Below are 122,412 nucleotides of genomic sequence, written 5' to 3'. Positions count from 1 at the left end.
TTTATTTTTGAGAGAGAAAATGAGAGAGAGAGAGAGAGAGGTGCAGAAGCAGAGACAGAAGGAGACACAGAATCCAAAGCAGGCTCCAGGCTCTGAGCTGTCAGCACAGAGCCCAATGCGAGGCTTGAACCCACAGACAATGAGATCATGACCTGAGCCAAAGTCAGACACCTAACCAACTGAGCCACCCAGGTGCCCCCCAAAAAACTTTTTAAATTTGAATACAGTTGATACAAAATGCCACATTAGTTTCAGGAAAGTAATCATCTTCCTTTTCTCCAAACAAAAGGGAATATCAGAGGACAAAAAACTATGAACAGTTGCTTAGCTATTTTCTTTTGCATGAATGTGCATTTTATATCATTTTAACAATTTTAAGGTAGTAAAGATAAGCACACAGATACATATATAATGTCACCCAGAGATATTTGTGTATTTTGTTAAAGTATTGACATTCTAAGAAGTAAGAATAAAATAAAATTATGTTTAGTAACCGATTTTTTAAAGTTTATTTGAGACAGAAAGAGAAAGAGAGAGAGTTCATGGGAGGGGCAGAAGGAGACAATCTTGTTTTAAATTTTTGAGAGAAAGAGAGCACGAGTGAGGGAGAGGAGAAGGGGAAAGCGGGGAGAGATAGAGAGAATCTCAAGGAGGCTCCATGCTCAGTATGGAGCTGGATGCGGGGCTTGATCCCAGGGTTCTGGGATCGTGACCTGAGCTGAAATCAAGAGTCAGATGTTTAATCAACTGAGCCACCCCAGCACCAGAGAGAGAGAGAGAGAGAGAGAGAGAGAGAGAGAATCTTAAGCGGGCTGCACGCACAGCATGGAGCCTAACACAGGGTTCCATCCCACTATCCTGGGATCATGATCTGAGCCGAAATCAAGAGGCAGATGCTCAACTGACTGAGCCACCCAGGTGTCCCAGTAACCAATTTTTTAAATCTACGTTTTACTAAGAAATTGCCCAGGCATCAAAAGATTACTTCATAGTTAACCATTTGTTTAAAGTCTTAAAATTAGTTAGGGATCTGAAATTTAAAATCTTAGCTAACATATTAAATCCTTATTATTTGTAGCATTGTGAGAATTTCCTTAAAATTAACCCTTGCAAAGATATCTGTTATCATCATTTCATTTAGTTGAGTATGATTACATACATTTCATTTATATATATTTATATGTATGTATACAGATATACATACACAATTTTAGTCATATTATAGAAACAATGACAATTCATTTAACTTATAAAACCAACATAGGAAAGTTAGGAAGTTTATATCATGAAAATTTAACCTTAGTTCTATTCAAACAAAATATTGCATTGACACTATAGTTATATGGTAAATTAAAATATAAAAACTCTGAATCATACCAAAAGCTCTTCTTTTATTTTGGAACTAATCAAAGCTTTGTCATTTTGTCTTGTAACTATAATAAGGGCTATTCAGTAAATACGATTTTCAGGGTTCACAAAGTAAACACTAAGAATTTGACAACTGGTTTTTCTTTTAGATCTTTTACATTTTCTGGACTTGATATTTCTAGAATGAGCACATAAAAACTAAATGTTTTTTGTCTATTTGAACCATCAGTTAATCTTTAAATTTTCCTAGAAATACAGAACACAATGACAAGGAGTCAGCTTGTCACATATGAAGTCACCACTGTAAAAGGCTAATTTATATTTTCTATGCAAAGAGAGAAGAGAGAATTTTATATAGAAATACTAATTTGAGGTGCCTCGGTAGATCAATCGGTTAAACTTCCAACTCTTGGTTTTTGGTCAGGTCATGATCTCACGGTTCATGAGTTTGAGCCCCGCATTGGTCTGTGTGCCAACAGTGTGGAGCCTGCTTGGGATCCTCTGTCTCCCTCTGTCTCTGCCCCTCTCCCACTCGCGCATGTGTGTGTGCACAAATAAATAAACTAAAAAAAAATACTCATTTTACCATGCACACACGCAAAAGAATTTTATTATAGTTGACTTAAAGGATAACTTGTGTCCTTGACAGTTTTATTTAGCCCTACAATTTAAAAAGCCAGCCTTTATTAATTTTCATAGTATGGATACAAAGGAGGAGGTATTTCTTACCTTAAATAAAAAATTCTCTTTCTCGTACACAAACAAGACAATTTCTTCACCAGGGTTTCTTCCCTTTTTTGTTCCACAGTACCTCCTAAATGAACAATCTTGTTCTTGTCAAAAGTAGCTGAAGTGGCTAGTATAGTCCCAATTTTTTTCTTGGTATAATTGTACCAGTTAAAGAGAGAAACATACAAGTTAATGTTATAGTGTGAAAACATTAAGGAAGCAGGTTTGTGGCATGGAAGTGGCAATTTTCACTTGAGAAGACCCTATAACAACTGCAGAGTTCCAGGGGTGCCTGGTTGAGTGTCTTTCTTTGGCTCAGGTCATGATCTCGCAGTTCACGCATTCAAGGCCCGTGTGGGGCTCTGTATGACAGCTCAGAGCTTGGAGCCTGCTTTGGATTCTGTGTCTCCCTCTCTCTCTCTGCCCCTCCCCTGCTTTCTCTCTCTCTCTCTCTCTCTCTCTCTCTCTCTCTCTCTCTCTCTCTCTCTCTCTCTCTCAAAAATAAATGTAAAAAAGCAAAAGGAAAAGAACTGCAATGTTCCCTAAAGATGGTACTTGTGCAACCTCATATCTTTGAAAGTTGGCCGAAGACTGTCACCAAGCACAGGTTGGACAAACCTCCTGCTTCCAAGCAGATGAAATTAAACAAACCAGGGGCACAAAGACAAGGCTATGGAGGAAGGTTTTATGTAATTTTTAAAAGGTGACTCAAGTCAAAGTTGACTTCAAATCCTGAACTTCTGTGCCCCTGGGGCCGGCTCAAGGGCAGACAGATCTTTGCCTGTCCTCTTCCTATAGACTTGTTCTCTGATAGACTGCTATTAGTTAGGCAGACAGACCACAGGAGAAAATGCTAGAGAACAGCTTCACTAAGGAACAATTCTAATCTGTCAGATAACAGAAGGATCCCAGGAGACTTTATTCCTAAGAAACAAAATGAAACAAAAGACAAGGCAAGAAAACCCAATGTGGAGGACTTCAACAAAAATGTCAGAGCTCAGTTAAGCATAAATTTAGCCACCCACTCAAGGCATGATGGCCTTAACCAGTAGGAGACACAAGAGACTTCAGATGTCCAAACTAGAAAGTGAAGCGTTTCAGTCTGTGGCAGTGAAGGTCTCTGCTGAATCTTAGTGGAAACTTCACTTTTGTCATGACCTTCAAATAGAGACCACCAAGAGCACACTGTGGGAAGAGGCAGTCCGCTATGGGCCAGCCCTGAGCTTCCCTGAGTGGTTTTACTAAGGCTGTCAGACTATAAGTTTTATCTATCCATCTCTTGACCCTGAACAGTTGTTGTAGAAAGTCACAAAGGCAACAAAGTAACTGCAACATGATGACTGCTGGACTGCTTGCTCCCCAGGTGAGGGGAACTGGTTCAATTGCATCATGCTATTATGTTGCTGCTTGCTCAGACAGTGCTGCACCCTTAGCCTTGGGTTCTTCTCCTATAAAGCACCCCACTGACTATGCTGTGTCGCGTAGCCCTCCACATCTCCCTTTGGGAATTGGGGCTCAGGAAACCAGTGTAAATATGCTGATACTTCGGCTACTGCTTTCATAAAGCCCTTCATCTCTGATCCAGAAATCTCATGTATTTGGTCATCATCCATGAAATTGTTACAGATAAATTTGTCAGTTTGCAAATACAATAAAAGCTCAGACCCTTCACAGTTCTTGACCAGGACTGAGCAAATTTTCTGTAAAGGGCTGAATAGTAAATACCTTAGTGTTTGTGGGCCACAGATGGTCTCTGTCACATATTCTTCATTTGTTTGTTTTGAAACGACTTTTTAACTTATAAAAACCAATCTTCCCTTTCAGGTCGTACAAAAACAGGCTATAGATGGGATTTGGCCAACTCTGGGCTTGCTAACTATTGTTCTTGACACATTTATTAGTCAAAGTTGGGTTTATTGACTGTTTGTTATAAGGAAGACCATACATCATTGGTGTCTGTGCAATATCTCTGTAACATGGTGTTAGACAAGACTTATTATGGGATTTTGGGTTTGTGTTAGGTAATTTTGGAGAGCATTCAAGGATGCGGAGCTTTACTTTGTATTGGATCCTGTCAGGAAGCAAAGGTAATTTTATGACTGGGTATCTTAATTTTCTCTACAACAGAGACTGACAAACTTTCTGTAAATGGCCAGATGGAAAATATTTTAGGCCTTGCAGACTACATATGGTCTCTCTCACATATTTGTCTTTGTTTTCGTTTAGAAAAAAAAAAACTTTTAAAAATGTTAAAACCATTCTTAGCTCAAAGTCCATACAGGAACAGTCAAGGCCTAGATTGGGCAGGCAGGCCTGCAGTTTGCCTTATCTAGAAGATGGGAAGAATGAAGTGGAGTTAAAGCTGTAACTGGCAAAGTAGCAGCAGTCAATCACGGTGGTCATCTGGGGTATGTGTTCCAATGCGACTACTGATTGGCCTTGTTTTGTCTTCATTCATCACAGTCAGATGCATCTGATGTTGACACTCTGTCAAAATATTTACATTTAACAAAAGAACATAATGGTCTAGCTATTAGTGCCAATCCAGATTTTGAATGTCAAAAACAGTTTTTGTCTTTATCTGTCCATAGGGAGAAGGCTGTACTGACTTCTCTCATTACTATTGTTCTGACTGCCCATCTTAGATGCTCTATTAGATACACTTTACAGCAAGCAGTTTAACAGGTCTCTGTTCTGTGTTTTGCCCTCCTAGCACAGTGAAAAGTTGGTGACATTGGAATTAGACTCATGTCAAATCCCAATTCTATCATTAGTAAGTGTAGTCTTGTTTGTGTTATTTGCCTTTTATTGCTATTTATTTATTTATTTATTTATTTATTTATTGCCTTTCCATTTTCACCACTAATTACAGATAAAAATATTTCATGGCAGGAGGCAATATAGTATGGTTATTGAGAGCCTGGGCTCTAGAGTCAGACTATTTGGGTTAAAAACCCCATCTATTAACTGGGTAACTTTAGGCAAGTTACTCAACCTTTCGTGCTCTGGATTCTTTATAGATAAAACGGAGGTAAGAATGTACCTGCTTCAGGGGCGCCTGGGTGGCTCAGTCGGTTAAGCGTCCGACTGCAGCTCAAGTCATGATCTCGCGGTTTGTAGGTTTGAGCCCTGCATTGGGTTCTGTGATGGACATCTCAGAGCCTGGAGCCTGCTTTGGATTCTGTGTCTCCCCGCTGTCTCTGCCCCTCCCCTGCTTGCACTCTGTCTCTCTCTCTCAAAAATAAATAAACAATAAAAAAAAAAAAAAAAAAAAAGAAGAACGTACCTGCTTCATAGGTTGCTATGTCTGAGACATAATTGACATATAACATTGCTATAACATTTGTTTTAAGTGTACAATGCAATAATTTGATATATATATATATTGCAAGTGTGTATTCTTAATATTATTTTTTTTGCAATTTGAAAGGAGATCAGCCAGCTATGAATGGCTTTAAAACATTTTGCACTTTCTGAAATAGGAATTGCTAAAGGTTCTAGTTTGGAAGAGCAAATGATAAAAATATTTTCTTTTCTAAAATACTAGAGTCAAATACCTTTTCTACAACTTGCAAATTAGAAACAGAATAGAAATATTGGATTAATTATGAGATAATTACACCATATGAGATATTGTAATAAAAAATTATTTTCAAAAGACTGCTATGAACTTGTTTCAATGACTGCTAAATTAAGATATTCTAGTGCTCAAATGTAGTGAAATAATTCACAGCGCAATTAATCACTTATATTTTGAACATCTACAGCATGCTACATCCAGTTCTAAAATCTGGGAACCTGGTGTGAGGCAAATAGTCAAGGCCCTGCATTCATGGAGCTTATATTCTTTGAGGGAACACAAATAATGAAGACAAACAGACATACAATGTCAGCTGATAAATGCTCTGAAGGAAAATAAAGCAGTAAGTGCTATAGGGAGAAAAGGATTTGTTAGGAATTTACATATAATATTATGACAAAGCTGCTTCAAGTACAAAAAAAGCGTAGTGGTGCCTGGGTGGCCCAGTTGGTTAAGCACTCTTGATTTCAGCTCAGGTTTTGATCTTGGTCATGAAACTGAGCCCCCGAGATTGGGCTGGGCGAGGAACCTGCTTAAGATTCTCTCTCTCTCCTGGGGCACCTGGGTGGTTTAGTCAGTTGAGTGTCCAACTTCGGCTCAGGTCATGACCTCTCAGTTCGTGAGTTTGAGCCCTGTCGGGCTCTGTGCTGACAGCTCAGAGCCTGGAGCCTGCTTCGGATTCTGTGTCTCCCTCTCTCACTGCCCCTCCCCCCCCCTCTCTTTCAAATATAAATAAACATTAAAAAATTAAAAAAAAAAAAAAGATTCTCTCTCTCCCTCCTGTGCCCCTCCACTGCTCTCTCTCTCTCTCTCAAAAAAAAAAAAAAAAAAAAAAAAAAAGGAAAGAAAGAAAGAAAAAGGAGCTAGAATGGATTAAAAGGAGTTTGATTAAATATCTCCTTATTGTAGGGGCGCCTGAGTTGCTCAGTCGGTTGAGCGTCAGACTTCAGCTCAGGTCATGACCTCACAGCTCGTGAGTTCAAGCCCCACGTCAGACTCTGCTGACAGCTCAGAGACTGGAGCCTGCTTCAGATTCTGTGTCTCCCCTCTCTCTCTGCCCCTCCCCTGCTCACACTGTGTCTCAATAATAAATAAACATTAAAAAATATATCTTCCTATTGCATTGCCCTCTCCTCTCCCATATTTATTTTTTCTACCATATTTATTTTTTCTACATATTTATATTGTAGAAACCATTTAATTTTAAGTTAAAATTCAGTATGAGTAACAAGATCATCATAGGTTTCTTTTTTCCCTGTAAATTATCAGCCTACCTTTTTTTTTTTTTTTTTTTTTAATTTATCTATTTATTTTGAGAGAGAGAGATCATGTGCAGGGGAAGGACAGAGAGCGGGAGTCCTAAGCGGGCTCTGTCTGCACTGTCAGAGCAGAGTCCACAGCAGGGCTCAATCTCACAAACCATGAGGTCATGATCTGAGCTGAAATCAAGAGTCGGAAGCTTAACCGACTGAGCCACCCAGGTTCCCCACATTTATTAATTTTAAAACGCACAAATATTTGTTTATTTCTGCAACTATAGTGAAAACTCTACACTTTTTTTTAAGTTTATTTATTTTTTAGTAATCTCTATACCTGTCGTGGGGCTCAAACTCATGATCCCAAGATCAAGAGTTGCATGCTCTTCTGCCCAAGCCAGCCAGGGGCCCCCAAAAGTCTAGTTTCTTAAGGAAATTTTTGTAGGACCTGCTAGTGAACAAAACAAAATTTTCTGCCCTTTGGAGCTTCGTTCTCACAGAGAAGAAGACAATTCATACATATATACCTATGTACAAAGTCAGTTGGTGATAAATTGTCCTGGAGAAAAATAAAGCAGAGTAAAGGTACTATTTTAGATAGATTGATGAGGAAAGGCCTCTAAGATTAAAGGGGAATTGAATTAAGTTTAAGAGATTTGGATTAGATGCACTCCTATTGCATTGTTCCCTCATACTTTTGTATCGATCATTACATCGTAAAGAGTTAGACATTCTGTGGAACACAGCTACTACTATAGCTTTTTTTTTTTTTTTGACACATCAGTGAAATTTCTTAGTCTTTAGTCTGAACCAAATAATGTTACTATATTATGAACATGAATTTACTTCCTTACCATGTGCCTCTCATAAATTTTGCAAGACACATCTTTTATTCCTCTGCACCAATAGATAAAACTTTCTATACTATTGGGGCACCTAGGTGGCTCAGCTCGTTGGGCAGCAGACTTCAGCTCAGGTCATGATCCCACGATCCTGTCTGTGAGTTCGACCTGCATCAGGCTCTGTGCTGACAACTCAGAGCCTGGAGCCTGCTTTAGATGGTCTCTCTCTCTCTCTCTCTCTCTCTCTCACTCTGTCTCTGCCCCTCCGCCACTCATGCTCTGTCTCTCAAAAATAAATCTGTAAAAAAATTAAAAAAAAAACACCTTTCCATACTATTAAGTAAATTTTTAGTCTCAAATATGATTATATTCACCAGTAAAGTGAAAACATAGTTCCCCCACTCATTCTCTCTCTTCGAATTTATAAGAAAAGTAAGAATAAAAACACACGGTTAGCCTCCTTCTGACAAAAAGAAAATAAGACTGGGCAAAGTGACATTGACCTCTCCATAGAGATAGGAAAGACAAAACTTCAGAATGCAAAGGTTAGGAAACATCTATCACATAATGCTATTTGTTCAACACCAGATGGCACTCTGAGTTAGTTATAAATTTGTCTAGTGCGAGGCTTATAGAGATCTTTAAAAAAGTAATTTGCTCACACTTCAAAAGAAAACATATTTTCTGGTCTTATCATTCCAAGTCTATTGACCCAGAGACTTAAAAACACATATTTTATGGACATAGAAATGATACAGAGGGAAGGAAATAGTGCTTGGCAAAAAACAAAGCTTTTTAGATAAATATTTTTGCTACAGCATACTGGATGCTAATTCTTCAATGAATTGAAGTAGTGAAGTTACCACATTCTGTAACAGAAATCCCCCTAATCCGTGATGTATCTTTCATTGCCTTCATAAATGCATCCGAGGCATACTTGGTTCAGGAATATCCTGTTCCTAATTCTTCCGTATAACTCCATATAATAACTCACTATCTAGTTTTCCTTCCCCTGTTCCTTTGGCTCAGAGAATTTAAATATCTTTCAATTTGACACTTAAAAATTCTGAGTAAATCCTTAAATAATCGTTTCCATTCTTACTCTTCTGGTGGATATTCTATCAACAAAGGTATTTATTATTATTATTATTATTCATTTCATTCTTGAATTAGGAATCTGAACTACATGCTTTCTGAATATAAGAACTTCAAATAACATCTGACACCTCCATTTGTTATGGCTTTTTATCCCTGGGTTTCTATAAAAAAACAAGATAGATCTTTGTGGTAAAATAAAAATATATATATTTGGGTTTTCAAAATATTTTTAAGGTTTTTATTTTTTAAGTAATCTCTACACCCAATGTGGGGCTTGAATTCACAACCTTGAGATCCTGAGTTGTATCCTCCACCAAATGAGCCAGCCAGACACCCTTATGATTGGTTTTTGCCCTGAGTTTGGTCCTTGGCTCCCATAAACCCTTGGAATTTCTGGAGGGATTGAAGTGTCTTTTGTTATTGATAACAAGGCTCTTTCCCTTATACCTGAGTTTATGGTAATTAAGTGGTTGTTGGCGGGCCCTTCGTTTGAGGGGGGGCTGGCTGTACTCAAGGAACTTTCCAATTCTTCCTCCCCCCCCCCCCCCCCCCCCCCCCCCCCCCCCCCCCCCCCGCCCCATCCACTACCCTCCACTCCTCAGGGGAAGGGAGGGGGCTGGTATTGATTTAACCACCAATGGCAAATCATGCCGTTGATCAATCATGCCTAGCAATGACACTTTGATGAAAATTCCTGAATGACAAGTTTTTGGGGGAGCTTCTGAGTTGGTGAACATTGATTTGCTGGGATGGTGGTGCACCTGAAGAGAGTATGGAAGGATGGAAGGTCTGGCCTAACCTTGTCCCAACCTACCCCGTGCATCTCTTTCATTTGCCTGTTCCTGAGTTGTATCCTTCATAATAAAGCTGTAATTGTAAGTACAGTATTTTCCTGAGTTTAATGAGTTTTTCTAGCAAATTTTTGAACCTGAGGGAAGGTCATGGTAACACCAAATTTTGTAGTTGGCAGGGCAGAAGTGCGGGCTCTTGTCTGAAGTAGAGGCAGTCTTGTAGGACTGAGCCCTTAACCTGTGGGGTCTATACTAACTCCAGGTAGTTCTTGTCAGGGTTGAACTGAATTGTAGAATACCCAGTTGATATAAGAGCATTGGAAAATCAGTTGTGGTTTGGAAAAACAAACGGTCCTTCTTAAGCCTTCTTGTGAAATAATAATATGCTGTAATTTTTGTACTTGTAGAATGAGAAACTCTATAATGCTAAAAAAGGTTATAACGAATTTCAGTAATGGTTTTAAACTAACGTGATTTTAAATACAGCTATAACATATTTGGGGAAAAACATAAGGGGGAGACGTTGTTTAGTCTAAAACAATGCATGGGCATACAGAAATTTGTTTTGACCTTTGCAAATGGGGATATCTAACAGTGATACCAAAGTAAAAACATGACACACCTTTATAAACCATGAGTTTTATACCATGTTCAAAAAATTGGAGAAAAGATAGAATTTTATCTCTTATGGGCAGGGACCTTGTCTGTATCCTGTTACCTAGACCAGTGACTGACATAGTAAAGGATGAATGAATGCAGTAAAACCAAAACAGAAAATGAGTATAACATAAAATTCACAGAAGTTTAGCAAATTACATAAGACAATAATGAAATATCAGGCTTTATCCAGGCTGTTTGAGTATTGTCATTGTGGTAGGCTAAAAGAATGATCCTATATATCCAGGTCAAATCCCTGGAATTTATGAATGTTACCTTATTTGGAAAACTAACTCTTTGCAGATACAATTTAGTTAAGAACCTTGAGATGAGATTATCCTGGATTATTCAGGAATGGCCTAAATCTAATCACAAGTGTCATTATCATAGACAGATGAGAAGGCAATGTGAAGATATGGGCAAAGACTGAAGTGATATATGGGGTGCCTGAGTGGCTCAGTTGGTTAAGTGTCCAACTTTGGCTTGGGTCATGATCTCACAGATCTTGAGTTCAAGCCCTGCCATCAGGCTCTCTGCTGTCAGCACAGAGCCTGCTGTGGATCTTCTGTCCCCCTTTCTCCCTCTGTCCACCCCTCCCCCCAAAAAATATTAAAAAAAAAAGACTGAGGTAATGTGGCTGCAAGTCAAAGAAGCCAAGGAACACCTGGAGGTACTAGAAGGTAGAAGATAAAGGAAATGAACTCTCCTTTACAGTAGCCTCTAGAATGAACATGGTGCTGCCCGACTTTGGATTTCTGGTTTCCAGAACTGTAAGAAAATATACTTTTGTTCTTTCATATTTGTGGTAATTTGTTACAGCAGCCTTAGGATACAAATACAATAGCTGATCTTGTGGGTTCATAATCATGTTTTTTTTTTTTTCTTTAAAAAGTTTCTTTGCAGGAAGAATTTTTGAAGTTTTCTACATGGCTAAGGCTCACAGGCTGGACCCAGTATAGAGGACCTCCCGTAGGGGCCCTCTCATGTAGAAGATCTCATAATTTACTGATCTTAGTGTTAAAAAAGAAATAACATGTCCCAATGGAGTCACTGATGCTAAGTCCACATCACCAAACGGAGACTTACTATCTAACCTAATTGCAGTTTCAGCCTTTCCCAGGAATATAATCGTGGTAGGTCAATCAGGAATTTCCTGGTTAGCACTAGTGAGGTAATCTGCCTGAAAGACCCCCTTCCCCAGAGATAGGTTTATGACTTCCTTGTCCCACCTCCTTTGTGCCTTTTAAAGCCTTCCATTTGTACGGTATCTTAGAGTTCCTTTCTATTTGCCGGATGAGATGTTGCCCAATTTATGAATTGTTGAATAAAGCCAGTTAAATCTTCAAATCTATGTAGCTGAATTTTGTTTTTCAACGGTAGCTTTCAACCCTAGGCAAGGGATAGACTTGTTTTGAAGTCAAAAAGAAAAGGTATGAGATTTACTTGACAATTTAAGCAACAAAAAACAAGTTTGGGGTGCCTGGGTGACTCAGTCAGTTGAGCGTCCCAACTCTTTGATTTTGGCTCAGGTCATGATCCCAGGGTTGTGGGATGGAGCCCTATGTCAGGCTCCGTGCTGAGTATGGAGCCTGCTTAAGATTCTTTCTCCCTCTCTCTTTCTCTTTCTCTCTCTCTCCCTCTCTCTCCCCCTCTCTATCCTTCTCCCCCACTCTCTGTCTCTCTCAAAAAAAAAAGTTTGAAAGAATATCTAGAGGTATGTCAATTATTTTAATTGATATCACATTGAGTCATGAAAAAAAGTATAGAACTTGTAAGGCTGCATTTACCCATATATTCTTAAAAATTTTTTTAAATGTTTTTATTTATTTTTGAGAGACAGAGCACCAGTGGGGGAGGGGCAGGGAGAGAGAGGGAGACACAGAATCCCAAGCAGGTTCCAGGCTCTGAGTTGTCAGCACAGAGCCCAACTCCAGGCTAAAACTCACCAATGGGGAGATCATGACCTGAGCCGAATTTGGATGCTTAACTGACTGAGCCCCTCAGGTGCCCCTTTACCCATGTATTCTTGATCTACCTATACTGGCCATCCCCCATTATGTTCACGCCATACATTTCAGTGAACAGCCAGCAGGCATACTTGTTAAGGTACTATCATAGACATCACAATTATGACCAAAATCATCACTTCTGTAACTAAGCAATGAAGCATAATGAAGTTGGAAGATTATGATTACGCTTAATTCAGACATAATACTTTTGTTTGAAGTACTTTCATTTGAGGATTCCCTTTAAAAAAATCTGTCCAGTGAATTCTGTGCTTACCATAGGCTGTACTATATTAAAATTGAATGGTGACATGATTGTTTCACTTCATAATGGCCTTTATTTTGTAAAACAATTTGAAACAATAAGGTAAAATTCTACTTCAAAACGAAAATAACAAAGTAAATTTCCTAAATAGCTTTCTTTGATTCAAAATAAATCAAAACCCACAACACTATAGATACCATATCTTAAATTTTAAAGTTAATTTTGGATTTATGAAGAATGACTTCACAGCTTTTGGGGTATTTGTTTTTGCAACTAACTTTCATCCTTTTATGAGGTAATGAAACAACTCATCTGAAAATAGGAAAAAAACGTCAGAAACAGACATTCTAATTTTGTAACTTGGTAACACAAATTTGACACTTAGCTAGTTGAATATGAAGGATCCAAAAAGGTCTGCGTTGTTCCAATAATTGCTTCGATTTTTAAAAATACCGTATTTGCCCTTTGCCCTTAACAAATAGATCTCAATGTCCTCAGTAAATAAATATAAAGGCCTGACCCCTTCAACTTACATAGCGACGCATAAAGGGCTATTATTACCACGAGCGGCACAATGTTGTCATTAACAGCACTTCCCTATTTTCAAAGCCACGGCAAAACACCTCCGAACTATTTCAAGTTTTATGTTCTTTCACTTTTTTTATAAACACAATTTTTGTTTTCTTTGGAATGAACGTTCTGCGTTCGGTTCCTTTTTTCTTTCAATTCTGGATGTAAACCTCACAGTCACACGATTCATATGGGTTCCTGATCAGTACCTAATTTTAAGAGGACATAGGCCCTCACTTCACCGAGAGAGGCACACCTGTCCGACCGGAAGTTGCGATGACGCTACCGTCTTTATGTAAACATCCCAAGCACTTCGATTCTCTTTCAGACAGTCTTTTTTTCTTCTCCGTTTCGCCAGGATGTTGGCTACAGTCCCAGCGCGCTGTTTCCACCGGCCAGTGAGTCTCCATGAGCGTCCCTAACCCCCTAAAGAAACAGGTGTGGGGCAGGGCCGAACCCTCGAGGCCAACAGGGGAGGCGTCGCGTGGGCCTGCACGGCTGTTTAACTACACGTGGGCCGCGCTGACCCCGACTCCGCGCTCTGGGGCCGCGGGGCTTGGGAGCACGCTCGCGGCCGCGCCGATGAGACCGGCGGCGGCGCGGGCAGCCCGGCGGGGCGGGGCGAGGCGGGCCCGGCGGAGCAGGGGCCGGGCGTGCGGAGGTAGGACCCGCCGGCGGAGGCGGGCTCTCCGCGGCCGCGGTCGCAGCGCTCTCCGCTCGCCGCGGGCCGGCGCTCCGATCATGTCCTGGTGGCGCGCGGCGCTGCCGGGGACGCAGCTGATCCGGCGCGGGAGCGGCTCCGCGCGCCAGCTCGGCCAGGCGGCCGGAGCTGCGGCCTCCGGGTACGGGGTCGGCGTGGCGCGGAGGCCTCGCGGGGGTCTGGACCAAGCGGTGGGCGCGGGGGCCTCTTCCCCTGGCGCCGGGGTGGGGGGCCCTCGAAAGTGGCGGGAGCTCAGGAAGGGTGGGGGGAGAATGGTGCCCTAAGCGGTTGTGTACACTGACGGCTCCTGTGACTCTTAGGATGGAAATACCCGAGTCGTGGTCACTTGCCCCCTCCCCCCCCCTCCGCATAATAAATTGGGATTTCAGATAAACAGAGAATATTTGTTTAGTCTTAGTGTATCCCAAACGTTGCACGAATCATACTTGGACTAAACAGTCACTTGCTCTTTATATGAAGTTCTAATATAATCGAGCGTTCTGCATTTTTATTTGCTAACTAAACCTGGCAAGGCTGCTGCAGGAAGTGAAGGAGCCGCTTCCTTGCTAAATGGCCAAGTGTTTGAGGATGGGGATTGTGACTTAGGCTGATGTCGCCTCTGGCTAGACCGAGGATTGCTTTCCTTGTACTTCCCTAGTGCTGTGGAGGATCCACTGCTTGGGCTGATGCTGTGTCACCCACAGGCCCCCGAGGCTGCTCCAAGGTGGTTCTGCCAGCTGGCATATCTGTGCCTGCCACGGTGCATCCATCCTTCTGTCTTGGAGTCTCTTTCTGCTTACTTGGTGTGGTAACTCTGACCAGTTCTGCAAGACTCCACAAACTTCTTATTTTTTTTTTAATTTTTTTTTAACGTTTATTTATTTTTGAGACAGAGAGAGACAGAGCATGAATGGGGGAGGGTCAGAGAGAGAGGGAGACACAGAATCTGAAACAGGCTCTGGGCTCTGAGCTGTCAGCACAGAGCACGACGCAGGGCTTGAACTCACAGACTGTGAGATCATGACCCGAGCTGAAGTTGGACGCTCAACTGACTGAGCCACCCAGGCACCCCAGACTTCTTATTTTTAATGTTTATTTATTTTGAGATAGAGAGAGAGAGAGAGAGAATCCCAAGCAGGCTCCATGTGGTCAATACAGAGTCCCAGGTGGGTCTCCATCCCATGAACTCTGAGATCATGACTTGAGCCAAAATCAAGAGTCCTAACGCTTAACTGACAGAGCCACCCAGGCGCCCCAAGACTCCAGGAACTTTTGATTAACTTTATTGGCTAAGTTGGTGACCCACTTGGGAAGGTGCTAATCACTAATCACATGGTATTAATTATTTGACTGACAGGTCCTTGGGTGTTTGTTTCCAATGATATGTATTCCTGGAGCATTTAGCATTCTGCCTACTTAGTATCTAGTAGGTGCTCCATAAATGTGTTCTGGCGAGTGGGTACATGAGTACTGAAGTGAAAAGTTGCTTGTGCACTTCTCAGTTGATGTCCTTTTCTTTATTGGGTAATAACTTTTGCCAAGCTTAACCAGAATTGGAGGAGAAAGTTGCTTTCCAGAAACTTATTCTTTTATTTGGGTGGGTAGAGGGTGATATTTCAGATGCACCTCCTAACTCCTCTCACTCCCCAAGGAAACATTCCTGTGAAGGTTCTGTTGGAACTGCTTCAATAGTAAATATTGTAATAGATGTTTTGGGGATGACAATTAGATGTGGGACTGGAGATGAATGGAACTTGTTTTCTTAGTTGATAAACCAGACAGGTTGCTGATTTATTACATTAAAGCACCTTCTTAGGTCCAGGTCAGTGCTACTTACTGCCCCTGCCCCTCTTTTCCCCCCTGGTTTAGGCTCCAGGAACTCAGCCTGCTTTTTTCTTGATTTGCACCCTCTGCTGTCTTCCTGAGTTGGCTGCAGTCTCCCTAGTTTGCTACTCCTAACCCTTTCCTGAGATAAGTGCACAGGCCCTTTTTGTTTTAAATATTTCCTTGCCAACCATTGGGAAGCAAGGAATAATAGATTGTAAACATTGGGGCGTTCTAATGTTATAATGTTCCCTTGGAGTGGTCTCTGCCTCTAACTTTTTGTAATTACTGAAGGTGATGTTTGCTATAGCATCCTTATTCTAAGTGCATAGGCATGGCTATATAGATCAGTTACTCATCCTCCAAGGATAACATATAAAAATCTATTTTTTTTTTTTTTGAAGTAAGTTCTATGCCTTGATGTGGGGCTGAAACTCACAACCCCAAGATCAAGAATCACATGCTCTACCGACTGAGCCAGCTAGATGCCCCCAACATTTAAATTTTAACACTCACAGTGAATGAATGAAATGTTTAGAGGGACATTTTTTTTCTATCAAAACTTGAGTTTTGCAACATAATGGTAAGGGAAATATTTTTTGAAATATTTGAAGCTTCAATTCTTTATCTTACTCTCTTAATCTTTATATAATTTGAGTAATTCTCTTTTGAAACCTGGATTATTTTATGATTCTTTTGTAAGATTTGTAATTTTACTCTAATTAGTTTGCATCCGGATGCTGGATATGGTTTGGACAATGCAGTAAGGCCTGGCTGATGATGAAAGATAGGTGGATGGGTAAAGGTTTTAGGCATAGGCATAGAGATTTGGTGATACAAAACTAGTCAATTTTTAGTGACTATATTCCTGTTACAATGAATGCCCCTTTTACAAGCTCCCAGCAGCTAGGTTTTGGATAATAAATATCTAGAGGATCCCTGTAATTAGGGAATAATATTAGTAATGTTAAACGTTATTGAACATTTACTGTGATCAAGGCACTGTTCTACTTTTTATCAATTCATTTAATCTTCGTAAAACCCTTTGATGCAGGAGTGACTATTATTCCCATTTTACGGATTGGGAAAGTTGCAGTTATGGATGTTGTGGTTGAGATACCTTAGTTTCCTTAAAATCTTTGAATCTTTGTAGATTCTCTGTTTCACAGAGTGTGCATGGAGATTTAGCATGTTTTAATAAGAAAATGGGAACTGTATTTTTAAACTAATGGTCAGGTCATAAGGTCAGTCTTTAGGACAGTCTGTTTGAAATTTGGTGTTCAGAAATAAGAGTGCACCAGGCTTTAAACACAGTAAATGCGACTTAACCAAATAATTAAGGACATTAAGAGGCTAGTTAGAGAAGCACACAGTCTTTTTTGGTTTTAGTAAACAAATACTTTGTAAACTGATATTTTGTACTAATAATAAGTAAAATTATTTTTTCTGTTTCATAGATTTGGATCTATATCTGCATATCAGGTTTTATTCAAATGGATCTCGTCTGATATATTGTCTTTAATGATATGTTATCTTTAATGTTTAAAGCTACATTGCCTTTTAAAATTCTTTTTAGGATGGGGAACAGCACATCATCATCTTTGGGGAAGTCAGCAACTGCTCCTGTGAATCAGATTCAAGTGAGTGATGTGGGAGATGTAGGAAAAAACTTGCCTATGTGGAAAAAGAATTATGTCTTACACATTTAATGTGCTTTTTCAGTATCCGAACTGACATAGTTCAGCAAATGAATTACTAAGTATATATTTTAAAATCTGCTCTCAAAATAATCCATGTGGCAGGAAAGTTCTAGATCATTTTGGTAGTCACAATTTATGAGATTTATTATTAATAGAGCCTTTACTCCCTCTAAGTTGGATCTGTGAAGTTAGCTCCTCCTTTCCATCAGACCTAACTCAGGTCTACTCTTGATAGCAGTCAAGCTGTTTTTAGCTAGGGATCGTGTTTGATTTTGGCCTGGGAAGCTGTTTAACAGCTTTCTTCCCTAACACAGAACTTTGTACGCTGTAGTTACTCTATAAATGATCCCCTCAGGAACACCGTGTGCTGCTGTGTACTATTTTCCTCTCTTTCACTGCAAGCCCCAGTTAATTTTGCCTCAGAAAACTTCTCTTGTTGTATGTTTTTCTTCCCTTGGAGTCTACAACACATACTCATGTTTATCTTTTTCTGTTCTTCACCACCAACCACCACCACATATAAACATTTCTGCCTTTAATTTATTTGGCTAAAAAACAGCTGATGAATGTAACAGCAATGTTGGAAACCTGTTGTGCGGGAATTGCCTCTTTGAAAAGAATACAAAATCATGAAAACTTAGCAAGGTTGAGCTTGAGAGAAGGTGAGAAGGATCACTCGAGGAACTGTCACCGTCATCTTGAGTTTCAACTCACTTTGGAATCTCTTCACTGTTTTTACTGCGTGCTCAGCTCCCTCTAAATGACGGTTTCAGTGTGCCTATAACCTCAGGCAGCATGGTGGAGGAAAGAGCACACTGGGTTTGGTGTTGGGACAGGTTGGGTAAAATCCTAGATTGTTAACTTGTCAGCCTCAATTTTCTCACCTATAACATAGATTCATTAATACATTTCCAGTGTGACTGGCTTTCCCCAAGACAGACTTCTATACTAAATATTATGAATAAGCAGAAGAGAAAGCATAAAAGTAAACCCATTTGCAGATAGCTAGACTGTGCCTTAAAATCCTTCTGACACCAAAGGATGGATGTACCTTTAGAATTACTTTGCCTGGGTACTCTACCCTTTGATTTTTGGCTTTCATCTTGAAGGTGTTGCTTATGACCCACATAAGAACAAGTTAGACAGATGCTTCGGTGCTAGACCTGTCTGTTCAGAATCTCTTGAAGGACCTGGACATTCAAATATTTAGAGACAAAAAAGAAAACAAATTTCACAGGTGACACAAATGCATAGCAAATTCTCATGGTCTTTGTGATAAAGGCCTGGAGAGTCGTTTCCAGACCAGGCTGATCTTAGAATCATCTGGGACTTTTTTTTTTTTAATACTTCTTTTTTTTTAAATTTATTTTCTAAAGTTTATTTATTTATTTTGAGAGAGAGTGAGCAAGAGAGAGCACACATGCACAAGCAGGGGAGAGAATCCCAAGCAGACTCCGCATGGTCAGTGCAGAGACTGATGTGGGGCGTGAACTCATGAACCTTGAGATCATGACTTGAGCCGAAATCAAGAACTACCCAGGCGCCCCTTTTAAAAGTAGTTTCTGACTTCTGCATGAAACCCATTGAATCAGCATTTCTGGTAGTGGGTTTTCCAGGAACAACAGTGTAAGAAGGCCTTATCAATACTGTAATAAGATTTTTTTTTTGTTTTGTCTTTTTGTTTTTGTTTTTTACTATAAAGATATACGGGAAGGAGTGGAAGTTGAGGGGTAGGCTGTTTTTTTTGCTTGTTTGTTTTTTAAGCTTATTTACTTATTTTGAGAAAGAACACAAGCAGAGGAGGGACAGAGAAGGAAGGAGAGACAGAATCCCAAGCAGGCTCTGCACCAACAGTGCAGGGCCTGATGCTGGGCTTGAACTCATAAACTGTGAGATCATGACCTGAGCCAAGGTCAAGAGTCGGCTGCTTAACTGACTGAGCCACCCAGGTGCCCCAAAGCCTTACATTTTAAAGAGAAATCATGTGTCAGTCCTCACCATTAAAAGTTAAAGACGGTAAGGAGTTAACTTCTGAATACCTACTGAGTATTTAAGAGGCAAGGTAACAGAGTTTAAGTGCCTGGACTGTAGAATTATATTTGCCTAGATTCAAATCCCAGCTTTCCAACTCTTATTAGATGAGGACTATGAGTAAGTCACTTAGTTTCCTCTGTGTCTCACTTTCCCCATCCGTAAAGTAGAGATAATAACTGGACCTTATCTCAGGATTATAATGAGGCTTAAATGAGCTAGTAAAGGTTAGGTGTTAAGAATTGTGTCTGGCACACAGACATGTTTGCTGGATATGAATGGGCTGTGATTATTGTTATCACTCCATGCCAGCTTTCCATCTGTTACATCCTTTTGACCTAAAAACATCCGTTGGAAATGAATAATATTCTCAATGTACAGATAAGAAAATAGATGATGGGGCTTAGTTTGAGCACTGTGTAATGAGACTCCAGAATCCATACCCTTTCCACTATAATCATGATTTCTTTCCAGGAGTTAATGCCTAGAATTAAAATGTTTGTTTGTTTGACTTCAGGAAACAATTTCTGATAATTGTGTGGTGATTTTCTCAAAAACATCTTGTTCTTACTGTACGATGGCGAAAAAACTTTTCCATGACATGAATGTTAACTATAAAGTAGTGGAATTGGACATGCTTGAACATGGAAGTCAATTTCAAGATGCTCTCTACAAAATGACCGGTGAAAGAACCGTGAGTATATCTTTGGTGGTGCTTTTCCCCCAGATAGGTGGTGACTTGGGTCACCTAGAGCCTGGACTGTTGTGTGAGGAAAAGTGGGCCAGGTGTTCACTCATCCTCTAAGAATTTTGTGTTGATAAAGAAATGGCAGATCTGGGAACAAGATTCAGAGACTGGATACAGCAGAGTTCATTCATTTTATTTTTATTCTTGGCGTGGTATGTGTGTGAGTGTGTGTGTTTTGACTGGAAGAGTGGGGTGATAGTGTTGTCATGAGTGTTTGTGAACCCTTAAGGTCCTTCTGGAGCTCCTAAGATGAAATCCTTCCTCCCTTTACTTGAACAGTACAGACCAGGGGTCAGTCTTCAGGTACTGTGCTAATAGGAGTGCTTTAGTTCTTCATGTTTTTAGATTCCTGAAATTTGTCCAGTAATATGCATTTTTTTCAGTGAAATGCATTGTTAGGAAAATATACAATGTTGCCATTTCCCTTTTTGTTTCTGTTTGCATGGAAGATGTTTAATAGCATATCTTCCCTTTTAGTAAACAAAGAACCACCTACGAAAGAACCACCTAAACGTATAAACAATAACTATAGACTATTATTTTACCTTTTATATGCCATAGCAATTAGAAGGAGGGACTTAAGTGTCAGATTGCCCTAGATTTAAATCTTAGCTCTGTCATTTACTATCATTGTGACTTTGGACAAGTTCCTGTGCCTCATTTCCCTCCAAAATAAGGCTAAAAATAGTACCTACCTCAAGGGTTGTGAAGATTTAAGTACATACTTTGTGAAAGAGGGTAGTCTGACATCTGGGGTATAAAAGTACCCAGAGTGTGAGGGTCTATTATTATGTGAAATGGTCTTATACTTCTAACAAGAGAGTGATGACCTAATCTTTTGTTTATCCAACAGGTACCAAGAATATTTGTCAATGGAACTTTTATTGGAGGTGCAACTGACACTCATAGGCTTCACAAAGAAGGGAAACTGCTTCCACTAGTTCATCAGTGTTATTTAAAAAAAAGTAAGAGGAAAGAATTTCAGTGATGTAGGTGCTTATAATGTTGCTAGTAAAATGTTAGTGATTTAAAATGATCATGCCTGATAATGCCTTTTAAATGTTTGAGGATGTTTTAAAAATGTAAATCATCTTTATGGGAAAGTTCTAAAACTAATGAGCAATAAATTGCTGTGGAAATCTCTTCTTTCTACTTGCCAATTCTTGAGCAAAGGGGATGATATTTAAAACTAAAGGGGTGGAGTTGTATCAAAAGATGAGGAGAGAATGTATTTTATTAGGAATTTAAATATGGGGCACCTGGGTGGCTCAGTTGGTTAAGTGTCTGACTCTTGATGTTGGCTCAGGTCTTTATGTCAGGGTCATGGGTTCAACCCCCGTGTTAGGCTCCACTCCAGATGTGGAGCCTACTTAAAAAAAAAAAAAAAAAAGCCTTTAGGAATTTATGTATGAATTTTACAACCAAGAGCTAGAAGCTAAGCATTTGGGATTCTTTATTCTGTGTAGTATTCAGAAGGAGTTAATTCCTTACCTTTTATGGCTTTCAGTGGTGAGGACTGCTTTGTAATTTTTCTCTTTAAAATGTAAGGTTCTCCCAGTTATGGTTGTCAGCTCAGTAGGGATATCCTTGTACTATATTGAGACAAACCTTCATACTTTGTACTTCTAGGGTAAGAGAAATATATTAAATTTGTCAGATGGAATGAAGTTTATTTCAGAGAAACCAAATTACTCCTTTAATGACTCAGTAGTTCCAGGGAACAGAACTGTACCTAAGGGGAAGAAATTATAAGGAGGAAGATTTCAGCATTTTATGAAAATGAACTTTTGAAATAGTTCAGAAATGTACTTGAGATTTATTGTAAGGTGGAAAGTTCTGCTTTCCAAACTGTGTTGAAAGGGTGTTGGAAATGTTCCATAAGAGATCAAAGTATGGGGTAGGAGGTTACACTGTCCCTCTAGTAATTTCTGATGTAGATAGTCTTCGATTCTGTGACCAATTCAAACTATATCTTAGTAATAAGATATATCTTTTGGAAGTCTTATTTTATAATAATTAAAAATATTTTGGATACTTTATTAATCACATCCCTGTTTCAAGCTTATCAACAAGAGTTAAAAAAATTTTTTTTTAAATGTTTATTTATTTTTGAAAGAGAGCACGAGCAGGAGAGACGCAAAGAGAGTGGGAGACACAGAATCCGAAGCAGGTTTCAGGCTCTGAGCTGTCAGCACAGTGCCTGACACAGGTCTCAAACTCACGAACCATGAGATCATGACCTGAGCTGAAGTCAGACGCTTAACTGACTGAGGCACTCAGGCGCCCCTCAACAAGAATTTTTTAAGTGCACTTCCTAGGAAGCATTTTCCTAGCTGATCCCACAGAGTCACCAGGGCAGATTGCCAGATGCTGGGAAGAGAAAACTTCTCAAAGGTGGGAGGACAATGCACTGTAAGAGAAGAGTGCTTTTGCTTTCTGGTCTAGCTGGACCAAGGAATCTGGGATAGTTCTGCAGAAGACAGCTGATAGCTTTTTTGGCTATAAGCCATCAATGATGCTTCCTCCATGGACTTATTAAATTGCCATTAGGAGACCTTGATAAAACAAGGATTTGGACTATTTCATTCTCATATGGTAAATTACAACGCTGGAATGGAACAGAGAATGGAATGTCCTTTAGTCCTTTATTCTGCATTACGTCATGAGAAATTTTACATTTGCTATGTTGTAAAATTTTTGTTAGAGAGTAAATATACTTGTTACCTGTGTGTTATTGTAATTTATAATAGGAAATATGTATTTGGTCTTAATCCCATTCCTGGCATACAGCCCCTAAAACCCTTGGAATTTGCTGCCATAAAGAGCCATAAAGGTGTTATGTTAATGAGAAGACTTTTGGGAACACCCGTAAGGATGGGGTCTGGTTGCCAGGAGAACCAACCCTGTGATTACAGTGTAGGAACTTTCCTACACTGTAGGAGAGGGAGAGGGACTGGACGTTGATTGCCCTCATTGGCCAGTGATTTAACCAATCATGACTATGCGATGAAGCCTCTATAAAAAACCCAAAGGACAGGGTTTGCAGAACTTCCGGGTTGGTGAGCACGCGGACATTCAGGGAGAGTAACGTGCCCAGAAAGAGGACAGAAGCTCCCACCCTTTCCCCGTACCTTGCCCTGTATCTCTTTCACCTGGCTGTTCTTGCTGTGTGCTTTTACTTATTTTATTATTATTTTTTACATGTTTATTTTTGAGAAGAGTGAGCGGGAGAGGTGCACAAAAGGGGACAGAGGATCTGAAGTGGGCTCCATGTTGACAGCAGAGAGCCTGTGAGGCTTCGACTCATGAACTGTGAGATCATGACCTGAGCCAAAATCAGACGCTCAACTGACTGAGCCACCCAGGCGCCCCCCTTGCTATGTCCTTTTAAAATAGACCAGTAAATGGGGCACCTGGCTGGCTCAGTTAGTTAAATGTCCAACTCTTGGTTTCAGCTCAGGTCATGATCTCACTGTTCATGAGATTGAACCCCGAGTTGGGCTCTGTGCTGCCAGTGCAGAGCCTGCTTGGGATTCTCTCTCCCCCTCTCTCTACCACTTCCCTGCTAGCACGCTCTCTCTCAAATAAACAAAAAAGCCACACCAGTAATCTAGTAAGTAAAATGTTTCTCTGAGTTGTGAACTTTCTAGCAAATCAGTTGTCCCAGGGACTGGGTTCTTGGAACTCCCATCTATAGCTGGTCAGTCAGAATAACAGATGACAACCAATGTCAGGCAGATTGGTATCTGAAGTGAGGGTTTGAGGGGCAGCCTTGGGGACTGAGCAGCTGCCCTGACATGCCAATCCTGTTTGACCAAGACTTTTAGTTTTTTTTCTAGTTTATTTTTTTCAAGGGAGACAGAGACAGCATGAGTGGGTGAGGGGCAGAGAGCGTGGGGACAGAGAATCCCAAGCAGGCTCTTAAGTGTCAGTGTGGAGCCTGACGAGGGGCTCAAACCCTTGAAACTGCAAGATCACAACCTGAGCCAAAACCAAGAGCAGGACGTTTAACCAACTGAGCCACCCAGGCTCCGCTCCCCCCCTCCCTCCACCCCCCTCCAAGACTTTTAGTTTTAACTGAAATGGGCTAATTAACTGTTAACTAGCAGTTAACAGTGATTATACCTTCTCTTTTCAGAGAACATTATTATTTAAGAATTTCTTTAAGTGTTTGAGAGACAGAGAGACAGAGCACAAGTGGGGGAGGGGCAGAGAGAGATGGAGACAGAATCTGAAGCAGGCTCCAGGCTCTTGGCTGTCAGCACAGAACCCGACACAGGGCTTGAACCTGTAAACCATGAGATCATGACCTGAGCTGAAATCAGACGTTTAACCGACTGAGCCACCCAGGCACCCCCGTCTATTTAATTTTTCATGTTACGATATGAAAAATACACTGTTTGCTGTAGCCTACCAATATTAAAAACATGGGCCCTTTGTTTCTTATTTTATCACTGATCAATTTATACTTGAATCAACAACATAGCTACTAGGGAAGCTGGAAAGCTGTTAAGAAAAAAAAGGGGTATTTTGTCTTAATGTATCTGGATTGTTTACTAATATAAAAATTAGCATTTGAACAATATTTTTTAAGTCACGTCTTCTTGATAAGGTTTAATATTGTTAATTACTTCTTAAGTCTAGTTTTCTCATCTGTGAAGACATGTATAACTTGTGATCTTTCTTCATATAATGACAGTCATCTTGAAATAGAGAACTATAAAGTCAACAAAAATGTCCAAATTCTTCGTAGGTGCATTCTGATGTAACTTACTCTTTTCCCAAAGGTAACTCTGAGTAATTTTTTCACGAAAGAAAACTATTTTAAAACTCCTTTAGAATGTGCACTTTGGTTAAATCCAGAGATCTACAAAAGAATCCTCAACCACATGTATTTTAAATATAATTATATACAATTAGAGGCATTATAAAGCCAGTGTTAATTATCAAACTTTAATTTCATCTTATTCAAGTATTATAACATTACTAAGTGCCTTAGCTTTTATAAGACATATTATATAACCTTAAAATTCTTAGTTCGTTGAAGAAATAAAGACAATTATTTGATGTGCATAGAGTTTATTTGGTGTGTCTATCAATTTCTACAATACAGTTGACTAGAAACCGTTCCCGCAGTGTGTCTGTACCCCATGTCTAAAATGATGTATTCAGTATGGTATTTTGCAAGGCTAGAAAAGGAGAGAAAGTCAAAATTTCACAGTATTGGTGAAAACTTTTATCATGAAATAAATTTAATTCTTTAGTATTTCATCCATTTTCTATCAGAAAAACAGCAAAATTACATTGTTAGGTGTATTATTTACAGTGAAAACTTGGAAGACTCAACAAAGCATCAGTAAGTTTATCAACAGAGCTAAGAACCCTCCCACCCTGCTTTCCAGGGTCCCTTCCTTTGAAATGAAACTTGTATAAATCAAACTTTGTATCCTTAAGCACCAGCTTGACAATTTAAAGTTTTCTTTCAATTTTATAAAATATTCCTGCTTTGAAAGGCAAAGTGAATGTAAAAATGTGAATGTAATTAAATCACTGGCCTGGATACTCTTTATTGCAACAATTGCAATGTTTTACAACTGTATTCACTTCTTTGAATGAATTTGCTTATAGGCTTGAAACAGTATTTGCCTTTTGTTTTCAAAAATTCCCTCAAAAAATTAATCATTTTTGAAACTGTACACCCTTATTTTTCATTCATGGTGTTTATGCAGCTTGGTCCTTGGAGATTATGTTACATAAAGTCCAGCTTCTTGGATAATTTGTTATACCAAACAATAAAAAACCTTAAGCTACCACAAAATATTAGTGATGTTAACAGTCATGTATGTAGAACTTATCAGTGTACCCAGATTATCCTATTAATAGGTGCTTAAACTACTAATGTACAATCAGGTTATGAAACTCAACAGTTAAATTTCCATTTATTATGCAATGAAAGCTCTAAAGACCCTCAGAGTTCCTGTACTTCAGAAACACTAACACTATTAAGGCATTACTTAATGAACAGACCCTACGGAAAGTAACTAATATGCCTGTTGGAGAGCTAGTCATATTTTAAGGCAGTCAGAAGATTCATTTTTTTCACTTTAAGGCTCTTACATACTTAAATGTTATTCTATGCAGGCATTATTCTGTGTAATTTAAATAGTAAGTGGTCATTTATGGAAATCAAAGTCTTTATATAAAGCAAATGGACAGTTTCAAACTAGATTATAACACCCTTCCCCCAACCAATTTTTTTTAAAAAGAGGATTTCAATCCCTTTGGAGAATTTCTTCATTATCAGAAGCTGGCAATAAAGTTAGAAAATGTAACTCAAATGCATTACAAAAGCTTTGTTTAGTCATACCAAGACACATTATGTATAGTCCATATTTAAAATAATAGAGCAACAGAAACATTTTTGATTACTATTCATTGTATAATATTTTAAACTTAATTTGGCTGTATATAGATTCTAAAGTTTACATTGCAAATAAAGCCTAATAAGTATTTTAAACAAGTTTCAATATTCTATCAATTTTATGTGGTAATAATACATAAAATAGCAAGGTTTTACCTCATTTACTACCTCAACAATCCAAGTGTTCATTAAGTGAAACCAGCAGAAATGTAGTTTTAACTTACCATTTGTTTTGTTCGGTTTTCTAACTGAACTTCTAAAAGTACAGAAATCTAAATATATTTTAAAATTAAGTATCAATTGTGTTCATAAAGTTAATATGATACATGGTGGTGCTAAATTAAATAGAAGCAAAGGGAAAAATCTCTTTAGGCTCAGAAACAGCTTTTGTGTATTTCCATTGTATTTACAAAATTCATAATCATTGAAAATAAATGCCTTAATTGTAGTAATAGGATGTTGCAATGTAACTCCTTCAGTTTATTTTTCTACCAATTTCCAATATAATTTGACACTTTCAGGGTTTAGGAAAATGTGTCACATTATAATTTTATTCAAACAGTATGCTTAACTACATTAAATTTCTACATGAAAAAATATTACCATAGAATTTTAAATTAACTTCCTAATTTTTCAAAAGCAAATAAACTTACCAATTAAAGAAATGTTAAATGTGAATACAAGTTATTTACAAGATCTTTTATGCTACAAAAGATGTATATATAAGCTCAGTGAAGTACTTAGATGAAAGATTTGAAAGTGATCATTATATGGAAATATGAGCATGGAGATGTGCTCAGAGTATTCAGTTAATTATTTTTCTAAGAGCAAATTAGATCTATAATTGCAAACAATGGCTGAATAATCTTACCCAAAGGCCACAGAATTTCTGCAAACATCTAACACGAAGGATATACAATGTAACTTGATTTGGGGAGGAAACATACTAATCCAATTATTGTTCCAAGAGACCTGCCCATTATTAATTTGAAAAAATATGATCTTAAATCTATATTGAGCAAATGGAGATCTGCAAAAAGATTCATCCCAAACCTAACTTTGTGTGATTTTTGTGTCATTCATTTTATTACCCAGGTAAGAGCAGGATGAGAAACAGAGGACACAAATGTGAGAATAAAGTAATTTTAAAAGAAAAAATGAGGTATAAAAGTAATCTTCCAACAAATAAGATTAGGGAGCAGATAATAGGAAAATACTAAATAAAATCTGTACAGTAAATACAACTAAATTCATAGTGTTATCTTTTTTTTTCTTTCTAATTCTTCCTTGTGTATGTTTACCATGAGCTCGTATGACATTTCTCTAGAGAGGATACTGCCTTAACCAGTCACCCCAAACCTGTGGTATACAAGAACAGAAATTCATTTTTGGTAACTTACTCTAAGGGCATCACTTTTTAAGACATTTTTATTTGTGGGTATGAGATCTTTAGGTCAAATTACGGCACTTCCAGTAAGTGATCACAATGATTTCCCTTCAATTACGGTTTAGATGTACTTTTAAAAATGTTCTGCACTCAAATGTCAGATCCTCTGACTCATCCAGGAATTGTGCCTTAAATTTCCAGAACGATCTTATATTATTTCTGCAAAATCTCATAAAATGAGGAGAAAAGCCTGACAAAATTATATTCTATCATTTGTGGATTTACCTGTTAAAAGATTAATCAAATGCTTATTAATAGTTTCTTCACTTAGACTATAAGTTTGTTCTTCTAGGTCTATCCAGGCGGATCTGAGACTCGGAATGTGTTCCTTTCTCTTGACCAGAGAATACGGACTTCTTAGTCAACACTCACCTTCACTATAAACATTTTTCTTTCACATTTTCCCATTCAGAACAGGAAATTTGTTAAAATGACAAATTATTGAGCCTACTGAATGATTTTTCTAAACATTTGTTCAAAATATGTTAACTCCTGTGAAGAATGCTTTTAATTAAAAAAATTTCTAATTTGTATTGCAAGCCCTCCTCCTAATTTAAACTTCTATATAGATATTAAATAGTTGATTCTTCTAAGATCCAATCATCATCTAGGTTACATTTTAAAGATAACAAAATTGGTAAGTTAAATTGGTTGTCTACATTCACATAGTAAATTAGATAAAGCAAGAGGTTCTAAAGAGGTAACCCTAAATTCCATTCACTGGCATCTTCCTCACTAATGTTCCCATCAAACTAAACTAAATAATATATAATAGTGTTAATGGAATTTTCAGGAGGTTTCAACTAATAAGGAACGGTAGGATTTTAAGATTAGTTTTAGTTTCACTAATTACAACTATATCCTGAAAATATTTACATATTTTCTAGGAAATAAAGTTTAGTTGTTTTTCTTAGGATTGATTTATTTTAAAAGCAACATTTCCGTAAATGTTAATGTAGCAATAATCCTAAAAGTAATTCAGAAAATAAAACTTCTTTATCACTTGAGTACATTTTACTCATAATGAGGTAAAGTTTTAAATTTTTTTCTATAGGACTATGTTATATATAGCAACACAAGTTATTAAGACATTAATTGTGCTTGAGAGTTACTATGAACTATAAAAGTATACATGTTCACAATTTGTGTTTCTACTACTAAATCAATCATGTATATACATTATTTCCTAATACCTAAAAAGATAAAAGTCTTGAATAATTTTATGTCACCCATTTTGTAGGGAGATGAATTCTGGAATGGGAATGAAGGGCCCAGATTGCTAGATTTAGTGCTCCAAAGCCATACTCTCTTAGACCTTGGATCCCTAGGCTACAGATAAAAATTAACTTTTAAAAATTTCTAAGGTTTCTTCCAGCTCTAAAATTTCATGATTTGAAAATAAAGTTACCTTCTATAATGGCCTCCTTTATATTTTTTTTCTTCCCTAAATCTTACCCTAATCCAGTTAATCGTATGTATCTAAATATTTCAAAAAGGTGACATCTAATCTTCTCTGATGGACTGAATATTACTATTAGCTTGTGAACACCTAAAAGCACTATATGACCAGTACATAACTGAAGGAAATAAACTTTTATGCTTTATTCCAGTTAACATTTCTATTAGGAATAAAGTTAGATCATGTTGTCATTTTTAATTTAAGATCTTGGGTTTACTTTGAAACTCCAAATACTATTATATACTAGGCTCTTTAAACTTTAAATTCAATCTGAACATAATATTTTAATGTATCAAATGTAGCTAACACCTTACATCTAATGCTTGGCAGAGGGTTAAAAACAGAATGACACCAGAAGCAAAGTATAGAGGTGGTGGTGGGGTGTGTGCACTACTTTGCTGACCAAAAAAAATCTCAGATAAATCATACTTGCAAACTGCTACCAACGGAATGGCTATGTAATAGAGCCAGCATTAGTATGTCAAGTAAGTTTGAAAGGGACCATTTTCTTGTCACTTCCAGAGCCCAAATTTCCTATAAAACAGATCTCTTCACAAATTCTAACACTACTAAAGTTTCCCCTTTGTGCTCCAAACAAAACCTGTAATTCCTAAGTACACAAAAGGCCATAATTTACATTTACTAGTCTGACTTTCCCATGACAGTGAGAAGAGCATTATAAATCCTCAATGAATCATTATTATGAAAAGTACATAAATATTGAAGTTTTATGTTCTCTTAAACAACCATGATGTAATTATGAGCAGAGATATTGGCATTTCAACAGGTTAAACCACCCCAGAAAGAAGGGACATTTGCTTCAGAAAATAATGCACTTTAGTGTAGTGAAAAGGTTTATACACAAATAAAATAGAAAAAAATTTTCTTACAGACTAGTGATATGTTACTCAAAAGCTGACTTTCAAACCTGAAAGACCTAGCTTGTATTATTTTTTTTACACTATCAAAAAAGAATGTTTTGTCACAAATGAATGGACAAAAAGATGTGTCACTGACATGTTTACAATTAGGAAATATCTAAAACCCATTTACAATTGGCTAAAAAAATAAAGGTAATTACAATCATATTTATTTTAAAGGAAAAAGCTAATCTGGTTATAGTTGAGAGTCTAATGGTCATACTTTCAGATTTATGAGTGGGGGAGTTAAATGATTAAAACATTGTATGTCCTTTTCATTTAAGAGTGTGAGAAAAAAGTGTAATTACATGTGGATATGTTATATTTTAGCAAAAATTGTGAAGTCATGCCCCACTCACAGCAATAAAATGCACCAAAACAAACAAAACGTAAACCAGATAGACCCTCACCTGACACAAACTTTATAGTCTCTTCTCAGGGGTCTCCACCATGTTTCTTGTTAATGTTAACAATCCTACAAGTGTAAAAATATCAGATTCAAAGTATCTTTTTCATTGAGTATGAAAGCTGCTATTTATGTGATCTTAGAAAACTCCAAGGAATCTGTAAAACTCATTCATAATTTAATCAAATGTCTTTTTTTTTTTAAACCCCTTGGTATAAAAATTTACAGATGAATTTCATATTCCATCACAGTTACATGGTCCAGTGCATTTCAGAGTATTTGGACATTACCAAAGCTGTCCTTTTCCAATGCAAACATTTAAGAAAATTTTCAGCACTTCTCAAACAAGTGACATGATGTGGAACTACTTACACTTTTGGCTCTTACTTCTTTTAAGTATAAATGTAATTATTAACCACAGCAAAACTGTTTGACTATTTTATGGTATCTATCAATAAGAAGTTCTCTGTTAGACAGAAGGAGCTACAGTGTATGCTGAAGCTATTTCCCAAGAACTAGTTTAGTAGACAGAACTTTGGGCTCATCTTATTTTTCCTTCCTTTTTGTTTTTGTTTTTTGGTAACATATCCACATCCTATACTATCATCTTATCATCACTGGATTAAGTAAGATCAGCTGGGAAGTAGCTACATATTTTTAGCGAGATCACTGATGGCAATGGACCTCTTAGATCATGCTGGTGCTTATGGTTAAATCACATCTAATGTGAAATTTCGAATTACATCCAGAGCTCCGGTATCAAAGCCACACATATCCAACATGCCTCTATCATCTGGGTCTGCAATGGTAAAACCATTTGATGTCATTCCACAAACAATCAATTTAGCTGGAATGTCCATTTTCTGTAGGAAGATCAAAATACATATTAAAAAACTGTATGCAAGCAAAAGCAAATAACCTCCAAAGTTAAAACACTTCAAATTCTATCTAGCTTTTCATTACAAAGTCGATCTTTTTTTTTCTCTCCATAAAATCTGTTCATCTTTCAGTCAGATTCTGTGATTTCAGAAAAACAAAAAATAAAATTGTGTGAACAATCTGCCTGAAATTCCTGCTTCTGTTCTGTGGGCCAGAGTACACTCCTGAGCAGCCTAGAGACTTTCTACTTATGAAACCTGTCAGGATTATTTGGGGGCATCAGATATTTTTACCAACATGTCAAACAGTGGGGCCAGTGTGTGTGGGTATATGTAAAGAGGTATTTCCTGATGATTAACAATGTTAGATCTATGATTTTATTATATATATAACATACACATGTCACATGTAAGACCCTGTTCTCTATAGCTATAACTTAAGGTTAAAATAATTGATTTTTGGAGAAAAACCAACAATCACTGAGTATGCACTATGTCAGAAACTGTAATTAGCTCTTTAAGTAATTTATCTAATTGTTATAACAACTCTAAAAGGTAAGTAGTACTACTTTTTTTAAAAGTTTATTTATTTTGTGGGGGGAGGGGTAGAGACAGATGGAGAGAGAGAATCCCAAGAAGGCTTCACGCTGTCAGCACTGAGCCTGACGCAGAGCTCGAACCCACAACTATGAGATCATGACCTGAGCCGTAGTCAAGAGTCAGATGCTTAACCGACTGAGCCACCCAGGCACTCTGGTGAGTAGTACTATTAACTACTAAGACCTATACTATAGTAGTAATATACTACTATGACGTACATCGGTTAAATAATTTGCTTAGATCCACAATGGGTAAAAGAGACTCAAAACCCAGGCTGCCTTGACTCCAAATTCTCTTCTCTCACTTGTTCTCATACTTATACATCAGAATCCCTAGGAGAGTTTTGTTAAAACACAGTCTGACTCTCCAGTTTCTGATTCAGCAGGTCTCCTATAGGGTCCAGGAATTTGCATTTCTAACAAGATCCCGGGCCAAGCTGCTGGTAGGAAAAACACATTTTGAGAACCGGAGCTCCTCAGCTATTTCTTTTTCCAGTCACACTAGCCATAATTCAAGTGCTCAACAGCCACATGTGACTAGTAGCTACCACAATGGATACTGGAGATAACATTTCCATGATTTCAGAGAGCTCAGTCGGAGATAGAACAAAGAAGTAGCCATAAAACTTAAAACACAGATTATAGCTTTGCTTTAATTTTATGTCGTCCTTTAACAAAACTCACAAATGATACTTTATTTTGATTGTCACCAAAAGCAGTTTAAAGAGGATGTTTTTAGTAATGTATAGAATTGGAACTAGTTGAAATAAATCATGTATGTATAGCCAATACTTTTTATTTCAAGTGCTGCTGCATCCAGAACTGGCGTGTATTCCTATACAAAGCTATAGACTTATCTTCGGTATCAGTTTTTGGAAAAGCAGTGAATATTTGAGAACTGTGTCTTATTTTGGGATGAAAGAATACTTAAAATGTTACCTTTCGATACTCCCTCAGAGCAATAGCAGGATGGACACTTCCAGCAAAGGTCTCATTATCAGTGAAGACAATGAAGACATCAGCAGCTGTGTTTGTCATTTGAGCCCAGATCATTGGAAGAGAGCAATCAGTTCCACCTGCTGGGATCTAATGCAAAACAAAAACATGCATTAGAATAAAAGTGCCCTAGTTTCCATACTGAGATGTCTGAAATAATTAAATATTTAAAAATACTATTTTTTACATTATCACTTTACTTAGAGCCAATACACAGACCTTCTCAAAGTGTGTGTATTTTTATTTTGTGCTCATGAGAAATTGAGATGAAACAATTTGTTCTCATGAATTTACTACTATCAGTCACGACATCAATATAAGATTATTATATAACACATGTTAAGTAAACTTAATCAAACTGTTCTTTACCTGATTCATAGCCATTAAAACCTGTTGTAATGTCATATCTGTAGTCACTGGACAAGGTACCATTTCATCTGAAAAAGCAACTACATAAGAATCTTTTTCTGTTCGTGTGACAACCTGAAAAATTCAAAGGTGGTGAGTTTCAGCAGATTAGGGTAAAACAAATACAGTATCTTGAATTTCTTAAAATTCATCTTTGAAAGCTTTATAAATATACCTACATTACCATATGCATACAGTATACTCAAAACCTTATTTTTAATTATATTTAGATATGAAATATTTAACTGAAATGAAAATGTGCCAAATAAAATGAAATGATAGAAACAAATGAAAATATAATCCTTGATCATTATCTACCTTCATAGTTTTGTCCCACATTAAACATTTTTTAGGGTGGCAAAATCCTGAAATGGCCTTAGGGGTTCTCACCATACACATTGCTGCTGCAACTGTGCTAGCGTTGAGCACACTGCCCAAAACTCTTTGGTTCATCGATGCACTGACGTCGACAGCCAGCAAGAAACGCTTTCCAGTAGGCTCCACTGTCTAAAGAAAACCAAAACAAATAATCATGAAAAACAACCATAGAAATTAAAATTAAATTTCTAAAACTTGCATTTACTTATCTTTCACTAGACTTCTAAGATAACAGGTCTTGTTTTTGATTTACCAATTGACAAGTATTTGAAAATGTCTGGCCTTTTTTTTTTTTTTTTTTTAACTTTATTTATTTTTGAGAGAGAGCAAGAGGGAGACAGAATCCGGAACAGGCTGCAGGTTCTGAGCTGTCAGCCCAGAGCCTATTGTGGGGCTCGAACTCACAAACTGTGAGATCATGACCAGAGCTGAGATCAAGAGTCAGATGCTTAACCGACTGAGCCACCCAGATGCCCCTAGTTGCTACTATTTTGCTGAATGGCCAGAATATTTTAAAACCAAAAATTTTAACTTATGGCTTTAATGTAGGATTTTCAGTCCTAAAAAAAAAAAATCACTTCCCATAAAGACAGAAGAGATGCCCTACTGATTAACAGAATGACAGAGGACCAAGTCAAAGGACTCTACAGGAATAAAAAAATTTAAATTTGGTATTTCAAAACTTATCAAAATGATAAGATAATTGGGTATCATCCAAAGGTGAGGAGAAATTCTTTACTTAAGCTTACAATGTTAGCTATATATCCACATTTACATGAACTATGGAAAAACACATGAATATCTAATCAAAAATGGTTAAACTATAAGTATCATCTTTAAAATGTGTTTTTATAAAATATATGAAGTCCGAATTGGGTCATTTGTTATGAAATGAAAAGTCAAACCATTACCTTAAATGTTTTATAAAAAGCAGTATCCAGAGCTTTCAAAATTTCTTCATCAGGGAGCCACTTCAGTTTTCCTCTGAGCCCATGACCTGTTTTATAAGTTTCTGATGCAATTAAAACATGAAATGGATGTATGCGAGCCTAGAAACAAGACAGAGACAAAAAGAAAATCAAAAATCAAATGAAAAATACTCATTATGTCTTTAGGTTTTGTTATTGTAGCTAATAAATAAGTTTCATAAAGAAAAAATGAGGACATATTAATCTTAGATTTCAAAGTCAAAATGAAATTTGGTATGATAAGTCTCAGAACACCTAAAACTCTACTGACTACAGTTCCAAAACTTAGGTGCTGACTTTTTCAATTAGTAGTAGCTAACAAAGGCAATACTTACCTTTTTTAACAGCTTTTCATTACACAGTTTTTCACATACTAAAGATACTTCTGAATTTCCTGGTTCAAGCACTGAATTAGCAGTCATCTTTCCTAGATTCCTTAGTAATGCAGTAAGAGGCATTTCTTGTAACAAAGCCTTCCATACCTATTGCAGTAACATAGATTGAAATGTAAGGAATTGAGAGGAAATGAATCAATATGTTAACTGTATAATATTAAGAATATATTCTTTAAGGTTTTCTTATGGGGTTCAAAGTATTTCTAAATAAAAATTTGTGTGCATTGGTCAAAGACTTATCAAATTAACTTGCTCTTCACTAGAGTAAGAAAGTGAAGTCTATTTTACGAAGGAATCACATAGAAGAATTTTATTTATTTTTAATTAACAAGGCAAATTAACCAGCCTTTCTGAAGCAGAAATAACACTTAACTGAATGCAAACTCCATCTGGACATTGTATTAAGTGTTTTAAATAAATATTAACCTCAAGATATATTTTAGATTTTTGTTAAAAAGAACTGAATGTATAGTTATCCATATAAATCACGTCATAATTTACTTTTATACATAGCATAAATTTTAATACCTGATACGTATCAAATTACTCATGCTTAATCACATGCATACTATAAGCCACTTACCTCTTTAGACTTTAAATGATTTGTTAGAAGATGTTCCCTAACTAATCTATGCTCTTCTATTAGATGAATGACTTCCAGTTCATCTTTTGTGCGTTTCACTTTCTCTACAGCCTCCAGATACTTTAATAATTTTTCAGTCTCCACAGAAAGTGCTTTTTCTTTATACAATTCATGGACTTCTTTCCAGCCCTTTGTAATATATTTGGTTACAATAGCAAGTCCTTTAAGAAAATAAAGAAGTCAAACAGCATGAGAATATGGGATATACATAAGTAGACACAGAGGAGCTTAACCTTTTAAGCTGTGAGGCTGCTTTCTGTGATATAACAAACACATTCAAGCCAACGGAGTCAAATGATTTTGCTTATTCCATCATAATTGTTTTAAAAGAAGCTCTGGAGAAAAGTCTCTTATACCATTAGTCATTTTACGATAAACCTTTTTTTTTCTTTTTGAGACACCAGCATTACAAACTTGGGTAGACAATACCTATCTCAGGTTCACAATCTCAGAAAATTCACAAAACTACAGATCTGTCTCAGTTAATCTCCTTTCACTTGTCCCTTTCTGCTGCTAAATAAATAAGCATTTATAAATAGCAGAGGTAAGTGGAAATGGACAGTTAGGTAGGTAATTTGTAATTTTTTAAAGATAAAGTATTACAGTCCAAATTAAAAAAAGGAAAACAATGTGTTCATTTCTTCTATAAATTCTTAAAAAAAAATTTTTTTTTAATGTTTGTTTATTTTTGAGAGAGAGAGACAGCGTGAGTTGTGGAAAGGCAGAGACGGAGGGAGACACAGAATTGGAAGCAGGCTCCAGGCTCTGAGCTGTCAGCACAGAGCCCGACGCAGGGCTCGAACCCACGAGCTGTGAGATCGTGACCTGAGCCGATGCTTAACTGACTGAGCCACCCAGGCACCCCATCTTCTATAATTTCTTTTAACAGTTGAAAGAGTTCTTGATTGCGGGGCTGAGGAAATTTGGGTTCTAGCCTACATTCTGCCAAAAGATGGCTGTGTGATCATTCCAGGCCTTAGGTTTTACTTCTGTAAAATGTGGAAGGGGAGATTTGAGTTATCACACTCAAAAAGGTCTATGGGGTAAATGTTGGTAAAATAAACAAATGGAACAGGTTATATAATAAAGAGTGGTGAAGACTATGGGACTAGAGGGGTGTCTGGGTGGCTCGGTCAGTTAAGCGTCCAACTGCTGGTTTCCACTCAGGTCATGATCTCATGGTTTGTGAGTTCGAGTCCCACATGGACTGATAGCACGGAGCCTGCTTGGGAGTCTCTCTCTCCCTCTCTCTCTACCCCTCCCCTGCTCACGCATGCTCTCGCTCTCTTTCTCAAAATTAATACATAAACTTAAAAAAAAAAAAGACTGTGGGACTAGTGAGTATGCCCTACAAATGTTTTAGTGAAGTTTTGGCTTAGTGCTGCCAAAAAGGGTATTTTCAAAAGTATCCAGGATAGGTATTTTTATGTATCTTCTGATTTTTTAAAAGTGATATTAGCAAAGAATTCATTTTTTTTCTAAAATATTGTGCAGGCCAAGTAAAATCCATCTGTAAGGCAGATTGAGCTTATGTGTTGTCCCTAGTCTCTAGTTTAAATAATTTGATCAAAAGTCAACATTAGTATGTAGAAACTTGTAAAGTACTGTGACTTGTTACCTTCCAGATTTTAGTCCAAAATCTTATATTGCCTTAAATTACTAAATGTTTCATATGTAAGCATGTCTTCTATTTTGTCTTTCCAACTAAAATAAAACTTTCTTAAAGGCAGTCTTCTTATTTTTATCATACCCAAATTCTATGGTGGCCACACAGTTAAGTACACAATAAATACCTGATTAATTAAATCATATTTTGACTTGTTTTATCTACTTTAAATACACATTTTGGTCAAAATATTAAAACATTACTTATTTGGGGGGCGCCTGGGTGGCTCAGTCAGTTAAGTGTCCGACTCTTGGTTTTGCGTTGGGTCACGATCTTGTATTTCCAGAGTTCAAGCCCATGTCAGGCTCTGTGCTGATAGTGTGGAGCTGGCTTGGGATTCTCTCTTACCCTCTCTCTCTGCCCCTCCCCTGCTCACTCTCTCTCAAAATGAATAAACTACAACTTTTTTTTTTTTTAATAAAATATTACTTACTTGGTGGCTTAGAGTTTGATTCTAAATTCTTTTCACTCTGAGAAGCCTAGGGATCTCTTATGCCTGAACATACTGTTATGACCGCCAGATTTTAAGTATGAGTTCTGCCCTCAAAAAATTTAGAATTAAAGAATACTGTCTGTGGGAACAAGTTTAGGAAACATTTACTAATTCTTCTTTTTATCGACCAAGAATTCGAAACCCAGTATAACCATTTGCACAAATTCAGAAACCAGTTTTTCCAATTAGAACTAGCACTTAGGTCCACACCACCATCTGGTGTCTCAACAGACAAATAAAGCTGGATCCCTACATTCTTCTCATACTGAATCAAAAATTTAAAAGTAAAAAATTAAAGCATGAATATTTTAAGGAAAAAAACACAGGTAAATATTTTTATGACTTTATGTTGGAAAAGGCTGCTCTAAATCTAACACAAAACAAAAATCTATGAATAAAAACACGTAAGTTTCATTACATTAAAATTCCAAACTTTAGTGTGCCAGAAACCCCAATCAAAAAAATTGACAAAGAAAAAAAAGGGGGAAAAGTGCATGATAACATGTTATTAATTCCTAAGTGTCCCAAGTTCTTAGAACAGTGCCCATACATAGTAGGTGCTCAATAAACATTTGTTGAATGAATAGTGACTATCAATATTAAGAACAGCAACTCAATGGATAAAAGGGCAAAGATACAATATGCTCTGCAACAAATTACAAATCAGCAGCAGCACATGGAAAGATAAACTTTTGCCCACAAACACAAATTCAAGTAAGGTATAATTTTTCACCTATCCTATTGGCAAAGATTAAAAACCACTGGTAATAGTCACTGTTCAAATGTCGGGAAACTGGCCACTTCTATATACTCTTTGTGGGTTTAGTCTTTATAAAAATATTTACGTTATACACATTTTTTCTCTGTATTTTTGTAATAGTATGAAAACCCAGAAGCTACTTAACTGTCTTCAATGAGACTAAATAAATTATAGTATATTCATTCAATGGTATATTTGCAACTATTTCTACTGACTTGAAGAAATACCAATTTGCTTTTAACTGAAACAAGGTCTAGGGGCACCTGGGTGGCTCAGTCGGTTAAGCGTCTGACTCTTGATTTCGGCTTAGGTCATGATCTCACAGTTTGCGGGTTCGAGGCCCACATTGGGCTCTGTGCAAACAGTGCAGAGCCTGCTTGGGATTCTGTCTCCCTCTCTCTATGGCCCTCCCCTCCACCTCAAAATAAATAAACATTAAAAACAAAACAAAAAAACCCAAAGGAGGTCTATAAAAAAATTTTAAATAAAACAATGTATTTTAGGAAAAATCTGGAGTAATATACAATGTATATAGTAATTTCTTTTGAGAGGCAGGATTCTACTTTCTGTATTATATTTTTATGTATTATCCAGCTATTTAAAACAAGCACGTAATTTCTAATAAAAAAACAAAACATCCAGGTGTTTGTATATGTAAATATTCGCAACAATTTACTGCTTAAATTTCATTTTAAAAAGTCCATTCATAATAAAAAAATGATAAATTAGGAATTCATGAGGAGCTGTCTTTTCAAGTTTCATTTCTGGTATTAAAAAAAGCAAATTTTGGACATGTTGATTTTTGTGGATGCTTATACTTTACATTCTTCTTGCCCAAAAGTTTTTATTTCCCTTCTAAGAAGGACTAAGTAATTAGTGTACATCCAACTAACTTCTCAAAAGTCTCTTCCCATAGACACAGAAAACTGCCGCAAGTTACCATGTCCCCTGGCTGACTGCTTGGAGACAATTAACATCCTGAATTGTTAAGTTCAGCACTATTTCAGGCAGCCTTTAGGTTCCATGGAACATATGTCCTAGGAAGACAGGGAGGGAAAGAAAAAGTCTTAAGGGCTGGAACAGTACAGCCTGGCTATCTGCCGTCTACTGGCTAGGAGCGCTTTGCTTCCTACAGCTTTCATCACGTCCATGCTGCTGTCATAGTCCGTAATCACTTGGGTAAGCATTCTAGCCAGCACAGTGACACTGTGAGATCTAGAATATTAAATTAATCTGTAAATCTGTCATTTGATTCTTGATTAGTAATGTCCGGATTGCCTGTGGTAGGTGTTTAATTCCAAGGTAGTATTAAACATTTGAATTAGTCAACCAATGTGTTTTGAGAATGAAAGCCTGTTTCAAATAAAATATTTCTATTTATCGGTATTTGCAACTTCCCCCAACCCAAAGGTTGTTATGCTTACCTTCATTGGAAGGTTTAAGATGTGACAATCTTAATAGATCTTTGTGAGACCAGCCATTTCTTTGTTTATACTTTGTAACTGCCAGAGCAAGGGCCATGCCCCCCTTTTCATTGTACCAGTCTGCTATAGCCTTCCGGAGGGCACGGCCCCACATGCCACATTTCATGCTTTCCTTTAGATCTTTCTTAAACTGGATAAAAGTAAACAGATGTGTAGGAATGCGACAAACTTCAGAAACAGCTTTGAATGCCGCTTGTTTTGTGCTTATGTCGGAACACTGGGAACAAATGGCAAGTGCGAAGAGCATAGGCTCCTGCTTTGCCGTTCTGCCTTCTTGACTAAATGACTTTATTTCCTGTATCACTTCACATCCTCTGCCGTCTTCAATCAATCTAATTAAAGCTTCAGCATTTTGAAGGCCCAACTTTTGTTCTTTGATATAATAAGTCCCACCTTCAGAACCAAAACATAAGAACCGGTGTAGTCGATTCATATCAGTGACTTGCCATACATATCCATCTTCGGAATTGGTTATCTGCTTCTCATTCAGTGGTTGCATTTGGTTCACTGATTCCTCCATTCTTCTGTCTTTTAAGAAACCTAGCAAAAAGCAAAATGTTATTATAGTTAGAAACAATAAAATTGTAAGAAGGAATACATTTATTTTTATTTATTTTTGAAAACATTCATTAATGTATATTTTTTGAAATCTGTTACAAAGTCTTTTAACTTAAAAGCATTTTTTAGGCTCATTAAGTGGTAGTATGATAACCAGAAACAACAACAAAGAGGTTATATTTTGGAGGTATAAGTTTGTTGCGTCAGAGACTAAGCAGGCAGTTTAGCAGGCAGTCTGAAGGCCCAGAGAGAGAATAAAAAGGGGTAGGGAGAGCAGCTGTGGTCGCTGAGGCTAAGAAAGGTCTTACTCCCTGAATAACTGCGTACACAGTTTTGGTTGCATATCCAACATCCGTTCCTTCCCTCCCCTTTCTTCCTGGCAGTAATGTCCTTTAGGGGAGGCTAGACCTTTTTCCAGACCTATCGGATGAATCTTGATTTACTCTAAGCCAGTGGTTCTCAAACTCTGTGTGCATCCAAAGTAATTGAATTGCTGGTTAACATGCAGAATTGTGTGTTCCACCCACCACCCCCAAAGTTTCTTTCTTAATTTAGTTTATGTCCGGGGTGAGGTCTACACATTTGTACTGATCACAAATTCTCAGGTAATGCTCGCATTTCTTTTGCCATGTGACAAGTATAGGGGATGGGCATCTAACTGGCCCGTGTGCAGTAAGTCTGCAGAGAATACTTCTGAGGTTTTCTTCACTCTTAAAAGCGGGCTTGGGCTCTTACTAAGAACGCTCCCTTTATACCCTGAGACATTCATTTAAAGTGATGGCTGGAGTGTGGCAACTATCTTGAGCTACAGGGGAGCCAGTTTAGGAAGACACACTCATTTATAAGGATGATAGAACAGAAAAAAAATTAGAAGGAATCTGGGTCCATGGTATCATCGAGCAACCTGGAAATGCCTTACTTAGAAATTCTGTATCCTTGTATCTTTACTTAGACATTTTGTATAGTTAAGCCGTTTGTAAGTTTTCTGTTACCTGTAGTTGAGAACATACTGATTAACATCCTATCAACTGTGCTCATTTGTAATTTATGTGATCAACTACCTGTACTTTCTTCCTTCCATTATCTCTAAAGCTACTAGCTGCATGGCAACAATATCATTTTTTATCCTCCTAATGGAACCACAACTGTCCACTACTTTATCAGTCCACTGCTACTCTAACTATAGTACAGCTGCCTGTCTAGATGCCCCAAGTCTCCTGTCTATACCACTATAGTGCACTAGGTTTCTCCCCATGACAAACAAAACAACACGACCAGAAAATAAAGCTCAACCAGCATTTATTGCATATTAGATGTAAGACATGAAAGAGAGCCCTGTTCCACTAAAAGGATTTTTTTAAGTGTTTAAGAAAAAGAGTGTGTGTGTGTGTGTGTGTGTGCACATGTGCATGTGGGGGAGGGACAGAGAAAGGGGGTGGAGGGGGGAGAGAAAGAATCCCAAGCAGGTTCCATGCTCAGTGCAGAGCCTGAAGAAGGGCTCAATCTCACGACCCTGAGATCAGGACCTGAGCCAATATCAAGAGTTGGATACCACAGAGCCTGCTTGGGATTCTCTGTATCCCTTTCTTTCTGCCTGCCCCCTCGCACCCACCCCCCCCCCCCCCCACTATCTCTCTCAAAATAATAAACATAAGAAAAAAAAAAAAGAGTCAAACACCTAACTGACTAAGCCATCCAGGTGTCCCTAAAAAGATTTTTTTTAAATGTTTTTCCCTGCCCTCAAAAAAAACCCACATTCTAGTCAGTGAGGTAGAAATATACATATAATACAAAGCAAACTGTAATTAAGTGCTCTAATAGAAGTGTACTGAGAGTCAGCAGAGAATAAAATAATGTTGTCTCAATAATACAGGAAGACTTGTGCAGAATAGACAAACTGAAAAACTGGTATATAAAGTTTGGGGGAATGTATTCCAGAAAGGGATTTCTGAAATCTTGCTGTCTTTAGATTTTAGAAAAAGAACTAAGTATATTGGCACAGCTGTAACGAAATGTTAACTGATGAGGTAGTAGTAGCTTAAAGGGCAACACAAGGTAAAAGAAATTTTGTATTTCTTGTACATCATCACAAAGATGATACAAGCTTAGGCACGTTTATATATTGTAGGGAAGGCTTAAGATGGAATCCTCATGAATATTAACAATTAAGAGCTAGTGAGAAAAGGGCCCTTTAAAAGAGAAAGAGAAGGTTTCTCTTACACAGGTACACAGACTTAAAGTGAACCAGGGCCAGTGGTATCACAGACCACAGGGAAGAGAATTTTAAGGAGTCCATAGCTGTAATGCCAAATGCTCAGAGATGAAGTAAAGTCTGGAAAATGACTACTGGATTTAGCAAACAGGAGTGAATGAAGAAGGGCAACTGTTGTAGAATCCTGCAAGAAGGAGCCTGAACAAAGTGAGATTAGGAGGGGCGCAAGGGTCGCTCAGTAGGTTAAGCATCGGAGTCTTGCTTTTGGCTCAGGTCATGATCTCACAGCTGTGAGATCAAGCCCAGCAATGAGCCCAATGTTGGGCTCTGCGCTGGGGAGGGAGCCTGCTCAAGATTCTCTCTCTCTATCCCTCCCCCCACTCACACGCCCTCTCTAAAAATAAATAAGTAAGTAAGAGAGATTAGGAGTATGCAATGAGGAAGGCTTCACAAGTGGACTACTCTTTACAGAAGCATAAAGGGAAGGTAAGAGAGATGAGAAGACATTGAGGTTGAAGTGGAATGATTCAATTTGGAGTGGAAGACAGTAAAGGATGTAACCAAGGGGATGAGATCACTAAAAGAAGTCAAACATAATAAGCTTTAGAGCATCCAGGTTGAGACTGGCCTACTGACAGCAAGAGAGACATCTCTTTCATTAAGAGTGTAGACAGATTTGAGAAACGAGAGGAATAAGGAGATTGAGGGAAGTCTGGCAGGTAAGGGAGCCATGAGGTTGGGTCTCAGAGAGGGGAACACATCATGATATGGGGATAAATGCATGGGAGAATGGAGAGCCTCACATTTTGAAGGTGACCGGGGGCAGGGGACAGTAATTTGAATTGTGTTGGAAATAATCAGTGTCATTATGAGGCCTAGGCCTCAGATGGTGTCACTGTGTAATGATCATATTATATTAGTCATTAGGGACTGATTTACTGAGTGCAGCATAGGCTGAAACTGCTGCTGCAGTAATGATGCTTCTGCTATTTATTCTTACCCCCTCTTTAACATGCCTGTTTAGCTGCCTTTTAATCCAAAAAACTTTTGAGAAGGATAAGAGGCTTCTCAAAGACTGACACCTTAACTGCTAATTCCAGTAGAAAATTTTCTATTATTTTGACCTTTGCACTGCATTTGATATTGCTAGCCCCATCTTTAGCTTTTACAAAAATACCCTTGGGTAGTACTTTCACCTGGCTATTCCTGCTTATTAGTTGAATAATATAGAAATGATATTCAATATCAAATTTTGCTAATACAACAGCTTTCCTGAACCAAAGCCCAATAAGTGTGATTTAAAGGTCCCAATTCAAATCTCAAAGTTCTTTCCCTTATTATTTTTTTGTCAGCATGTCTGGCTGGTATCTTTAGTTCCACTAAGAGCAGGGACTGGGTCTTAGTTGTGTATCCCTTCTCTGAACCTAGGATATCACTTTTAAGTAATTAGTAATATATATTTAAGAATAACAGAGCAATATTAAAGTAATTTTCTGAACCATCTAAGAATTATGTATGATTGCCTTTTCTTTCCTCTAACATTTTTAAAAATAAGTCTCAACATGTGCAATTAAAAATATAATTCAAGCCTTTAAGATAAATTTGGTAATTAGAAAAAAAGTACTATATGCAGTAAATGGATATACAATAAAAAGTAATACATGAGAAGTTATGAAGAGGAAGTAATGAATACTAAGTAAAACTGTCTTTTGAGAATAGTATTTCTTTGGAAGTTTTTCTAATGCATTTAGTGTCAGGTATAAGTATCTTGTTGAGCAAGCAGCAAAATGAACTTTTAAATCTAGGGAAGATGCCTAAGAAAAATCCCTAAATGTAACCCTTGTAATCTCTACCATAAGAAATGTAGTTACTTATTCACAGCTGTGTCAATGGAATCTTATCCTTTGCACATACTAATGACAACCATGAAGACATACCCTTTTAACATTTTTACAGGAAAAAATGCCCAGCTTTTCACACGGTTCTATGACTATTCTTTCCAGGATGCAACATAAAACAGTGGGACAGATTGCATGAATGGCCCCTCTCTACTTGCTTGTGTAAATTTATCAGACTCAAAAATTTAAAGTTAAATATGAAAAGCAGAATGGCAGTACTTCTAAGCTACTCTCCTGGTACCTGAGTGCTGATATATAAATTAACTTTAAAATTGTCTAGGTGGTAAGACAGCGGTATAATAAAGAATATCTAGTTTTTTTCTTGGCAGAGCTTCAAAAATCCTAGGAATTTCCAGATTGATAAGTCTTTTTGTTATGCTAATGTGGTGATTCATTCTGGGCTTCAGGATGGGGGCTGGTCACCAAAAAGACTAATCATTTGATTAGAGGGTTGGAATTTTGGGCCAGATCAAACTCCCAGGAGGGCTGTAGGGCCCAAAATTGGGTTCAACCACACAGTCAACCAATCATAACCAATCATGCCTAGTAATAAAATCCCATATACAAACTCTAAATATCAAAGTTCACTGGTGCTTCCTAACTGGTGAACAAACTGATGTGCTGGGAGTGTGACAAGCCAGGATTCCACACAGAGGGTATCCCTCTCCTGCCTCCAGACTTTGGCTTATAGGTGTCTTCCATTTGGCTGGTCCTCAGGCATATCATTTAACTGTAATCATTAGGATAGCGTTTTTAGAGAGTTATGTGAGTCATTCTAGTGAATTATTGACCCTGAGGGGGTTGTGCGAAGCCCTGAATTTGTAGTTGGTTGCGTAGACTAGAGACCCTACTTATAACAGGTGTCTCAAGAAAGGGTAGTCTTGTTGGGGATCTTGCCCTTTAACTTGTGGTGATGTAGGAAACAAAGGCAGAAGAATAAAAGATTAAATTTCCTTATAACTTACAGGCCATTGACAAGTCCTCAAGACAGGCAGATTGACATTCCTCTGGGAGCTCAGCTGCCTCGATGTTGACTTTGCTAAGGGCAAAAGGCAATCTTATTAGCCTGACCCCCCGGAATCGTATGTCTACTTAACATATAAAAACTCCTTTGGAAACTTCCTTTACCTCTACTACCCGCCGCCCCCCCCCCCCCCAAGATGTATCTTGGCAATCATACTCCAAGCTTATGGTCCCCTGATAGATATCTGAAGGGTCTCATTACTGAGTTTTTACTAAACAGTAATAAATGACCTTTTCCTAACAGCAGCTAGCCTCTCAAGGTCCTGGAAACCTTGTTTCCAAAATACCTTCGAGACTAGACCCCTCCTCCCATGAAGATATATAATCAGTCACCCATCGCAACCCCAGTGCAGCTCTTTCTGCCCATGGGTCCAGTCCCCGCGTTTTAATAAAACCACCTTTTGGCACCGAAAACATCTCAATAATTCTTTCTTGGTTGTTGGCTCCGAACCCCAACACTTCAAACCGCATCAGTGGGATCTTAAGCTAACTCTGGAACTGAACTGAACTGAACTGCAGAACACTGAGTTTGTGTCAGAGAACTGGGTCAAAACAGACACCAAAGGCACAGGGACAGTAGAAAAAAAAAGATAAACTGCACTTCAACAATATTTAAAATCTGTGTTTCCTCAAGAAAGTGAAAAGAGATCCCAGAGAATGGGAGAAAATACACGCAAATCATACCATAAGGAACTTGTATCTAGAATATATAAAAAACTCGTAACTCAATAATAAGATAATAACCCAATTAAAAAACAGGCAAAGCATCTGAGCAGGCACTTCTTCAAAGATGTACAAATGGCCAATAAATACATAAAAAGATGCCGAATATCATTACTCATCAGGAAAATGCACAACAAAACTGAAATGAGATCCCACTTCACGTTCACCAGGATGGCTACAATCAAAATGACAATAATAAGTGTTGGTGAGGAGCTGGAGAAATTAAGACCCACATACATTGTAAAACGAAGGATCATATGGTACCTCTATATTCAACCTTTTGAAGAATTGCCAAAGTGGTGAGGGGTTTCTTTACGGGGTGATGAAGATGTTCTGAAATTAGACAATGGTGAACGCTCACACTGAGATACAGAAACTAAAGCGACTCCATGAGCTGTGTTTTTGCTCCTTTTCCTGCTTCTACACTTGCTAGGACCTGCACCCCACCTTACACACGCTTTACACTTCTAGTACAAAAAATGTATTCCCTGTCTGTAAGGGTCAAGGAGCTAATGATTTCTTTGGAGTCTTCCAGCACAGATCGGAGTGAAAGAGCAAGGTTGCAGACACTGACTCCAGGCACACTGCCGCCAGATCCCTGGCTCCAGGGCACAAGTCACTTATGGAGGACACCTGAGCACTCCTCGTTCTGACCAGTTTCTGGATGCCTGAGAAGACATATGGACCAGACCACAATCCTTAATAAAAGCACCAGAGCCCAAACAAAACTGAGACTACTCTACTCTCCTTTCTGAGTCTCTCAGATACTCTGTATCTGTCCCCTCTCTGTATCTTCAATAAACTCTGCTCTCACTTGATGTCTATCCTTCCTAAGGCCAAGGATCCTCTTGGCTGGTCCTGCAGGACTCCTTCTGGGTCCATGGACCCAGTCTGCCTATGTCAACACAAGTCTGTGAATATACTAAAATTCACTGTATTGCATACTTAAAATAGTGAATTTCATGACACGTCAATTCTCTCAAAAATCTGTCATTAAACGAAAACTAAAAAGTGGCTATATTTGGGAAGTTATTTAAATAGAAATTCAAATGATATTTAACTATCTACTTAACTATTTAACTATTTATCTATTTAACTATTTATTTATAGGTATTTCCTATATTTGTCTTTAGAAAGCAATTTGAGATACACACAGATATATACAGTATCTTAATTTTTCCTCTCCCCAACTCCAATCATCTCCCCCCTCGGAGCTTAAGCTCCACTGTCAGTGATTTAGAAGGCAGTTGGGCAGTGAGTGAGGTCAGAGCCTGGTCATCAATTAATCCACTCCTGAATAATGAAGTGTTGTAAATCCAGATTAACAATTAAAAAAAAAAAAAAAAGACAGTTAATTCTTTGGGTTGGCCTGTCCTATCCAGAGCTCTTAAAGCACACCATTCTAAAGACTCTAATATAGCTGAAGTTATTTTAAACTTCCGCAAATTAAAATTTGGGGAAGAATTAAACAGGTCACAGTATTTTTAGAGGCATAGCCACAATTTGAAGTTGGTTGTGGACATTTTATACATTGCCCACTTCTTTCTTTCTTAATATTGACTGCAAAATCAGCGAATGCCAGTAATTAATATACAAAATGTATATTGTATATTACAATATACATATTGCCTTGGGCACTGTCGTATGTCTGTAACAGCAGTTCTTTCTGCTTTGTATTCATTAGAACAACGTTTACTGTTCTCTTTTAACAGTACTAATAATACAGTGTTTTTGAGGATTCCTGTTTTTCTTGAATGTACACATCTGAATATCTTTGCAAACTCTCTTGATCGTTTATTACTTGAAAATGTTTCATCCCATGAGGTCGAACAAGTTTTGCAGCTTAACCGTTTTTTTTAAATTTTTTTTTCAACGTTTTTTATTTATTTTTGGGACAGAGAGAGACAGAGCATGAACGGGGGAGGGGCAGAGAGAGAGGGAGACACAGAATCGGAAACAGGCTCCAGGCTCCGAGCCATCAACCCAGAGCCTGACGCGGGGCTCGAACTCACGGACCGCGAGATCGTGACCTGGCTGAAGTCGGACGCTTAACCGACTGCGCCACCCAGGCGCCCCATTAACCGTTTTTAAATGAAGTCAAAGCTGATGTACACCTATGAGAGAGTGCAAGACAACTTAAAAGAAACAATACTGCAAAAACTGGGGCCACAAAGTCAAACAACTATCATTCAGACTGCTGGTGTACCTGAGTTGATCATGTCATGTGGGATGCAATAAAAAGTGGTGACGACCTGTTGCAAACATGACAGCATGCCATCCTGAAGGCGTGCATCTTCAGCCAAGTGGTCGCCATGTAGTATGCACTTTGTATTACCAAATCTTCTCATTTTCCTCAAAGACCCAGAAATCTGGATATTTTATGCAAATTTAGGATTAAATGTGAAAATAAGTGAAAAAAAATTTAAACTCCCTTTCTGGTTACTTCCAGGCTGTGTAAAGGGCTAATTTTTCAGTTAGGGGGATCTTTCTACCACAGCCACCAAGTTCATAAAAATGTTAGTTATGATGTATTTATTCAGCACAGAAAACACTTTCAAGTTCATGGCAATATCATAGATTAAAAAATAACACACATTATCACAAACAGCTATGGACTCCAGTGACACTCATTCTAGGTATGGTTCATTAAGGAACTGCAGCTAGACTCCTGTGCCTCACAAACTTTTTCCTGTCTCCTAGGGACAAACTTCAAAAGTTTCAAATGAAAACAAACAAACAATTTATACAAATTTTGATTTCTACTCCACAATATAGCCAGGCCTTTTTTTTTTTTTTTTTTAAAGTAATCTCTATGCCCAACTTGGGGCTCTAATTTGCAACCAGGAGATCAAGAGTCTGATGCTCTACCGACTGAGGCACCCAGGCGCCCCATAACCATGCTTGCTTCAATAAAAACTGTTCTTTTGTTTCCCTCAGTAATATTTGTCATGTTAATTTTGTGGCTTCACCTAGTCCATAACACAGTGCTCGTTAACTCCGATGTATAGGACACCTGTTTGTGAAGCAAGGAATCAGTTTTCTCTACTAAAATATTTTTTTCTGGAAGCCAAAGGCCCTTCTTGGAACTCAGAGCTTTAAGGAGTGATGCATAAATACACATACTCTTAAAGATTTATAATCTTAACAGAGGTCTGCTGAACGAGGGCATTTTCACGGTTTAGCGAAAATAGGCATTTTTGGTTTAACTCCTTTAATCTTAGAAACATTACAAATGTTCGATTAATACATTACGTTTTTTTTAACCTAATTTTCTTTTAGGCATCGCATCCCCTTACACTTGTCTATCGTCCCCACGGATTACAGAACAGATCTCACTCTTCTCGTCATTCCCTCGAGGATAAATTCGCCTTCTGTCTTTGCACCAAAATCCCTCTTCCAAACCCCAGAGCCGGGGCAACGCCTCCCGGCGCAGAAGCCGCGGGAGGAGGAGGAGGAAGAGGAGGAGTAAAGCGGGACCTCCGGACGCTGGCCTGTGGGAAGCTATGGAAGCACAAGCCGGAGCGGTCCGGGATTCGGGAAGGGCCCACCCTCGGGAGCGTCTCAGCCTGGGCAAGCGAGGTTGTGCCCACAGCGATGCTGGTTTCGTTACCCAGCAAGGGCGGGACGCGGAGGCAGGGCGGTGGAGAACGATGGTTTGGCGAAGTGTTTGCTCCGGCCTCGGTCGCAGGGATGCGGGATGAGGGACATGGAGGATCAGCTAAACCTCGCGCGTCCCCGGGGCCGCTCAGACCGCACAAAGGGCCCCAGTCGGCCTCCCGCAGTTTCCTCACCTGTGCTTGCCGGCCGACCCTCCGAACCCGCAGCGCCACTGGGAGAAGCCCTGCGAGGCGCGGGAAAACGACCAGAAGCAGCTGCACCCCTTTGGCGGTAACTGCTCCAACTCCACCACCGCCGGGGCCTGCAGGTTCGGCTCCCGGGAACGAGCCCCGCCCCTCTACTTTTGCCCCGCCCTCGCTCCAGACTGGCGAGGATCCCGGATGTTACCTCCTCCGGCGTACTGAGTCCCCGCCCTTTCTTCTTAGGCCCCGGCCCCTTCCGAATCCGCTACGGGTCCTGCACGGCCTAGGAAGAGTTTCACTGTCTCTTGGGTGGCTAGAGCGTCCTCCCGCGCTTAGTCGCGCTGCAGGTGACGGCGCCCGGAGGCTGTCGGGAAGTAGGCGGGGTGACGTGGGGTTGACGAGCTCAGCGGCGGGTTTTGCCGAGATCAGTGCCCGGCGGCAGCTGGTGCGGGGGGCGGCCAGAGCCTTAGGTGGAGCGGGGCGGTGTGTGGCCGGGGCCATGACGGGCAATGCCGGGGAGTGGTGCCTCATGGAAAGCGACCCCGGGGTCTTCACCGAGCTCATTAAAGGATTCGGTGAGAGCCAAGGGGACCGTCCTGGGCCGGGGGTCACGGGAGGAGGCCCAGGCTGGGCATAGAGTGGTTCTCTGCGGTCACCGCCGCCTCGCGTCTGAAGGGAAGCGACTTTGGAAACCTGGATCGCGGAGGGCTCTCGTCCCCGTCTCAGTCCTGGGCAGTCGCGTTTCCGCAGTGATTCCACATCACGAGGGCAGGGATCGTATCTGCCTTGTGCACTGTCGTATCAGGACTCGGCAGTCAGTTACTTGCTTAATTGACTGGAGCGCTTCCCCCCGCCCCCGCCCTTCCGTGTGTATCTTTCCCTTTCTACCATCGCTCTTCTGCGGAGCGCTCCCTATACCCGGCAGGTGTGCCCAGGTGCACGTCTCGGGCCATCAGTTCTGCAAGAAAACCTAGGGTGTGCCTCCTCCACGGTAGGGTATATGGCCCAAGCCGCGCAGGAACCCGAGATTCTAGTTACTCAAAGCCGAACACCTTGAGTGTGTGATTAGTTCTGCGGATGTTCCCACAGGCTCACTGCGTGGGACTGACGAGCCACTTCGCTGGTTATTCTCCCTGATCGTTTTTTGGCTTCCGGTAAAGTGGTTTCTTGAGCTAGTGCTCTAGACCAGAGGCCACATGCTTTCCTCAGCTTTTTTTTCTGGCTGTGTTCCTTGTCTTACATCCTAAATAGTCAGCATATTTGACTTTTTATCCTTTCCTGCCCTTCTTGTTCCCATCCTTTTCTTTGGGCAGTAAGTTTATTTTTATGGCTACGTTTTTTTTTTTTCCAAGTATTATTAATTCTAGCTATTATGTTAAAACTTGTACTGGAGATGAAAATTAAACGTTGATATAGATACTATCGTACATAGCTGAATGTTTGGAATATAATTTATCAAGCATATGTTTACCTACGTTTGTTTACCTACGTATGTTTACCTATCAAGCGTATGTTCTTAGGCACACTGGGAGGGTTTGGGAATTTTCATTGTGAATGAACCACAAGTGCTCCTCTAAAGATCTGACACTCCAACTAATATGGTGTATTAATTGTTGTGTTAGAGTGTGTACAAAATGTAACGGGAACACAGGTCATGGAAGAGCACAGGCAGAAGGAAAAACATAAACAGTAGTAATGTTAAAGTATATGGCATAGGAAACACCTAGCAAAGTGACTAAAAATGTATGTGACAGACCAGAGGAATATTTCAATCTGAAGTTGAAAAGTAAACTGAGGCTAGATTGTTTGCTGAGTTGTATAGTTTGGATTGCCCTGTGGTTACTGGGGACTTAACTGTCAAAGATATTGGAATGCTGAAATGACATTTTTATAATTAAAAAAGGTTTACCAAGTGTAGTGTGCAGGGTGGAGTGGAATGAAGCCAGAGAAGCTAGAAGTCTCTTAAAATGGTTGGAGTCAGGTGATTAGCTTGACATAAACTAATAGGTTAAAGAGGAGGAGGTAATTGCAATAATTTTGCTATATTTAAATCGATAGGAATGCTGACTGACTGGATGTAGGGGAAAAGGGGAAAATGACTCCATAGTTTCTAGCTTGAATGGCAGGTGAAGTATAAGAGAACAAGCTTGATGGATGAGAAAATTCAGTTTTGGACACTGAGTTTGAGATGTCTGTAGGTTTAGCCATAAAACTTACCTTTAAAACCTTAGCTATTATGACATAGTAAAGTTAACTTTAAGAAATACTATACTAGGCAAGTTTGTTTTTAAATTAATCCACTCCATTAACAGTTATTGCTTCAGTCCCATACGTATAGAAAACTTAGAATTGAAAATGATTATAAAAGTCATGCATAAAAGAATATGTAACTGCGTCTTCTTACACTACCACAAATTAAAAGTAATTGCTATTAATGGATTGGCCACATTAGCAGAAAAATGTTGCAAAAAGTTAAATGATGGTAGTTGTATATCATCATCAGATAGTTTCAAAGAGAAAACAAGTGTATTTCAATCATTTCCATTTTTTTCTTAGCCAGTTCTTGGCTTTAAAAAAGTTTTTTGAAGTTCATTCTTTCAAAAGTGGACAATCTTACTGTGTTCTGAATGCAAATGTAAATTTATTTTAAAAGGTAGTTCATTGGAAGGGAAATTATTTGTGGAGTCAGTGAATATATAAATACAAATTTTAGTGGACTATAGCATCATGATAAAACAAAATCCTTATTAAGAAACTGATGGAGCAGACACATACTTTTAATTGGTGTGGCACATACATAATTCATGAATGCACCAAAACAAACTATGATGGTCTACCAATTAAAAACAGAAGCTATAAACTTCTGTTTCTAGCCAGGATGGAATAGCAGGGACTGCATTTACTTTTCCATAACAAATCAATGACCCCAGCTTTCATTTCAAGAAACTAGAAAAAAGAGCAAATGAAATCTGAAGTTAGCAGATGAAAAGAAATAATAAAGATCAGAGTTGAAATTAGTGAAACAGAAAAGAAAAGTAGTGGAGAAAATCAATGAAACTAAAAGCTGGTTTGTCAAAGATCAATAAAATGGACAAACCCCAAGTCAGCCTGGTCAGAAAAAAGAGAGGAAAAGGGCACCTGGCTGGCTCAGTTGGTAGAGCATGAAACTCTTTTAAATATTTATTTATTTTTGGCAGAATGCAAGCCAGGAAGGGGCAGAGAGAGGAGGACAGAGGATCTGAAGCTGGCTCTGTGCTGACAGGCTGACAGCAGCTAGCCCAGTGTGGGGCTTGAACTCACCAACCATGAGATCATGACCTTTAGCTGAAGTCAGACACTCAACCCACTGAGTGACCCAGGTGCTCCAGTAGAGCATGCAACTCATGGTCTCAGGGTTGTAAGTTCAAGCCCCATGTTGGGTATGGAGATTTCTTAAAAATAAAATCTTAAAAATAAAAAAAAAAAAAAGGAAAAGAAAAAGTAGAGGAGACACAATGACCAATATTAGGAGTAAGATGATACCACTATGGAGTCTGTAGATTAAAAAAGATCATAAGGGAATATTCTAAACATTATTATGCCAATCAATTTGACAACTTGGGTGAAATGTATAAATATCTTTAAAGACATAAATTACCAAAGCTTATATAAGAAGAAATGGATAACCAGTATAGCCTTACTTTATTAAATAAATTGAAATTGTAACTTAAAATCTTCCCACAAAGAGAACTGTAGCCAAAATTGCTTCACTGGTATATTATTTCAAATATTTAAGGATTAAGTAATACCAATTTTATACAAACTTTTCCCAGAAAAAATGGAGAGGAAGGAATATTTCCCAATATTCTCTGAGGGCCATCATTATCCTAACACCCAATACAGAAAAGACATTACAAGAAAAGGAAACTACAGACCTAACTCCATCATCAACATAAATGCAAAAATTCTTAAAAAAATATATTTCTTTGATGTTTATTTATTTTTGAGAGAGAGAGAGAGAGAGAGAGACAGACAGATAGAGCATGAGTGGGGAAAGGTAGACCGAATCAGAGCAGGCTCCAGGCTTTGAGCTGTCAGCACAGAGCCGGATGTGGGCTCAAACCCTTGAGGCATGAGATCATGACCTGAGCCAAAGTTGGATGCTTAACTGACTGAACAACTCAGGCACTCCATAAATGCAAAAATTCTAAACAGAATTTTAGTAAATCAAATCTAATAATCTATTAAGTGGACAATATGTCATGACTGAGTGGGGTTTATCCTAGGAATTCAGTGTTGGTTTAATATTTGGGATTCAATGTGATTCACCAAAGTAACACACACAAAAAAACCCAAAAAACTATATGATTATCTTTTTTTAAAAATTTTTTAATGTTTATTTATTTTTGAGAGAGACAGAGACAGAATGCCAGTGGATTAGGGGCAGAGAGAGAGGGAGACACAGAATTGGAAGCAGGCTCCAGGCTCTGAACTGTCAGCACAGAGCCCGACGCGGGGCTCGAACTCACGGACCACAAGATCATGACCTGAGCCAAAGTTGGACGCTCAACCGACTGAGCCACCCAGGCGCCCCTATATGATTATCTTAATAGACACAAAAAGCATTTGATAAAATCCAACATCTGTTAAGAAATATGTACTATTATATTTTAACCTGTTTGCCAGCTAACAAGTTAGCCTGTTTATATTATAAAGGATTGTATTATTGATATATTGATAAAGGGATAAAAGACTGTATTATGTATTAGCCTTGGCACAGTAGGCAACAGGAGATTCACATTTGCATTGGATCCCTTGTCCTATAAATCCATGGGAGTGGCAGTAGATAGAGGTGGATGTTGCACACATGGGTCTGTGTCATAGCTAAGGAACCCTGAGTTTAGGGAACTTCCAATTTTATTAAAGAGGCTACTAGCAAACCTGCTCGGCCTTTGGCTTTAGGAAGATACTATGGACAGCAAGTAAGTCTTGTCTTTGCACCAGGGGGAGACATTATCTATCTTTCAAGTCTGTTTATTGAAATAACATCCTTGAAAAGATAGTCCAGAACTCCTCCCAGAAGATAAGCAGAAACAGGAGAAACTCATTGAGAGTTGTCTCCCAATAAAATCCATTTCTCCTTTCTACCCCAAACATGCCATCCCTTCAGCTTCTCTGATTAATCTGACCTGACCCACAGAGCTGGTACCGAATCTGTTTATCTCTTATTGTGTTTACATTAGAAAGCAGTGGCTTTCTCCTTAAGTTTTTGTTTTGACCTTTCATCTTGGCTGAAGGCCATAACTCAGGTATAGGTAGTAATTGCACAGACTCCTCCTGGGCTTGCCAGGAGGGAGTCTTGCAGAATTCCATCATTCACAGCAACTCTGGCCCAGGAGTTGAGACAAATCTGAATGACTTTTGGTGCCAATATAGTGTTTCCTTGACATGAAGCTCTGTTAGGAGTTCTCCTGAGGTACATGTTCCCTTGTTTGGAGGAGAGGTAAGTTAATGCTTGGCTTTCATACAGAAAGTCAAAGTATACTTATGAGAGTGCATCTAGTATGCTTAGAAGCAAGTATTGCTTATAATTGTTGAGGACCCCAAAATGGAGCCTTCTCATTAGGGATACAAATTAACAGCTCTCCAGTTTGGGGTTCACAAATATTTGAGTCTAGTCCTTGTTTTTGGGGTGATTGTCCACAATGCAGATTTTCCTACTTGGTGACATCGCTAACTAAATGACATTTGTCCGTACCATTGAATGACATGGTTAGGGATGATATCTGGGACTATTTTTTGTAGGAGGTGTAGAAGCCAGGGCCATGTCTTTACTTCTCGTAGATTTGGTGAGGTTAGGGGAATAACAAATTGTCAAAACTTTTGGAAGATAGCATTACATTTAAATTTAAAGCATTGGCAACAGAGGGCCCTCCCAGAGTTATCTTTCTTCAGGAGAAAAGCTCCAGGTATATTTTAAAGAAAATTATTTTTGAACTTAGTTTTTGAATAGAACTGTTTTACAGAGCCACCAGTATCATAATACAAATGTGTTAGTCAATACACAAATATCTCAAATGTTTTCATTTCAGTACTTCCTTTCATTTTGGAGCAGAGTCCTGGTTTGGATGACAAATCCTATGTTAATCCTGTTTAAGACCTAGTTCAACTATCCATGAAAGTTGCTCTGATCAGCAAGGGTAGTAATCATCTCTCCTGCTTCTTAACTTCCAGAAAGCTCTCTGGTGTACCTCTCATAGGCATGTTATGCATGCTGCACTTTGAGTTGTATATACCTGTTTCCTACTGGTTGTGAAGTTTTGTTTTGTTTATTCTTTATTTAAAAAAAAAAATTTTTTTTTAACATTTATTTATTTTTGAGACAGAGAGAGACAGAGCATGAACGGGGGAGGGTCAGAGACAGAGGGAGACACAGAATCTGAAACAGGCTCCAGGCTCTGAGCTGTCAGCACAGGGCCCAACGCAGGGCTCGAACTCACGGACCGCGAGATCATGCCCTGAGCCGAAGTCGGATGCTCAATCGACTGAGCCACCCAGGCGCCCCAATGTTTTATTTTTAAATAAAGTCTACCCACTACGAGGGGCTAGAATTCAGGACCCTGAGATCAAGAGTCACATTCTCTACTGACCGAGCCAGCCAGACTCCCCTTAGTTGTGAAGTTCTTAAGTATTGCGACTATTGTTTATTATTTTCTGTCCATGCCAGGACCTAGTACCATGCTTGGCACATAAAAGGTATTTGTAAAATACCAGCATTTTGTTAACTTTTTAAAGCCTTCTCCCCACACCCACCTTTTTACTTATATATGTTAGGGAGTCTGCATTAAGTGATTCTTTGTATTTAGTGTTTGATAATGTATACCTCACAAGAATTGTGTGGATTGGATGAAGCAGGAAGTATTCTTGTTTTATATATGAGGAAAGTGAGGCTCCAGAACATTATGTTCTTGCTCAAGTTTAAGAACTTTAAGGCAGTGCTCGGATTGGAACCATGCCTCTTGAATCATTGCTTCTCTTTCCTATACCATGTATTATTTGAAATTGAATGTACATAAGGGAATTATTAGATACTGAATGTATATAAGGAGATAGATATTAAGAGTTGAGTAGTATGTTTTTTGTACCCCAAAAGTTGTGTGTTTGTTTAGCTTAAAGTTGTTTAAACAGGCGTCATCACTTGAAATTCTACCCGTGCAAAAGATTTGGGGACACTTTTATGCAGTGGACTTTTGTTCTTTTAGTATACTGTGTTTTAATGTTTGGCCTTTTTACAATTGATTTCCAATAGCAGTAACCAGTATTAACAATTGCATTAGTGTCCTTTTGTGCCCTTTTCAATGCTCATAAATACAGGTTTACATTTGTAAGTTCTTTCCCCCCAGCTTCCTATATGTAAATGTCTATCAACATGTTTTCTACTACAAACAGCCTAGTAACTCTCCTTGTATATATATCTTTAATACAAGAGTGAATTCTTAATAGATAGTTGCTGAATATAACAAATTGAGTCCTGGAATGGTATGAATGCCCAAAGTCATGTAGTTGGTTGACTGAATTTTTTTTGTAACTTCTTTTTTTTTTTTTTTCCAGATAGGCCAAAGGCTTCTCTAGCTTTTACTTGACAATAATCTGGAATATTAAAAACTGTCCAGACTTTGGAACCAGATGTGTATTTTAATTAGTTTTTGTTTTGTTTTGTTTTGTTTTGTTTTTTGTGTATACTAGCTGTAGTGAATTTAGGCAAGCCACTTAACATCCCTAACCCTCTTCTGTATAATACTTGCCTTGCAGTGATTAGAGAAAATGCATTTAAAGCACTTTACATATAGAAGGCACTGGTAAATATGGCTGTTTTTTTGTATTTTGATGATACTAGCTAACATTCAGTAAACCCTTAGAGTGTGCCAGGCACTGTACTAAATGTATCTCATGCATACAAAATTATCTCATTTATTCCTCACGACAACTCCATGAATATGGGAACAGAGAGGTTGGTTATATAGCTAGCAAATGGAGGAGATGGGATGCAAACCCTGGCATTTTTGAGGCCAACCTCTTAACCAGTACACAGTTCCTCTGATATGTACTACTAGAGCAGGGTGTCTTAGTCTTGGCAGTGTTGACATTTTGGGCCAGATAATTCTTTGCTGTTTGGCTGTCTTGTGCAGTGTAGGATGTTTAGCATCTCTGGCCTCTGTCCACTGATGCAAGGCCTTCCCACTGGTGACAGTTGTGACGAATGTCTCCAGACATTGTAAAACCTTTCTTAGGGAGGCAAGGTACAAGAAAAGTTTCCCTGATTGGTAACCACTGTCCTAAGGAAGGGTATGTTTGGCGGACTCTGAGGTAGTTGAAAATAAAATAAAATTAAATAAATAAATTAAAAAGTATAGAATTGGAATTTAGGGAAAGGGTCAGAGCTAAATATGTGATATGAAAGTCACTGGTAAGTGGTAGTTATTTATTACCACTTAAAAAAAAAAGTGTAAGTAAAAGGGAAACAGCAATTGAGTAGAAAGAGTGGATTGTTAAAGAGACAGATTGAGAGGGACTGAGAAGTCGGGGTGGTGTTTCAGTGAAAATAAACTTGAAACCTCTTTCAATTGTAAAAGTAATATACTCCCATTATAAATAATTAGGAAATAGTAAAGGAATTAAAAGGATTTGTCTGTGAGCTTTATCAGTTTTACCATTTTAATTTGTCATGTCTCATGGCCCCTAAATGTACATTCCTTTCAGTTAATATTTTATTTAATGGTGAAGGAAAAAATGAGTTATTTTGTTTTCTGAAGAAATAATTTCTTATTTCAGGTTGCCGAGGAGCCCAAGTAGAAGAAATATGGAGTTTAGAGCCTGAGAATTTTGAAAAATTAAAGTAAGTATTATCTTAGTTGTGTTAAAAATAATGTCTGTACTTTAAGCAGATTGTTGTCTATTTTACTTGGATTACAGTAGGCTGAATATGTCATCTCCTTAAGTCTTTTTTCCATCTTGTGAGAGAGGTATTATTACTCTCATATCATAGTCAAGACCTGAGACTCATATAAGTAACTTGCAAGGGATTAAAAACTAAGTCTCTGTAATTCCATATCAAGATGGTTGATTAATTTATTATAATATTCACTTATAGATCAATAGGACTAGAAGACAGAACACATTTTCACATTAAAAATGTCAATACCTGAATATTAGATTAGTCTACAAAGCATATTTAGTACATAACATATATTAATAGTAATTCAGAATTTGTCTGTGTGTTATCGCCTTGCTTCTTGGTGAGGTTAAAGTTCAGATTCCAAATGTAGATGCTAGGAAGTTTCTTCCTTTCTCCCATGCTTCTGACTTGTGAGCCTCTTCTTATCCCCAACCTTGTGCCCGTAAGAATGGACTCTGTATTGCAAATGGAGGACTAGGGAAATTTTCTTTGGAGGGAGAGTTGTTGGATTCTTGGAATATGACGAGGAGTAAGCTTTATTCATCTATATTGGAATTTAGTATAGGGTTAACTGCTTCTTTTAGTTTTGCTATGTTCTTATTTTCAGTTTTTAAGAGAGGTGATACAAGGTAGAAGTGAAAATCCAGATTTGAGAATAAACCTTTCATTATAATTCTGTTTTACCTGATGTAATTTTAAGGTTTATTAGCCTTGTCTTAGGCAACATTTTAATGACAATGAATAACAATAGAAACCTTTAAAAAATTTCTCAAACTTACTTCATTTGCAATATATTTGGTAAGTAACTGACTGAAATGTGATGTATTGACTGTGTGTTAAAAAACAAGAAAGGTTTGGTGTCACTAATTTGTACTTTCTTTTGTAGGCCAGTTCATGGGTTAATTTTTCTTTTCAAGTGGCAGCCAGGAGAAGAACCAGCAGGCTCTGTAGTTCAGGACTCCAGACTTGACACAATATTTTTTGCCAAGCAGGTATGGTCCTCGGATACTCTGAAGTCTTGAGAGCAATCCTTTTGATAAAAAGAACTGTATTTCACTTTTGTGTCTTTGGTATAGTAGTCCTCAAACTTTTTTGCCTTAGGATCCCTTTACATTCTTAAAAATTATTGAGGTCTCCAAGAGCTTCTCTGTTTATATGGATTATATTTATCAATATTTATTATATTAGACATTAAGACTAAGGCATTTGAGAGTTACTTATTAATTGATTTAAAAATGACAAATGCATTACATGATAACATAAATAACACATTTTTTAATGAAATATAATCACATTTACCAAAACAAAATTAGCAAGAAGTTTTACATTTGCATTTTATGTTGTTTTTGCAAATTGTAAATATTTTGCAAATTGTAAATATGGTTTTTGCAAATCTAATGTCTGTCTTAATAGTACATAGCTAGATTCTCCTATCTACTTCTTTATACTCCTACTTGCAGTGTTTTTGTTTTGTTCTGTTTTTGGTTGAAGTATATGAAGAAAATTCAGTCTCACACATATGTAGTTGGAAAGGGAGGAGTATTTTAATAATCTTTTTCAGGGAATTCTATTCTTTGATATTATATCAAAACTCTAAAAATGTTTCTTTTTTAAATGTGAAATCTGAAACAGTATCAGTGAACTTTGTTCTTTGTTATATTAAATTTTTTTTGGTTTATCTTTCTCTGCAAATGGATCTTATACTCATTCAGCATTCAGCAACGTTGTGCATTGGTCATTTCAAATATTCACCGACTTCTACAGATCTTCTGAATGTTGCCACATTTGTTTACATACCTTATCAACAAGTCACATGTATTAATATTACCATCTGTAGAATTAGAAAAGTTGTTAAGTATCAGGAAACTTTTAAACTCACAATGGAGGATCTAAGTCATACCAAATTCTAGTTTTCACTTGAAAGTTTAAATTTTATCAAGACAATAAATACTGTCAGGTTTTTTTCTTGAAGTAACAGACTCATTTTACACAATTCTGAGAAAAATATCTGCCACATGCCCTATCTGAAAAACCGTATTTGTCTGCCATTTGTGCTCTCAAGTGAAAATGATGTTCCAAGAAAAAAGCAGCCAACTTAACTCACAACTCAAAACAGTCATACCACTGCCCTTCCTTGAAATGATTAGCATGTTTTGGTTTGCAGCAGAAGGTGCTTTAATTTGTGCTACGTATTTAATTTGATAGACTGTTAAAGACTTGTACTCCAAGGTCAGAATTTAATAAAAATAACTTTTACTGCTTCATTAAAGACAGTCTTCAGTAAAATTGGCTTTTTTTTTTTTTTTTTTAAACTGTGTATCTGTGTCAGTGAAACAGTTTAATGCCACTGCCTAGATTGGTGCTAAAATACCAGCAGTGTTATCTACCATTGGTTGCTATTTGACTATCAGTGCAAATATGAAAGCAGGGAAATAGGCAAGGACTGTCTTTGAATTATTATAGAAATGATTTTGAGCTCATGAACATCTTGAGAAGGGTCTTAGGAATTCCCAGGGTTCCATGGACCACACTTGACAAGGGCTGTTCCAGGACATACAGTGAAGGGTTTAGTATTAGGTGCCGCCGTATATCTATCTGGTCCATTGTTTGGAAAACTGAGAGAGTAAGTAAGAGAGGTTTGATATTTAAAACTAAGCTAAATATAATTGCACTTGTTTGAAAATTGCACTTATTTCTGAGACTCAAAAAATTGCTTAGGATAATCTGTTTAACCTTTAGAAAGGTCGAAAAATAAAAGTGCTAATTCTCATTACTGCACTTTAGCTCAAGGCTTTGCTGTTCCACTTAGTAACTTGTTTTCCCTTTTTATTTTACTACTTCTTTCCATTTCCCCCCAACTTTTTAAAATTGAGTGTTTTTAGAGAAATTAACACTGTCATGCTTTTACTTTACAGGTTAAGAAAACATTATTGTGTTGTTTTTTTTAATGATAGAACTTAAACTACAGAAATACATAGTGATAAAAGTGAATATCTTTGTAATCCTACACCCATTTCTACCAACTACTTTTAATGGTTTGACTCATTCATTTAATCAACAAGTCGTTATTGAGCACTTTGTGCTAGGTATTAGGTACTAGGTGTATATAATGGTCAACAAGACAAGGCGTGTCTCTTCTTAATAAGAACTATAATGATAACTATGCCAACAGTAGCCAACATTTATCATTCTTACTGGGTAGCAGATATTGTGCTTTAGATATATTGTTTATTTAATCCTTGCAACAACTCTGTGAGGTTGTTATCCTCATGTCACAGATGAAGAAATTCAGATGAAGAAATTGAAGCCTGGAGAAATTAACTTATTTTCCTGAGGTCACATGAGGTTTTTTTTTTTTTTTTTCCCTTAAGTGTTTATTTGTTTGTTTTGACACAGAGGTAGAGAGAAAGAGAGAGAGAAAGAGAATGTGTGCAAGCTGAGGGAGGGGCAGAGACAGGAATAAGAGAATCTCAAAAGGGCTCTGCGCTGACATGGGCTTGAGCCCAGGAATCATGGGATCATGATCTGAGCTGAAATCAAGGGTTGATGCTTTAACCAACTGAGCCATCCAGGTGCCCCAATATGTATTATTTTTTTTTATTATTAATTTGTTTGTAGTAGTTGATCCTCAATAACACTGTGGTTTTTACAGATTCCTTATTATTTCACAAATGTGGAAACCGAGTCCCAGAGAGATTATGAAACTTGCCCAAGTTAAGCAGCTAGTCATTGGCAGAGCTGATGTGCAAACCTGGGCACTATATATCTGAAGTGTCTGCTCTCAACCACATTACAACACTGACTCTTTAAAAGTATTCTTGGTATAAATGTCCTATAATTTATTTAATCTCTTAGTGATCAATATTTTGAGTTTTTAACTCTTCCCCTAACACAAATAATTTGTATATCGTAATATTTGTGTACTTCTGTACTACTAATGTACTAATATTTGTGTGTGGCAATTATTATAATTTTAAAACCACAGTTTGATTTTCAAGATCTAGATAGTAGAGAAAAAGTAGGGGACAGACAATTTTAAAAGTCCTTCAGGTGTTTTTTTCTCCTTTTAAAGACAGTTTTTATTTTTTAAGGTATATAAAAATATGCACTCATTTTATAAAATTGAAGCATTATAAATATATAATGTAGAAAATAAAAGTCCCTTTTATAATCCCTGCTTCAGAGATAGCCACTGAAAATCATTTATATTCTTCCAAATTTGTGTGTGTGTGTGTGTGTGTGTGTGTGTGTGTGTGTGTTTAATTTCTTCCATGCTATATTTCTTCCACACTAAATTGTGAACCTAAGAGTCTGGGATTTTATTTTTATGTACCGTTCCTGGTACATAGTAGATATCCAATAAATGTAGACTGAGTTCTTCATCTCTAAGAATATTACAATTAACAGTGGTATTCACTAACAGTAAGACATTAATGATGTCTGATTTATAGAGGTCTAGGTATTTTTAAGGTGAAAGAAAGTGCTCTATAAAGAAAATAAATGTTACTAAAGTTTCAATTTATAATTTCTGAAGTTCCTTGATATTTTTCTAGTTCTGTATTTCTGTTTTAACTATAATTTAATGGTTTATTTGTATTATACTTGCCATGTTTATTAATGTGTAGGATTAGTGATTTTCTAATAATCCTGGGTGGTTTTTGTTCTATATTATGTCAACAGTTCTTATTGAACTGACCTATCAGTAATTCCCCAGTAATATCTTTTAATTGTAATTCCCCAATAATATCTTCTGGTCTTTTTAGTGTATGCCTCCTATGAGTCTATGCCAGAAACTTTATATCACATAAATAATATAATCCTTAATTCTAGGCTTCAAGAGCTAATAATGATTTTATCCAGGAGTCTCCTATTTTCAGAAATTTTAAAAGTATAATTAAAATTATATTTATTTATGATACGGTCATACATATTAACTATATACATATTTTTGGTATTTATGAATGGAATTGCATCAATTTAGAAAGGTAATACTAATCCTGGCCGTCTTAAACTGATCATTCATATGCTGTAATTACAGGTGTGCACGTACGTGGTTCACTGAAGAAATAAAGTAGTAATTGTAATTACTAGTAATTATAATTGTGTTTAAGGAATGCCAGGAATGACATTTTGGTAATACTTCTCTGCAAAGCATCATTGTCTTGTTACCAATTCACTGATTTACTTGCTAAGATTGTCCCTTAGTGGTACTGGGTTTGTCTGACTCCAGTCTGTTCAGTCTTTCAGGAAAGGATGATTGCTTACTGTGCTAGGTGCTTGGAGAATGATATGCAGTCATAATCCCTGCCTGCAACGTGCTTAGAGTTTTGTGGAAGAGATCGGTCTTAATCAATGAAATGCACAATTATGGTGGTGATAAGTGCTTCCTGGAGTGAAATGAGGGCCATATCATATTGCAAAATTTGAGAACAATCTGTGAGACTATGCTCACTCCCAACACTGGCTATGGAGTTCAGGGTCCCCAAACCATCCTCACTTCTGGCAATTGCATGTTTAGTTAGGGGGTCCCCAAGACCACCCTCAGTTTCTGTAATTTGCTAGAAAAACTCATAGACCTTATTGAAAACTGTTATGGTTTATGACAGTGAAAAATACAGATTAAATTTAGCCACGGGAAGAGATACATGGCGCAGAGTCTGGGAAAGTCCCTTGCTAAGAGCTTCCAGTTGTCTTCTCCCAGTAGTTACAGATGGCACTAACTTTCCTGGCAACGATATGTGACAATATGTGCAGAGTATTGTCATCCAGGGAATCTCAACCAATTCTTGGTATCCAGAGTTTTTATTTGGCCTTAGTCACGCAGACCCGGTTGACCACCCACGTGACTGACCTCAGTCTCCCGGCACCCTGGAGGCTGAGCTGATATTGTTGACCCCAGATTCCACCCTAAGTCACAGTGTTAGACTGCCTTTGTGGACCAAATCCCTCAGGTAAACAAAGATGTTCTTATGGGGCCTGGCTTCTCAAGAGCTAAGTATACCTCCCAGGAGCCACGGGCAAAGGCAAGGCCTCTCTTTGGGCAAGATTAAATTTTTTATTATATATAACAATGGGACTTGACCTTTTCAAGGAGATCTGAGAAAGCTCTGTGTAAGTGACAATTCAGCTGAAGTCTAAAGTTCAAGTAGGTATTAACTGGGGGAAAGAGGTTGAGGATCATCCCAGATTAATAACAGCTTTATAGCAAAAGGAAGTAATACTAGTAAAATGTACTAGAAGAAGGTCAGTATAACTGGAGTATAGATAGCAAGAAGGGGGATGGCATATGATATGGAGCTGAGCAGGGCATATGTTAATCAGAATTGGGTATAGTTAGGTGTAGAGATACAATGACTTATAAGAAATAGACGTTTTTCACTTCCAATAACTGTCAAGATTACAGGCTCTTTTGTTGTTGTTCCTTTGTGTGTGGATTCTATTCCAAAGATTACTTTGTGGCTCAAGATGATTATTGGAGCCTTCGCCATTCTACCTCAATTCTACATTCCAGACAGCAAGAAGGGGACAGCACATTTCTCCTTTAATGAACATTTTCTAGAATTTGTCTATGTCACATGCTTACTTCTCTGGCCAGAACTTAGCCACATTGCTGTTCTTAGCAGCAAAAGAGAGTGGGAAAGTTGTCTTCATTCTAGGTGGCCATGAACCCCGATAAAAATTGGGTTACTTTGTGAATATGGAAGAAGGAGAAGGTGGTTATTAGAGAATAACTATCAGCCTTCTGCCACATATGTTGACAAAATTCAGATCATGTAGGGTATTTTAAGCCATGATTGAGACTTCTGTCTGTATCCTAAGAGTAAAAGAAGGTTATTAAAGTGTTTAAAGAAGGGTGACACAGTCGGATTATTATTTAGAAGAGATCCCTGTAGCCATAGTGTGGAGAATGCATTTGAGGAGAAGGTGGTAGTATAGAATATAAGACTAGTAATCAGGAGGCTTTTGCAGAAGTATATGCAAGAGTAGATAAAAGACTGGTGGTAGAGATGGATGTGAACAGATCTGAATAATACTTAGTGGATAAAGTAGCACCCTTAATGGGTAATGGGTTGGATGTGGAGATGAAGGCAGCAGACATAGTAGGTACGTGGAAGGGGATTATGACATTCCTTGGTTGATGACACACACTCATGACTCCTGTCTTTTGTTTGGTTATTGTAAGTAATATAGTAAGCACTGAAGAACTCACTACCCAAACAAACTTCATCTAGTTATTTCCTTCTCTCTCACTGATTGTTCAGCAAAACTCTCATCCTCCCTCCCTTCATCCATCGTAATCCTCATGTTGAGTTTGGTATATTATTTCTTTGCTTTCCCTTTTATGTATTGTAATACTAAAAAGGGTCTGTGTATATAAAATTTTTAATAGATAAAAAGTATCATACTTCTCAACTGAGAAAAGCAGTGCTGAAATAAAAACATTTATTTGGGGTCTCAATTGCAATTCAGGGAGTGTAGATTTGGGTAGCAACCCAAATCGTGTTCCCCTAAGGAATGAAAGCCAAGGGTTTTAAAAAACAAAACTAATGCTTGTTGTGTTGTTTGCAAAGAATTTTGATTGGTGTTGGCTCACAGAAAACTAATCTTGGCTGAATATAATTGGTTGCTAAGACTATCACTAAGCAAATTTTAACTGTAGCAAGTTGCAGGTGTTTGGGCAGAGTCCTTGGAATTTATGCCTTTTGGCCCAGTTCAAAATTCCTGGTTTTATCCCATGAGGATACCTAAGGCCCATTTCCTTAATGGCCTCCTGGCTCCATTTTATAACCCTTTGACATAAGTGATTGATTTCATTTCATTTCTCACATCTTCTGTGTAATTTTGGGGGACTTACTCTTTTGACTTAATATTCTATCATTAAGTTTCTCCTTTAAGTTGTTAATCATAGTAGTAGTTCCTTAATTTTGCATAATGTTTGATATCAATTACATGAAAATGCTGGGTTTATTTGCTTTCTCTTCCTAGATGGGCATTTGAGTTTTACATTTGAGTTATTGTCAATTGCGTGGCTATAAACATTTTTGTACATGTCTCCTGTTGTAAATGTGCAAATTTCTCTTGTATATACAAGTAGAGTTGACTACATAAATACATCAAAGCTGCAATTATACTTCCACCAGCAATCTCTGAATTACTATGTAGCCACATACTCCAATGTGTGGTGTTGTCAGGCCTTTTTAATTTTTGCCAGCCATGTTGTTCTAAAATGGTACTTCATTGTGGTCTTGGTTTACATCTCCCTGGTCACTTAATCATGTTGAAAGCGTTTTCATATCCTTAGTGGCCTTAACTGTTTCTTTTGTGAAATTTATGTTGAAGTTATTTTTATTTTTTATGGGGTTAGTTGTGCTTTTCTTTTTGATTTGTGTGAGTTGTTTATGTATTCTTGATATTACTTCTTTAAGTTAGCGTCTTATTGTTTTATTTTTTCTGGGCGTCTTTTGGTGAATAGAATTTTATATTTTAGAGCCAGTGCTTTTTGTACCTTGTTTAAGAAATTGTTATCTATCTGAGGTTGTAGAAGATATTGACCTGTGTATTTAAATTTTAATTTTTGACATCTATGTCCATAATTCATCAGGAGTTGGGTTTTGGTGTATCATGTGAAGTAGGAATTCAATTTTATATTTTTCCATATGGATCATCATTTTTTTTCTATCCTCAGTTTATGAAACATCTGTTGTCTCCCCTATTTGTCTGACATTCCACATCTGTTGTGTATCAGTTCCATACGTATGTGTGTGTTTTCTGGACTGTACTCTGTTCCATTGATCACTTTGTCTGTCTCTGCCAATATCACGGTCTAAATTTTTTTCACTTCTTCATAAGGTCTGGTATCTAATAGGTCATGTCTCCTCTCCTTGCTCTTTTTCAGAAATATCCTTCTATTTTTGGCTCTGTGCTCTTCATATAAATTTCAGAGGCATCTTATCAAGTTGTATGAAACATTCTGTTGAAATTTTGACTGGAATAGCATTGAATATAACAATTTGGGGAGAATGTATATCTTCATATTAAGTCATGAACATAGTATGTTATCTATTTAGATCTTTATTATCTTTAACATGTTACATTATTTTCTCTGTAGAGGCCTTTTACATCTAATTCATTTGTTAGATTTATCCTAATTCATTGATATTTCTGTTACAATTATAAATTGTCTTCTCTTCAGTTACATTTTCTAGGTGTTCAGTGTTGGTGAAATGAAAAGGCAATTCACTTTTATGTTTTAATACTATATTTAGCTATCTTGCTAAACTCTCCTATTATCTCTAATAATTTGTTGGTTTTTTTTTTTTTGAGTGGGTTCTATCTTAAATTATTATATCAAATAATAACAGTTTTGTTTTTCCCTTTCAAATCCTTATGCCTCTAATTTATTTTTCTTTTCTTACTGCATGGCTAAGACCTTCAGTAAAATCATCATGATTTTAAAGGGAATACATTCACCATTTTATTGTGCTGTTTGATGTTTACTCTAGTTTTTATTTTTATTTTTTAAATGTTCTTTTTCAGGTAAGGATGTTCTGTTATTAATTTAGTAAGTTGTCTTTATTAAATTTTTTCAAATGCTTTTTCTGTACTTATTGAAATAATCATGTTTATTTTCTTTCTGTAGGTTAAATGCAGTCAGTTATGTTAATGACTTTTTAAAATATTAAATCATCCTTCCATATCTGGGGTAAACCCAGTTGGTCATGATGTATTCTCTTGTTATGCACTGTCAGATTTAATTCAGTAGTATTTGTTTAGCATTTTTGCATTTGTTATTTTCTTTTTTCATAAAGGCTTTGATTAATTTTAGTATTAGGGATTTGCTGGCTTCATGACACGAGTTGGAATTACCTCTTTTTTTATTTTTCAAAGAATTTGTATAAAATTTAGATGGGCTGTTTCTTTATATTTTGATAGAATTGGCCTGTACAGCCATCTGGGCCTGATATTTTCTTTGTGAGTATATGTTTTAACTACTGGTTCAATTTAATAGTTAAAAGGCTATTCAGGCTACTTATTTCTTCTTGATTTAGTTCTGGTAAGATTTTTTTTTTCTTTTGAAATTTCTCCATTTTAACTTAATTTTATGAAAGTGTTTCATATGGTTGTTCTTAGTATTCCCCTGTTCTTTTTAATCTTATTTTTAGTTATTTTCCTGACTCCCAGAATTCTGACTAGCATATTTGTGTAATAGAGGTTTTATGTACTCTATTAATCTATCACCTTTTATTTCCTATCTGTAGTAGGGTGGAAGTCCAGCTGATCTTGTTTCTGTTTTCAGCCATCTTGAGTCCTTGCTGTAAATCGTCAAGCTGAATCTTTCATAATAAAAAATCTATTTTGATTTATGTTATTTCAGCATGAAAAATCTCTTATTCCTAGGGCAAACTACTAATTGCACAAGGTCAGTGATTTTCTAGGTAGCAAATATCCTCCTGTGGCGACTACAGCCATACTAATACGAACCAGCGTGCTCCTCTCTTGAAGGCACCATGTCACTTTGTTTCTTTGCTCACACCCTTCTTGTTTCCCTGAATGAATTTCCTTCTCTGTTCCCTAGGTCCTGTCAAGCTTTCAAAGCTCTATTAAAATTTTACATTCATAGAGAAACCTCTGATACTTCAGTTAAAGATTATTTCTTCCTTCATCATTTTGGTTTTCTACTCATCTCTTTTTCATGTATGGGTTTTGTTTTTTTTTTTCCCTAAATTCTCCACAGGCAGGACATTTATTGTATCCTTTCTTTGTTTTGTCTTTTTTCTAGAGTCGTCTTCTCTTTAGGAAGTCACGGTTTTATTCTCAACCTTATTTTTCCTTGACTATAAATAAATATTGAAAATGTATTAATTTATTTTATAGCTATACGTCAGTGAAGCTTGATGGTAATTTATAATGCGCTATTTCAAGAGCATTTCTCTGAGCATCCACTATATGTTTTTGTAGCAACTCTGAAAAGAAGTTATTCTCTGGTCCAGGGGCTGCAGGTCACATGGCTGCAATGTCAGGGTGGCAGCGTGCATGTGTGACTCGGGTCATGTGTAACAAAAGGGCGTGGAAGAGCCTGGACAAACTAAAGAATATATGTTCTCTCAAAGGAATTCAAACCAAATTCTTCAGGTTCCAGGGGAGCCCTGCTTGTGACCTCTAACTCTAGCCTCCTTTTACTGTCAAATTCTACTACTCTGTTTGAAAACGTGTTACAAGCCAGAGCATATATTAGAATACCCAGGATAAAGATTTAAAAATTAAAGATTTAAGAAGTTGGGGACTAAATAATTTATGCTGCAATGAATTTTTTGTGACATGAACTAAAGTTAAAGTTCTCCCAAATAGATGTATATAAGGTAATTTTTATGGGAGTTTCATGAGGCAAAAAACCTCTCTAAACTGTCTTGTTCACTGTGCATGCCACACTTACCACAATGTCTGGGATACTATAGATATTTAGTAAATATTTGAGTGACTGGCATCTTTTTTAAGTTTTTTTTTTTTCTTTCCAAAATTTTGGCAATTCTGTACTATATGTAATATAACCACTTGGTGGCGCTAACCTCATTTTTAAACCCTGAAAGGTATTTTTATACTTCACACCACGATTACTATTCTTCATATACGCACGGAATGAGTTGTAATAAATCGTGGACAGTGTGAATCATTATTAACATCGAAGCAGAAATATCATTAACCACTGGGTTTTTTTACCTTTAAAAAAAAAACCTTGAGATTTGATTGATTATACAAAAAACCACACATTTAATGTATATAATTTGGTGAGTTTGGAAGGAGTTTTGTTTCTGATTCTTTAGAAAATGTTTCTAAAGTGATGGATTACAGATTTCAAGTCCTTCGGTCATAGTAGTAGTTGAGCCTGTCTGTTAGAGCCTCAGCATCTAGCACTGGGTACGTAGTATACCTTTAATGTGTGAATTTGAAAGAATGTGTGAATGAGTATAAATTTTAACTTCTTCTGACTTCACTTCTACCAACCCACTCCCAGATAATTTCACCCCACATAATTTTGGTCCAAGATAAGGGGGCACTGAGTCTTAACAAAGTTTTTAGTTAACCACCTTTATGAAATTTCTTTTAATCATTAAAATTTTTTATCCAAATTTATGAAAGAACTGTGATTCAGAACAAAATACATATTGAAATAAATCAGCAATATTAATTGGATTTTAGATTTCCTGTTACTTTTTTTCTTATTTGTCAATTATGGGATAGTTTTGAGTACAAGATATTATTAGAGAGGAATAACAGAAGCATGGTTGTATCATTATATTTGTTTGAGAATTGGATGTAAGAGAATGTTCCCTAGTGGAGAAAGCAGTCTTACTAAGGAGTTTTTCAAACATACAGGAGGAAAAAATTGAAGAATTGGTGGATTTCACAAGACCTCAAAAGCCTCTGGCAACATGAAAAGTAGAAGAGTATAAGAATTTAAAAGAGAAGATAATTGAAAGTTTTTCTTCTGAAATCAAGCAGGATGTAAATAGTTTATTAAATTGTAAAATCATAAGTGAATTAGCCTTTTGGAAAGACACTAATTCCAAAAGAGCATTTAATCATAGGGGCACCTGGGTGGCTCAGTCAGTTAAGCGTCCAACTATTGATTTTGGCTTAGGTCATGATCTCACTGTCATGAGACTGAGCCCCAAATCAGGCTCCGCAAAGAGTGTGGGGCTTACTTGGATTCTCTCTCTCTCCCTCTCTGCCTCCCCATCCCATTTGTGCTTGCTTGAGCATGCACGCACTCTGTCTCAAAATAAACATTAAAAAAAAGAAATAGTATTTAATGATAACATAGTAATAAGGTATAGAAATAGGACTAAGTTGTATTTTTAAAAATAATTTACCAAATTTAGTTCAACTTTATAGTTAATGTTGCTGTGGTATTCACAGTAATCGTCTAAGGTTCTTTCCAGCTCTATAATCTCAACACTGTAGGAGCTATAGGGAATATGGAAGAAGCCCTTGTCCATAGTGGGTTATAATCTGGTTAGAGAGACCACATATATGTACAGAGCCAGCCTAACATGATGGCTAAGTGTACAAATTCTAGAACCAGACTCTGCCTCTTGCTTAGCTCTGTACCCTTTGGGCAAGTTACTTAATTTCTTTGTACCTTAGCTTCCACAAATGTAAAATGAGAATATTACTCCTTCTGCATAGGTTGTTGAGAGAATTAAAAGAATTAATACATATGAAGTGCCTAAAAAGTACCTGGCACATAGTAAGGAGCTATCTGAATGTTTTTTCACTCTGATTAGAATGTAAGGTCCACTCATTTTTTTAAATAGTTAACAGCTAAATGACAGCACTGTAAAGACTATATATGACTGAGATGAAAAAATGCGTGGACAATGTATATCCTTTTTAGGAAATCAAAGAAGGGTAGAAATAGCAGTTGTTGGATAATTTCTCTAAAAGCCACATAGGTAAGTTGGAGCTTGTGCTGGGTACTGAAATATGGGTTAAATTTGGATAGGTAGAAATGAATGTAGGAAGACGTAAATAGGAGGGAAGACAAGTTCTGTTGGTTTCATCAGCTGAGTTTAGATCAGGAAAGATTGGCCTTGCTACCCTAACTGGATTGGTTTCTTGATGTTCTGAGTTTATTTGGTTTCCTAGAATTCTCAACTGCAGAATTGCAGTAAATTCCTAAAAAATATATTAGAATGGAATTAAACATGTTTATTTAAATTTTTTTTTTAAAAATGTTTATTTATTTTTGAAAGAGAGAAAGAGAGAAAGCAAGCACAGGCAGGGGAGGAGCAGAGAGAGAGGGAGACACAGAATCCGAAGCAGGCTCCAGGCTCTTGAGCTGTCAGCACAGAGCCTGACGTGGGGCTCTAACTCAAAAACTGTGAGATCATGATCTGAGCCAAAGTTGGATGCTCAACTGACTGAGCCACCCAGGTGCCCGAATTAGACATATTTATTATGCTTATGTTAAGACTATATGAAATAAATTTTGAAAACTATTAGCTTTATTCATATTTTGGAGGGCATTGTCATCATTTAAAAGCTGCTTTTTAAACCATAAATTTATAATATTTTGCTTTTATATTTTATAGGTTATTAACAATGCTTGTGCCACCCAAGCTATAGTCAGTGTGTTACTGAACTGTACCCATCAAGATGTCCATTTAGGAGAGACATTGTCAGAGTTTAAAGAATTTTCACAAAGTTTTGATGCAGCTGTGAGTATAATCATATTATTCCTAAAATGCTCCATTTTTGATAGTTTGTGATAATTCTTTTTTTAATAGGCTACTTTAAAAATTATTTTAGATGAAAGGTTTGGCACTGAGCAATTCAGATGTGATTCGACAAGTACACAACAGTTTTGCCAGGTAAAGAGACTTTTTGTTAAATAAACACTTTCTTTCATGCTTGTCTGTGTCTCACTATTTTTTTCTTCACTGTAGACAGCAAATGTTTGAATTTGATGCAAAGACGTCCGCAAAAGAAGAAGATGCTTTTCATTTTGTCAGTTATGTTCCTGTAAACGGAAGATTGTATGAATTAGATGGATTAAGAGAAGGACCGATTGATTTAGGTACTCTGGTTCCTGTTCCTGGTATTTCACTTTTGACAAGGAAAAAAGATTGGGTATTCTCCTTCATTTTAGCCACAGTACTGCTTAGATTTTGAAGGGGAAGGTAACTGTGAGGTAGTATAATGTCATCAGTCTTAAGTTTTTCATTACTTTATGAAGTTAAATAACACAGGAAGGACATGTTGCTCATCTCTACATTTTCTCTGTTGGCTTCTATCTGGTCACTCATTCTGTGTTCCTTAGACCCTATCAAATATAAAGGAAGTAAAAGGTCAAACAGAACAGTCAGTTTTGCTATAAAACTGGTAGCTATGCTAAAACTTAAGATGAAAAAGAGGATTAAAACAACTGGATAAAATTGGTTTTGCATTATGTGTGAATTTCAGTTTTTAATTTATAGTTATTATGGTTGGGAGTCAGGATTATTTTGCTACTAGTATGATGATGATTTTTCTTTGCTGTCAGTTTTATCACTAAAATGGAGGTAGTTATTCTTATTTCACGAAGTTGTGAATTTTAATAGGATAACTTCCTGATTCGTGACCTTTTTGAACAGTTGTTCAGCACTTACTAAGTGACACAATAATGTGGTAATGCAAATTATATTAATGCTTTTTACCCTTACCATTACTAAGAAAATAAGAATTGAAGCTTAACATAGTTAAGCTTATAAGGATAGTTAATCCTAAAAGGATTTTTACCATCCTGAATTTGCCAAAATTTTTATAAAAAGATCTTTTAGACTAACTTTTGAAATAATTTTAATATTGATTTTATTTGATTTAATTGCTTTCAAATTTCTTTCTAGGTGCATGCAATCAAGATGACTGGATCAGCGCAGTGAGGCCAGTCATAGAAAAAAGGATACAAAAGTAAATGCTCAGTTAATCTTACTAGCATAGTATTCTGGAATTTAAACTTATTTTTTCAACTTTTATTATTATTTTAACAATGCTTGTTGAACATCTACTTTGGATTGGATTAATGTGTTCAAGAAGAAATCTCTAAATTCTACATAGTAATATGTCATCTTTATAAAAGTTAGACATGCAGATCTCCATTTAGATATTTTGTATAGTTTTGTAGAGTTTTGTTTTTAGGCATCTATTTTTTTTATCAAATTAAAACTTTTATTTTGAGATAATTATATATTCATATTCAGTTATAACTATAATACAGAGAGATCCCATGCACCCTTAATCCTCAGTGGTAACATCTGGCAAAACTAGTCCAGTGTCAACAGCCAGAATATTGACATTGATATAGTCGAGGTATAGAATGATTTAATTACCACAAGGATTTCCTCTTTTAGAGCCACCGATGCTTCCCTCTGCTGCCACTCCTCCTGCCTCCTTAATCCCTAGTTTTATAATTTTTTGTCCGTTAAAGAATGTTGTATAATTGGAATCATACGATATATAAACTTTTTGGACTGGCTTCTTTCACTCAGCACAATTTTCTGGAGATTTATCCAGGTTGTTAAAAGTAGTTCAGTCTTTTCTCTTGATGGGTAATAGCTATGGTATGGATATACCTTTTTTTTTTTTTTTTTTGTCCATTTACCCATTGAAGGACATGTGGATTGCTTTCAGTTTTTGGCTATTATGAATAAAGCTGCAATAAACCTTTGTACAGATTTTTGTGTGAACAGAAGTTCATTTCTGTGGGATAAATGCCCAAGAGTGCCATTGCTGAGTTGTAAATGCATGTTTAATTTTTTTTTTTTTTTTTTTTAACGTTTATTTATTTTTGAGACAGAGAGACAGAGCATGAACAGGGGAGGGGCAGAGAGAGAGGGAGACACAGAATCTGAAACAGGCTCCAGGCTCTGACCTGTCAGCACAGAGCCCGACGCGGGGCTCGAACTCACCGACCGTGAGATCATGACCTGAGCCGAAGTCGGACGCCCAACCGACCAAGCCACCCAGGCGCCCCGCATGTTTAATTTTTTAAGAAACTGCCAAACTCTTTACCAGAGTGGCTGTACCATTTTACATTCCCACCAGCAATGTATGAGTGATCCAGTTTCTCCGCATCCTTACTAGCATTTGGTTTTGTCAAAACTTTTTATTTTAGCCATTCTAGTAGGTGGATAGTGATGTCTCATTGTGGCTTTGATCTGCATTTCTCTAATGACTAATGATGTTGAAAATCTTTCCATGACTTTTGCCTATTTTGTAATAGGATTGTGTGTGTGTGTGTTTTTTTTTTTTGACTGTTGAGCCTTGAGGTTCTTTACATACTCTGGATAGTACTAGTCCTTCATCAGACACATTGCCTCCAAATATTCTCTCCTGGTATGTAACCTGTCCCCTAATTCTCCCACACAGTCTGTCACAGAGCAAAAGCTCTTAATCTCAGTGAAGTCTAATTTATGAATCTTTTCTACTATGAATTGTATTTTTGTTGTCAAGTCTAAGAATTCTTTGTCTAGCCATAGATCCTAAAGATTTTCTCTTGGTCTTTTTTTCTAAAAAGTTTATATTTTAACAGTTTACATTTAAGCCTGTGATCTACTTTGAGTTAATTTTTGTATATGTTGTAAAGTAAGTCTAAGTTCATTTTGTTGCCTATGCATGTCCAGTTGCTCTAGCACCATTTGTTGAAAAGGCTGTCCTTCCTGTAGAAATTTGGGTAGAATTGTAAAAAACCAGTTTGAGTATATTTGTGTTGGGTATTTCTGGGTTCACTACTCTGTTCTGTTGACCTATTTGCTCTTTGCCAGTACTACACAGTCTTTTTTCACCTTTATTTTTAATTTTTTGAATGTTTATTTTGAGAGAGGCGGAGGGAGTGCAAGCATGAGTGGGGGAGGGGCAGAGTGGGGGGGTAGAGAGAGAATCCAGGCAGGCTCTGTGCAGAGCCTGTCTGACAGCACAGAGCCCAGCATGGGGCTTGATCCCACGAACTGTGAGATCATGACCCGAGCCAGAATTAAGAGTTGGATGCTTAACTGACTGAGCCACCTACATGCCCCTGTACTACACAGTGTTGATTACTCTAGCTATATTATAAGTCTCAAAATCAGATAAACTGACACCTACAACTTTATTCTTTTTCTTCAAAATTGTTTCAGCTTTTATAGTTCCTCTGTCTTCTCATATAAATTTTAGTATAATCTTGTTCATATCTATAAAAATTCTTGCTGGGATTTGGTTAGGAATTGTGTCAAACATTTATATCCATTTGGGGAGAATTGGCGTCTTTTCTATGATGAGTCTTCCAGTTTATGAACATGGTATGTCTCTCTATTAACTTTGATCTTCTCTAACTCATTTCATCAGCATTTTGTAGTTTTCAGCATACAAATCCTGTACATGTTTTGTCAGATTTACAGCCAAGCATTTCTTAGTCTTTTGAGTGATTACAAATAATAGGATTTCTTTGATCATTGTTAATATGTAGAAACACAGTTGATTATTTTCTTTCTTTTTCTTGTATCCTTTGACCTTGCTGATCTTACCCACCAGCTTTAGAAGGTTTTTTTATGAGTTCCTTGGCATTTTCTACACAGATAATCATGCCATATGCAAATAAGGGCAGTTATGGATTTGTCTACTTTTAAAAAAAATTTTAAAAATGTTTATTTGAGAGAAAGAGAGAGAGAGAGCGTGCGCATATACACAAGCTGGGGAGGGACAGAGAGAGAGAGAGGAAATTCGAAGCTCAGTGCAGAGACTGACATGGGGCTCGATCTCATAGCTGTGAGATCATGACCTGAGCCAAAATCAAGAGTCAGATCTTAACTGACTGAGCCATCCAGGTGCCCCAAGGATTTTATCAGCTTTATCAGTTTTATCAGCTTTCCTTTACATATTTTGCAGGTCTGTTGTTTGGAGTTACAAACATTTGTTGCCATTTCTTCTTGGTGGATTGATCTTTTTATCATTACATAATGTGCCTTTTTAGTGATTTTCTTTGTTTTGAAATTTACTTTATCTCATAGTAATATAGCCAGTCTTGCTTTTTTATTTTTGATTAGTGTTTTCAGTCAAGTTGAGATTTTCATCATTTTTAATATGACAAATGATTATAGATTGAAACCTGGACATTTGGGGTTTTATATAAGTGTCTGGACTCTGTATAATAAAACTTGTTGTTAAGCTGGTTTATATGGGCACTGCTCTGGCAGGGTATATCAGGGATGCTACCTCATTACTGCAGGTGGGAGTAGAAATTCAGGTTCCTCACTGTCCCTCCATTGATACCTAAGGTGGGAGGGTTTCCTTGTTATGCTAGGCAGGGATGGGAGTTCTGGCCCCTAAAAGAGTATCTGCTGATACCACCCTGGCTGGGTTTGCCTTGTTACTGCTTGCTATGTGGCTTCACTGTCGCTAAAGTGGGGGAGGCTTCTTCACCACGGTATGGTAGTGACTTCCCACTTGGCTTCCCATTTGGTCTCCTCTGGACACTGCACATAGGTGTCATTACACCCACAGGGATGAAAGTCCCATCTCCCTGCTCAGCCTTTGCTGTAGATAGGGTTGGGGCCACAGTTTTTCCACTGTGCTTAGCTCTGATAGAGTGGTTATTGTCTAAAGGTTTTCTGTCTCATGAATTGCCCCTTTCCGATTTGGATAAGAAAGAGCAGACTTTTTTTGGTACTTCTTTTTGGTCTGTGCCTGTTGGCATTTCTTGGTTGCTGGCTTCTTCTCCAAGTCTAGGATATACGAAGGCAAATGAGATAACTCAAGGAGTGTACCACTGTGTCATTTTTGGGTCCTGGTTCCCTAGCTTGCCTGCCTTCTCTCCACCTTTCAGAATTTTCATTTTTCCTTGCCTTTAAAAAAAAAAAAAAAAAAAAATATATATATATATGTATATATACGTATATATATGTATATATATGTATACATATATACATGTATATATTATGTCTAGTATTTTAGTTTGTTATTTTCTTAGTGGGAGGAATAGGGAAATGGAAGTTCCATAGCAGTTTTATAAACAACATTTGTACGTAGTTCAAAGCACTATAGGTTATATTGGGCTATGTGCTTTCCAGTGGATAGAATTTTGTATGAGAAAATGTTAGAGGTGAATAATGTAAAGACAGGCTTACATTTTCTATAAACATCTTGAATAAGCACCATTCATGTAATATTGGCAGTAATTTTTCTACTGTCAATCCCTATCATCAACAAGCTTATATCATTGTGATACTCTGGTATCAGAGTAGCGAAAATAGCATTCGGAAGTTTTACAACAGGATATAATCACATTAATAAAATACATAAATATTTCACAACTTATTTATAATGAAATATAAAGTATAAAGTGAAATTTAAAAATATATTAATTAAAAATAGCAACTATATAATGATTTAGAAAAAAGTGTAAGTTAGGAATGTGGTTAATTACCATAAAAATGCCAGTATAATTAATCTAACAAATGTGAGGTCTTAGTTTAGTTATTTTTTTCTGAGGTCAGAACATTTAAAAGTTTGTGATTAAATTTAGCTAGGTGTTTTTTGTTGTTGGTTTTTTGTTTTTTGTTTTTTTTACTGCAGTTGTACCCTTTCATATATGAAAGCCTTTTTTAAATGTCTATTTTCATTGTTAGCCGTTGATAGATTTGTGTTTATCCTAGAGAGCCATAGGGTAATCACAATAGATTATTTTAATTGTAATAGTGTTACAATTCTTTATTACATTATAAACTTTAACTTTTTTGTAGGTACAGTGAAGGTGAAATTCGATTTAACTTAATGGCCATTGTGTCTGACAGAAAAATGATATATGAACAGAAGATAGCAGAGTTACAAAGACAACTTGCTGAGGTTTGTGGCCATGTTTAAAATTTTTTTTTTTTTTTGTTAAGCATTTATTTATTTTTGAGGGAGAGACAGAGCATGAGTGGGGGAGGGGCAGAGAGAGGGGGAGACAGAATCTGAAGCAGACTCCAGGCTCTGAGCTGTCAGCACAGAGGCTGATGCGGGGCTTGAACCCACGAACCATGAGATCATGACCTAAGCCGAAGTTGGAGGCTTAACAACTGAGCCACCCAGGCACCCCTTTTGGCCATGTTTTTAAGTGCAAAGTTCTAGTTTAGTTATTTTAGGGAAAGTATTCTTTATCTTTCTTTCTTGCTCTACTTCCTTTGTTCTCTCTCTCTCTCTCTCTCTCTCTCTTTCCCTCCCTCCCTACCTCCTTCTCTTTCCTCATTCCTTCCTTCCTGATTTAATCAAGTGTCCCGAGTGGTGATTAAGAGAATACACTATGGAGTCAGGTTGCCTAGATTCAGCTCCTGGCTTTGTCACTTAATGGATGCATGAATTGGAATATTTCTTTGTGCTTCAGTTTCTTAAGGTCAAATGAAAATAGTATTTACCTTATAAGGCTGTTGTGAGGATTAAATGAGATGATATATGTAAGCCACTTAAAACAAATATTAAATGGATATAAGTATTAGCAATTAACTAATTTCATTATATAATTAAGCAAGTTAGAATATATTTCTCAAAGAATTACTTGGGTACATTTAGATACATGTAATCTTTACTAGCCTATATGATTGATTATCTTTCTGTAGTAAATATGATTGGAGAAGATAATTAGTAATAGTACCTTTTTTACATTCTTTGATCCCATATTCTTAAGAACATATTTAAGCATATTTATTTTATAGCTGAGCAAAAGATTATAGCAACACAGCATATTGCAGTATAGATTGTTTTTAGTTAAAAATGCATATGTGTTATTGTAGAACATAGAAATATGGATGGTACTACTTAGGGCTTTTGTCCTTTAATATTGCAGTTAGTAGGCTGGAATTCTGTCACCAATATTAAGAGTAAAATTTGGAAATAATTGTACTATGTATATAATTTTAAAATATTTTGGACTCAAGCCTCAATCATTAGGGTATGGTGTTTCTTTTTCTTTACCCTAAGGAGGAACCCATGGATACAGATCAGGGTAATAATATGTTAAGTGCTATTCAGTCAGAGGTTGCCAAAAATCAGATGCTTATTGAAGAAGAAGTACAGAAACTAAAAAGATATAAGGTATGTTTTCCTTTTATTTGTTCCTTTATTGTTTTAATATAGAGTAGTATATTTTAACATGAAAGTATATTGAATACTTGATTGTTTTCCCCCATCAATTACTAGTTTTCAGAATAATTAGTTGATTCCGTGGCACCCCACAAAGGTAACTAGTGAGATTTCTTTCTTTTTAATTTTTTTTTTGAAGTGTTGTTATGAACAGATTTTTTAACTGATTTGATGCTTCAGTTCACTGCAGTTATGGATGATCAGATTATTTCATCTTTGGCCATTAGGATCAACTTCAGGCCGTCTCCTAAGTTCTTTTGATGGGATTCTCGTCATCTCTGATAGTTTCCTTGCTTTCTAGCATGACTAGATGTTTCAGAATCACCTTGTAGATCTCCTGCTTCAGACTTGGATTAGCCATTTTTTCAAGAAGCTCTGTGTCCTATTGTTGGGAAATGGTATTTAGAAACCACTCTTTGGGTACACAGTGATACCAATTGGTCATTATGTCTAGGCCTTTTCAGAGCTAAGAAATACATTTTTGTTTGCTGCTTGTTTTAGTTTGAAGAGAAAATATAATGTGAATTCAGTATTTAAATTTAGAATTAAAGGACTTGGGGTGCCTGGTTTGCCCAGCTGGTAGAGCATGGGACTCTTGATCTCAGGGTCATGAGTTCAAGACCCATGTTGCATGTGGAGCCTACTTAAAAAAAAAGAAAGAATTAAATGGCTTTATACTTGAAATTAACTATTTGCATCTTCTCTCTCTCTCTTTTTTAAATGCTTATTTTGAGAGAGAGAAAGAGAGAGAGAGAGAGAGAGAGAGAGAAAGCATGTGACTACATACATGAGTAAGGGAGGGGCAGAGAGAGAATCCCAAGCAGGCTCCGTGCTATCAGCGCAGAGCCCTATGTGGGGCTCCATCCCGTGAATCCTGAGATCATGACCTGAGCCGAAATCAAGACTCGGGTGCTCAACTGACTGAGCCACCCAGGCACCTCACATTTCTTCTCTTAAGCTGAAAATCTTGATTCCTAACAATATTAACGTAATTACTTATTTGCTTTATGCTGTATATATATATAGTATATTCATGTATAAGCAAATAATTATTTGCCTTATGCTATATATATATAACATGTGCATATATTTATAAGTATATATAAGTGTATATATATAAAGGTACAGAAACAGCAATAGTAGTAAGTAGCATTAATAACAACTGAAAAGTTTTTTCTTAGGATATATCCCATTTTGGATATATAATTAAATTACTGTGTTTTTAAAGTTATTTCAGAAAATTTTCTCTTGGTGTGATTCTATCACCAATTTGGTACACAGTTGGGTTCATTTGTTTTATTTTCCTTTTTAGTTTTTTAGGCTGTTAAAATTTTTTTGATTTAATTTTAATTATGGCAAACATTTATGTAATTGAAAGGCAAATATAAAGCAATGTGATCTTTAATAATGTCATTCTCCTTCATTTGCAATCTGATAAGCTTTTTTCAGAGACAGTAAAAAGTATGAAGGGAGCTCTGAATTTTGCATGAGTTTGGAAATGATAGTTATATTATTTCTCATGTGTATCATAGTAGGAAAAGCATTGGTTTTCATTTGAATCTCACTTTGAAGGCAAGGATTGTCTTTTTTAAAATTTTTAATTGATCATCACAGTGTTAGCATAGTGCTTTGCATCATATTTAACAGTCTACAAATAACTGTTAAATAAAATAAATGAACCTGGAACTAGTAAGATTTCTTTAGTTGGAAGTAGGGCCTGGCTCGAGTATTCCAGGCAGGAAAAAGGTGGGCCAAGTTCATAGAGACAGGGAGGTAAGGAATAAAAGCTTGAATGTTTATCTTCCATTTTATGTGGTACACAAAATAACTACCCACCACTTATGCATTCTTATGCAGGGTTATTCCATAATTAACCAAGTTTTAATATTAGCCTAAAGTAAAACACACACTTGGTTTTCAGAATCTCTACCTGCTACACTGTTGGAGAATGCTTTGTTCCAAAAGGTAAAATGATTCTCCTACTGATATAAAATGAGCATATGTTAAGATTTTATTAAATTCATTATTTAATTTGAGGAACCCGTAAGATGTCACAGCTAGTTCAAGTGAGAAGTCAAGAAGCTCAAGTTTATCTGAAGGAATATTGAAATGAATTTACTAAAGATGGAAACTTTTCTCTACGGGAGAAGGGAAATAAATTGCTAGACAGAATATTTAATAGCTTAATGGCAGTGAAAAACTCGAATTGGGTAACTTGGGAGAGGTGTCCTAGACAATGCATAGTTTTCCTTTGAAGTACAGGTCTTTCCCTATAGTCCACCCTATTTTGATTAAAAGTAATTCAGAGAAAAATTATTCTTGATCACAGAATAAAGCTGCTTTCATTAGGCTTTCCTGATTATTTGCATAGTTATAGTAGCAAATCGCAAGTTAATTTACCACGTGGGCGTTAAGTTTGCTTTCATAAGTTAAGTTTTCATAAATAATTTTAGACTTTTAAAAGCCTCAGCTATTTGCTAAGCCAAGGGTGGGAAACCATAACCCAAGAAACTCCTCGTATTTTTTATTGTATTAGTCTTTATTCTCAGTGGGGATATAATCTCATTATTTCTAATATTTTTTGTCATGAGAATGGAAGATTTTTTTCCCATTTCTATTGAGTAGGATGCAAAAATTACAATATTAGGAACTTAGTAAAAATGTAAAGTTAGTGTGTTTTGATATTTGTTTTACTTTCAGATCGAAAATATCAGAAGGAAGCATAATTATCTGCCTTTCATTATGGAATTATTAAAGACTTTAGCAGAACACCAGCAGTTAATACCACTAGTAGAAAAGGTAAGTTACTGGTGAATACTTATTAGATTTAGATTCCCCCAAAACAGTGTTGTGTTGTTTGTTTGTTTGTTTGTTTGTTTTTTTTGGCTTGAGTAGAGGTGAAATTTGTTGAAGCATTTTTATTTTATTTTTTTGGCTTTCTCCTATTGTTTTATATTCTAGCTAAGCATTAATTCAACCTGATATTGTAAAATAAAAATAAGGAATTGCCCTACTGCTTTAGCCTTCCAGAATCCTTAGTGTTACGAACTCAGAATGTACCTAATATATTAGAATAAAATTTAAAACATTTCCTTTCTTTAAGCTGAAAGCAACATTTTAAAAAATATATATATTTTTTAATGTTTATTTATTTTTGAGAGAGAAAGACAGCATGTGAGCAGGCGAGGGACAGAGAGAGAGGGAGACACAGAATCTGAAGCAGGCTCCAGGCTCTGAGCTTGTCAGCAGAGCCTGACTCAGGGCTTGAACTCATGAACTGCAGGGTCATGACCTGAGCTGAAGTTGGACGCTTAACTGACTGAGCCACCCAGGTGCCTCTGAAAGCAAATTTTTAATGTTAATAATTGAGATAATAGATTCTTTGTTCTTTAGTTTAAGAAAAATTTGAATTATCGATGAATTTAAAACTGGAATGGACATTGAAGGGGGAAAAAATAACCATAGCCTAGACTAAGAAATGGGTTTTTTGTATTCATTCCTAAGCTAGTATTCTTTCCGCTGAAGAAAAACTAACAAAGGTTTGTGAAAAATTCTGATTTCTAAGATTTTTATCTTCAGAACAAGGCACTTAAATATTTATTGAATAAATGCAATGCAATTAAATTGTTTTTAAGTTTATACTGTAAATCAGTGTTTCTAAAAGTGACCATCACTGGATACTCTTTAAAATACATGTTACCTGGCCCCTCCCCAGATATTCTGATATAGGGGAAGAAATCTTTAATTAGAGTTACCCCAAGTGACTCTAATGCAGCTTGTTTGTGTACCACGTTTTGAGAAACACTTTGAGAAGACAGTACTAGGCAAATAACATTTTGGATCATTAACTTAAGAGCAGAGCACATGGTAGGTATGTGTTTCTTATTAATTTTAAAGTATGAAGCAAAGAGGGGCGCCTGAGTGGCTCAAGTGGGTTGAACGTCCAACTTCGGCTCAGGTCATGATCTCACGGTTTGTGAGTTCGAGCCGCGCATCAGGCTCTGTGCTGACAGCTCAGAGCCTGGAGCCTGTTTCAGATTCTGTGTCTCCTTCTCTCTGCCCCTTCCCCGCTCATGCTGTATCTCTCTCTGTCTCTCAAAAATGAATAAACGTTAAAAAAAAAAAAATTGAAGTATGAAGCAAAGATACATTTCAACCCAGCTTTTTTATATCATCATAAATTTTAAATTTTAAATGATACGAAGTGAAAGTTATGGTTTTTGTGTATACCTTATTACCCAGATCCTGAAACGTGTGCTTCTGCTTTTAGCACTAAGTACACAAATTATTGCAGAAAACTGCTAAGTCTTCCCCTTTTTAAAAAAATGTTTATTGGGGTGCCTGGGTGGCTCGGTCGGTGAAGCGTCCGACTTCGGCTCAGATCATGATCTCACGGTCCGTGGGTTCGAGCCCCGCGTCGGGCTCTGTGCTGACCGCTCAGAGCCTGGAGCCTGTTTCGGATTCTGTGTCTCCCTCTCTCTCTGCCCCTCCTCTGTTCATGCTATGTCTCTCTCTGTCTCAAAAATAAATAAACGTTAAAAAATAAAAATTAAAAAAAAAAGTTTATTTATTTATTTTGAGAGAGAGAGAGGGAGAGGGAATCCCAAGCAGGCTCTGCACTGTCAGCACAGAGCCCATTTCGGGGCTCAATCTCAGGAACCGTGAGTTCATGATCTGAGCCAAAACCAAGAGTCGGATACTTAATCGACTGAGCCACCACCCAGGGCACCCTCAATCTTCTCTTTTCCATATAGGTTTTCTATTCATGTATCCCAGGGTATTAAAGCTATAAAAGTGTAAGATGGGAAACTGATTTTTAGATTTTCAGATTAACAATTAGGATTCTGTGAGTCTCTGAAGTACCTCCATAGTGTGTTCTTTGCATGCAACACTATGAAATATTTCACTATTAAAAATATTAAAATATTAATATGTAGGCTGTTATGTTAAACATGTTACATCAGATTCTAAATATACATAAATGTTATTAAAGGCCAGACAAATGTTTATTAGGGAAATTTAATATGTATGTATTTTGCTTCAAAACTGATCTGTGAATAAACTTTTTGGTGCAAATTAGGAAAACGACCATTCTTGTTTGATTTTAATGACCGTATATCCCCAGAGTTTTTTGAAAGCGTAGTTGGAACAGCTTTTCAGCTTTTCCATTGGAACTGTAATTTCTGAGTTGACGTTAGTTTGGACACAGGGTGGCAGCATGAGCGTCTGGTGTTGGTGGAACACCAGCTCAGTGTGTTCTTGTGTTTGCATCTGTTTTTTTGAGGGGGTAGTTATTGATCTTCTACCTCTTGCCTCTTTCTTCCAACTGTTTTTTGATTAATAATATTGCATAAGCAATATTGAGGTTACATTTATTCTTCGTGTATATGCAATATCTGTTATCCCCTAAGGGATTCCCCTAAAGGAATATATCCTTTAAGGAGTATCCCCTAAAGGAATTCAGATGCATTACTTGATAAAAATTTTTGAAATTTTAAAATCATTCATCATTTATCTAGTTGCAGCTTTATTCCTGGACCTCTCTTAAAGTCTAGAGATGTCTTCCCTCTTAAGCAATTCATGATATAGTTGGGGCAAGGAATAAACAACTATAGTATCGTGTTGAATAGAATTGTTCTGATAGGTGCCAGAATAAATTCATGCTGAAGATCAGGGGGGAGCACAGCGGGGCTCCTAAATAGCTATGCCCCTTGAAGTTTCACATCCACAAAATTTTAAATCTGTAGTTAGAATCAAATGCTTATTGTCTACCAATAAGTCCGCTTCCTTAAGCACAAATATATTTTGTTCATCTTATTTTGAAAAAAGGAGTTATTGTATCATATTGAATATCACTTTCTGCTAATGTTACAAATGAAAGAATAAAGATGAGATTTTATAATTATATACAAGGGCTTTAATAGTGATAAATGCTTAATGGTAATACTTCTAAGAAAAATTACATGTAGAATTCAGAAATGGATAAGTTGAAGTTAACTAAGAAATTAGTAAGTTGAAATGCTCCTCCCCTCCCCCCCCCCCCCCAAACCCCCATGCCAAGGGAAAGTAGAATAAAGGAACAAAGCATAAAAGGGGTAGAAGGAACCAAACAGGAAAGATGAGACTACTCTCGGCAGTGATGCTGAATGCCAAACCTGTCCAGGATCAGATCTCAGAGTAACTGAGACAGTTGCTTATAGCCTGTGATGGCATGAAAGTGTTTGGGTTTGGAAATCTTTTTGTTTTACAGAATAATAAAGAAAAGATCAAGACTTTGTTCCAAGGGCATATGGCTATAATGAATTAGGTTAAGATCTTGGCTTATAAGCACTTTTGTTACATAAGGCTTCTACTCTTATCTGAGGCGTTGAATATACATTACATAAACACTGCTCAGGATGTAACCTAAAAATACATAGTTATAAAACTTACTTAACTTCTTCTTAATTTTATCTGAATTATATATTTTAATAATTATATGGACACGCTCTGCATTATGTCTTTGCTCATTTAATTATGTTATAAAGTTTATGTCATAAAGTATAAATTTATTTTTGTTAATCCAACTAAACATTCTATATATTCAGGGGTCAATAAGGAAAAAATATGTATTTTAATTTCAAATTATATCTGAAGTTGAATTGTATTTTCATTATTTGGAAACAATTTCTATTGTAAAAATTGTATACATATCAAATTACAAGTTATGCTTGTTAACTAAAAATGTTCATGCAAGCAGTTTTATTTTACATTTTATTTATTTTTGAGAGAGCACAAGTCGGGGAGAGGCAGAGAGAGAGGGAGACATAGAATCTGAAGCAGGGTCCAGGCTCTGAGCTGTCAGCACAGAGCCTGATGTGGAGCTTGAACTCAGAAACCGTGAGATCATGACCTGACCTGAAGTCGGACACTTAACTGACAGAGCCACCCAGGCACCCCAGCAGTTTTATTTTATATGATACACATAACATATTTCCTCTTAATATTCTAAGTCATAGCACTCTATTTTATCATAATAAAATACACTATTTGTATAATAATTATACTACCTAATGCATTATAATTTTTTTAAATGCTTATTTATTTTTGAGAGAGAGAGAGAGAGAGAAACAGTGTGAGTGGGGGAGGGGTAGAGAGAGAGGGAGACACAGAATTTGAAGCAGGCTCCAGACTCTGAGCTGTCAGCACAGAGCCCCGTTGTGGGGCTCAAACTCATAAACTGTGTGAGATCATGACCTGAACCCAAGTCGGACACTTAACCTATTGAGCCACAAGGGCACCCCTACCTAATGAATTATAAAAAAGATTGTAATTGTCCTAATTACCCTATTTTTTAATCTAAGGACTTTTTTTCTTAGTTGTATAATAGCAAAACTCTATTTGTTCCTTTCTGATTCAAGTGGCATAGTGGAAAGAATATTATATTCTAGTACTCTGAATTATTCTCAAAGTATCATTTGAGGACCAGCAGAATTGGTATCATATGAGAATTTGTTAGAAACTTAGAACCTCAGTTATTTTTTTGAATCAGTTTGTATTATAATAGGGACCCCAGGTTATTGGTATGTACATTGAAAAGCACTGCTGTAGAACAGGTGTCTTTGACCTCTCGAGGTTTTATTTTCTTCTAGCTGTGTGACTTAGGTCAAGTTTGTTATCTGTAAGCTCTGTCTTCTTCATCTGCTGAAAATAAAATAGAATTACTGGGTTCAAGCTATCTAATTGTTATGAGGATAAATGAAATAAAGTGTGAGAGCATTTTTTGGGTTGTATAAATAAAGTTTATCAATACTACAGATACATAATCCTTTAGTGAGATGTTAAACTCATTTGTTCGAATATGCAGAAACTAATGTAAGATTTTTCTTTTACTCAATTTGAATGAGAAATGGACACATATGTAAATATATTGTTTTGAAATATTTATGAATGAGTATGATTTTATGGAATTAGTAATTATGTATTTTTAGATCATTATAATAATACATTTTAACTTCAGATAGGAAAGAACTACAAACCAAACATGATCCTTTTTTACTGAGGGTAAAGCATAACTATAATTTGTCCGCAGTAGTTTGTTGTAAGTCTCGAGTTATGAAAGATAATGCTCTAGAAATCTTAAAAACGATGCGTTTCAATCTTTTTAACTTAAGGATACCCTCTTACACAAATTTTAATGTGACCTAAAATGGACTTGTAAGATTTTATAGAATACAATCTTTAACTTCTAGGCAAAAGAAAAACAGAATGCAAAGAAAGCGCAGGAAACCAAATGAAGAAGATGCTTTGGGATGTGTCCACATTTCTGCTTCTGCACTTATTTTCATGGAAACCATTAAGTATAAAGAACTTTGAGCAACATCCCAATTGACTCAGTGCACGTTTGGCGTAGTACCAGTCTGTCTTGTCTTTAATGCATGGATTCCTTCCCTACCTGCATCATGTGCATGTGGTGCATATTAAATAAAAGTGATGTTGAGAGTGCTTGCCCAAATCCCATTATTTGACATTGGATCTGAGAACTTCTGTTGGTTCTCTGGATGTATACTATCACAATGAACCTAGAAATTGCACAAATGATATTCTCTACCTGTAATTGTTAAAATTAATCTTAGTTCAGTTACAAGCTTAAAATTTATGAATGTCAGATCTTGATTAAACTGGATCTCTTGTTTTCTCTTCATCATGAAAAGAAAATTGGTATATGTCTTTGATATCTAAACATTTTGAGGATTTTAAAGCTGAATTTTATCTTGAGAAAGTATGGTTTTAATGCAGACCATTTGAAAAAGACAAAAGTATAGTTTTTAGTGATTTTCATTGCTGCCAGTAGAAAAAGTAATAAACGTCCAAATTATTTTAGCAGACTTTCTTTAAGTGTTTGGGGTTATTTATTTATGTATTATAGAATTATTTTAGGAAGGTGTGAGTATTCTTCAAAACAGAATTTCAGATTAAGAACAAATGATAAATTTTCAAGACTTTCGGTGTTGCTCTCAGTTTGGCAACATTTTTCAAACTGCTAAGCTGTATGTATCTATAAGAAAATCAGAGGTTTGACAATTCAGGCTATCTGCTTTTTAAAAAAATATGATGTCATGGTGGAGGATCCTTCTATGGCAATTTGAATGAAATTGGTGTAGCCAATAGTTTCCAAGAACCATGTATAGTTAGCTGACAATGGATTTTTTTAAAATTGCTTTTGGAATTTGCTTTGTTTTTGATTCTATGAAATAATTGTATTCTTGCTCCTAATCTTTTCCAAGTTAAACTTTAAAGGAGATTTTATAAAACTTCTTTTTATAAAGGCAATTATCTACTTTTTTTTTTTCTAGATACGTTTCTGAAATTGATACATGACTTTTTAACATTTTATTATGGAAAAGTTTAAGCATATGTAGGGGGACTGTGTATTCATCTTCTAGCTTCAAACACATGAGTTTTTTAAGGATTGTTTTAAAACTTAACTACATTGTGGTATTATTAAAAAACTAATGTGAGAAAATCTGGTGGGAAATTGAGTAGAAAAGTTAATGGATATTTTTCATACATAATTTCAGTTGAAGGTAATAAAGAAGAATTTGTAGTTTCTCATTTGTTTGTGGGTAAATGTATTTTGCTCTGGATACAATAGTAATTATGGAGTGTTTTCAAAACCATGATACAATTTTAGAAAATGATTTCATAAGGATTATTTTAGGCTCATCTTGAGATCATTCAATTATTTCAACTTAATTTATATATCCTGGTTTTTTTGTATTTAAGATATTTTAAGTAATCTCTACACCCAATGTGGGGCTTGAACTCATAACCCCAAGATCAAAAGTCGCATGCTCTCCTGACTGAGCCAGCCAGGTGCCCGTATATATCCTGTTTTATAGAGGCCCAAATTTTGTAAAGCAATACAAGGAATATTGTAGTCCGTAGTATCCATTAATCAAGACAGTGTGATTCTAGCATAAGGATTAACAGTTAAATCAGTGGAATACAAGAGAGAGCCTATAAACAAATCCACATTTATATGGTTACTTGATTTTTGACAAAGGTAGCAAAGCAATCTGACAGACAAGGAAAGTCTTTTCAATAGATGAGGCCAAAACAGCTAAACATCCATATGTGGAAAAAAATGAACCAAGACGCCCCTCCCCCATTCTTCACAAAAATGAATTTGAGATGGATCATAGGCCTTCATGTACTAGTTAAAATACAAAGGTTTTTAGGGGGAAACATGGGTGAATATATCTTTGTGACTTGAGGATAGCCATAGGTTTCTTAGGTCACAGAAAACAATAACCATAAAAGATCCAAAATCAGTGTTTATAGGAATTAAAAACTTGTCATTGAAAGATGCTTTTAACAAGAGTGACTAGTATCAAATGATATTTAAAAATAGCTTTATAAAACTGTGTTAATAGGTATAAGGATATTTTCTTATTAATCTAATTCTAATAAAATTCTTTGATAGGAATTTCCATAGCTTAAGAACGATTTATTTTATCTGCTTCTTTGATGACTGTAAATGCTTTGTGATCTGATCCTTCATGGTAATGTCTGCCAGTGAATAAAGAAATATGACTTGCCTTTGTCTGGGTCTTAAGTCATGAAGCTGGTGAGTAGAGAAAATGGACAAATAAAGAGCAATCCAGAAATATATAAATGTTACTTAATGTGGAAAAATTTTTTTTAAAAAGTATTTAAAGTCTTCTTTGTTCATTTCACTTTTGCCCTTTCTTTTCTAAAATCTCATTTAATGCTTCAGTAGGTGAAAGCATTTCCATTCTGTTGTGCGCCTTTTAAAATGGCTAGCCAACTGTAAGCAATATACTTTTGCTATTATAAACAAAGAAAGCTTGCCAACAGCTGCGGTACTGGGTAGTCAGTCTCACCTCATATGTTTAGTTCCCAAGATAGCTGCCCTTTTTCTAGCAGAGAGCAGTCAGCTTGACTGTGCCACTAGAATAGACAAATATTTGTTCTGAGATCATGAACCATTGGGACTTGCTCCCCTCTTTAGACCATGAGCCATACTTCAGTGTGTATATGGTGTTACGTGCAGATTAATAACTTTAGTTAACCTAGTTGCCTAAAACATTTCAAGATGCGTTCAGAAATTACTCCGTTTTTTTCCTTCTCTAGAAGATTTTGTGCCTTTTGAGGAAAAACAATGGCTTTTAAGGTTTTTCCTTTAAAAAAAATTAAAGAAAGATAAGCAAAAATACAATTTAAATCACCCATAGTTCTACCATCAGGGATGCCTACATTGGCATTTTAGTGTGATCCTTTTTCCCCATATGTGTGCATGTTTTTGTGTGTTAGTCTTGCATGTCCTCCCCGTATTCCAAAATAGATTGATGTCATATGAATTATTTTTATTTTTTTAACTTAAATTTTAGCCAACATGCCAGTACAATATGTGTTTCAGGAGTAGAGTTCAGTATAAATTATTTTTAGAGCACATGATATGCAGTTTATCATTTTTGTATCACAACTTACTTGCAGGAAACAGGCCACTCCAGCTATTTGAAGAGGAATGGGGAGTATACTGGGAATTTTGAAACTACTTAGTTTCTTATAAAGTCATTGGAAGGTATGGAGGAACAGGCTCGAGTTTGGGTCTCCAGAAAGGACTCCTAGCAAAACATCTATTCCTCGCCCCTATCGGGGGAACTGCTGCATCCGCAGCAGTCCAGGGGGTTCACGATTGGAGTCGCTGATGATAGGACGTGCTGTGGGAGCTGTGGTCCGGCAATGAGGAATGTGGTGCAGCTGTGTGTTGTCACCGAGTGACTAGACACTGGAACTGGAGAAAAAGTCAACCTCTCCACGGCTAAGGATGCCACTCAGAATAGATAAAGCACCAGGTCGGATGGCCTCTGCCTTACTTTTAACTTTCTGCAAGGGAATCTAGGAAATTAGTTTTTAGCTCTCCAGTCTCTGCAGAGTAGGAAGGCATTCGAGGAGGAGGCTGGTAAATCCACTAAAACACACATATTACATTCTTATACAGTAACAGTTTTTCTTTTTACTGAAGTGAGATGTTTATTTTGGAGAAATGAGAAAATGTTAAGAAGAAAAAAATGGTGAAAATCAAGTCTAATCCTGTTACCCAGAGATAATCAGCACTATTACACTCACATGTGTGATAATAGATACTTTATTTTTATGAAAGCGGAATTACAATTAAATATTTCGTTGCGTACTTTTCTCCCCACAAACCTTTCATGTTGAAAAGTAATGCTTGTATTACATCTTTTTAAAATAGCTGCTTAGTATTCCATTATGTAGGTATGCTATATTTAACAGGCTTGCAGTAGTGTGGGATAAAGCATAGAAATAAAATGGGCAAACTGGATAGTTTGACTTTGGGGGTAGGAATTTGTTTTTTAAACTGATATGAATTCCTAGATCAGTCAAACATGCAGGTTCTTCAGTTTGTTCTTTTCCTTAGCTCGTGGGTAATTAGCCTAAATCCAGTGGCTGATAGGTGACGGATTCACCACTTCTAGCATACTAGTACTTCTTTTTATTTTTGACTTGATTATATTAATGTCTTGAGAACTTTCTTTGATAATGTATTCAACATATATCTGAGTTGTTCTAGATGCTGAAAATGTATTGGCGAACAAGATCAAGCCCCTGCCCTTGTGGTGAGACAGGTAATAGGCAAGCCTACTACTACAGGTAGTAGTAAGAACTATAAAAAAAAAAACAAAAAAAAACAAAAAAAAAACCTGTAAAAACTAAAAAACTATAAAAAAAAGACCAAAAAAACCCCCCAAAACTGTAAATAAAGCAGCTTAAAAGAATGGAGGGAGCTGAGGTTTAATGGGATGGCCATGGAAAATGCCTTTGAAGAGATGACATTTAAACAGAGATCTAAATGAAGAGCATTTTCTCTGTAGTACTGACTCAGCACTATGAAAGAGGATTTCATACAACCAACATGCAATAATTTTGAATATTAATTTTTAATAATGCGTGATAGTTAACTGGTTTATGAAAGTTGATTTGTGATGGTTGATTTGATTTTCAATATGAAAATAGGTTGAATACAAATTGCATATAGAAAAGGCTAGGACCACTGGCCTATGTGCTTTTTTAGGCTATCCAGATATTCCCCATAATAAACTTATGTGACACTTTCTTGTAGCATTGTAGTATAATATTACATAAGCCATAAAACCAGTGGGAAAAGTCTCATGCAAGTGTATTTTAAAAACAATTTGATATATACCATGGTTAAAGAAGTAAACATGAAAACTAAAACACTGAAGTTTTTAGAAAAAATATGGGATAATATTTTATTATTTGGGGATAGAGAAAAGCTTCCTAAGCAAGAAATAAAACATAAAATCCAGAAGAGAAATACTTGACTGTATAGAAGTTTCTATACACAAAAACTTAAAAGCCAGACAATAAAATTTCATCATAACAAGATGTAAGATATATATTAGAAATATAATTAATACCTAATATACAGAGAGCTTTCACCACCACCCCCCCCCCCAAAAAAAAAGGGAAGGAAAGGTAATTCAGGAGAAAAATTGGCAAGTGATATGAACAGGCAATTCATAGAAAACATTAAAAATGGCTAGAGGCAATATAAAAGATGGTAAATCTTTTGTGATCAAGTGATCAAGAAAATGCAAATCAAAATATTAAAGGGATGCCTTTTTCCTGTCGGATTATCAAGAAGTTAGAGTGATTGTAAACTCCCACTTTACAGGGTGGGTATAAAGAGGCAGGCTCATGAACCAGTTGGTGGAAGTCTTTTTGAAAAGCAGTTTAACTGGTTACCTGGCTGGTTCAGTCAGTTAAGCATCCAACTCTTGATTTTGGCTCAGGTCATATCTCATAGTTTCATGAGTTTAAGCCCCGCATCGGGCTCTGTGTAGGCAGCATGGAGCCTGCTTGGGATTCTCTGTCTCCCTCTCTTTCTGCCACTTCCCCAAGTGTAGTGCTGTCTCTGTCCCTCTCAAAATAAATAAATAAAATTTAAAAAAATTAAAAAAAACAGTTCAGCAATTCTCAAACTTTAGATGGTACATATCCTTACAGTAATTTCACTTCCAAGAACCATATTACCTTTGTATTCGCAGAACTATATAAACTATATATAAAGACATATTTATAAACTATATACAGACGTGTAAGAAAATTCATCATAGGATTATTCTTGATACAAATAATTAGAGACAACCTAAAAGCATTAGAAAAAAGGAATGGGAGGATAAGTTATAGTATGTTGTTGGAATACTATGCAAATCACTGAAGATAATGAGATAAATTTCTATGTGTTAACATGGAGGATGTCTGATATATTTTTGAGGAAAATGGAAGTTACACTGTAGTGGTATAGTATAAATCCATTTTCATTTTCTGAAAAAAAAACTTAAATGTGTATATGTAAGAACAGAAAATTTTTTGAGAGTATCACACCAGATTCTTAACAGTTACTGGCCCAGGGAAGTGGAAGGTTGAAGTGGGGAATTTTTCATTTTAAATTTATAGGGTCCTGAGATGATTGAAATGTTTCCTACCAGAATATATTACTTTTGTATTCTAAACAATAAGTAAATAAACCATATCAGTAAGCTAGCCAATTATTCTTGTGACAAAAGTATTGTTATAATTTCTTTTAATAAGATGTCCCTAAAATGCAGTTAAATATGAACAAAACATAAATAAATGCAGTATATATATATGTATATGTACATACACATTTGAGTAATACATTTATTGTACAATCTGAGGCATACCTATAATGTCTTCCTAACAATAATAATACTGATGATTACAGGGTACTCCTCACTGGTAGCCATTCTCCTAGCATTTTATTTTTTTAATTAATTATTATTTTTTTTAGTTTCAAGTTTTTATTTAAATTCCAGTTATTAACATATAGTGTAATATTAGTTCAGGAGCAGAATTTAGTGGTTCATCACTTACATGTAACACCCAGTGCTCATCACAAGTACCCTCCTTAATCCCCATCCTCCGTTTAACCCATCCCCTGCCCACCTCCCCGCTATCAACCCTCAGTTCTGTAGTCAAGCCTCTTATGGTTTACCTCCCTCTTTTTTTCCCTTCCTCTATTTTTATTTGTTTCTTTCCCTTAAATTCCACATATGAATGAAATCATATAGTGTTTGTCTTTCCCTAGCTGATTCATTTCACTTAGTATAATACTCTCTAGCTCCATCCCTAGCATTTTGTTTTATTTATTTTTTAATTTAAATCCAAGTTAGTAAACAAATAATGTAGTAATGGTTTTAGGAGTAGAATTTAGTGATTGATCACTTACATATAACACCCAGTGCCTAGCATTTTAAATATTTTACTTTGTTCATTTTATTTATTATTTATTTATTTAGAGTCAAACCGTCTATAACTGGGCTACTTAAAGTGTAGTTCTTAGACCAGCAATGTCAGCATCACCTGGGAACTTGTTGGAAATGCAGAATTCCAAGCGAATGGAATTAGAATCTGCATTTTAACAAGATGCCCAGTTAATTTCTGTGCTCAAACTTAAGCACAGCCTCATTGGTTATTTTTATATTTGTGGAAATGTTTTCATAATCAGTGGGCAGTGTGCTATATTTTCTGCAGTTAAGAACTTGATTTTATTGATTTTAGGATATTTGCAGTTTCAGTAGCAAAATTCAAAAGCGCAATGGATTAGAAAATTGATTAGAAATAAAATGCAAGAGGTGCCTGGCTGTCTCAGTCAGTGGAGCATGTGACTCTTGATCTCAGGGTTGTAAGTTTGAGCCCCACATTGAGTGCAGAGATTACTTAAGACACAAATCTTTAAAAAACGGCGGGGCGGGGGGGACCTGCCTGGCTCATTTGGTAGACAACATGATTCTTTAAATTTCCCTTAATGTTTATTTTTGAGAACCAGAGAGAGCACAAGCGGGGTCAGGGGGAGACACAGAATCCAAAGCAGGCTCCAGGTTCTGAGCTGTGAGCACAGAGCCTGCCATGGGGCTCAAACCCACAAACTGTGAGATCTTGATCTGAGCCAAAGTCAGATGCTCAACTGACAAAGCCACCCACTTGCCCTGAGTTTATGACTCTTAATCTCAGGGTCATGAATTCAAGCCCCACATTGGGTGTGGAGCCTACTTAAGTAAAAAAAAAATAAATTAAATTAAAAAAAAAAAAAGAAAATGCAAAACCATTCACAATGTGCCAGGTACTGTTCTAAGTAATTTTACATATTGTGTAATTCTCATAAGCTGTGAAGTAGATCCTGTTAGCCTCATTTTTCATATGAGGACACTAAAGCACTAAAACAGGAAGTAATTTTATTCAAGTTCACACAACTTGTAAGCAGTAAACGTAGGATTCAAACTCAACCAACTGGCTCCTGAGCCCTTTCTCCCTCCCTCCCTTTCTTCCTTCCTACCTTCCCTCCTCCTTTCCTTCTTCTCTCCCTTCCTCTCTCTCCCTATCATCCCCCTTTCACCTACCCTGCCTCCCTCCCTCCCTCCCTCCCTCCCTCTCTCTCCCTTCCCCTCCTCCTCCCTCCTTCGCTCTCTTCTTCCTCCACCTCCCCCCCCCCCCCCCCCCCGCCCCGCATTCTTAGGGGTGAAAGTTGCATTATGGACAGAATCATACAGTGAAAATTTATTAAAAGCTTTATAAGAGACAGTAATTACCTTCGCTGAATTATTAAGGAATACATAGGGTAAGTGGTAATCATGAGCTCTGGGATCCAGGGGTTCTGTGTGGGCTGGTAATTACGATTTTGATTAGAGACTAACAGGCTCCAGGTTGGGCCTCCCAGGGTGTGTCTCCTAGTGAAGTTACCAAAGTCCAGGATCTGCCCTTTCAGCTTATGATTGGAGGCATTGAGTGTACACTCACTGAAGGTGATAAGGACACTGGGTAGTTGAGACAACTTAATAAAACTTGTAGACTAATGTACACTTGAAAGAGACTTCACCAATTTACTTTACAATTATAACTGCCAAGCGGACCAGACACTCCTATCAATACATTCTCTCCCTGGTAGATAAATTTACCAAGGAAACCAAATTAAGACCAGAAGGTTGGTTAACTGTAGAATTGGTCCAAAGGAAATTATTTATTTTTTAGAGACACTGGCTGTGACCACCTATGAGATGTTTTGCCAGACAACACACCAGCCAAATGTGCCTCATACACTACACGCACCCTTGGTCACAATGTTACTGCATATCCTTCTATATGTTGCTACAGGCATAATGACAAAATTTTAACAACCACTTTTCTGGTTGATATTTTCCTATTCCCCTTCTCATATCAACAAATGGTTTTTTAAAATGCTGTAATTTCAGTTTATACTCATTTCAGTTTTATTTCGTGATATTTGGATAGCCTCCATAATTTAATTTTTTAAACTGCCTCTAAATAAAGGGATAATTTTCCAAAACTTGTTTAACACCTGTGTGTGAGGAATCAGTTTCTATTGTAATATCGCCAATACGACCTTTCTTAATATTGCACACCTGAACTAGTTTATAATTCACTTACATATTTGGAATGACTTGCACCCTTACAATGATGGGAAGTGTTTCATTTAGAGCACACAGGATCGTTATTGGGGTAGTTGTGTTGCTAATATACTGAATGCCTTGGGTGATGCAGTTACTCTTTCAGATATTAGGCCAAAATCTACTTGAATTAACACTTGGCGATAAAAAACAAAGGTGTGTTGGGGCACCTGGGTGACTCAGTCATTTGAGTGTCCAACTCTTGATTTTGACTCCGGTCCTGATCGCACAGTTTGTGGCATCCAGCCCCACATCGGGCTCTGCACTGACAGTGCTGAGCCTGCGTGTGATTCTCTCTCTCTCTCCCTCTCTCTGCCCTTCCCCTCACACACACACACACGGTCTCTCTCACACTCAAAATAAATAAATAAAAACACAAAACAATGGTGTGTCAACTTAAGTAGCCTCATTATATGTCCCATGAGTGACTTGGTCACTCTAGCCTCTACTACCCGTGTAAGAACTTTCTTGAAGTTGGCAACAGTGTCACAGGTGAAACACTGAATTTTCTGCATACCAATTTGTTCTCCAGTTGTAACCTAATGGTGCAGTATTTTGGAGGGCAGACTACCAGACTTGGACTTTGGAGACCTGGGTCTAGTCCTGCTATGCTATTAACCAGTGTGTGATCTTGGCCTATGTTCTATTATCTGCAGAAATGTACTTTATCCTTTCTTATATATTTAAGTAGCACTTAAAGAGCAAACATAATTCACATATGTTTATACGACTACCCCTAAAACAAATACTGCTCTATTAAAGCTTTGTTGGATTAGACACAAACACTTCTGGCCCTTCTTGCTCTCTCTCATGGTTGAGTCTAAACAAAAGAAATCATGCTTATGTGCCTTTCTTTTAAAACACAGATGGTGTTCAGAAAAAGTTTCCTAAGCTTTTATCCCTATGTTTTGGGGACCTCTCTGCCTCTCCACACTGACAACCTTATAAACTCACACACCTAATTTGTATTATTATCTTGAAGCAATTCTTTTGCTAATTTTAATCTCTAAGATGGTGTGAATATTGTAAGCTAGTATACATCTTCTCAGCTTATGATGGGGTTAAGTCCTGATAAACCTATTATTGTAAGTCTACAATGCATTTAATACACCTAACCTACTAAATACTATAGCTTAGCCTACCCTGAATGTGCTCACAACACTTCTATTAGCCTACGGTTGGGCTAGCCCTCGTGATCACGTGGCTGACTGGGAGCAGCCCAGCATCATAAGAGATCATCATATTGTGTATTAACTGGCCCAAGAAAAGCTGAAAATTCAAAATTTACTGAATGTTTATTGGTTTTGCACCATGGAAGAGTCGAAAACCTGTAAGTTGAATTAATTAGTTGGGGAACATCTGTATAAACTATGTACTCTGACACAGCATCTCCAATTTTAAATCTAATCATTTGTATACACAATCTTTATTCACAAAAGGAAAATCAACTCCTTTCTGGAAACATATTTAAACAAATGTAGACAATTCTGGGGTCTTATGCTAGAATTACCATTTAAGAACTTTGGAATGATATATTTTAGCATCAGTAAATGTCAGGACAGACAGAAGCCCGACTATAAATACCACATGAGAGTGTTATAGTAGAAGAGGCAAGATTGAAGATAGGCTTCAGTGTCTGCTTGTTCATTCATTAATGAGTCAGCTTTAATGCTGGGTTGGGGATACATGGGTGAAATGACATAGTCTTGCTCTTGTGGGTTTAGGCTGGGATTTAGCCTTGTAGGATTATAAATCTCACTGGTGATAACTTCCTCAAAGAGCCGGGACAACATTATGGTAAGTAACTGTTGCCAGGGCATTAGACAAAAGAATCTTAAGTCTATTTTGCCCCATATACAGTAATAATGTTTGGACAGATATTTATGAGGATTGACTTACACTTGAGATATCAACTTACGAGTATATTTTGTGGTCACAGTATGAATATTCCTGTCAACTTTTTTCTTTTTTAAGATTCAGTAACAGCTTATTTTGGGAGGAGGAAATGAGAAAATAGAATAGGGGTCTTAGCTGAATTTCAGTTAAAGTTTAAGGTATAGAATAAGTAGCAATTACAACTTTTAAGTTCTGTTAGCATTCGGGGGTTACTGAGGTCCTTCCCAGAAACTTGGGAAGTAGAGAAGATTGTATTCTGAAAGTTAAATTGTAAAGTCATCACGTAACAGAGTATGAATTGGGAAAGTTCCTAGAAGGTGACAGACTGCTCCCAAACCACTTGGATGTGACTGTAACTGAGAGGTCATTAACAACACCTACCTAGCTAGGTGAGTAATATAAAGGAGTGAAACTGACCAGATATTGGCATACTAACCACAAAGTGATACTCGCCATTACCACCAGTTATGTGCTTTCCTCCATTTTTCGTAACATATAGACCACTCTTTGTCCAATTTACTGTTTTCCTCCATCTGAGAGATAGAACAAGTATTTTATTTTTCTTCAAGTTTACTCTAAGAGGGAGAAAGAAAGAACATATACAGATTAATAGCAAGGGACACTTGGCCAGGGTGGCAGAGACTCTAGGAAACAGGAGAGTACTCCACTCTAGAGTGTTCCACTCTATCTAAATGGAACAGCTATTCCTCAGCTGTAGCTGATTATTTCCAGGTAAAAATAGGGCTAGTATTGCCAAATATTTCTGGTTTTTTTTTTGAGAGAGCCAAAAATCTAGATTTATTGGAATTTCTTTTCACCATCTGGATGTCTTCTTGGGAGAAGTGTCAATTCATGTCTTTTGCCCATTTCTTCACTGGATTATTTGTCTTCTGGGTGTTGAGTTTGATAAATTCTTTATAGATTTTGGATACTAACCCTTTATCTGATATGTTGTTTGCAAATATCTTCTCCCATTCCGTCGGTTGCCTTTTAGTTTTGCTGATTGTTTCCTTCACTGTGCAGAAGCTTTTTATTTTGATGAGGTCCCAATAGTTCATTTTTGCTTTTGTTTCTCTTGCCTCCAGAGACATGCTGAGTAAGAAGTTGCTGTGGCCAAGATCAAGAGGTTTTTGCCTGCTTTCTCCTCAAGGATTTTGATGGCTTCCTATATTACATTTAGGTCTTTCATCCATTTTGAGTTTATTTTTGTGTATGGTGTAAGAAAGTGGTCCAGGTTCATTCTTCTGCATGTTGCTGTCCAGTTTTCCCAGCACCACTTGCTGAAGAGACTGTCTTTGTTCCACTGAATATTCTTTCTTGCTTTGTCAAAGATTAGTTGGCCATACGTTTCTGGGCCCATTTCTGGGTTCTCTGTTCTGTTCCATTGATCTGAGTGTCTGTTCTTGTGCCAGTACCATACTCTTTTGATGATTACAGCTTTGTAGGATAGCTTGAAGTCTGGGATTGTGATGCCTCCTGCTTTGGTTTTCTTTTTCAAGATCGCTTTGGCTATTTGGGGTCTTTTCTGGTTCCATCCAAATTTTAGGATTATTCTAGCTCTGTGAAGAATGCTGGTGTTATTTTGATAGGGACAGCATTGAATATATAGATTGCTTTGGGTAGTATTGACATTTTAACAATATTTGTTCTTCCTATTCAGGATCATGGAATATTTTTCCATTTTTTTGTGTCTTCCATTTCTTTCATAAGCTTTCTATAGTTTTCAGTGTATAGATTTTTCAGCTCTTTGGTTAGATTTATTGCTAGGTATTTTATGGTTTTTGGTGCAATTGTAAATGGGATAGATTCCTTGATTTCCCTTTCTGTTGCTTCATTATTGGTGTATAGGAATGCAACTGACTTCTGTGCATTGATTTTATATCTTGCAACTTTGCTGAATTCATGAATCAGTTCTAGCAGTTTTTTGGTGGAATCTTTTGGGTTTTCCATATAGAGTATCATGTCATCTGCAAAGAGTGAAAGTTTGACTTCTTCCTGGCTGATCTGGATGCCTTTTATTTATTTGTATTGTCTGATTGCTGAAGCTAAGACTTCAATACTATGTTGAATAACAGTGGTGAGAGTGGACATCCCTGTCTTGTTCCTGACCTTAGGGGGAAAGCTCTCAGTTTTTCCCCATTGAGGATGATATTAGCATTGGGTCTTTTTGTATATGGCTTTTTTTTTTTTAATTAAAAAAATTTTTTTTAATGTTTATTTATTTTTGAGACAGAGAGAGACAGAGCATGAACGGGGGAGGGGCAGAGAGAGAGGGAGACACAGAATCAGAAGCAGGCTCCAGGCTCTGAGCCATCAGCCCAGAGCCCGACATGGGGCTCGAACTCACGGACCGCGAGATCGTGACCTGAGCTGAAGTCAGACGCTTAACCGACTGAGCCACCCAGGCGCCCCTGTATATAGCTTTTATGATCTCGAAGTATGATCCTTCTTGAGGGTTTTTATCCAGAAAGGATGTTGTATTTTGTCAAATGCTTTCTCTGCATCTATTGAGAGGATCATATGGTTCTTGTCCTTTCTTTTATTGAAGTGATGAATCACATTAATTGTTTTGTGGATATTGAAGCAGCCCTGCATCCCAGGTATTAATCCCACTTGGTCATGGTGAATAATTTTTTTAATGTATTGTTGGATCCAGTTGGCTAATATCTTGTTGAGGATTTTTGTGTCCTTGTTCATCAGGGAAATTGGTCTACAGTTCTCCTTTTTAGTGGGGGGTCTCTGTCTGGTTTTGGAATCAAGGTAATGCTGGCTTCATAAAAAGAGTTTGGAAGTTTTCCTTCCATGTCTATTTTTTGGAACAGCTTCAAGAGAATAGGTGTTAACTCTTCCTTAAATGTTTGGTAGAATTCCCCACAAAAGCCATCTGGCCCTGGACTCTTGTTTTTTGGGAGATTTTTGATTATAAATTTGATTTCTTTACTGGTTATGGATCTGTTCAAATTTTCTATTTCTTCCTGTTTCAGTTTTCGTAGTGTATATGTTTCTAGGAATTTGTCCATTTCTTCCAGATTGCCCATTTTATTGGCATGTAATTGCTCATAATATTCTCTTATTATTGTTTTTATTTCTGTTGTGTTGGTTGTGATCTCTCCTCTTTCATTCTTAATTCTATTTATTTGGGTCCTTTCCTTTTTCTTTTTGATCAAACTGGCTAGTGGTTTATCAATTTTTTAAATTCTTTCAAAGAACCAGCTTCTGGTTTCATTGATCTGTTCTACTGGACTTTTTGTTTTGTTTTGTTTTTGATAGCATTGATTTCTGCTCTAATCTTTATGATTTCCTGTCTTCTTCTGGTTTTGGGTTTTATTTGCTGTTCTTTTTCCAACTCTTTAAGGCGTAAGGTTAGGTTGTGTATCTGAGATCTTTCTTCCTTTAGAAAGGCCTGGATTGGTATATACTTCCCTCTTATGACCGCCTTTGCTGCGTCCCAGAAGTTTTGGGTTGTGTTGTACCATTTTCATTGGCTTCTATGTACTTTTTAATTTCCTCTTTAACTTCTTGGTTAGCCCATTCATTCTTTAGTAGGATGTTCTTTAGTCTCCAAGTATTTGTTACCTTTCCAAATTTTTTCTTGTGGTTGCTTTCGAGTGTCATAGTGTTGTGGTCTGAAAATATGCATGGTATGATCTCGATCTTTTTGTACTTGTTGAGGGCTGATTTGTGTCCCAGTATGTGGTCTATTCTGGAGAACGTTCCATGTGCACTGGAGAAGAATGTATATTCCGCTGCTTTAGGATGAAATGTTCTGAATATATCTGTTAAGTCCATCTGGTCCAGTGTGTCATTCAAAGCCATTGTTTCCTTGTTGATTTTCTGATTAGATGATAAGTCCATTGTTGTAAGTGGGGTGTTGAAGTCCCCTACTATTATTGTACTATTATTAACGAGTTTCTTTATGTTTGTGATTAATTGATTTATATATTTGAGTGCTCTCACATTTGGAGCATAAATATTTACAATTGTTAGGTCTTCTTGGTGGATAGACCCCTTAATTATGATATAATGCCCTTCTTCATCTCTAGTTACAGCCTTTATTTTAAAGTCTAGATTGTGTGATATAAGTATGGCTACTCCAGCTTTCTTTTGTTGACCATTATCATGATAGATGGTTCTCCATCCCCTCACTTTCAATTTGAAGATGTCTTTAGGTCTAAAGTGGGTCACTTTTAAACAGCATATAGATGGATCTTGTTTTCTTATCCATTCTGTTACCCTATGTCTTTTGATTGGAGCATTGAGTCCATTGATATTTAGAGTGAGTACTGAAAGATATGAATTTATTGCCATTATGATGCTTGTAGAGTTGGAGTTTCTGGTGGTGTTCTCTGGTCCTTTCTAGTCTTTCTTTCTTTCTTTCTTTCTTTCTTTCTTTCTTTCTTTCTTTCTTTCTTTCTTTCTTTCCTTTCATCTTTTCTGCCCTCAGAGAGTCCCCCTTAAAATTTCTTGCAGAGTTGGTTTAGTGGTCATGAACTCCTTTAATTTTTGTTTGGGAAACTTTTAATCTCTCCTTCTATTTTGAATGAAAGCCTTGCTGGATAAGAATTCTTGGTTGCCTATTTTTCTGATTCAGCACATTGAATCCTGCCACTCCTTTCTGGCCTGCCAAGTTTCTGTGGATAGGTCTGCTGTGAACCTGATTTGTCTTCCCTTGTAGGTTAAGGACTTTTTTTCCCTTGCTGCTTTCATGATACTTTCCTTGCCTGAGTATTTTGTGAATTTGACTATGATATGGCTTGTTGATGGTCGGTTTTTGTTGAATCTAATGGGAGTCCTCTGTGCTTCCTGGATTTTGATGTCTTTGTCTTCCCCCAGGTTAGGAAGGTTTTCTGCTATGATTTGCTCACATAACCCTTCTACCCCTTTTTCTTCTTTTCATTTTCTGGGACCCCTATGATTCTGATGTTATTCCTTTTTAATGAATCACTTATTTCTCTAATTTTTAAATCATGCTCTTTTGCCTTAGTCTGCCCCTTTTTTTCTGCTTCATTATTCTCCAGAAGTTTGTCCTCTATATTGCTGATTCTCTGCTCTGCCTCATCCATCCTTGCCACCGTGGCATCCATTAGAGATTGCAGCTGTTATAGCATTTTTTATTTCATTCTGGCTAGGTTTTACTTCTTTTATCACCGCAGAAAAGGATTCTAATCTATTTTCGACTCCAGCTAGTATTCTTATTTAAGTGATTCTTTTTTTTTTTTTTTTTTTTTAATTTTTTTTTTTTTTTCAACGTTTTTTTTTTTATTTATTTTTGGGACAGAGAGAGACAGAGCATGAACGGGGGAGGGGCAGAGAGAGAGGGAGACACAGAATCGGAAACAGGCTCCAGGCTCCGAGCCATCAGCCCAGAGCCTGACGCGGGGCTCGAACTCACGGACCGCGAGATCGTGACCTGGCTGAAGTCGGACGCTTAACCGACTGCGCCACCCAGGCGCCCCTATTTAAGTGATTCTAAATTCTGGTTCAGATATCTTGCTTGTATCTGTGTTAGTTAAGTCCCTGGCTGTCGTTTCTTCCTGCTCTTTCTTTTGGGGTGAATTCTTTCGTTTTGTCATCTTAAAGGGAGAAAGGAATTATTGAGGTAAAAAAAATTAAAGACAATTAAAATTTAAAAAATTAAAATTCAGAAGTTAAAACAACACACATACACACACACAAAATCAAATCAATGATGCTAGATCCTAGGTGTGTTTGGGTCTGGGTGTTGAAAGGGGTTTGATAGATTAGAGAAAAAAGGGGAAAGAAAAAAAAAGAAATCGTTGAATATTTGAAGAAATGAATACACTGAAATAGAGTAAAATGAAAAGATGAAAGTAAAATAGAATTTGAAAAAATTTACACAGAAGTAAAAAATATAGGAAAAAATGAAAGAAAAATATTTTTAATAAAAATTGAAAATAAAATTTTTTTTCTCTTTCTGTATTCAAGAAAAAGAAAAGAAATGAAAAAGAGAAAAATGAAAGGAAAAAAATTGATTAGATGGACCAGCGAACAGACTGAAATATGATTGAAATTGCTTTGTTTTCCCCTAGAAGCCAAACTATGAAGCGCTTTATAGTCTGTAAACTAAGCAGGCAGAGAGACTTGGGTTCCTGAAGAGTGAGTTGGGCCCAGTTTGGCGGGGCTTGGTGTAATGGCTCCGTTCTCCACTAGATGGAGCTGCTTAGCTTACTAGGGTGGATTGTTGTGGTGCTTGTGGGTGTGTATGCGCATGCGCGGGAACGGTTAAAATGGCGTCGCCCACCTACCAGCCTCTAGTATCGAACCTCTGTTCTTCCCGACCAGCAATCGCGCACCTGTCCTTTGCCTTCGGCTTCCGTCCACTCCCTGCTTTCACACTGTCGTGACCAAGCCCCAGGCAGCACCTCTCTCCTGAGTTTCATCTCAGATGCGGCTGTTTTTCCCCCGACCCCTTACTTCTGTGGGACTGCGGCTTTGACCCTTTCTGCCTCTCTGTGGGAGGGTCTCACCGAGCAATGGCCAGCTGCCGGACGCACGCAGGAACATTCACGGGACAGTGCTGCTGCTGAGGCCCAGAGACTGCGGCCAGGTGCCAGTCCACCCCAGAAAAAGTTCACACAATCATGTGGCAGCAGCGTTTCAGGGATTATGGCAAATCACAACACGCATCTGGCACCAGGCTTCACCCTCAATGACCTTGTTCCAGCACCAGCGAATGTGGTTGTTCTCCTGGGTCCACTGGCGCCTTTGCGTTTGGGGGAGCCACACAGCCTCTACAAGACGTCCTCCCAGCAGGGGAACCGCTTTTCCTCATGTGGCTCAAAGCCCCGGGCTTCACTCTGCTCCTGGGGATTTGCCCTTCCCACCAGAGCACCACCAGGTATGGAGCTGTAGAGTTTCAGACTCTGCTTTCCCCTCTGTTTATAGAGTCTTAATGGAATTTAAGCCATCTCCTTTCTCCTTTTTCCCTTTTTAGTTCAGTCCCTGCAGCTGTTTCCACTTTTCCACTTTCTCTCCAGCTGCTTTTGGCCAAGGGAAGGGTGCTTTTCCCGTATTCTCCCCCCACCCCCATCTCCATCCTCTCTCTGGATGCAAAAACAGCTCTCTGCCCTTCGTGGCTTCTCTCTCCCCCAGTTCACCCCTCAGTGCTGCGTACCTGCTGAGTTCTGTGGTTCAGATGTGTGCAGATTGTTGTGTTAATCCTCAGATCAGCTTTCTAGGTGTGCAGGATGGTTTAGAGTTGATCTGGCTGTATTTCATGGATGCGAGACACACAAAAGAACTTTCATGCTGTTCCACCATCTTGGCTCCTCTGTTTTTTTTCTCTTTTAAACTGTTCTTTTCTTTTTTCTTTTGGTCTGGTAATTCCTTACTATTTTGTTGGTACTTTGTTCATTTCATCCATTTTTTAGCTTTAAAGTTACTGTGAGCAGGAGATCTAGGCCACTCCCAGGACAGCATTAGTAGACAAAGAAGTTCCCTCTCTTTTCATTTCTGTATGTAAAAACTATCAAGCTTTATTAATTTCAAATAAAAAACTATCAAGCTTTATTAGTTTCAAATAAAAATATAAAAATAACATGTAGTTTTATATCTGTAGTAATGGCATACTTTGTGATTCCATGTTCCTTAATTATTAGTGGAGCTAATAGAAATAGAAATCTATTGATTTCTTGATCAATAGGAAGGAGGAACATTGACATGGATGGCTTAAGGCTAATGATATTCGTGTCATTGTACTGCTGGAGACAATATCTTTTTCAAAAAAAAATTTAATGTTTATTTATTTTTGGAAGAGAGAGAGACACACACAAACAGTACGTGAGTGGGGGAGGGGCAGGGAGAGAGGGAGGCACAGAATCTGAAGCAGGCTCCCGGCTCCATGCTGTCAGCACAGAGCCCGATGTAGGGCTCAAACCCATGAACTGTGAGATCATGACCTGAGCCGAAGTTGGCGCTTAACCAACTGAGCCACCCAGGTGTCCCTAGAGACAATGTCTTCTGGATCAAGTCATTTAATAAATATTGATTGAACATGCACTAAGCATCAGGTTAATGAGGTTCTGGGCATGTAATGGTAAAAACAACAGATATTATCTTTGTCCTTATGGGATTTATCTAGTGAGGTTGACAGACATGAACCAGATAATCACAAATACATAATTGTAAACCATTATAAGTGCTATGAAAGCAAAGAGTTCTGTGAGATCATCAAACAGGGGAGCTTGACCTACTGGGTGAGAGTTCGACCTGAAATCTGAAGGACAAGTGGGAATTAAGTAGACCAAACCTGGGGGTTATGTGGGAAGGGAAGTATTCTAGGCAGAAGGAAGTACAAAGTCTGTGAGATAGGAAAGAGTTTAGAGTGTTTTAGAATATTAAAAAGGCAATGTCGTGACTGGGGTGCACAAAGCAAATGCATGTGTTGAGTTTGGAGAGCTAACAGTGCTTGTGCATATTTTTGTGAATTACAATAAGGAGTTTAGTCTTTATACTAAAATTAGTAGATACCATTAAAGAGATTTAAGAAAGGGAATGATATGGTCAAATTAACATTTGTATAAGATCACACTTGTTGTGATATAGAGAACTGATAAAGACCGTGCAAATGTGGATCTGGAAAAGAATGGGCAAATAAAGCATGTGCTCACGATGTTCTTTATACCTATTTATGTACCATAAAACTCCACATACTCCTGCTTCCGTATCCTCCTCTCTGTAATCATCTTTAGATTCTATGTGTCCTTTTGCCACCCTCCCCAACTTCAGAAACCCATAGTGCCCACAGTGTGATTTATGTCATTTGTGTCCTCAATCTGGATTTTCAACATTTCTTGCACGTTCTTTCTCTAATGAAAATGTGACTTTCTCCAGTGCTGAACAGTGGTGGTTATTTCTTCCTTCCACTTGGTCTGGAGATTGAGTAGGTCTTATCTTCCTTGTTCACCATTGACTCTTTTCATTCTCCCTCTTTCCTCCTTGAAACTTGATCTTTTTGAATTTCATGTCATCAAATTATATGACTCATTGTTGCTGTCAACACCCCTCACTTTTTTGTAATTTTAACTACTGAATCATGTTATTTACTCCTACACAACTCTTGTCTCAATTCTTGATGGTTTCAGTGTACAGCAGCCTGGTCTCTCAGTGCTTTGAAGTCTTTCCCTTCAGTGGTGTTCTCTATTCTTGCTTTCAAGCCACTCAATGCTGTAATCATACCCTTGATTTTTTTTTTTTATCACCAATAATTGCATGTCTTTAACCTGAATTTCATGTCCCTCTTTCTCAACACCACCTCTTATCTTCCTTATCTCACTCCTTCCAGCATTTTAATTCCAGCAATCTTTTGACTCCACTGGAGTCTTCATTTCCATCAATTCCATAACATTTCCAATTTTCCTTTTTTTTTTTTTTTGATATCTTTATTCTGTCCTTTCCCAGCCTAAGTTTAATGGTCAGTTATTACATGCCCTCTCTTGCATACATCCTTCATTCTTTTTCCCTTCTCTTTGTGCTTTTTTTTTTTTTTTTTTTTTGGCAAAACTACATTCTGGTTAAGTCTAAATCACTATTTTTCTGAACCTGCATCTGATCCACTGAAGAAAAAAACACTAAACCAAGTTACCTCGGCTCTCTTGAAATTCTGATCATGAACCTCAAGTGGGCCCTTAATTCTATCAGGTAAACATTCTATACATTCCTAGGCTACTTCATCTCTCTTTTCTAGGTGATTATGTGGGAGCTTTCTTCATTTTACTTAAACCTCATCATCCCTCCTGTGCTCAGCTGATGGTCATACTTCATCCTTTACTGAGAAATGGAACCAATCAGAAGAAAATTTTCATAGACTTCCACCACCACATCTACTTACTTAAAAGCATTGACACTTCTGTCTGCCTTCTTACCTGTTCCTGCAGATGAACTCCCCATATTCCAATCTAAAGCTGGCTTCTTTACTTGTCTTTAGATACTATCCCCTCTTTTCTACTCAAGGACAGCATTCCAGAAATTCTCTCCTCTTTCTCCTACATCATCATTTTTTTTTCCATTTTTTTTTTTTTTACCAGATCATTCCAATTAGCTTATAAAAAAAAGTATCTTGACTCTGTTTCCTCAATAACTAACACTCAGCTTCTTTTCTCCCTTCTGCAGCAAACTTCCTTAAAAGCACTGCCTGTACTGGCTGTCATCAATTTCTCTCTTTTCCTTTTCTCTTAAAACCATGGCAACAGATACTTGCCATTACTGCATGGAAACTGTTCTCTTCAAGTTAACTGATGACCTAACCTCAGTGGTTAATATCCAAAATGTATAAAGAACTCACATAACTCAATAGCAGCAGACAAAGCAAGCAACAAACAAACCAAATAATTCAATTAACAAATAGGCAGAGGAGCTGAATAGACATTTTCCCAAAGAATACAGATGGCCAATAGTCACATGGCAAGATGCTCAGCATCACTTATCATTAGGGAAATGCAGATTAAAACCACAATGTGATGTTCCCTCACACGTGTTAGAATGGCTATTATCAAAAAGACGAGAAATACGTATTGGTGAGGATGTGGAGAAAAGAGTACAATGGCCTATTGTTGGTGGGAATGTAAAGTGGTACAGCCACTGGGGAACAGTGTATGAAGGTTCCTCAAAACATTAAAAATAGAGCTACCATATGATCCAGAAATTCCACTTCTGGGTATTTATACAAAGAAAATGAAAACACTAATTTGGCAAGGTATATGTACCCTTATGTTAATTGCAGCATTACTTATAATAGCCAAGGCATGGAAACAGCCTAAATATCCATTGATGGATAAATGGATAAAGAAGATGTGGTAATACTATTCAGCCGTAGAAAATAATGAAATCTTGCTATCTGTGACAACATGGATGGACTTTGAAGGTATTATGGTAAGCAAAATAAGTCAGATAGAGAAAGACAAATACTGTATGACTTCACTTATATGTGGAATCTAGAAACAAAAATGAAAAAAAGCAAAACAAAACAAAACTCGTAGAGAAGAGCATGGCAAATGCTAGAGGGGAGGGAGGCTGGGGCATGGGTGAAATGGTAAAGGGGATCAAAAGGTATAAGCTTCTGGTTATAGAGTAAATAAGTCATGGGATATAATATACAGTATGGTGACTATAGTCTGTAATATTGTAGTACATACTTGAGAGTTGTCAGGAGAGTAAATATTTTTTAAGTTTATTTATTTTTGAGAAAGAGAGAGCTGAGGAGAGGCAGAGACAGAGAGAGGGAGAGAATCCCAAGCAGGTTCTGCACTGTCATTCAGAGTCCAGCACAGGGCTGGATCTCACGAACCATGCAATCGTGACCTGAGCCAAAATCAAGAGTTGGACACTTCACCAACTGAACCACCCGGGCACCCCAAGAGAGTAAATCTTAAAGGTTAGCTCTGTATGGGGACAGATAGGAACTAGATTTATTGTGGTGATCACTTTGCAACATATACAAATATCAAATCAATTTTTGTACACCTGAAGTCAATATAATGTTATATGTCAATTATACCTTTAAAAAATAAAATTTAAAAAACCCAAAGAGATAAGAATCCTTTCTTTAACTTGGACTGCTCTTTAAATTCCCCTTTAGCTGGGGTGCCTGGGTGGCTCGGTTGAGTGTCTGACTTTGGCCCAGGTCATGATCTTGCAGTTCATGAGTTCAAGCCCCGTGTTGGGCTCTGTGCTGACAGCTCGGAGCCTGGAGCCTGCTTCAGATTCTGTGTCTCCCTCTCTCTCTGCCCCTTCCCCGCTCATGCTCTGTCTCTCTCTGTCTCTCAAAGATGAATAAACGTTAAAAAAAAATTAAAAAAAATAAATTCCCCTTTAGCTGATATCATAAGAAGGCCTTGGTATGGGTGGAGCCTCTGACTTGGAAGGGATCCTCTAGCTGTCTATCAGGGTCAAGGTGGAATCTAGTGGGAATGGAGGTATGGGATGGACTATTAGGTTGTGTATGCTCAAGACTTTAAGAAAAAACTCTCTTTTCTTTGAGTTGGTCATTCTTCTGTGGAAGGTAGAAGACTTTGATGGCTAACAGTGGGATGTAGGCTTAAAGAAAGGAGCTACAGGGACAACTTTTAGTCTAGGACTTAGGAAAATGGGCAAAGGGACTTCTTATGGCATATACAGCTCAGCCCCCTACAAGGTGTATTAATTTCCTAGGGCTATTGTAACCAAAGTACAACAAACTGGGTGACTTAAAACAATAGGAATTTCTTTTCTCATAGTTTTGGATGCCAGAGGTCTGAAATCACGGGGTTATCAAGGTTGATGTCTTCGGGAGGCTCTGAGGGAGAATCTGTTCCATGCCTCTGTCCCAGCTACTGGTGGTTGCTGGTAATCCTCAGTGTTCTTTGGCATATAGCTACATAACTCCAATATCTGCCTCTGTTGTCACATAGACTTCTTCCTCATGTGTTGCTCTGTTCTTTTCTTCTGCTCATGTGTCTGTTCTTTTCTTATAAGACCACAGTGATTGGATATAGGTCCCCAACACCATGCTTCAGTATGACCTCATCCTAACTAATTATCTCTGCAAAGACTTTATTTCCAAATAGAATGAACTTCCAAGGTTCTGAGCAGACATGAAGTTTTTTGGGACACTATTCAACCCATTGCATTAAGAGTGAGAGTCTCATAGAAATTTTTAGTCTAAGCCCTATAGAATAAAGTATATATATTTGTAGAGTATCCATTCTGCAAATGTCTCTCACAAATTGATTATGGCAGGAGGTTGTGGGTCTAGAATCCCCCAAATTTTTTCTTCTTATCCTCATCATAATAAATTCTTTTTTCTTCTTGCTACCCTCATCATAATGAATACATCTAACTTTGATTGCAACTCCTTAAATTGTTAAAAAAATTTTTAATGTTAATTTATTTTTGAGAGAGAGAGAGAGAGAGAGAGAGAGAGAGAGAGAGAGCGCGAGCAGGGGGAGGGCAGAGAGAAGAAGACACAGAATCCAAAGCAGGCTCCAGGCTCTGAGCTGTCAGCACAGAGCCCCAGGCAGGGCTTGAACTCATGAACTGTGAGATCATGACCTGAGCTGAAGTTGGTTGCTTCGCCAGCTGAGCTACCCAGGTGCCCCTGGCTTGTTAAATTTCTTAGAGATACCCTTATGTATTTGACTTATCTGATAATGTTCCATTTAAATGTTTTCAACTGACCAAAGTGAATAGTTACATAACAAAATACTAACCAAATGAAAGATTGGAGCAGGTGCATTGAGGTCTCATTAAATATCAATGATGATTATTGAGTCAGGAGAATCAGCCAGGTAACATAAAAGGAGTCTTAGTGCTTTATTCTTGAAATTCAAAACTCACATTTTTCCTGTTTAGCACTTAGATATTTCATTAACTCAACCCAAACTCTTTTTCTCTGTAGACCATAATTAACAAAATATCAAGCACTTAAAGTAGTGATTTAAAAAAAACACACAAAAACAACTCAGAAATCAGAATTGCTGGTTTTGTGGCAGTATTTCTTAAAGGGAGCTGGAGAAGGAGGGTGTCACAACCTGAGTTTTAGCAGGAGACATTACTGTAAGCTGCATCACGAGTGTCATCTGCAGTGATTTGAAACCATAGAAACAAATCAAAGCTACTGCCGGCGTTTGCATTGAGCTGAGATTGCAGGCGCGTGACTGTTCACACCGCCAAAAATGGTAAGAGTTTTCGCCAGCCAAAAATAGATTCAGGTACGTTTGCCCTGTCTCAATGCATTTATGAACGCTGACTTATTTTGACATTTATGCAGTCATCTCCCTGGTCTCCTGACATGGTTGAGAAAGTGACTGCAGTTGTCTTTTATGGTAATTCAATTTGGGGTGAAGAATAGTATGAGAAGAAATAAGATTGCAAAGCTGAGCTGCAGGGTGACTATTAGCACTATGGTTGTAAAACAAAACCCTGTACAAAATCGTGTAGGAAACATCCACTCTCTTTGAATACTTTTGGCACATAGAGCTAAGAATGCTTAAAAGAGAGGTGGAAAGTAGCCATCTTTGATTCACTGGATAGAACAAAAGTACATTAAATTCCTGCTCAATTCAGTGCCACTCGAGTAGAAATGGACAGGATGATTGAATTGCCTGGTTATTTAAGAATCTTACTGCTGAGGAATATGGGCTATTTTACTTATATTGAGAATCAGTCTTCAAAACATAAAGTTGTTTGGGATAATAATTTAGATAAACTCTTTACAGTTTACATATCATACATGTATGTATGTACAGTTACATATCATACAGTTGATATGATATGTGAAATCCATACAATGAAATAGAACCAAATAGAATTTTTTTTTAGAAAATAATTGGATATATGAAAAATTTAAATAAAAACAATAAAGGATGGAAATGTTTTAGAAAAAAAAATTACCAAAGTTTAGGCTTCTGCAAATGTTTCTACATTTGAATATTAGAAATTAGATATCTTCAAATGAGTCCTCTCAACCAATAGTCAAAGATTGGCAGCCCAAGAGCCAGATCTGGCTGTCCAGTGGTTTTCTTTTTGCTTTTACAGCTAGCTTTCTTTCTTTCTTTCAGTGTATTTATTTTGAGAGAGAGCACAAGAGGGAGAGGGGCAGAAAGCGAGGAAGAGAGGGAATCCCAAGCAGGCTCCATGCTGCCAGCACAGAGCCTGACTCCGGGCTCTAACTCACAAACCCCAAGATCATTACCTGAGCCGAAATCAAGAGTCCAATGCTTAACTGACTGAGCCACCCAGGTGCCCCTGCTTTTGCAGTTTTCTCAAGCTTGTTTTGAATGTGAATGTCTTTCTCCATTTGGACTGTCATGAAAACCTTGCTCTTTGATTTTTCACTTTTTGCTTGACCTTCCTCCTGTGTTCAAACACATTTCCTATGTCATTCTTGGATCCATCTGATGCCATTTTCTCTACCTCAGATAATAAGTTTCCACAATTTCCAAACTGATGCTGCTCTTCTTTCTAGATTTCTGAAAATCTGTTTTCTCCATTAAACTTATATGTATTTACACCTTGCTTTTATGTTTTCAGCATGGTTCTCCTAATGCCACCCAGCAAGGTAACATAAAACAGAGAAACAAAATACTGACCAAACTCCAGCTGATTTAGTTTCTAGGGACTCCCCACTGTTTAATAATTGACAAGCTGTGCTTCTGCCAGGGCCACCACCTTTATTGATAATTGCTGCCTAGGAGGCATGACTAATGACAGAGACACAGAACAATGAGGAAGGTATGGCACCAGAATCTCCCAGCTCTTCTTCCTGATTTTGCTAAAGTATCCAACTCTTCACCGTACAACTTAAGCCCAAAGAAAAGTTGGCTCCATCTGCCACTCAGGCAAACGCATCCTAATTATCCGAAGCCATTCATAGTAGTTCCGTGTTATCCATTTCAAGCTAAAGAGATATAGGTACTGGAGGCTTCTGGAAAAGCTTCTCTGCTTTTAAGTAGGAGACACTAAAGACGTAGACCCTTTCAACAACTTCATCCTGTTGGGATGTGATACTCAGAAAAGTTATAGTCATCTTGCTACCAGCTGAGGAAGAAGCAACATATGAAGAAGGGCAGAGCAAGAGAATTGCTAAGAAGCTGAACTGGGGCCCTGAGAAACTATAGCTGAAGTTGTCCTACCTTTATTTTTTTGGATACTCTGAGTCAGGGCTTCCTGGTCCTCACAGCCAAAGGCCTCCTAAGTGACAGTCTCCCAGATTCATTATATCTTTGTTTAATGGGCAAAATACTCTGACTTGCATAACCCGAAGAACATAAACTCATTTGCTCCTTTGTTGTTCTTTGGAATCAGCTGCTTGTACATAGGGATTCACTGTCTTGGAAATTTCCTTGTGGAAAAATTAGCTCAATGCTATGCCAGGAACAGTGACTGAAGAGCTATTGATGATTACTATGACGACTTTTTTCTTTTAACCACAGTTGCAATTTGGTTATAGATTATACCTCATATTTGCTAAGTGACTTATAGTTCACCAGAACTATGTATACCTTTATGTGTTATTTTATTTAATTCTAATAACAGCCCCGTAAGATAGAGGAAAAGACGAAGATGCAGAGAATGAAGCTCAGGAAGGTTACGTGATTTGAGCAAGGGCGTAAATCTAGAGTGTCAAGGCCAGGACTTACATCCAGGCTCTCTCACCCGATGTCCAACGCTTTTGCCACCAAATCACAGCTAGAGGCTGGAGCAAACCAGTGATTTATGCTGCAGAAACAGCTTACGGAAGGGAGGTAGTAAGGTGGCTCCAGACAAATTGTAAGGAAATGGATCTGCTCGCTCCTGGCTGTGTCATTCACTAGCTGTGAAATCTTAGGTGAAGCATTATACCTCCCTGAGTCTCAGTTTCAAGGAATTATACTAGATGATCTGTTATGTGCTTCCTGATTCTAACATCCTGTGATTCTGTCATGGAGAATTGCTTATGCAAATAGGGTACAAATCACGCTCTATATAAGCTCCATAGCCTCCCCTGTGACTACCAAAGAGACGTCTACTCTGTGTGTTCTGCTTGCGCTTCTATTTGAGCCTCCATATTCACGCTTCTTGAGCACCTATGAAAATGTCAGCAGTTAACAGATGTGTTGAACATCAACTTAAACTCACTTTATAACCCAAGTCATGGGCTTTTCATTTGTAGGATAATTTTACTCTAGAGCTGCAAAAATCACTTGTTTGATGAGCTAATCTTGTCACTATGATTCTTGAACAGATTTAAAATGGTTTAAAAAGCCAGCACTACAGTCGTTGGGATGCTTATGTATTAGGCACTTGAGTGGCAGGTTTCCATAATTAATTGTCCTATGACTGACTTCCCTTCACTATTCTAATGAAGCATGTTATATTTGCTGCCTCAACAGATTGAGGTTTGCAAATTTAGCACTACAGAGGCTATTTTTTTGCTAAGCAATATGTCAGCAGTTGGGAAAAATTGCCATCAGGGAAACCACGGCACTTTGGTTGCAGTTTCACACTCCAAAAGCTCATTTGCACACAGACAAATTACTAAGTCAAAGAAAATGTAGCACACCAGGACTTAAGTCTCTTGAACAGAAACTGGTCTGTGCTCAAATATGGGAAATGATTTTTGCTGCAAAATGGTAAAGTAATGCTTTATGAATAAATGTAAGCACCGGCTGACTAAAAGTATCAAGTGTTACGGCTGCATAAGGAAAATAGCTAGAGGAGGGTGGAAAAAAGACTGGGAGAGTCTAGTTGAGTATGGAATGCAGTGGCCCTTGCCTTTGTTCTTAGAAAAAAGGTTCTGGAAATTGAGTCCTCAGAGGGATGATTGTGAGTGTAAAGTTGGTGATGTATGGGGCGCCTGGGTGGCTCAATCCATTGAGTGACTTCAGCTCAGGTCATGATCTCATGGTTTGTGGCTTTGAGCACTGTGAGCCTGCTTTGGATTCTGTCAGTCGGTCTGTCTCTCTTTCTCTCTCTCTGTGCCTTCCCTGCTTGTTCTCTCTCTCTCTCTCTCTCTCTCTCTTTCTCAAAAGTAAATAAATAAACATTAAAAAAAACCTTTGTGTTAGGTGGCTTTTGAAGTGACAAAAACCCAACTCACTTGTCAAGTAAAATAGAATTTATTGGCTTATATAATTGGGAAGTGCAAAAGACAGGCTGGATCCCTCCACCCTCCCCTCTGTAACCAGGGGCTTGAATGATATCATGTTTCAGCTTTGCTTCTCCCTGTGCTTTGGCTTCATTTTGTTGGCAAGATCTTGGCATGTGGAGGAAAAAGTGGCTCAGGAAGGTCCATGGCTACATCCTTTTTCTTTTCTATCATGTGTATATCAATCCCAGGGAAGATTCTCTTTTGCCTTATTTAGTTCATAAACTCACTCTGCTAAGGAGATAGAGTACTCTTATTGCACAGCCCAGATCACTGCTTATGCCTTGGGCTAGAGCAGCATCATGACTGACACCCCATCGGGACCATAAGTTGTAGGGATGGGGAATTTCTCCATAGGAAGGGATGCTGGACAGACAAAATCAGAAGTACACTTGAAGTGTCTCTTGAGATTAAAAAAAAAAATCTTCATATTTAACAGTGAAGCTAAAGCTTTGAAACTAAAAACAAAGGTAAGTTATGCACAAGCTTTTTTGAATTATATAGAAATGCTTTGCACTAAAATTAGGACAAATGAAATATTCAGAACTGAAAAAAACGAGTCAGTGAGATCTTCTCATCTAATTCATATTTCCTATAAACTCATTATTAAAAGAGCTAAATGTCGGTAAATACAAATTACTAAATGCAAAATGACCAATAATTTGAATGAATATTTAATTATGAATTATGTATTTCTTTCCTAATGGCAGAATCTGCCCTCAGTTATTAATTTCTGTTTCCACATTTCAATAGGTCTAATGAATTTCAAGAGATCTATCTAACCCATAAGATACTGAAAATGGAGTGATCATTAAACCTTAGTAGTATTAGTCTTTAGGTTGGGTTCCCTGGAACAACTCAGAGATGAATGGTTGCATGTAGAAGTTTTATAAAAAAGGCAGGGAGAGCAAGAAATTGATCTGCCATGATTTTAGCCCATCCTACAGGAGTTCTGGAACTGGGGTGGCCTTCAAAATTGTCCCAATTAAGGCAAGGGGGCCAAGCCTTTGTATCTATTTTGAAGCAGGTTGATCTGGGGTGGGGAGACAAACATAGTCAAGGCAGCCTCCTCAGCTGAGGCCAGTTCCCTGGGAGGTTCTCAGCTGTGAGCAGACAGCACTGCCAGGAGTTAAGGGAGGGAGTGCCTGAGTCTTGGAGTGAGTGCCTAAGTGGTCACCACAGTTCCCACTACTGAAGGACATTTAATGGCACTATGCAAGTGTTAGATGTGTTTTCATTTTGGACTCATTTTATTTCATTTGGACTCATTTGCAGGCAGGAATAGTCTCTTTTAGCCAGAGAACCTTTGAAATGTCTCCCTTTGTCACAACAAACAAGAGAACAAAGGGGTCAGATCAGAGTGCTAATTCTGCTTAGAGAAGGTAATTACTCAAGAGAGCACATGTGATAACGAATCAGGTCACTCCAGTGGGAGGAAAACAGAATATTACACAGTCACTTCCAGGGCTAATAAGCAAAGACCAATCTGCAAAGGGTCTCAGAGAAGGATTAAAATATCTCAGAAAAATCTTAACAGAACAGCTTGAGGGAAACCAAAGATCCTCTGAGCCCAGAGTCAGTTCCTTTAACCCAAACCACTTAATTGTGATCACCAGTACCTTGGTGAGTAAGAACTGGGAGAATGCCATATTCTAGATCATTCAATATAACTGCTGTAACTCAGGTGCCAGTTTTTGCTTCTCCTTAAATGTCCTCTTATGCTGGTATACGAGGGTCAAAAAGGAGAGTGTTTTATATGTATTCTCAGGTTTCTGTCCAGCAAATATTCTCCAAATCATGTTCTCCTTCTTGCCATCTCCACTTCTATTACAAGCCAAATTTTGCCTCTTAACCCAATTTTCTAGAGCAGTAGCAGCCCTGTTCCTATGAGTACCAAAAGGTACTCATGAGATGTGTGGCAAATCATACTTTCCTTTACTGCCCTGCCCCTTTGTTCTCTGTATACCACACAGAAGACTTTGGAGGCATGTTAGATTTTACTGATGAGTTTGGGTGATGAATGGAAATTATAGGGTAGGATGAGAAAAAAACCTTTCTGAATGTGACTTTTCTTCATGTCCAAAGGAAAAGCATGTACAAAATTGAATCTGTCATGGACTAGTTACCTTAGAGTTTGTCATCAATCCTTTTCCCCTCTTTGCAGGAGCATTACCTTCTAAGTCTGCCCATGGTGTTCCATGTACTTTTTTGGGTGTGTGATTTGTGATGTATTTGGAATTATTTCATATATATATATATATATATATATATATATATATATATATATATATTTAAAGTGCATATTTAGTGTATGCAACTCTATGAGTTTGGGGATAGTATACATTCATGAACCCATAATCACTCTGCATATAGTTTTAGGTAATTCTGTCTTTAATCATGAGAGTGACATTCCCCTCAAGATTTACACTTTCCTTCTCAGCAGTATCATTGGCCAAATCTGAATGGATCCGTTCAGAATAAAATCTGGTAGGACTCATGCAGGACAGTCTTTGGTGGATGTTGGTGCTCTCTAAGTCCCTAGGGCACTTTGGGAGTGAGAATGGCTGCATCAGATACCTTAGTACCCCAGAACCCTGAAGAACTGATCAGACACTCAAGACTGGTCCTCTTTAAGGTTTCCACTAGTGTGAGTTGTAGTCTTCTCTTTATTCTTTCCCTTGTCTCACAAATAACTTGAATCCGCTCCTTCCTCCCAAAAAACAAAATGACCCACATGAACCCCTCCAAGACAGACTAAACCTTTAAGAAAGAAGAAAAATATTTTCTTATTATCAAATTTGTGAATTCAAATTATTCTCCAAATGTATAATTCATATTATACATAGAGTATTTCATTTAATCCCACTCTGGTCCCAAGTTTTGAATTGTGCAGATTTGAGTCTGTTAGAAATATAGGTAGATGACCATTTACTGAGTATTTCTTTTTCAGCATACCTCTAGCTACATAATGACAAAATAGAAGTTGGGAAACTACCTTTTTGCAAGGGTTTGATTAAATTATTCTTTAAGGGTCTGTCTTGCGTTAATTGGAGGTCAAAAGTGGGGAAGAAGGGACATGGAGATCTACCTTCACAGATATGTGGTACGAATTTTATATAATACTCATTTTATTTATTTGTTTACTTTTTAAAGTGTTTTTATTTATTTATTTTGAGAAAGAGAGAGTGAGGGAGCAGCAGAGAGGGAGAGAGAGACTCCCAATCAGGCTCCAAGCTGTCAGTGCAGAGCCCAATGTGAGGCTCAAACTCATGAACCAGGAGATCATGACCTGAGCTGAAACCAGGGGTTGGACATTTAACTGACTGAGCCACCCAGCCACCCCTACGATAACTCTTTTTTTTTTTTTTTTTCATCTTTTATTTTTTAAATTTATATCCAAGTTTGTTAGCATATAGTGCGATAATGATTTCAGGAGTAGAATCCAGTGATTTATCCCCTACATATAACACACAGTACTCATCCCAACAAGTGTCCTCCTTAATGCTCTTTGCCCATTTAGACCATCCCTCCACCCACTATACCCCCAACAACCCTCAGTTTGTTCTCTGTATTTAAGAGTCTCTTACGTTTTGTCCCCCTCTGTTTTTATATTCTTTTTGCTTCCCTTCCCTATGTTCATCTGTTTTGTATGTTAAATTCCACATACGAGTGAAATCATATGATATTTGTCTTTCTCTGGCTGACTAATTTCACTTAGCATAATACCCTCTAGTTCTATCTGTGTTGTTGCAGATGGCAAGATTTCATTCTTTTTGACTGCTGAGTAATACTTCATTGTATATACATAACACATCTTCTTTATCCATTCATCTGTCAATGGACATTTGAACTCTTTCCATGGTTAGCAGATTTCCAGGATCCTTCCTTGCAATAGCAACTGCCCTCAGTGGAGAGGGAGACAGAAGCTCTTCTCTGGAAGGGGTACTTTCTTCCTTCTTGCTTCCTTCCCCAGGGAGGATATTCTACTTTCTCTGCCTTTGTATGGCCTGGTATGATATTATGATTGGGACAGTATTTTCTGTTTTTATACACTGTGTGTAAGCTCACTGTAAACCTGAATCCAA

At 37.3% G+C, this 122,412-nt stretch overlaps 3 protein-coding genes and 2 long non-coding RNA genes across 13 annotated transcripts; 4 read left to right on the top strand and 1 right to left on the bottom strand.

Annotated features, from left to right (window-relative positions):
- The first annotated feature begins 890 nt into the window (after positions 1-890).
- LOC128778822 (uncharacterized) lies at positions 891-25,238 on the top strand. Its single transcript, XR_008424550.1, has 2 exons — positions 891-920; positions 23,531-25,238. It is a non-coding gene; the product is annotated as an uncharacterized LOC128778822 (long non-coding RNA).
- GLRX2 (glutaredoxin 2) lies at positions 13,455-21,308 on the top strand. Of its 4 annotated transcripts, none has more exons than XM_019465603.2 (4): positions 13,455-13,560; positions 17,263-17,326; positions 19,935-20,111; positions 21,019-21,308. In XM_019465603.2, the coding sequence occupies exons 2-4, from the start codon at positions 17,264-17,266 to the stop codon at positions 21,151-21,153; spliced, it is 375 nt and encodes a 124-aa protein (XP_019321148.2). In that variant the 5' UTR covers positions 13,455-13,560; position 17,263; the 3' UTR covers positions 21,154-21,308. The 4 variants fall into 4 exon arrangements, with proteins under 4 accessions (XP_019321148.2, XP_019321151.1, XP_053764961.1 ...); XM_019465606.2 differs by having other exon boundaries at positions 13,535-13,600; XM_053908985.1 differs by lacking the exon at positions 13,455-13,560 and adding an exon at positions 13,810-14,004.
- On the bottom strand, positions 25,225-50,799 carry RO60 (Ro60, Y RNA binding protein). 3 transcript variants are annotated; one of them, XM_019465595.2, is made up of 10 exons: positions 50,692-50,799; positions 46,120-46,193; positions 40,427-41,026; positions 36,024-36,244; positions 35,381-35,527; positions 34,989-35,126; positions 34,090-34,206; positions 33,661-33,774; positions 33,235-33,381; positions 25,225-31,681 (listed from the first exon to the last, which is right to left on the bottom strand). In XM_019465595.2, the coding sequence occupies exons 2-10, from the start codon at positions 46,124-46,126 to the stop codon at positions 31,529-31,531; spliced, it is 1,644 nt and encodes a 547-aa protein (XP_019321140.2). In that variant the 5' UTR covers positions 46,127-46,193; positions 50,692-50,799; the 3' UTR covers positions 25,225-31,528. The 3 variants fall into 3 exon arrangements, with proteins under 3 accessions (XP_019321140.2, XP_019321141.2, XP_019321142.2); XM_019465596.2 differs by lacking the exon at positions 50,692-50,799 and adding an exon at positions 50,197-50,377; XM_019465597.2 differs by lacking the exon at positions 46,120-46,193 and having other exon boundaries at positions 50,692-50,796.
- On the top strand, positions 31,678-33,432 carry LOC109276553 (uncharacterized). The gene is made up of 2 exons (XR_002084722.2): positions 31,678-32,452; positions 33,253-33,432. It is a non-coding gene; the product is annotated as an uncharacterized LOC109276553 (long non-coding RNA).
- UCHL5 (ubiquitin C-terminal hydrolase L5) lies at positions 50,366-91,848 on the top strand. 4 transcript variants are annotated; one of them, XM_053908984.1, is made up of 11 exons: positions 50,366-51,047; positions 59,512-59,575; positions 60,522-60,627; positions 73,729-73,854; positions 73,946-74,007; positions 74,083-74,213; positions 75,022-75,085; positions 79,891-79,993; positions 81,110-81,220; positions 83,969-84,067; positions 89,500-91,848. In XM_053908984.1, exons 1-11 carry the CDS (start codon positions 50,495-50,497, stop codon positions 89,542-89,544), a joined length of 1,464 nt encoding a protein of 487 aa, XP_053764959.1. In that variant the 5' UTR covers positions 50,366-50,494; the 3' UTR covers positions 89,545-91,848. The 4 variants fall into 4 exon arrangements, with proteins under 4 accessions (XP_053764959.1, XP_053764958.1, XP_019321145.1 ...); XM_053908983.1 differs by having other exon boundaries at positions 81,107-81,220; XM_019465600.2 differs by lacking the exon at positions 50,366-51,047 and adding an exon at positions 51,079-51,275.
- The last annotated feature ends 30,564 nt before the right edge of the window (positions 91,849-122,412 follow it).

The sequence above is a fragment of the Panthera pardus genome, unplaced genomic scaffold (assembly GCF_024362965.1).
Source record: "Panthera pardus isolate Hobbes unplaced genomic scaffold, ASM2436296v1 HiC_scaffold_21, whole genome shotgun sequence".
In the NCBI taxonomy this organism is placed as follows: Eukaryota; Metazoa; Chordata; class Mammalia; order Carnivora; family Felidae; genus Panthera; species Panthera pardus.
This window is presented reverse-complemented; position numbering and strand designations above follow the sequence as displayed.

Excerpts from the sequence above, each read along its gene's own strand:
- RO60 (XM_019465595.2), bottom strand. Across the intron at positions 33,775-34,089 it reads TTGCAGCAGCAATGTGTATG|GTTGTCACACGAACAGAAAA; the intron begins GTGAGAACCCCT and ends TGAATTTTTCAG. Across the intron at positions 33,382-33,660 it reads TTTTAATGGCTATGAATCAG|ATCCCAGCAGGTGGAACTGA; the intron begins GTAAAGAACAGT and ends GTTTTGCATTAG.
- UCHL5 (XM_053908983.1), top strand. The coding sequence starts at position 50,495 with ATGCTGGTTTCGTTACCCAGCAAGGGCGGGACGCGGAGGCAGGGCGGT. Across the intron at positions 59,576-60,521 it reads GAGAATTTTGAAAAATTAAA|GCCAGTTCATGGGTTAATTT; the intron begins GTAAGTATTATC and ends TTTCTTTTGTAG. Across the intron at positions 79,994-81,106 it reads TACAAAGACAACTTGCTGAG|GAGGAACCCATGGATACAGA; the intron begins GTTTGTGGCCAT and ends CTTTACCCTAAG.
- GLRX2 (XM_053908985.1), top strand. The coding sequence starts at position 13,904 with ATGTCCTGGTGGCGCGCGGCGCTGCCGGGGACGCAGCTGATCCGGCGC. Across the intron at positions 17,327-19,934 it reads CTCCTGTGAATCAGATTCAA|GAAACAATTTCTGATAATTG; the intron begins GTGAGTGATGTG and ends GTTTGACTTCAG. Across the intron at positions 20,112-21,018 it reads AAATGACCGGTGAAAGAACC|GTACCAAGAATATTTGTCAA; the intron begins GTGAGTATATCT and ends TTTATCCAACAG.